Source organism: Rhinolophus sinicus, linkage group LG06 (assembly GCF_036562045.2).
Source record: "Rhinolophus sinicus isolate RSC01 linkage group LG06, ASM3656204v1, whole genome shotgun sequence".
NCBI lineage: Eukaryota > Metazoa > Chordata > Mammalia > Chiroptera > Rhinolophidae > Rhinolophus > Rhinolophus sinicus.
In genome coordinates, this window is record NC_133756.1 from 55,788,767 (window position 1) to 55,905,824 (window position 117,058).

The window sequence follows — 117,058 nt, forward strand, 5'->3', positions numbered from 1 at the left end:
TCAGGTTTTGGGGAAAATGTCTCTTCAGTTTTCAAAACCCTTTTAATCAGCTGTATGCCATGGCTGAGTTTAAGAAACAGTCTTAAGGGTGGTATCCTGCTGAGAGGGCTGTGGGGAGCTGTTTGGGTCACTGCTTGCCTTACTTTTAGCACATGATCTCCCTTTGTAAAATGGTTGGTCATGCAGGCACTTACATAACCCTTCCCCTCAAAGCAAATCCTGCCATCACTCTTTTACACCGTGGCTCTTGCAGCCCACGGTTTATTTAAATCTTTCACTTCTTTTAAGGCTCAGAGCCAGAGCCACAGCAGCCACGAAGAGCTCCTCTCCCAATCCAACCTGTAGAGATTTCCTCATCTTTAGATTTCACAGACTTTAGTTATTTGTACTTCTCACTTAAAAACATAGGGACAGCAGAGCATAATGGTTAAGACTTCAGGCTCTATACTCAGGCCTATGCATTTAAATTCACCACTTATTGGGCAAGTTCTTTAATTTATCTCAGCTTCAATGTCGTCATCTGAAAATGGAGATATAAATAAGCTCATAGGCTAATAATTCTTAATAAAGTGCTTAGAAAAACCCAATGTCTATCAACAGATGAATGGACAAAGTATCACAGTTACATTCAATGGAATATGATTCAGCCTTAAAAAATGAAACAATTCTGATACATACATGCTGCAACATAGATGAACCTGGAAACATTATGCTAAATGAAATAAGCCAGTCACAAAAGGACAAATATTGTATGATTCCATTTATATGAGGTACCTAGAAGAATAAAATACATAGAGACAGAAAGTAGAGTAGTGGTTCCCAAGGAGGTAGGGGAATAAGAGAATGGGGAGTTATTGTTTATTGGATACAGAGTTTTAGTTTGGGATGATTAAAAGGTTCTGCAGAGAGATCCAAGATCATGGAGTAGATAAACACTGTGCTTGTGTCCTTCTGTTAACACATTAAAATTACAACTAAATTATTGAACAACCAACCTGGAGAACCATCTGAAGTCTAGCCAAATGGAAGTCCTAAAACTGAAAATTTACAGAAGAGGCCATGTCAAGACTGAGAGGAGGGGCAGAGACACGAAATGATCCCCACACATATGTGTGGTGGTTGAGAAACAGAAGGGATATCTTGGTCATGTTTGTTCCCTCAGGAGGAGTGAGGGACCCCAGCCCCCTGCACCATGCTCTCCAGCACAGAGTACTGCTGCCAACAAGAGGAGCCCTCACAACATCTGGCTGTGAAAAACAGTGGGGATTCCAACCATTTGGGTGGGACTGAAACTCAGACGTTCTCTTAACCAGCCCGCGCACAGACTCACTGGCTCACAGTCACTCACTTTGAGCTCCAGTGGAGGGACAGTGACTCAGGTGGGCTTCAGAGACATATGGGAAGGCAGACTGAGGTGTGATACCTTCAGGAGGAGGACTGGAGGACAGTCAGCATTTTCCCTGTGAGAAGTCCTTCTTCCGTGCAGCTGGCAGGAGGGCACCATCTTGCCTGTGTTGAGCCTGCCCCGCCACAGGCCAAATCTGAATCTGATTAGCCTGGTGAGCTCCGCTGCTCTGCCCAGCTAACTCAGCTGGGACCCCACCCCACCCAACTCACACACCACCAGAGGCACTTTCTCCAGGAGCAGCCAGCCCTGCCTGCTTTGCACTTTTTCTTGGAAAACTATCGGAGTCCTCCAGCCCCAGGTGGGCAGTGACTGGCCTCAGTGTGCTCTGAGACTTTTGCTGAGTCACTCCAGGCTCAGCACTAGCACCAAACCAGAATATACATTAACCTGGTGACCACAACTCTTCCCACTCCAGTGCCTCACCCAACTTACATGTGACATGAGGCTTTATCAGTGTCTGAACCTTAAGGGAGTTGGCAGGCAGCAGCAGGCCTCTGAGAGTCCTGGCAGTTTGAGGAGTTACTCCAGGCCTGGTACTGGTGAAAGATGTCCTCGGTTTGCACCATGGCCTCTCCCATGTGCTTCCAGGTCTAGAACAACTGCAGATGGCTTTGTAGCTCCTACCAGGTAGTCCCCAGCCAATCACAGGCAGTGGCTAACTTGGGCCTACACTAGAGCCTGTCCCAAGTGACCCCAGAATCAACATACTTGGAGACTGGCTTCAGACCATAACAGAGCACCCCCCAATTAGCTCCACAATTAGCATACACAAAGGGTGGTCTGAACAGGCACCGGAGCCCACTGGGGTGAATCCCATTAGTGGGGTAAGCCTCCCACACAGCAGCCCATAAGTTGTGGATGTGGCCAAACCCCACAGCCAGTCAACCTATAAGGGTCAGTCCCACCCACTCACTTGCCAAGAACAATCAAAGCTCAGCTATAACAGGAGGGCACACACAACTCACACAAGGGACACTCCTGGAGCACCCTGCTCCTGTGACCAGGGAGACTCTGCCACTGGGCCCCACAGGACACCTACTATATAGGCCACCCAGCCAAGACTGGGAGACATAGTAGATCTATCTAACACATAGAAACAAACACAGAGAGGCAACCAAAATGAGGAAACAAAGAAATGCATCCCAAATGAAAGAACAGGAGAAAACTCCAGAAAAAGAACTAAACAAAATGGAGGCAAGCAACCTACCAGAGACAGAGTTCAAAACAATGGTCATAAAAATACTCAAGGAACTTAGTGAGAACTTCAACAGAGAGATAGCAAGCATAAAAAAGGACATAGAAACCATAAAAAAGAACAAGTCAGAAGTGAAGAATAGCTGAAGTGGAGAATGCACTAGAAGGAACCACCAGCAAATTAGATGAAGCTGAGGATCGAATCAGCAATTTGGAAGACAAGGTAGCAGAAAACACCCAAATGGAACAGCAAAAAGAAAAAAGGATCCCCTGAAATGAAGATAGTTTAAGAGACCTCTGTGACAACATCAAGCATAACAACATTTGCATCATAAGGGTACCAGAAGAAGAAAAGAGAAAGCAAGGAATTAAAAACCTATTTGAAGAAATAACAACTGAAAACTTTCCTAACCTGGCAAAGGAAACAGACATACAAGTCCAAGAAGCACAGAGAGTCCCAAACAGGATGAACCCAAACAGGCCCACACCTAGGCACATTATAATTAAAATGGCAAAGATTAAAGACAGAGAGAGAATCCTAAAAGCAGCAAGAGAAAGGCAACTAGTAAATTATAAGAGAGCTCCCATAAGACTGTCAGATGATTTCTTTGCAGGCCAGAAGGGATTGCCACAAAATACTCAACATAATAAAAGCAAGGATCTACAACCAAGACTATTCTACACATCCAGGCTATCATTTAAAATCGAAAGATAGATAAAGAGCTTCCCAGACAAGAAAAAGCTAAAGGAGTTCATCACCACCAAACCAGTATTATAAGGAATTGTAGAGGGACTTCTTTAAGATGAAAAAAAAAAAAAAAAATCAAATGATGAATAATAAAATGACAATGGCTACATATCTATCAACAATTGCTTTCAATGTAAATGGATTAAATAGTCCAATCAAAAAACATAGGAGGGATGAATGGATAAGAAAACAAACTTCTTACATATGCTGCCTATAAGAGACTCACTTCAGATTGAAAGACACACACAGACAGGAAGTAAAGGGATGAAAAAAGATATTTCATGAAAATGGAACAAAACAAAACAAAACAAAACAAAAAAACCCAGCTGGGGTAGCAATACTTATACCAGACAAAATAGGCGTTAAAACAAAGGTAACAAAAAAGGCAATGGAAGACCCAATAATCCCATTTCAGTGTATTTATCTGAAGAAACTCAAAATGCTACTTTGAGGGCATGTGTGCATCTATATGTTCATTGCAGCATTGTTTACAATGGCCAAGATGCAGAGGCACCTGGGTATCTGTCAATGAATAAATGGATAAAGAGTAGGTGATACGTATATACAATGGAATATTGCTTGGGCATGGAAGGGAATGGGTTCTTGCCATCTGCAGCGGCACAGATGGACCTGGAGGGTGTTGTATTTAGTGGAATGTATCAGACAGATAAAACAGATGCAATGTGATTTTATTTGTATGTAGAATCTAAGAACAAAATTAACAAATAAACAAAACAGAAACAAACTCATAGATACAGAGAAATTTTGATGGCTCCCAGATGGAACAGGAGGTGGTGTCAGATGGGTACTAGATTTGTTGGGGTGATAGATGGGAGGGCATTGGGGGCAGGGTGGAAAAGGTGAAGGGATTAAGAAGTACAAATTGGTAGTTACAAAATAGTCATGGGGATGTAAAGTACAGGAAATATAGTCAATGACATGGTAACAACTATGTATAGTGTCAGGTAGATACTAGACTAGTCAGGGAGATCATTTCTTAAATTTTATAAATGTCTAACCACTATGCTGTAAACCTGAAATTAACATAAAATAATATTGAATATCAACTATAATTGACAAATTTTGAAAGGGGGAGGAAGGGGAAGGAGAATAAGAGGTTCAAATTTCCAGGTATAAAATAAATAAGTCATGGGGATATAATGTACAGCTTGGGGAATATAGTCAATACTATTGTAATAACATAGTGCAGTGTTAGATTGTTGCTGGACCAATGGTAACCACTTCTTTAGGTATATAAATGTTGAATAACTATGGCGTACACCTGAAACTATTATAGTACTGTATGTTAGCTATATTTTAATAAAAAACCTTTATAAATAAATAAAATAAAATAAAGGAAAAGAATACACTCCGAAAATAGTGGGAGAAGGCAATCCAGGAGGAGGGCAACTGTGCCAAAGAACAAAGAGGCTTAGGGTTTTATTCGAATAATGGTGTGAAATATTCAGGTTTCAGGGGTGGCATCACATTTCCAGGTGGGTCCTGGCTGACCACTCCTTCCTGTCAGGAGGTAGGGTTCCCTTGTTTTTTTTTACATGGCCCTTGTCAGAACTGTCATGACAATACAGGGGATGGAGATTTTTCCTGCAATGCTAACAGTGTTATATGAGGTCTGACAATTAGGTTCTTGAACTCATCCTAGAAAACGTGCTACATACCTCATTGCTGAATATCACTATAGTCACCTTCGAAGTACTCCCCTTGGGAAGCTATGCACTGAGGCCAGTGCCTTCTCCATGCTTGAAAGCAATTGTGGAACTCTTTTTCTGGAATGGCCATCAGAGCCACTGTCATATTACCCATGATGTGTCATTAAAATGTCTTCCTTTCAATATTTCCTTTATCTTTGGGCAAAGAAAGAAGTCACTGGGGTCAGATCAGGTGAGTAGGGAGGGTGTTTCAATACAGTTATTTGTTTCCTGGCTAAATACTCCCTCACAGACAGTGCATGTGAGCTGGTGCATTGTCGTGATGCAAGAGTCATGAATTGTTGGCGAATAGTTCAGGTCATCTTTTTCATGCAACCTTTTCAGCACTTCCAAATAGTAAACTTGGTTAACTGTTTGTCCAGTTTGCACTAATTCGTAATAAATAACCCTCTGATAGCGAAAAAGTTTAGAGACATCATTGCAACAAGCTGACGAACTTAATTAATTGCCAGTCCTTGTAATTAGACGTAAATGCACCTTTTCTTAAGAATGATCTCATCTCCTCCTTCCTTTGTTTCTCGTGCTTCTTCCTTCCCTTCCTCCCCATTGCTCTCCCCTAGCTCTGTTCTATGTGCCTACCATAACAACTGTACCTGCCAAAGTACCTTGCGTACAGTTGGAGCCTGTAAATCATTGACTGATCAGTACAAATTCCAAATAACGTGTTGCATAATAACATGGCCCATGCTTTTCTGCTAGTGAAGTGGACCACAGTGTTTTCTGTGTGGGAGGCTGTTAGCATGGTGGCTAAGAACCAGGAATTTGGAGTCAGTCAGACCTGCATTTGAATGTCAGTTTTGCCGTTTAGTAGCCATGTCCTTTGGGAAAGTCACTCAGTCTTCTCAGCACCTGCTTACCTGTGATTAGGATAATATCTATTTTCTCATGTTTTTTGTGATGATAAAATGAAATAATGTATATTGAAAACATGGCCCATTCTGGTGACTCAGTGATAGTTAACACAAACATTTTATATCCTAAGCAGTATTGCTACCTTAACTCTATCACTCTGAGTCAGTTTCTGAAACTAATTTTTCGCTTAAAGCAGATGCCATCCCTGCACTATTGTGGATGTTTCTGCAATGAAGGACGAGGTCTGAAGACCATAAGTTCTCAGGAGGATTGTGGGATTTACTCTGCTCCCCAGGCCCAGGACTCTCAGATGTACCAAGAAGATTCTGAAAGCTAGCAGAGTGCGAGGAGAGACTTTCTCAACTCAGAAGTACTTTCCCACTCAATGCAGACAACCACTCAGAGCCCTCAGGAGAAACAATGCTGAGCAAAGTTAGAGCCAAAAGCCTGGGCCTCTCTCCAAAGTCCACAATAGATGGAGAGATGGGAGCAGAGGAACAATTAGCCTTAAGAGACAGTGAACACGTGAAGACCAGGTACATTGTTCAGAGGCAACCAGGAACAGGAAGTAGAGTGGCAGCCACAGAGATCCATTCCTGAGAGCTGAATTTTTTCTGTAGCAAGAACCCGATCTGGGCAGATTGAATCTTGCTCTCCCTGAAACATCTCAGGGGGTTTATTCCAGAGTGGAGCACTGGGACATGCTCTTAGCCCAGGAAAAGGGCAAGTGGTCATACTTCAAGGTGAGTGTTGGAAAACAAAGGAGATTCTCTTGGAATTGGCATTCCAGGAAGCCTAGAAGGAGTCTTGAGCAAATAAAATATAATCATGGACTGGAATAAGACTTCTGATTTCATAATACCTGAGGTGTATACTGGGTACAAAGCAAAGAGAGAGAGAAAGAGAGGAAGCTGAGAAGAAGGGAAGGGAGCAGACATGTCAATAGACCATACCTGAAGCGGAGCAGTTAAGAAGAAAGAGGGCTAAAGAACTGTAAACATGCTCTTACACAAAACACTTAGCACCTGATGAGCAGCTACTGTCACCCATCTCCCATCACCTGGTAACATTCCTTTGAGTGTCATGCACTTGATGATACAAAGGTACTCTGTGTGTATCAGTCACTGCCTCAAACATGGACAAATTCTATTTTCCTGACCATGGAAAATATTTGTAATCTTCCAAAGAACTTTACATTTCAGAGCCCCTACATCTAAGCTATGAATCTTCCATCAATCATTTTCTACAACTTGAGAAATGTCACCCTAATCCAACTTCAGAAAATGTTTATGTCACTAAGTACTTGTCTTAAGATTTTTATAAACACCGGGGAAATACACACACACACACACACACACACACACACACACACACAGCAACAGAATGTATAGTGTATTACTATAACTATGAAAAAAAAGTTTAAGAAAAAAAGACTGAGAAATTATTTACCAAAATGTTTACAAGTTATATTTGTTTTCAATTTCTTTTCAGGTAAGTACGGTTAGTTTTATTATCTCTCCCCCTGTCCCCCACCCTTCTCTCTTTCTCTCTCTCCATAAAGGAGCCACTTCTCCCATCTAAGCAAAACACCTGTGTCTGGGCCAAGGCGTGGGTAGAAATCTTGGTGGGATTGGCAATGGCCATCTATTATTTAAATGGTGGTCTTAAAAACCATAGTGACCAATGAGCTCCTTAGAAGAAAGGTGTGATATCAATTCGGGTGAACCTAATTATATTTAAATTTCATAATGGAAACAATAAAAGTCTAAGAGTTTCATAATCATATTCTTACCATTTTCAAAGCAAATGTTAAATTACTAAGATAAATTAGGTTTTTTTTCTATTATATGTGATAAGAAGTGGGAAGACTGTCAATTCAATTCAGCACATATTCATCACTTACTGTGTACAAGGCAATTTAATGGAATGCAAATCTGCACTTTAATCTGGGAAGAGAAAATACAAGTACATGAAGAGCAATATCACATGTTAGAATATAATCAATTCAGCGAGGGCAACCAAAATGCAGTAGGATGCCCATATAACTTTTTATACTTTCTGAATCCTTTGGGGTCCTTAGGAGGATTATAAATATAAGTATTTGGGTTTTCCAAGCAGTTAGTTGAATATTTGATCATGAAAGAAGTTCACTGGAACAATTAAGATTTTCAATGAATATTTCTTTTATTTGATTTAATTTTTAGGGTAAGCATCTCAGAGAGACTATAATGATTGCTTTGAGCTGCTATAAGAAGTTTAACTGGTTCTCTGACTTGTTAACATTTTGCAGTAGATGTGCTCAAATAAATTATTTGCCTTTGGTTCTATATTTATAAACTTTTTTCCTATGTTAAACTTACCCAACTAAGATATGCTTACAATCCCATTTCACAATTTGAGGTAAGTTTGATGCCCTCCCTAGTGTTTCTGTCAAGTCCTAGTGTAAAATATCTGGGCATCTTACTGACACCACTGCTTACCACTCTGTCATCTGGGGTGGGTCACCTCACTTTTCTGAGCCTCTATTTAATAATAGTCCTTAAGTGGTTTGAGATAGTCCATGTCATCTAGTACCTAGTGTTGGTTTGGTGGAGACTAGAAATGGTGGTAGTGGCTTCACTGGGGGAATAATAATTTTTAAAAAGACACTGAAAGTTGGCTATTTCTGTTCCTGTAAGTTCTCGGAGTTCCCGCCACTCCACCCTACATGGCACCAAGCTACGCATTATCTTGTTGTCTCTCTCTCTCTCTCTCATACCCCTCCCATTCCTCCTCCTCCTTCCCACCCCTGTCCTTCTGGATTGCCTAAAGAACTCCAGCCTCCTCTGTTTTGAAGAACAATTTCGTTTCTTGAACACTTTTCACAAACTCAATTTTTGGTTTATCTTTACAAAACCAAACCCATTAAGAAGATAATTAACTCACAAAGAAAATAAATCAAATATAGAATTAGGCATTCATAAAATATTGTTGTAGGAGAAAAACAGCAACTTTTACGTTGTGTGGATGAAGATGTCAAGTGGACATTGTCAAGGGTACGCAATATTCACTTGTTGTAGAGAACCCATGATCATATAGAGTATCTGCAAAATAATTTGTAAGCAATTTATTCTTATATATGTTTTCCATTTAAAAATAATTTTAAAGGAAGAATTTATTCCTAAAAAAGCTACCTTATCTGTGAAGTGTATGTTATTATTATTATTATTATTATTATTATTTTACAAAACCTTTTCTAGATTTTTATAAGAAAAAGAATATGTGGAAAGACTTTAACTTCCCCTCTCATATCTCACGATGTTCTTTGGAAAGTACTCTCTGTGCACAAAGCCAGAATTTGAATCCAGTGTTACTCAATCTACATTTCCTTATTTAATCATTTGGGTTTATTTTTGATTGTTTATTCTATACCCCCAGTTTCAATTGCATCTTCCAACTGAATCATGCACAAATATATACTGTGTATCTGACTTGTTCCCTAAGGATCCTGTCAGCTGGCTGTCTGCTGAATATCTTTGCACGGTGTTGCACAGGCATCTCAAAACCAAACCATCCAGAGAAGTCATCATTTACCCCCAGACTCCCCCACCTAGCATTCCTCTTCAATTCTTCCACCTACATTCATTATCTTGGGTAATCACCAATCTTCCAGGTAATTCAGCCTTGAAATCTGTGTAATCTCTAAATTCCCCTTTCTTTTCACTCCACACTCAAAAATCTTTTGTCAAGTCTTGTTGATTCCATCTTCAAAATATTTTTTAAAATTTAATATCTTCTTGCTACTCTAACAGCAACTACCTTTATTCAGGCTTCATGCCTAGATCTCGTAGGCAGCCTTTCCGTCTTCAGTCTCTTCCAGAGCCTCCTACACATGGCTACCTAGGAAAATATTTCCACACAGTCAATGACATGACTGTTCTTTTTGCAATCCTCAGCTGGCTTTCTGTCACGCATGAAATGAAGTTCACACCCAACCTGGTATTCAAAGCTCTTTAAATGTTGACCCCAGCTACACTTTTCTTCAGTCAACTTATTCAACAAATATTCCTTAAGTCCATATATGCCAGGCGCTGTGCTAGACTCTGAGGATACAATGCTGAGCAGGCCCAGTCACTGGCCTCACTGAGCTTCATCTGGGACATGATCTCTTGCCCCCCTGAATTCTGTAGCCCCCAACCACTTATCACTCTCCAGATATGTTTTTTTGCTTCCCTCTCTCTAGGCTTCTCCTCTACGGAGAATGGTTTTGCTTTCCCCATTGTCATGTGTCCAATTCTTCCAAAGGCCAGACCTAAACCTTGCTTTCTTGAAAATGTTTCCCAGTTTCCCCCAACTAGGATTAATTCCTTTATATCGCAGAAGCCCTTTGTATTTCTGTTGTAATTCATCCTGGTGCAGAAGAAAGACCATGTCCCTTGAAGCTAAAACACACTTGGTTCAAGGACTTTTTCTGCTACTGAAGCAAATCAACATAGTTCTTTAAAGCTTGTTTCTCCATCTGTAAAATAGAGACAATAATATCTATTTTAAGTAAAACAGTAATATCTAGCTTAAGTAATACAGATAGAAATAATATAATGGCACAAAAGATGATCTGGCTTTTATGTTACTTGTTCATAGGAATGGCTGACTATTCTATCTCGATAGAAGTGTTAAAGGGAAATAGTCCATAATATGTATAGTCTATCACCATGGCAATATCACTTTGCCTGTTTTTTGAGTTGAATATTAATGTCATGTATTTAATTCGTAATCTGAACTAGCCATTGTGTATAATTTCATTTGATCACCTCCAATCCTATGAAGTATGTATTATCTCCCATGTTTTATATAATTTATTAGAAATCAGCATTTATTTCCACCTCCTCCTATGCTTTTCTCTGAATGAAAGGGACTGGAAACTCAGAAACTACATTTCTGGATACAGCTTATATTCTGCCAATAAGACACACTCAAGATATTTGGAAAAGAGAAGGAAGGTCAAGGGCATTCTTCCAGAAGATGGAGGCAGACATAGCAGCTTTTGGCAGATGTGAGTTTTGGCAGGTCTGGCCAGATTCAATGTAGGCTTAGCAGTACCAGACTTGAAGCTGTTTTTCTCACTAGTTCCAAACAGATAAAATTTGGAGAAGCACTCTACTTGCCCCTTTTGTGTCCCATATCTATCCTAGATCAACTACTGCGGCCAAGGAAATGAAGTTCCCTAAGAACACAGCAGTCCCCATTTGAATCAGGTGGCCACAGAAGACAGAGGTGTCGTTCTCCCCAAATAAGTGGATAACACAGACAAGGCCACTGAGGGATCCTCTTAGCCTGAGTCTCCAAAAAAGCAGTCTTGCATGCAAGTGGTTTATTTAATAAGTATCCTAAGGAGCAGGGGTGAGGAGGGTCTGGAGGAATAAAACAGGGAAGGGAAAAAAAAACACCAAAATTCCATAATACATTCTTAATTTGGTGACCGATATGGGTCTTGGACCGCTGGTGCTCAATCCTGCCAAGACCTTCTGAGGACCCTTATGAAATGAATCTTAAAACAGTCCATCTTGGGGAAGGAAGGGGAGAGCAATCCAGCTCATTTACTGTAGGTGTGTGAGAATCTGATTCTGCTCAAATGGACTGACATTGTATTGGACATACTACACTCCTTCAGGTAAGGTCGGTGCCACGTGGGAAGTTAAGAAAAGAACATAAAATCCTAACAGAAGAACAAAGTAAATATATATAATCAAGCTTATTAAATGTTCCACAAAATAGGGGGTAGATACTGAACTGATAGGAATAAAATATACCTTGGAGCAGAGTTGATGCTGGTCACATTTTACTCAGACCAGGTGTAGCCTGGAGTCAGGATACAACATAGGAATCAAGGAAAAGGCCCTAAGTAAACAGAAGAGCTTGGATGCAGGTTTAAAATTTTAGTTTTTCAAAAAAATAGACTCTGGGACCTGGACCTTCAGTGCTTTCCATTGAAATTATATAGTTGCCTGTCTCCACCACAGCACTCCCAGAAGCAGTCTCCTGAATAAGCCCTCCAACCTATGGTAATTCTCAACCCAATGTCAATGTATGTAAACAGGTGAGCAGCTATGAATAAAGTTTAGTGAATTTAGAAGTCTGGGTCTATGATGATTTGCTTGAAGACTTCTCATTTAAAATCTAACTTAAGGAAGAAAAAGACCATTTATATTTTAATTGAGAGTATTCAGAACTGAGCAATTTTCTGAATTTGCCTCAAAACATTCTTTTCAGTAATTCAGTTACACTGCAAGCATGTTAAGAAAAGCTATTTGGATTTATTGTTTTAGGAACATTTATGCCCTCTAGAGAAAAGAGTCCAGTATTCTGATACTATGTCAGGCATTTCCCTGATAGGTGGGAATAAATTTCTTACCGTGTGACACTGGGGTAGGGCTTACCCAGGTAGTTAAATTCTTTGCGTGGAATAGGAATGGGGAAAAATAAGCTTTAAGTTATGGAATTTGGAACAAAGAGGAAAACCAAGGCAGTATTTGGGACAAAGATGGGTCTATGAACCAAAGTAAAAGACCTAACTATTAACACATACGAGGTTGGACAACTAAGATCGCCAATTCATCCTAGAGAAAGTGCTACATACCTCATTGCTGAATATCACTACAGTCACCTTTGAAGTACTCCTTTTGGGAAGCTATGCACTGACGCCAGTGCCTAGTCCACCCTTCAAAGCAATTTTGGAACTCTTTATTTGGGATAGCCATCAGAGCTGTCATTATACTACCCTTGATGTCCTGAATGTCATCAAAATGTCTTCCTTTCAATATTTCGTTTATCTTTGGTTAAAGAAAGCAGTCACTGGGGCCAGATGAGGTGAGTAGGGAGGGTGTTCCAATATAGTTATTTGTTTCCTGGCTAAAACCTCCCTCACAGGCAGTGCCATGTGAGCTGGTGCATTGTCGTGATGCAAGAGCCATGAATTGCTAGAGAAAAGTTCAGGTTGTCTAACTTTTTGCACAGCCTTTTCAGCACTTCCAAATAGTAAACTTGGTTAACTATTTGTCCAGTTGGTACAAATTCTTAATGAATCACCCCTCTGATATCAAAAAAGTTTAGCAATATCGTTGCAATAAGTTCGAGAACTTAATTGTCAGAATTCGTACTAAGGGAGAAATCTTGCCTATGGGAAAGGAGGGAGTTTCTAAGGGCACCAATCTGATTAGGACAGAAATACCAGAAATGCTTAATCTGTCTTTTTCACATGAATTAAATATTATCGTTCTTTTTTAGTGAAAGTTTAACAGGAGAGCAATCATGGTATTTAATCACTAACATTTGCACAGGGTTAAGAGTTCAGGGATAATGTTCAGCATTTGCCCTGAGATCTTGCATGTTTTTGTGATATGTTTTATACGTACTTCTCATCGTTGACATAAATACAATTTGCTTCCTAACTAATCTGTATGTCTTTCAAAGGGAAGGGCCAAAGTACTAATTTTTCAATAAACAATGCAATGCTCACGAAACTGTCATATGAGGAAGCATCTTCCACAACTTAGAATACTGTAATAATGTTCTAGTTTGGCTTTTAGATTAAAATTCATCCTATTTCTAAAAATTCTAACAGATACTCTGCATTGACATTAATTTGCTTATGTGTTGGAAAGTGTGCCTTGACTTTGGAGCAGATAAATCATGGTATTCTCTTATTTACTATGCATGTAATTTCAGCCTCTGTAAAATAATTTTAAAGGGACAAAGAGAAGAATACTATTTACCCTGGAGGATTATTATGACTATTCAATGAGGTGAGTTATGGTTAACAGTTATTAAATACCTATTATGTGCTAGGATCATTTTGCTAAAGGATACTAAAGATAAGATTGAAGGGAGCATTTTTGTAAAACAGTTCATGTCCCGTAGCACAGGAGTTTAGGACCCTTACACCTTACATGGCCTAAAGAATTTTAGAGCTCAGAGGGAATGAAGAGGTCAGCTTGATCACTATCTTCCTTTCTCAGATGAGTAAACAAGGCCAAGGGAGGGTAAATGCATAGAACAACATCACAGTCAGGTGAGCTTTAGAGTCAGAATTATAATGTAGATCTCCTTGTTCCTGGTCTTCTGTTTGTTCTGTACCCGGAAACACTATGTCCTCTCCTGAGGGAAAGTACATAGATGTGTTGCTGGAAATAAAGGCAGAACTTGCAAACAACATTTACTCCACACTTCCTGCCCCATTCCCAAATGGAAGAGCATTTTATTACTGACCACAACTTATCAATATTTATTTTACGTTTAAAAATAAAAAAAATGTTGTGGAGTTTTAAAATTCATCAATATACAGCCACACTAAGTAACATTTTATCTATTTCTTTTGTCCCTGACCATAGATGCTGTCATGCAGGGTCTCAGCTCCCGCTCCCCGCACAAGAACACAGGATATGGTGAGGCCAAAAAGAAACACCCACGGAGCCATAGATAGGGGAGTCATACCACTATAGTCTCGCTGGCGGCTGGGTTGGAGACACAGGAATCAGGGGCTGCACAACCCACAACCTGCTGTCTGCTTCTCTGCCAACCAACCCACTTGCTAACTGCAATCCACCCTTGCTAGCTCAGCCATGGCAGTTATGTCAGTGGCCAATGGCTAACTGGTTACAGCCAATGGCCAACTAGTTACAGCTGATGGCCACCCAGCCACAGTTGATGGCCATCTGATTACAGCTGATGGCCATCCACTACCCAAGCCAGCACCTTTCCACGTGAGGTCAAGAGCCTGGAAACTGCTTTCTGGGACTCTGTCCCCACAGATGCATGTATCAATATAGATCCAATTTTATGTATTGCTCTTTTCACTTAAAAAACATAAACATCTCCTCTGTGTTACTACAGTCTCTTTAAACAACTAAGTTTATTGATGTTTTCCATTATAAAAGGTGCTAATTGGTCACATCAGAAAAGTCAAAAATTAGAGGGAAATAAAGCACCTATAGTTTCACCACATGTAAAGTCAACCACTGTCTGTATTTTAGAATCTTATTATAATATTTAATGATTGAGAATTTTTCTGTCTCGACAGAAATATATATTTTTATTATAACATATTTAAGTGATTGGGATTTCTGAAGGGAATTAGGGATTGAATGAATTGATAGAATTAGTTTATAGTGGTGATTAGTGTTGCTTAGCAATATTTCTGTTTCTCCTTCAAAGCATATGGCAGAATTATACTTCTCCATCCCCTTGAAGTCAACCATGGCTTTATCTAATATGAATGGAAATGACGGGTGTTAGTTCCAGGTAGAAGCATTTAAAAGCCAGTGAATAATTTGCTATGTCTCCTTCCCTGTGCCATGGTGGCCGGCGAAGTTCCAGATGGTGGAATTTCCCTCAGCCTGAGTCCTTGTGTAAGGATGATGCAGAACAGTGCCCACAGCAGGTCAACAAAAATACATGACATGAGCAAGAAATTATAGTTACTGTTTTAAGCCAGTGAGATTTGGGAGTTGTTTATTTCTGTAGCATAACCCTTGTCTATCCCGCTCGATGTTTTGTTTTAATTTTTGAAGCATTCTAGTCATCTCAGATCGAAATGACCACTGGTTATAGGGTAACCTGACTTTGACATCTGCCACCCCATTAATCACCAGAAGCCATGTGATCGTACCTATGTTTGCATTCCGTACATACACTCTCCAGAAACGAGAGTTCAGCGGAAGAGGATCATCTTCTCACGTAGAAGAGGACCATGTTTTTAATCAAAGTGATAAAAATCTGCACTCTCTCCTAAAATCTAAAAACAAAGCAAATTTGTTTTTTATAGAGATTTGTGCCCTTTTTTGAGAAGTCTGTTTGGAAAAGCCCTATCATAGATTGTTATAATAATTCTTGTCTAAAGAACTCAAAGAATAGACTGCTTAGCACAATCTCTGGCACATAAGAGATGTTCAATATACACTTATTCAGAAAGAGAAAGAGTACAGTGGAAGAGAAAGAAAAGGAGGAAGAACAGATAGAGAGGAGGAGAAGAAGGATAGCAAGAAGGAGATTGAAGAAAGACATGTATATGTTTTTTTCTGTCAGGATAAAAAATTTCTCAAGCATTAAATATTATAAAAATGATTCTAAAATACAGATAGTGGTTGAATACATATATATTCATACATATTCATAAATACAGATGGTGGTTAAATACATATATATAATATATATATTCATACATGTAAAATACAAGTAGTGGTTGAATATACTCATATCTGAGAACATTACAGAAGGCTGAGTAGACTAGCTTCTTCCAGCATTGATTACTTACTAGGCAGGGAGCAGACCAATGGTCATGTGGCACCCTATTAGTCAACAACTATTGAGCATTATTATGTGCCAAGTATTGTCCTGAAAACTGGAGATGTGATGTTAAAAAAAAAAAAGAAAAAAAAAGAAAATCCTTGTCTTTATGGATCTTAGGTAGAAGTGAGGAAGGCAGAGTTCAGATAAATTGATTAAATGGTTAATTAAACATTACAGTAAAACATGCTGTGGAGAACTGTGGGGTATTATCACAGCACACAACAGGGGACCCTACCAAATGCAGAATCAAGAAAGACTTCTTAGGGAGACAGCTTTATCTCAGGATCACCAGCTAGCCGATGCAAGAGAGGCAAACCACATCCTTTGTGGTAGAAGAGCTCCCAGTCCCCATCCTACCTGCCTTGCCTCTGCCAAGTTTCAGTCCTGCACAGGACAGAGCCAGACAGAGGTTTGGTCCTGGAAGAGTGCAGGGAGACAGAAACTGCTACTGTATGTGTGCGTGGTTACGTGTGCTGGTCATGAGTTGGCAAAAAGTTCAGGTCGTCTTTTTCACGCAGCCTTTTCAGCACTTCCAAATAGTAGTAATCTTGGTTAACTGTTTGTCCGGTTGGGACAAATTCATAATGAATAATCCTTCTGATATCAAAAAAGGTTAACAACATCATTGCAATAAGTTTGTGAACTTCATTGTCAGACCTTGTATATTCCCTATGTTCATTGCAGCATTATTCACAGTGGCCAAGACATGGAAACAACTGAAGTGTCCTTCGATAGATGATTGGATAAAGAAGATGTGGCACATGGACTATTACTCTGCCATAAGAAAAGATGAAATATTAGTATTTGTGAAAACATGGATGGATCTTGAGAATATTATGCTAAGCAAAGTAAGTCAGACAGAAAAAGTCACAAACCATTGTAATTTCACTCATACGTGGGGTATAAAACTGAAAGCAACAAACAAACAAATAAAAACTCATAGACACAGACAATAGTATACTGGTTACCAGAGGGAAAAGGGGTGTGGGAGGAGGTAGAAAAGGGTAAATCGGGTCAAATATGTGGTGACAGAATGTGATTTGACTGGTGGTGAACACACAATGCAATATACAGATGATGTATTATAGAATGCACACTTGCAAACTATATAATTTTATTAGCGAATGTTATGAAACAATTTTTAAAATAACATGCAGTTAAGTTTGTTTTTTGTAATATACAGTTCAGTGGGTTTTAAAAATGCATAGTCATGTGTTTACCACCACAGTGCCACTTAGAGCAATTTCATCACCATAAAATTCCCTTGTGTGGCCCCGTTGTCGTGAATTCCTTCCCTCTACCCTAACACATTGTGGTAACATTTTCAATAATAAACATTTTTAAGTAATAAAGCATATTAGGAATCAACTTGTCCAAAAGTTCTATTTTATAATTGTTGGTATTTTAAAAATGTATAAAAATAACACATATACATTTTTGTTTAACAGTAAAGAAAGGTATAATATGAAAAACAATTCTTCCTCAGTTGTTTGCATGTGTCAATATATGAGGACTTGTCTCCTTCTGTGGTTCTTTTTATCTCTGTTGGTGTGTCCTTGTCTGGCCCAGTCTCAGGCCTTTAAATCTGGAAGAGTTGCCCAGTAGCTAATGGTTCCAAGCCCCATTCTCAGAGGTGCTAGTATTGACTCTTTTACTTCACATATAAGAAAGCTGAGAATCGGAGATTAGGTTCACATAGTTATTTATGATTAAAATTGAGGTGGAGCTCACATTCAAGACTCCCAGTCCATTGTTCTTTCCACTTCCTGGTGATTTTGTTCAGCAACAAGTACTCAGATCAATCGCAACCCAAATATGGGTGAGTGTAAAATGGATAACTTGTAAAACACCCACCAGGTGATAAGTAGACTGCTTTGACCTCCCCTGCTGTAGTAGCTGTAGATAAAGCAGCACTGGTGTGTTGGGGGAGGGCCTCCACCCAGAGTTTTATTTTTCTTGTTATGCCTTGGAAGGCTATATAAAACCTTTTCCCACTGGCTGCAGCAGAGTTTTGGTAGGCATTTGTAGAGAAGCTCGCAAAGAGAAGGCAGCAGAGGTTGTTTTGTGGAAGTCCCTGTTTTGTAAAGATTTGAGCAGTAGCAATTAGAAGCACAACATTCTAGAACAATAAAAGAATCATTGATAAAATCTATGCCCTTGAAACTGAACTTTGAGGAACTAAAGAGACCTCCTCCCCACCCCCACTCCAAAGGAGCCAGTGTGGCACTCAGAAGCAAAAGAGGTGGGAAAGAACTCACCGTGCCAGCCTGTGCAAAGACGCGGAGCTGCCACAGGACGGGAACAGGACATCCATGGAACAGGAAACCTGGCTGAAGGCTTCACCAGCAACCAGAAGAGAGGAGCTGCTGCAGCTCTAAAACTATACTATGATTAAGGCTGTGAGTACTTGAAATACTGCACAGATATTTAAACTTATGTTATTCCGTTGTGCCATTTAGTTTTTCTGAACTAATCCTTTTATAGCTTGAATAAAATGAACTCCATCTACTCTTAAAGATAGATGTCTAAACTGGGTAGAACTTACTAATGTGTAGTCACAGCCCTGGTTGGTGCCCAGTGTGGGCGGGCCGGGCCAACACACCCAGCACAGAATGGTGCCCAAACAGGTTTCAAGTCTATGAAGATGTGCCACTCTTTGCATTTTTGAAACAAAACCCCAAGCAGCAAAATTTAGGAATCCTTTCAAGCGTAGGAATATATGCATTTTTCTGGATTACAAACTGGTTAGTTATGTTTTGACATTAACTGTACACCCCACAGGCATTTTAAATATTCTAAACGTTATTTGAACAAAGGTTAAGATAAATTATTTCCCTTCCAATGTTTTCAGATATCCCAGGTCTTCTTAAGATTAATTATTTCCCTTTCATGTTTTTAAAACCCCAGGGCTCTTTCAGGATGGTATTAACACTGGGATAAATTCCAGGAATGCTTAGTGGATGCAACTTCTTTCAACCTGAGTTTACTTTAAGAAATCTCCCTTATTAAGAAAATAATTAGCTTGTTTGTTTATTCATTCATTTATTCATTCATTCATTGATTCATTTAATTGGAGTTATAACTTCATACCATAAAAGGCACAGATCTTCAGTGTTCAGTTTGATGAGTTTTGACTTTAGTTACTACCATGAAACCACCACCCCAAACAAAATATAGAACATTTTTATCATGCCAGAAAGTTACCTCCTGCTGTCTTCCATGTAATTTTACTCCACTTCCAAATGCAATCACTTTCTGACTTCTATCATGAATTTATTTTGCCTGTTCTTGCACTTCACATTCATTAAATCAAGTAATTAAGTTTGTGTGTGTGCTCGCACACATGCATCTTTCACTCAACGTATCTGAGATTCATCTAATTGCTGTACTTATCAGTAGTTCTTCCTTTGTATTGCTGAGTGGTATTCCATCGTATGGATACACCACAATCTCTTTAATCATTTTCTTGTTGATGGGCACTGAGGTTTCCAGTTTTAGGCTGTTAGGAATAAGGTTGCTATGGATATTCCTATATTAGTCTTTAATTTTCCCCTTCTTAAAAAACTTCTTATTTTGAAATAATTTCGAGCTTACAGAAAGTTACAAAAATTAAAATAGCACAAAACACTCATGTACCCTTTATCCAGATTTATCTATTGTAAATATTTAAGCTTTGCTTTGTGATTTGTGTGTTATCTCTTTTTGTATATATGTGTGTGTGTTTTCCTGTGAACCATTTGAAGGCTCTTTACTCCAAAATTACGGCCCTTCACTCTAAAAGTTCAGTCTATATTTCTTAGAATATGGATATTCTCTAATGTAATTACAGGATAATCATCGATTTCAGTGAATTTTTTTTTCCTAATTTTTATTGGTGAGTATTGGGGAGCAGTGTGTTTTTCCAGGACCCATCAGCTCCCAGTCAGGTCATTGTTTTCTTTTTTTTTTTTTTTCCCCCAATCTAATTGTGGAGGACGCAGCTCACTGGCCCATGTGGGAATCGAACAGGCGACTTTGGTGTTATGAGCACTGTGCTCTAACCAACTGAGCCAACCAGCAGCCCCAATTTCAGTGAATTTAACATCATTATAACTGTCTACCAATCGTATCCCAATTTTTTCAGTTATTGACCCAACTATTGACCCAATAATGTCCTTAACAAAGCCCCTACTCCCCACCCCCCCAATATAAAATCCAGTTTAGGGTTAGCTATTGCTTTTAATTGTCACCTCTCTTTAGCCTCCTTTAATCTGGAATATTTCTAAAGCCTTACTTTATCTTTACAGCACTGATATTTTTGACAAATACAGTATCCCCTTTCTTTTTAAAAAAAGTTCCTCTGTTTAGGGTAGTCTGATGTTTCCTCATGATTAGATTCACATTGTGCCTTCCAGACCAGAATGCTGCATAAGAGTTGTTGTATCTTTCTCTGAGTAGCTCATTTAGAGGCACGAGATGTCCACTGTCCCACACTAGTGATGTTAATTTAGATCATGTAGTCAAGATGTTGTCTATTTTATTCACTGGAAAATTACTATTTTTTTCTCTGTTGTAACTAATAGGTGGTCTATGGGGAGATAACGTAGGATTATGAAAATATCCTGTTTCTTATCAAAATTTCCTCCTAGATTTAGCATCTATTGGTGATTCTTGCATGATTCAATCTTTACTACGATTGTTGCAAAATGATAATTTTCCACTTGCATATTCCTCCACATTTATCAGCATTCAACTGTAATTAAGAACAGAACCCTGTCCTCTGCACTATTATTTATTTATTTATTATAGGTATGAACTCATTAATTTCTATTTCTTCAATGGCTTATAATTCATTACTGTACTCATTTTGGTGCACAAATTATTCCACTTTTTTGGTCAGAGTATCTTCTAGATGGCCCTTGTGTTCTTGTGACACATCCCCATTGTTTTAAAAATCATTTTCTTATTTTCTGGCATAACTGTATGTTCTGGGCTCATCTTATCCTTACCCTGCTCCATCTATGGAATTAGCGGTTTTTTTGTTTGTTTATTTTTCTTTTTTTTTCTTCTTTTTTTTTTTTTTTTTGAGGATTCCTGGTTTGTCTTAGTGAAGGACGGTGCTAATGGTCAAGATCAAGGGACTAGGTGTAATTGTGTGATCATTGCTACCAAAGTACCTTTGCTTCTTGGCCCTTTCAGTGGATAGAATTAAGAAACACATCAATGTAATACACATATATAAAAATCTACATGTATGTAGGGGTCCAGGACGAGTCACCCCAAGATGTGCCTCTGTGGCATGCAGGTTGAGTTACAGGCAACCAGGACTATGCGGGCTCAAGAGAAACTCCTGCCCCGCCCTCACCCCTTAACAATTTAGAAGAATTTAAATTAGGGGCCTTGCCCATAATAAGAGATAATCAGAGATAAACATTTTGACCTACCTATATGGGAAGGAAAACTACTAATTATTCACCTTCCTCCCCTCTGAAGCCCCAAGGTGACTCACCATGTCCTTAGCTCAGAAGATCATACATACCTCATTTTTCTTTCTGTCTTAGACCTTCTCATGTATGTGGGGTCTCTGACTCGCTCATGTATGTGCGGCTCCCATGCATTCATATGTAATTAAATTTGGTTGTTTTCTCTTGTTAATCTGTCTCATGTAGATTTCATTATTAGACCAGCCAAAAGAACCTGGAAGGGTAGAGGTAAGATGCCACCAATTTCAGTATCTGTTTTCTCCTTTAGTGTTTCTTTTTAAAAGATAAGCAAATATATGTATGTATCCTTATTGTCCCTTCTTTGTACACAAAAGGTAGCATTGTACGTAAGCTCTTGGGCTTTTTTTTTTTTTAACTTAATGGTTCTTCCTGAAATTACTTCATTTTTGTTCATGGAGATCTTCTCTATTATTTTTTATAGCTGCATAGAAATCATTGTGTGCCTGTACCAAAGATTTTTCAGTGTCCTATGTTTGAATTTTTGGTTAGTTTCCATTATTTTGCAATTTCAAATAAAACTGCAAGAAAAATCTTAAATTACTACTCTGAATGGGTCTGTCTGTCTTTCTGTACCTGTATTATAGAGGAAGGAAGTGGAAAAGTATAGAAACAAAACATAGAATAAGAAAGGTTATACTGATTCTGGCACTAATTGGTCACAGAGCATTTCACATCACCAAATCACTTCACCTCTTCCTAACTCAGTTTTTTCATCTGTAAGTAAGGTCAGGGGTCTAGATATAAAGGGCCATTGCAGCTTTAAAATCTTCTGCTTCTGCTTGTCTTTTTATAACTTCCCGCCTCCAAGTTATCATTGTGATTTAAGCAATCATCTTCTTGTACCTGTTTCACAAAATAGAAACAAAATAAATGTAAGAATAGATACCAAGATATAAATAAAGTAAGTAAACTAAGTCAGTTGAATAAAGTACGATACATAAATGTTGGTGGTATTTTTCTTTCTAATCATTGCTAATTTTTAGGCTTTAAAAATTGTTCCACACACTCAAAGATCATGAGCACACAATCAAGGGTTACCAGACATTTAAGGAGAAGCTCTTGTGTGGAAGATAAAGGCATGATAGAAACAACAACTTGGATGAAAAAGACTATATAGGGAGAAGATAACTTAAAAATAAAAAACTATCATTCATAGTGTCAGAGAGATTAAAAGAAACATTGCAATCATTGTATAAGGATAAAATTTTGTAAGAGGAACATTCAGAGAACAGAGAACATTCCCTCATACTAATTCCACTCATATTACTCTGCTCCTTTTTGTAACTCCTAAGGCATTTATGCGTATGGTCATTTTTACACAAAATCATAAGTCATCTTATAATTTTACCTGTTTTTCGTTTCAGTGTTTTGTCCCTAAAAATTAATCACTGATGGATCTTTGATACATTTGATAACAGAAAACTGAAGCAATATAATAGGAATTAATTTAGATCCATATTTTTATTAGAAGCCAATTTACATTTTTCTTATCTCAAAATTTATCACTACAATGTCTAGCTATGTTGGTGAACCTACACACTCACTGCAGTTTTAAAAATATATATAAATGAAAATAATAAAGACTCCATTGGCCTTTTTATATCTCTTTTATTTCAAAACTTTCTGGCATTATTACGGTTTTTCTGACACACCAAACTTTAGCAGCCTTTTAAGATTCTAATCTGGTGTATAGCACACAGTGTCAAGAATCCAAGAATCAGACAATGGCCAATTGTCATACAAGGGGACTGAGGAGCAGGATCCCAAGCTGGACAAGTTATTGGGCACAGTTCTATTTCTGAGAAGATGGCCTGCCTGACGAGGCTCAGCAAAGTGTTCAATCCCAGCTGGGGTCAGGGCAGCATTTTAGTTCTAAAGAGGGGGATGGTGATTTGGGGCTAGCTAATGAGTCAGAACAAGCTTGACTGATGCCCAGGAGCTATATCTGGTTGACTGCAGCCCATGTACAGGTGGGTGACTGAGCATTAAGCCTGCTGGTCAGGGGATCAGACTGTACCTACTGTTTCAATCAGAATTTGCTTAGAAATGATTGGAGCTGAGCATGCAGTCATGGGGCACAGTAGACAAGACAGAGAACTGAAATGAACATAAATGTAAAAGTACGTGTAGAAATATAGTCAGAAACTTGCCTCCTTGTAACTCTCTAGCCTGTAGTAGTGTATATGTTGTTAATTTTATGAGGTTGCATATTATTTTACTTTTGAATTTTTTGTAGGTAGGTTCCCAATACATGTGTAGCATGACAATTTCTTGAGATATCAGTTTATGTTTTCACCACATAGTTTTCCCTTTCCTTTCTCCCATTCAGAGAGCAAGCTCTATGTTTCATTGCCTCAGGTGGATGTGGTAGGAAGGCCTCGTGACTTTTGATAGTCAAAGCTTAAACTGAGACTGAGGTGTGAGGAGAATAAAAAGATCCTGCCAGCAACTGGAAAAGAGAGGGGATTTTTTAGTTACATAGTATACCAGTTCAGCTAGTATCAGAACATCCCAACCTCACCCAAGATCTCCTAACATGGGAGGAACTGTGTTGTCTGAGACAATAACACTTTCGTGACAGCTAATGCAGACAGATGACTGATAAATAGAAGGACCTCTACAATGCCTTATTGATCAATTAGACCCCAGAACTGTGATGCACCACAAAAGGAGGAAAACCCAAGAAGACTAAGCTTATCTATTTGTTTTATATTTAAATTTTATTTAAAATAATACAATAGGTACAAAAGTAGTTCTGGGAAAACTGGATATCCACATGCAAAAAAATGAAATGAGATTACTACTTATTCCATACACAAACATTAACTCAAAATGGATCAAAGATCTAAATGTAAGAGCTAAAACTATAAAACACTTAGAATAATATGGGGGAAATCTTTATGACCTTGGTTTTTGCAATGGATCCTTAGATAACCCATCAAAAGCACAGCAAAAAAAAAAAAAAAAAAAAAAAAAAAAAAGGTAGCTAAATTGTATTTGATCAAAATTAAAAACTTGTGTGTATTAAGGGACATGTCAAGAAAGTGAAAAGAGAATCTTCAGAATGGGAGAAACTATTTACAAATCATATATCTGATAAGGGTCCGGTATCCAGAATATATAAAGAAGTCTTAAAACTCACAACAAAAAGACAACCCAATTTTTAAAAGGGCAAAGGACTTGGACATTTCTCCAAAGAAGATACAGAAATGGCTAACAAACACATGAAAAGATACTCAACATTGTTAGTCATTAGGAAAATGCAAATCGTTACCACAATGATACACTAATTCATACTCGCTAGGATGGCTATAATAAAAACAAACAAAATCAGCTGTTGGTGAGAATGTGGAGAATTGGAACCTTCATTCATTCCTGTGGGAAAATAAAATGGTTCCACTGCTGTGAAGAACAGTTTGGTAGCTCCTCAAAATATTTAAACGTAGAATTGCCACATGTTCCAGTAATTCTATTCCTAGGTATATACCTAAAAAAATTGAAAACAGGTACTCAAGCAAATACTCATACATGCATATTCATTGCAGCACTATTCACAATAGCCAAGAAGAGGTGGAAACCTAAATGTCCATTAGCTGATGAGTGGATACATAAAATGTGTCTATCTATACAATGTAATATTTTTCAACCATATGACTAAAAAAGAATGAAGTATTGATAAATGCTACAATGTAGATGAACCTTGAAAACATGATACTGTGTGAAAGAAGCCAGACACAAAATGTCACATATTGTATGATTAGATTTATATGAAAAAATCTGGACTAGATTAATTCATAGAGACAGAAAGCAGATCAGTGGTTGTCAGGGGCTGGGGGGAGGTGGACGGTGGGGAGTAACTGCTTCATGGGTATGGGGTTTTCTTTTGAGGTGATGAAAATGTTTTAGATCTAGGGAGAGGTGGTAGGTGCACAACATTGTCAATGTACTAAATGCCACGGAATTGTTGACATTAAAATAGATATATGAATTTCCCCTCATTAAAAAAAAAGTTCTTAAATGTAATAGATGATATATTCACATAGTTCAAAATTTAAAAAGGTACACATTTTTTTGGTGCAAAGTTTTCTTCCTGCCTCTCACCCCCCACCCACTTAAATTCCCCTGCCTGCAATCAGTCAATATTATCAACTTATTAAGTACCCTTCCAAAGATATTATATTCATCTATAAGCAAATAAGTATACATTACTCCCCACTCTACTCTTTTATGAATGGTAACATACTTTACATACTAATCCATTCCTGGCTTTTTCCTACTTAACATGATATTTGGAGATCATTCCATATTAGTATGTAAAGAATTGCTTCATTCTTTTAATATAATAGATATATAATATTCCATTACATTTAGTTAACCACTGATTGGAATTAAAGAATGCCTCCAATTCTTTACTTTTACAAAGAAAGATGCATGACATCTATGACATTTCACTTATGTGTGAAGAGTACATTTACAAAATCAATCCCCTGAAGTGAATTATCGGGTCAGAGGGTATGTGCATTTGTAAGTATTTTTAAGCTATTGACCAATTGTTTTGCAGTTCGTACAAATTTACCTGCTTCTCAGAAATATTAATAAATGATTACATATTTATTATCAAAGTTTGGGATCTTTGTCAATTTGGTAAGTGAAAATTGTATTTTAGTGTCATTTTGCTATGTATCACTTATTATGTGTGATGGAAAGCATCTTTTATTATGTTTAAGAGTCATTTTAATTTTTTATTCTGTGAACTGTACTTCATATTTTTTACCCATTTTTCTATTCAGTTTGTGGCCTTTTTCTTACTGATTTGAAGGTACTCTTAGGAAAATGAACCATTTGCCTGTGAAATGAAGTACATTTTTTCCCCTGTAGTTTTCATTCTGCTCTATTTGTAGTGTTTTTTTTTGCCACGAAGAAATTGTTTTTAATTAGCCGAACGTCAATATTTTTCTTCTATGGCTTCTGGATTTTAATACTTGTAAAGGTTTTCTCTCTGCTAAGATAATTATTTCATAAAAAATTCTTTTATGTTTTCTTCTAATAGTTCTATGGTTTCTTTAAATTTCATTTTTATTTTTATTTAGTTTTTGAGCAATTTAGAAATGATTCTTTTTACTCTGTTTGGAGTATGGATACTATTCTTTTCTTTCTTTCTTTTTTTTTTTTTTCAGGTGACGCAGGATTACAGAAAAATAAGACTTGGCTTCTTTCCTTGTGATGGCTACAGCCATTTGAATAGATAAGCATTAAAGAAGCTATGACAGAAATCTGAACAGGGTGCATTGGTGATACCAAGGAGAAGGAAAAGTAGCGCAGTAAAGGCTTCACAAAGGAATATATTTCTTTTTTTTTTTTTTTTTTAAATTTATTGGGGTGACAATTGTTAGTAAAATTACATAGATTTCAGGTGTACAATTCTGTATTACATCATCTATAAATCCCATTGTGAAGGAATATATTTCTAATACTGATAACCTGAAGCATTCCTATACCTTCTGGAAACTCCTTCCATCTTGACCTCTATTATCCTCATGCCTCCTGGTTCCCATATTACCTTTGTAATCATTCTCACTGTCCTGGCTTCTTTTCCTCTTTTCCTTCCTCCATCCCTCACATGTAGGTGTTTCATAGAACTATATTCTACTTCAATTGCCTAGTCTTCTTTTAAATTCTCATTCAGTTCCCAAGATTCATCTATTTTGTATACAGAAGACCTCTACATTGCATATATTTTTGTAAATGTGCATTTGAAACTCTTATTATATTTGGAATTTTATTTATTTGGTTATTTGATTAATATTGATAACTGTTCTCCTAATAGACTGTTGTGAAGACTGTTCTGTTTTTTTCACCACTGGCCCCAGTTCGTGGCACATAGTCACTGATAAATATTTTCATATGAATAAATGTTTAGTACTAATTCTTTTTCCTAAGAACTAGATCTTAGTTCTTTCTAAGAAAGAATTTTCTGACTACCTGCTGGGCCTTTCCAGTGGCCACTTCTCTTAGAACCGCAAAATTAATTTGTTTAGTTTAACAAATATTTACTGAGTGCCTGCTATGTGCCAGCATGGTACAGGGCTTGAGACTGTACTGTCGTGCGGGGCAGCCTGCAGGGTACCTGCTCCAGCTCCCTGCACAAGAACACAGGTGTCGTGTGGGGTGGCCTGCGGGGTCTTTGCTCCCGCTCCTCACATAAGAACGCAGGATATAGTTAGGCCAAAAAGGAACACCCACGGAGCATAGGTAGGGAAGTCATACCACTATGGTTTCATTGGAGGCTGGGTTCACACGACGTGCGACCTGCTGTCCGCTTTGCTGCCAACTGACCGACTCTCCTTGACCCTCTTCCACTCTCCTCAACTCTCCTCCATAGCCGCAGCAGTTATATTAGTGGCCAGTGGCTCAATGGTTACAGCTGACGGTCAACCAGCCACAGCTGACGGCCATCCACTACCTGAGCCAGCACCCCTCCACATGAGGCCAAGAGCCTGGAAACTGCTCTCTGGGGCTCTGTCCCCACAGTACCTAATGTAAAGAAGCACAGCTGTGCGTACATATATTTTTATTAGGTTGGCACAAAAGTAATTGCGGTTTAAAAGGTCAAAAATAGTTGCAAAACCCGCAACTACTTTTGCACCAACCTAATAATTAGTATGACCAGCTCATCAGTTTGGGGTAAAAGTCACATATCATTTCATATAATTTATTTTTCTAATTAATTGTTCACTGTAGGCCTTGATTAGGAAATCCAGTATCTTATCTGGAGGCTCTCTCACTGAACTCACCAAAAACCATGGGAGCTAACTGTGGGGACAGAGCCCTAGACAGCAGTTTCCAGGCTCTCAGCCTCACATAGAAAGGTGCTGGCTCAGGTAGTAAATGGCCATCAACTGTGATTGGATGGCCATCAGCTGTGGCTAGTTGGCCGTTGTCAGCTGTAACCAGTGAGCAATTTGCCACTAATATAACGGCCGTGGCTACGCTAGCAGAAAATGGGGGCTAGCAAGAAGATGGTGGCTGAGCTAGCAAGAGCGGATTGCCGTTAGCAAGTGAAGTTTGTTGGCAGAGAAGCGGACGGCAGGTTGTGGATCGTGTGGCTCCTGCTCCCTGTGTCTCCAACCCAGCCACCAGCGAGAAATAGTGGTGTGACTCCCCTACCTATGGCTCCGTGGGTGTTCCTTTTTTGCCTCACCATGTCCTGAGTTCTTATGTGGGTAGCAGGGTCAGAGACTCCGCATGTGCCCTGCATGTCACTAACTCAGCCCAGAGAAGTTATTAGACTTAATTGCAGGTAAGAGACAGAACTGAGGCTTCCAGCCATTTGTTGACTGGATTTTTGGTTACTAAAAATCTTTGGCTGCTAGCTAGTGCTGCCATTGCAAGCTGGCTGTCCTCAACCCCAAACATCCCTGTTCCCCTGCCATGATGTCCCGCCTGAACAGGTTATAGAGTGGCTGCAGCATGGACTCCCAAGGTTTCTCTATGCTTGGACATTGCTCCCCAAAAATATGGGTGGTTCTGGGTGACTGGATTGGGATGGCCTTCATGGCTTAGCCGTGTACTATGCTGGAACCAGCTCTCTTTGTGGCCATGAGATTCCATTGTTCAACTACCGTAGTTCATCACCCCGACCCCCTATTCCTCCTGAAGTGTTTCTGTTTAGGACCCTGTGCTAGTAAAACAGGACTATTTCAGTTTATCAGAAAGTTTCTCAGACTGTTGAACCTCAAAAAGAAAGAAGTTGAGATTTCGATCTTTTTCCTCCCAGGAGGCTTTCCTGGGCAAACTTTCCCAGTACTGGTTTGGGCTAAGTAGGGTTATTTGGAGAAACAGTCTTGTCAGAATGTTCTATTACACACTTTCCTGGGTGCAATGGGTACCTAACTCTCCTTCCATTTGTATCAGTAGGAGGAGCTTCTCAAATGACTCTTTTCTAAGCAAAGACGATCTGTTCTGGTTAACTTACCTTGTCACCCAGAGGTGTTTACCTTGTCAGATAAATGATTGGCAGTTTCTCTAAGAAGTTTCTCTCCAGGCACCCTACTATACATTAAATAGAATTATGTATGAAACAAAGTAGTTCAAAGGAGGAAGTGATTAACTTGGCAGGGATGATGAAGGGGGAAGTGGTCAGAAAAGACAGTTTGGAGTAAAAAGCTATCAATATCTCCTTTTTTTTCCCAGATAACTAAAGTGTCCTTTATTCTATATCATCCTATTAGAGTTTTATTATTTCTACACCAGAACTGTGAAATGCTTAAGATACAGTTTAGTAAATAAAAAATTTTAGAAAAAGGATCTCAGTTCAGAGAATACATTTAATAAATGAAAGCAAAATCCAAAAGATCTGGGGAGAGCCAAAAGAGCAACACAAGCCTTAACCGAAAATGTTTGGAAATACCCAAGGAGCTCCTTTTTTTGGGCCATATTCTCTCAGTTTCCAATGACCATCTTTTATAAGCACATCAACCAAGAAAGGCCAGCAAAAAGTTTAATGTTTAAAAAGATAAGCAAATGTAAACTTATTTTGTATCGCACAAAATACTAATTTCAACAGATTTATTAAAAGAGAAAATATTTGAGAAAGATCATTAAAATGGTAACTTTACCCAAATTAACATTAGACGTAAGAGTTTATGCAGTTTATTGCTAGTATTTTAAATCTGCATGAACAAATTCAAATATTTGTTTCTTAAACCGAACATAGTTTCTTAAACTTTATAGAAAACCCACTACAATCTCAAATGCTCACCGTAAGTATACATGAAATACTTTATGATAGAAAGAGTTGCTCATATGTTACTATGGTCCTAAAATAGGCCACTTTCAAAAAGTCTAATAATTATGGATTATCATAGTAGCTATATAAATGTATTACAGTAAACAGAAGAGTTACATACATGAACCATAGTCAAAGCTCAGGTAGTCATGAATACGAAGTGGTCACTGGACATCTATTTCCAAAGCTTCAACAACGTGCAGAGAAGGACGTTCTTTAGGATCTTTGTCAGTGTATACAGACCAGAGTTCAATTACTTGCTGATACATTTCATCCAGTTTTTCCATATTAACAGGTGGCCTAGTTCCCAAAGCTGCATAGTATGCTTATGTTTCATCATCATCATCTGAAAGAGTAATGTGTGTAACACTCAAGTCATTTCCCACAGAGTAAGGCCAAAGACAAACATGTCTGCCTTGTCAGTAATACCACCATTCTCCTCCAAAGCTTCCTTGGGTTTCCAAGGCTCAGGCCAATATAACAGGCCTCAGGGTCCGTCACAGTCATATTTTCATCCAATGGTAGAGAGATTCCCACATTACAGATCTTAATGATTTCAAAATCACCTCTAGTTACAACATTGGAAGACTTTACATCTCCATGAAGCAGTTTCTTTTCTTGGTGTACTTTAACCCTCTTGCTATATTCAAAGCAACTTTTAAAATGATGGCTATTGGAAAAAGACCTCGGCTGTCTTTATTTTGTTCTCCCATTCAGACATTTAGGGACTTACCACCCCTGTATTCCATAGCAAGACATAGAGTTCCATCACTGGCTTCAGTGAAAGCACAATAACCTACAATGTTTGGAAGATGGAGGTTTTTCAAAATCTTAGTGTCATCCGTGAGTACCTTGTGACACATACTTCGATAATGACCATTACACTCAGAACTCATCTTTTCACAATCCAAGGAGAATGAGATGAGCTTCTTGGAGATCATTTCATAAGGTAGACATTTACCCCTGAGCCAAAGCCAAGCTTCTACACAAACGGAGAGGCAGGAATATGTACAACATGGAGTTGAATACAATGCAGATTTCTTTTTTTCAGATAATTTGGTGGGTATCTTGAAATTATTGATTTCTTCCAATGTAATAATCACTCTAAATCTTGAGCCACGTGGCACAGTGGAGTCACACTCCAAGTAGGAAAAGCCTGGACTGATGAGAGGTCTAGGCCAAGGCCATCTTGAAATCTGGTCCCAAGCGACCCCTAACTAGACCCTGTGGCTGCCTCCGTGCCCTGCGGGCTAACACCCGCACTTGGCTACAATTGTTGAGACTTGACTATATCAATGCCTCATTTTAAAGGATGAACTAAGTTTGGAGTGAGGATGTTAGGGCAGAAGGTATTGGTATGTCAGGTAGAAGGAACAGCATATTCACGGGAAGACAACAGAGCGGAATAACAGTGTGCGCTTGTCTCCTGGGCAGAGGTAGAATACATCCACTGGAGGGGAGGAGTGCCAAGATATTCAAAGAAGTAGGCAGAGCTTACATCAGGTAAATATTGTCATCCTCTCGGGCACTCAACCAGGAAACCGCAGAGTCAATTTAAAATTTTCCTTCCCATTAAATAACAATCTCCTCCATCCTCATCCAACTTGAATCCCGAGTCCTTTCCTTCCTGTTTGCTCTGTGCTGCCCTGACTCAGATGTTGACAACCTTTTACTTAGATTATTTCCAGAGTGCTCAGATTGGTCTCTGCGCGATGTTTCCTCCTTCCTCCATCCTACACACCGCCACTAACAATTGCATGTTTTTGGAATCACCCATGCTTCTTGAACAAGGGTACCTTTTAGAATATCTTGCCCAATGAATCATACTTATCTTTCCTCTGAACTATAATTTACTTCCTAAATATATCTTTCCTCTGGAATATATTTCCTAAATAGATTACAGTTTGGACTAATTTTGCATGCTGTTCCTTCATTTACAAACTCCAAGATAATTCAGTCACTTCCTCCCAAGGTTCCTAACATTTTTATATCCCTATGCAATTTATTAGTGAATTAGTAATTTTCCATCTTGTCTTCCTGAGTGACCTTTCTGGTCATCTAGGATTCAGCTACAAAATCATCTTTTGTGTCATGCCTTAATTGAAAACCCTAGATAAAACTAAGCATTTTTTTCCCAGTTAAAAATTGTATTTTAATTCATGAACTTGCGACTTGGACACTGACCAGACACCATTTTATGAACCTCTTATCACACAACTACTGTAGCATATTAACTGAGCATCATTCGCCACACCAGAAGTTAGAATGCCCCTAGACACAATGCCATGTGGATTGCAGAAACAGTAATGGCAGAAAACAGTTTAAACTCCCTATATCTCCTAGAAGAAATAGCAAGTGAGTAGCCATTCTGTAGATGATTTTTTTATTATTATTAGTTTCAGGTGTACAAAACAATGTACTAGTTAGACATTTCTCATTTATACCCCTCACAAAGTGATAAACTCCCCACCCCCAATCTACTACCCCTCTGACATCACATAGAGCCGTAAAACTAAGCATTTTTTTGTTTTGTGCTGTCATTATGCCTTGCTCATACCTCCAATATGGCATTTACCGCATTCATAATTTTTTTCCTCATGTGTTTTCACTCCACTAGTCTCTGGAGAATAGGCACTATGATCATTTCATCCTTGTAGCCTCTGTTCCAGGCATACCTAATTACCCAATTGTTAAATGAAGTCATGAAATGTCTACATGGCAAATGGAGAACTTAGAAGTTGCACTTCAGCAAAATTTAGAGTTAACCCCGCCCCCTCCCCCCTCACCCCTAACACTACAGTATCTGGTCCCTGTGATTCTCCTCACCCGTATTAGGCAACTACTAATTTATATTAGGGAAAAAACAAACAAACAAAAAAAAACACCACCACCTATGAAACCACCATTTTGTGGGCTACTTTAACACACAGGCTACTTAAATAAGTGTATATATTATACAAGGTTTTATGTTCTGATTGACACACTTGCTTTTCTCCAGTCTCCTCAACTGAAGACAGGGACTCACTAAGTTACTTTACATACACCAGTCAGAATGCCAGGGGTGATGATTTCTGCACCATTAGGGCCAGATGGAAGAATGCCGTAGTCTGTAATGACTTCAGATTCTGGGAGTAAGGCCAGTTTTAACACAATGCAAGATTGTTATTTCTGAATGTCCCTTTCCAAAGAGCACTGTTTCTCTAACTTTTTGATCAGAGCCACATAAACACATTTTAAATCACTACTTGCAGCACACAGACACAAAATACTGGAATAAAAATTTCGAAACAACTCCTTCACACGTGATACATCCTGAGATTTTTCTATCGTGTTCTATTCTTCCCGAGTTCATTAAAAAAACAAAAAATGGTGGCCTCGATCTACCAAACTGATTTCACAATCCCCTAGAAGTTGTAACCCACGGTTTGGAAAACACTGGCTTGGAAAAAGCTTTTCGATTTGTAGTCATTCTCCCCACATCTCGCACACCTTTTCGGAGTTCCCCACTGCTGTTTTCATCTAAAAGACTACAGAGCCTCAGTTTTATGTAAATACTCTCTGATGGGGCCCTTCCCCTTCTCCCTGGCCTCCTTTAAGAGGGTGGTAACGGCCCTTCGCCGGGGGTGGAGTGGCAGGTCCCACTCAATCTCCCGTGCAGGCCAGGCCCGCTTTTCCAGTTCTTGTGAAAGCCTGGGTGTGTGTCTGCGGGGGTGGCAGTAGGGGGGAGGCAGGGGCAGCCGCCAGGCCTCCGAGGAGCGTGGAGGTTCTGAGCGAGGTTCCACCGCGTCTCGGCGCTCGCGCTCCCGGGGAGCCCGCAGGGATGTGCGCATGCGCAGAGAGCGCCCGGGCCTGCGCCGGCCTCCGTTTTCGCCCTCGCGCGCTCCCGCCGAGTCAAAGTCCGAGGTGGGCTCCGGCGCGCGGACGGCGCGGCGACGCGCGCAGGGGGCGGTCCTGCGCGGACGGCACCGCCCTCCCTCTGCGCACTCCTCTCCTCCCAGTCTCCCCCGCGCTTCCTACATTGAGGCAGGCACGGCCGCGTCCCCTTTCCTGGCTCGCGCAGGCTGTGCCATGGCGGCCTTCAGCAAGTACTTGACGGCGCGAAACTCCTCGCTGGCGGGGGCCGGGTTCCTGCTGCTCTGCCTGCTCCATAGGCGGCGCCGCGCCCTCGGCCTGCAAGGGTAAGAAAGCCCGTGCCCGCGCTGCGTTCCCGGCCGAGCAGGCGCTTCCCGCGCCCTCTCCCTCCCTCCCTGGCGCCCGGCGGACGGGTCCCTTTGCCCCGCCGGGTCAAGCGAGGCTAGAGCTGGCTGCGGCTGCTGCCAAGCTCCAATGTCACGGTGTCCGGTGTGCCCGCGGCGCCGGCGTCCCCCGTGCTCCCTGCGCCCCCGCGGGCCTGACCAGCCCCTTTCTCTGCCTCTTGGACTGTGAATCTCTCTTTTGCGCCCACTAGCAAACCTGTGCGTCTGTTCCCGAGGCTGTCGCGCCCCCGTCTCCCCAAACCACCTCCTTTCCGTATCAACTTTCTGGGTGTGTTCTAGTTTTGCCATCTCATCTCCTGAAGACCTTGGATTTGCTTTGTGAACATGTTTGTGTGATTGAGAACGGGGATTGGACTCGCCAGGCTGGAGGCTTGTTGTCTAAGTCACTTGGATGAGATTTGGCACGATTCCCGCGTAGTTGCTGTTGAAAGTCGCGAGGGTGGTTCATATGAACTATCCTGAATCCACTTGGCAAAATTGCTGTCTAAAGTGGTGTCCCCTTGGAATTGGTTAGTAAACGCCCTGGCATTTCATCTGCAAAGGCGGAATCGGTTTTCTGACGTTTGGAGAGCAAGATTCCTTGCCCTGGCACTGCAGGTGGAAGGTCAAATTGTGTTTTAGGTGAGGATCAAGATCCTTTTTGATTATACTCCACTGCTTCCCCTTGAGAGAATTTTAGTGTTTAGATTTAACTTGTGAGATTATAAGATTAAAGGAAGAGAGAGAGAGAGAGCGTTGAGTTACTGTTGCAGGGTTACATATCATAGACATAACATTTTGTTTTATTTGCTGGGAGACACTTGCCTTCAGCAAATAAATGAAGTTACTTCCCAATCATTCTTGCCAGTCATTGGATAGTTCATATTAACTTGGTGTACCGCTTTTATGTATTTTATTTCATTCATCTCTGAGCAGATACTGTTGGCTTCTGATTTTGATTTACCTAAAATATCTCATTAGTAGTGGACTTTGGACTAAAACACTGAGAAGTGGCCTTCCTTTCCTAATCTATCTTCTTTATCTTACTAAAGTCTGAAATGATGGTCTTTCCTTCCTACCTAAATCCGTCTAACAAAGTTGAAAATGACTTGTATCTTTGGCCGGAGAATACAGTATCTATTCACTTTTCTTGTATTCAGTTTGCCTTTACAATGATTAATTCTAGAAAATATAAGCATATTTTATTATTCGAATGTATGCTTTCTGAGCCCCCAATTTCAAATGGAAGTTATTTGTTGTCTGAGAATATGCCAACAGAAAATATTAAATGCTATAAAACAACTTTGAATTACATTTTTGCAGAGGAGTGTTTCAATGCATAGCACAGCTCGGTATGGGGAAGGGGATTGGAGGACAGCCCTTAAAGGTCTGGCTTACTTTTATGATAAAAAAACAGACTTGGATTTATTGGAGTATTACTTACACATAGAAAAGTACACGTAGGTGCAGAGCTTGAAGAATTTTCACAAATAGCATTCATCTGTGTAATCAGCTCTCAGATGTGCACCTAGATAAGAACATTATCAGCATCCGAGAAACTCTTCATGTCACAGCTAAGGTAGCTACTGATTTACAAAACCATAGATTATTGAGTAAGGAAAGTTTTAAACATAATCAAATGGGAAATAATAGCAGTAGTCACACAACAGTATAACAGAATCTGTCTTATAATAATTTAAGTGTCTGTTGTAAAATGCTTTAAAATCTCTTTTTGAGAAACTTGTGGGAGGACAATGCAAATTAAGAGACGATAAACATAAAGTTTAAATTACTGAGCTCAGTGATTGAGTTACTTTAAAACTGTTAAGAATGGTGGAAGTCTATCTTTGTAGATGCTATACTTCCATAATCTTATCAATATTTTAGTCGCGATCTTTGGCATCACAGTTTGAAGATTAGAAAATTCTAACTTTCTATTGGCTTTTCGGGTATCTTTGGTAGCAGGGCTAATTAATTTTGCTATCTGGTGCTTAATTAAGGAACCTGTTGGCTGCTCTGCCTTTTTTGGCCCATGCTATTAACAGTAGGTTTGTCTTACAAGACGTTCCTTATACTAAGATAGGTAATAGAGCTAGTAAAAACCACTTTAAAATTTGCAATGTCACATTATTGCAAACATTAGGAGAGTGAGTAATGTTCTGTATTACTTTTTAGTTTTGTTAATGCAATTTTTTTTCATCTAGTTCAATTATCTGTATGACTTTTTATTATGGAAATTTTCACACATATACAAAGCAGAATAATATAATGAACTCTCCCTATGTACTTTACCCAAGAAGTACCATTACCATCCTGCCACTCTTGTTTTATATATAGCTCCTTGATCCCCACCGCTTATTTTTACAGATTTTTAGGTAAAATTTGTATATATTGAATTGTATAAATCTTAGTTATATTTATTTTAAATAAATGGGTACAACAGGGTAGCTCATCCCCTATTATGAATTAGAACATTTTCATCTGCTCAGAAAGTTCCCTTGTATTCATTTCTTATCATCACTGTACTAACTTTTTTTCACCTTAGTTTTGCCTAATCATACGCCTTATTTTGTTTTTTATTTATGGGGAATAATGGAATCCTTTCACTCATGGATAAAGGAGACCATGTATTCAGATCAAAGGAAGTAGCTGTTTCAGAATGTTGTATTACTATGGTAGGCGCTGTGGGATGAAGAGGGGTGTGTGTGTGTGTGTGTAATACACAAACATTAACAAAATATACGACATTTTTTCTCAGGGAGCTTACATACTTGTTAGAAGAAATTTAAATGTAAATTAGTTAAAACTGCAAGGTGATGACGGAATGCAGTGTACAGACAGATATGTATTAGAAGTTCTGAGAGAGGAAAGAATAATGTGTTTGGGAAGAGTTAGGGAAAGCTTTGTGAAGGTTGTGCGCTAAGCCTGGAAAGGGGGTGCAGGAATGGATAACTGGAGATAAACTGAATGTTATAGCAGTCTTTATTGGATTTTTGTTGCATTTTATGACAGGAAGAAAAGCTTTGTGGTGCCCTTTCAATCCCATCTTCCGCTGCCACCAGAGCACTTTTTAAGGATCACAAATATGATCATGTTATTCCTGAATTAAAATCTTTCAGCTGTTCTGAAATACAAAATTCTTAGCATGAGCAAATGGTGTCCATAATACAATCCTTTACTACTTCTCCACCCACCCAGCCATATGGAATTAACAGCCTCTGAGTATGACAGGCTCTGCCCAGTCTGATGGTAATCGCTGCCACCCTCAGCCCTTCTCCTAGCCTTTGATGCTTATTTTCCTTCAAGTCTCAGTTCATCCAACATTTTCTTCTGTTTTTTTCTCTCTTTTCCTGATCGCCAAACTGATGTCCTCAGCTCTCATGATACTGTAAGCTTTCCTCTACTCTAGTAGTTAGTTACCTCTCTGTATTGTATTAGTTCATTTTCTTGGCTTTTGCCTGCATCAGACTCTAAGTTTCTTAAGGACATGGCCTGAGTCATCTTTAAACTCCTAGTTTGCACATGGCATGGGAGAGACAGCAGTGTTTATAGGGTGGACAAACGGTGTAGGATAGTTGAAGAACTTGTAAGGGTAATTGACAGGCAGTTGGAGATGTGGGACCAGTACAAACACGAGTAGAAACATTATCTTCATAGAAGCCCTAGTGGTGTACCTGAGGGTGTATAACATGAGCTGGATATTGGGAAATCAGTGGGCCAATTTTAGAAGGTAGGGAAAAGGACCAGTGTACACTGCCAAAGTATTTTATGATCGTAAAAAAACCCAGACCAGAAACCAAACAAAGCAGTTTCTTTCCCTCCCCATGAATGCTTGTCAAAGTTCAGATTTCTCATCCTGGATTTCAGGGCCTTCCTCCATCTGGTTTCACCTTACCTGGCTAATCTTTTATGCCACTGCCTGCCAGTAAGGACTCTCTGTTCCAAATAGGCCAGTTTCTGCACTGTTCTTTGAACAGGCCACACTCATTCCTGGCTTTGGAGCTTTATTCATGACATTAGCCATACCTGGGATATTTCTCTTCAACTTTTATCCTTGAAGGGTTAGGTCAGGTTCACCCCTGCCATGAAGTTATTTAACTACTCTCGATCATCTAAATGATGATCACCCTCTTTTTAACCTTCTGCAGCATGAATTTAGGTACCTTTCTTGTTTTATTTACTTATTGCTTAACTGGATGTAATCTAGCTGTCAGCCATCAGGGTGTAGCCAAGACCACCAGCTCATGGGGTTATCTTCCATCCTTTTCAAAGCCCCGATCTATAGGTGATGGGAACAGTTTTCTCCCCCAACTATTTTAGCGGAGTTTTAGGGAGCTTGTGTTTCCTTAGACACACCTTACTTCACTTCTTTGCTTCTGCTCTATTTTAGCTCCCTCTCATATCTTGTCTCTTGAGCCTGTCTTTTTAGTATCTGCCTTGATTCCTTTAAAGCATCAGTCACAAAGCAGATATTTGTAGTAGAGTTTTATTGAAAATTTGGGAGTAGTGGCAGGGATTATATATATAGCAACATAGTCAACAGCTTAAAATGGAGACTTTCTCTTATTTATAAGTTCTTTAGATATTCCCACTGTTGGAAATTTGTTGACTGTTTTTCCCTGAGCCTCAGCCCTGCAACCCTGCAGCTGGGTCTTTTCTGTACTCCTTGGGTGTTCTCATAGCTCTAGCTTTTACTCCATGCACTCTCCCCACTAAGGTCTCTACAACTTTCCTGCATACTTTCCTTCCTGAGATCTGCTTTCAAATCAAGCTCCAGAAGGGGCTGGCTTCACTTTTCTCAATATCACAGGCCCACTGAATGTTTTGCAAAGTACAGGCTTGAGTCAGGTGAGGGCTGGAGCTGCCTGAGACCCTTAGGATGAACCATGAGTAGGTCTCTTAGGGGCTGGCCCTGGCTGCATTTGGATCCTCAGAATAAAAGGAGATACTTAAGCAACCATAGGTGAAGAAAGGCTTAAAGGATTTGCTGGGGGGGGGGGGGAGCAGCTCTGTACTGAAATCCCCTGATGCAGGTCGGGTCCGGAGCAATGTTCTCAGAACTGTGTAGCTGTGGTGGTCGGCTGGGGGGGGTGGGGGACTGGGTATAGATTGTTTAATTAGCCACACTTCTCAGTTGTTGGCATGTCAGCATCATTGGCCAGGCATTTTGTTCCGAGGCTTTTGCACTTGCTGTTCCCCTGCCTGCAATGCTCTTTCCCCAGATAGCCACACTGCTTACTCCCTCCCCCTTTTCAGTCTTTTATCAGACATCTCACAGTGAGACCTTCCATTGCCACTCAGTTTAAAATAGCATCCTCTGCAGACATACTCTGCCCACTTTCCTGGCTTTGCTTTTCTCCTTAGCACTTCTCACTATCAATCATTTATTGTATGTCTCTGCTGCTAGAATTTAAGTTTCATGAAGGCAGGATTTTTTGTCTATTTTGTTCATTGCTATAGCCCCAGCGGCTAAAACTGTGGCTAGACTAGTAGGCTGTCAAAAAATGTTTGTTGAATGACTCTTCACTGTGAGATGTTCATTTCTTAGGGCTGTGGCTAGTTTTAAATAACAATTTTTTCTTGCTACAAATGAATGTCTCCTTAAGTATATTATGAGCTCTTTAGGAGCTGGCTCCTTTTATATTCATGGGGAAAGCAAGTCTCAGAAATTTATAAAAATGGTATTATTTTTTAACCTGCTTTTGACAGTTAACAGTAGAGTAGAAGCATTAAAGGTACTTTTAAAAAGTTAAAAATCGTCCACAATGTCATCACCATAACACATTGTTTTATTTTTATTACCTTTTATTCCTATTTATATGTATATATTTTTACATAATGTGCATGTTTTGCTATTTTCATTTAAAGCATAAACATTTTCCCTATATTTATGCATGAACTTCATAAGTATGCTTTTAGAGAAATACATAAATACTCCTTTGTATGACTATTATCATAATTTATTTTACCCTTAAATGTTGAGCATCTAGATAGCTTCTGTAGCTTTTATAGATGATACTACATATTTTTGCAAGTGAACATTTCTGTCTGTGAATTATTTTCTTGGAATAAATTGCCAGAGGTAGTATTAATGAATGAAAGGTTATGAACTTCCTTTGTTTGTGGAAAGTGTGTGAACATTCTGAGCTACACAAAATACACATAATTACTTTTCAAGATATGTACCATAGAATACTATGAATGAATGCTAACTTAATTCTCTAATCATCATTAAAGGGTGTTTTAACTTTTTGGGGTTTTTTTTTTTTACTACTTTAGAGGTTAAAATAGTGTTGCAAAATTATTTCAGTTTGAAAGAATGTGTATTTTTATATGCAGCAACTTGAACTTTAGTATGGAAGCAGCTTGGCAGAGTATAAAACGTGGTCTTCGGAGTTAGATATGGGTTGAAGTTTTTATTCAGCTATTTGCTAGATCTGTGACTTTGGTCAATTAGCCTCTTTGAGCCTCAGTTTTCTCATCTGTCGAACAATGATAATAGTATATACTTATCTCAGTAGTTGTGAGGATTTAACAAGAAAATATCTTAACTCAGTAGCTTGAACAAAGCTCAGTAAGTAAAAGGCAGCTTTAGATCTCTCTATACTTGCTAAAGGAAAACTAAAAGAACAGCAAAACATCTCATTGTTAGGTTCTCAAAAAACTATTGAGGCTTCCTAAAAATTTTCTCAAATGCGCCCATGAAAATCTCCTTAAAGAAGCCTTTTTGAATTGACAGACTCCTTTACTTTCAGAGTTGGGTGTATTTAAGTTACTTTTATGTGACTTGGTTTCAGACCTCTGTATTTTTTCAGATGCTGCTTCCTGAGTGTAATACTCTTTATTTCTCCACCTGTTAAAGAGGAGGTTGGAAACTGAATTCATTATTCTAAGTGTGGTCTGATTGACACAGAGTGGAACCTGCTTTGTAGATCCTAAGCTTTTTGTTAGAATAGGTGAAGTTACATTCATTTTTATTACAATCAATATTGTTCACTCATATTTAGCTTATATAGTTGTTTTTCCTTCCTTTCCCCTCAATTTGTTGTGCTTGGTTTTTTGTTTGTTTGTTTGTTTTTTTAACTGGGTGCAGGTATTTATACTTACCTTTGTTTGGGCATATTACTTCTCTCTGAATTATTTTTGATCCTGCACATTTAGTTAGATTCCTTCTGTCTATTTTCCCAATAAATTCCGTTACTGCACAGGACTAAGTATAAAACAGTGTGTTTATACCATTATAACCTTTCTATTAATTGACACCCTTCAGGTGTTGGATTGGTTCTCATCTTTAAATTAGCACCTTTTCACACCTTTCCTTTTGTTAATGATGTGGGGCTCTGACAATAGAGTGAGGCATCCATCCATCCTGGGCCAGTCAGAGGCCTCCTTTGGGTGTTTCTGCTGGAGCCAGTAGGGAAGGGTCTTTTTTTGTTTTTTTTTCTGGTCATGGCGCTGTGAAGGTGAGACCCTAGAGCTGTCTGTGGCATTGGTCCCTTTACATGGAAAAGGTGGAGAATCCCTGGTTGGTCCATCATCAAATGCTTTGTAACATAACAAAGTAAGTTTACAGAATTTTCATGGTTCCTTCAGAGAAGAGAATGAGTTCAGTCTGACATGCCTTGTGGTGACTTCATGCTTGGTCCTAGGATTGACCACTTTCTCCTAAGTACCTAGGCCATACTATCAGTTTAAATAAATAAGTTGTAGTTTTTTTCTAGTGTTAACATCAAACTCATTCATGACCTGATGAGTAAAATATAAGCTGTTGCAATAAAATATAAGCTGGAATTATGAAGAAAAAAGGTAGGCTCTTTGTCATTTTCTTTAGGATTATATATGCAAATTAAGTTTTATGCAAACTGGGTACTGTATTTCTCTATTGTTATTTCTTTTAGAATAATGTTTATGGAACATTAGAATTGTTTAAAAATGGCATTTCTAGAAAACATTTGACATCAAGCTTTAAGCAAACTTTAAGAGGATGGCTTTCCTCATAAAATTCTTTATTTTAGGCATCTCTGTTCAGAATATAGGCTTCCATAGCATAAGGGTAAAATAATGGTTGTGCTCTTCAGTGGGAGCTATTATACATATGAAGATGGTTTGAAGCCGTGTTAGGTAAAACTGTAGTGAGTATTGTAAAGGTTTTTTTATTAAAACATACATTTATTATCCTCTTGTTTGATTAGCAGTCTTGAATGAATGCAATTAACTTAATAAATTATAAAATTGAATATAAAGCTCATCATAGCATAATCAACTAATTTGATATTTGTGAATAGATGTAGCAGTCTCACCACTATAATGGTACCATAATACTAAACATAAACATAGATTATGTGATTTACTCTATGCTTAAGAAGCTACCTGTTGCCATTAAAAATAAATACACTATGTGGAACGAGGCAACTTCTCTAGGTAAATAATAATTTAGTCATTTAATCAGCATGTGGTGTCTATATGTCACTATTTAAAACATTTATACACTTTTCACAAACCTATAAAATAAGCAACATGAGACGTGGTGTCTCCTCAGAAGGAAAAAGTATCGTCCTATACGGTTATCATACTTTAGTGAGTAAGACTAGATCTAAAAATTTGTTTTAAAATTAAATACTTTCATGCTTCATCGTTTTAAAACTTATTTTTGCATTATCAAAATAGCTACACACTGAACAATCTGAGTACTAGAAAAAGGGATAAAACATCTACATCATGATTATTGTCATATTTCATTGATCCTAAGATGTACTTTTTCATATTTAAATATCCTTTTTACACTTTAACTACTCTGAAATTAGGATGCAATTTATAGCTGATGCATCTTAGTTTTGATTAATATGGCATTAGCATATTGTTGCATTTCCATTTTATTATGCATGTCTTTAACTTGCTTGTAAAAATGCTGCGTATCAACTTGCATCAAAATCAATCTTCTGACTTCAAATTCAGTATTATTATCACTCTTCAGTACAGCTTGGAGGTTAACTTAAGTTACTGGAAAGGAAGAAATTGAGGTAGAATCAGATCTTTTCCTCTTTCTAGAACAAGGACTGGAGGAAGTAGGTTGGCCTGGGAATCAATGACGCACTCAAAGAAAGGAAACCAAAGGTGATGCTCTAACTCAGAAAATGTTGAGTTCCTGTGGTATGTCAGAAGCTGGGTTTTCGAATGTTCAGTGTAGAAATGAGTAAGAGATCCTATTTTCAAGAATTGGGGGGTATGATACAAGTTTGTACCGTAATTCAACATTTAGTGCTAGGTGCTGAGGACATAATGAATAAGATAGATCTCTTTCCAACGTGGATCTTACAGTGGAAGAAGACAGACCCTACCTCATGCTAGTTTTGTATTGGGCACTTGGGAAGATTGAAAATTAAATTAGACAGGAACTCATAGACTATTTAAGAAACTCATAGACTATTGAAAGAGAATCCTGTGTCAACATTTCATACTGAACTTCTGGTTTAAAAAATGTGGTAATATTTTATTTACAATATTGTTCTCCATTGACCTTTGAACACAATTTTGTTACATCAGGAAATTAGGTTTAAGGTGTTTCCAACTACAGTAGTCATTTGATTTTTCCTCCCAATAATGCCCAAGATGTGTTGCTCAGTAAAGGAGTGGGTTGGGGGAAGCAAGTGCAGGACAGAATATATGGTATGATTCCATTTTTTAAATATAAATATCAGCTAATTTCCAATTTAAAAATTGATGGGTGAATACATTTCTGTGTGTATTTTATCACTGGTTCAACAAAATAGCTACTTCCTCTCCCTCTGTTGGAGAAAATAATCACTGTTGGAAGAAACTTAATATTTATCCAGTACATTCTATTGAATGTTTGTTGTATGTCAGTAGACTCATCATTGAGATACCAAATTGAATGAACATTGTTTCTAACTCAAGTCTTGTGGAAATACAAGTACATAGAAAATTCATACAACTCAGTATGACTGGACCTATGGTAGGAAGAAAAATCTGTGGGAGGGAACACTGAATTGGGAATGTTTAATTTTTCAGGTTGTTAACCTGGTGACGTTTCATATTTGCACCTGACCTTGAGAGATATATATACTAGGGTTACAAAAAATGTATACAAGTGGACACTTTGGTCAACGTTGCTCAAGCACTAGTTGGCGGTAATTAGAAGTGTCTGGACGCTGATGGTAACCATTTTGAGCACCTCTTGTAACTGCAGAAGTCAAACGTGCCTTGTATTCATTCATCTGTTGTTATTGGGATATATTGAGTATTACAATTTTAATAGGTTTGTCCTTTCTTAAAATATGTATACATTTTTTGGCACCCTCTGTAGTGTTTTGCTAAGGGGTAAAAGGCATAGGTAGGGAAAACAGCATGAGCGAAGGCATGGAGTTGACGGAGTTATGATTTGAGGAGGCACTGCAAGGACAGGAAGCTGGACAGAATGCTGTTAACTATTAGGCATTGCTCTAAATAGTTTACATTTATTCCTCCCAACAGTGTTTTTGAGATAATTGTTTTTTATTATCTTCGTTTTAACAGTGAGTAATTAGAGAGCTAAAAATGGTATCTGATTCTAAGAGTGCTTACGTTTGAATTAGCCATGTGGAAGGAGAAAGACAGAATAAAGCATTTTTATCAGATGCTTCAGACAGACTTAGATTCAAAAGAATACTCAAGAATTATTGAGGCGTTTAAAAAAAGTCTTCCATTAAATTCAAAGTGAAGTTAATTGTTCAAATTATATTGTAGTATATTAATATTAAAATATAGTTGTGGTGCAATACTCTTAAGATTTTTTTTAAACCCTTTTATTTGTGTATTATACCACAAATACAGAAACCTGCATAAAACACATATAACTTAATGACTGTTTTTTGAACAAAATACCATTGTAACTATCACCCAAATTAAAAAATAAATCTTCACCCCCTCCCCCAGAAGCCTCACACATGCTCCTTCCCAATCACAGCCCCTTTTCTCTCCCCTACTAGAAACTGCTATCCTGACTATAGTAATTGCATCTTTGTAGTTCTTTATAATTTTTTCACCCAAATGTGCATTCCTAAGCACTGTAACTTAGTTGTCTGTGTTTTTGTTATTTGTTTGTTTAAATCTCAATCTACATGTTCCAATGCCACCTCTCCTTCCCCCCTTTTTTGACACTTTATTTATTGAAGCAAGCAGGTATTTTCACTATACGGATTCCACAATCTGGATTATGCTATTTGTATAATTTTTCTTCATTCTTTGTATTTCCTGTAAATTAATAGTTGGATCTAAAAATGTTTTTTATAAACATTTATTAAAAAATTTTATTTTATTTTTATTGGGGAACAGTGTGTTTCTCCAGGGCCCATCAGCTCCAAGTCGTTGTCCTTCAAGTTAGTTGTGGAGGGCGCAGCTCAGTCCAAGTCCAGTCGCTGTTTTCAATCTTAGTTGCAGGGGGCGCAGCCCAGCATCTCCTGGGGGAATTGAACCAGCAACCTTGTTGAGAGCTCACGCTCTAACCTACTGAGCCATCCGGCCGCCCCTGAAAATCTTGATCGAGTTCATATTTTGTTTTTGGTTTTTGGACAAAAGTACTTCCTAGTGAGACAGGAGGACAAGTTTCTACCCTTGACTTAGAGCCTGATGCATTTCACACGAGTATCCGCCTACTGTGGATTGGCCTCAAGGAACGTTGGGAGGTAAACCACAAAGATCCTCATACCAGCAGCAGGGACTTTCTCTATCACTGCACGTGTGCAGTAAGGCCCAGGGTGTCTCTAAGGTGATCTTTCCCTAATTTAATACCAAAAATCATGCCCAGGGTTGGAGATTTACCAAGCTAATGAGACGTGATGCATGAGGAAGAATGTAGTCGCACTTCACAGGCGCCAAGAAACCTCCTTTACATGCCTAGACATAGCTTTTACCCCTCCTAGTTCCCTTTAAAACCCTGCCCCAACTTCTCTGGAGGAGCCACCCAAACCTTTCCCTTCTCAGTATTAAGCTTGTGCACAAGCTTAATAAACCTTTGCCTCTGGCCTGAACTTTCTTTTGGTCTTTCTTGATTTCCATTCTGGGAGATCGCAAAGAAAAAACCCAAGGCACTGCTGGTAACACTAGGAGTTGACGTGGTCTTACCTCCTTCGAGAGGTATATAGTATATAGTGTCTGGTTTTTCTCTTTTTGTGATTTTAGCAGCCACTGATGTTTGAGGCCTAGATCAATGAATTTATTATCGTTTGCAGAATGGTAATATTTGAATTCTGTTATTCATTTATAAGGTGGAATGCTTCCATTAAAAGAAACTTTCCTTCATCTACTATTTGGTTACCCAGTGGTACAGTTCAATTAGGAAAGGCAGGGTAGACATTTGCTTCCTTACCAGTTTTTTTAATAATACATTTCCCTGGTGTTGTCCGACTGTAACCAGTGAATTCTTCTTAAGTGTCATTCTGAGCCTATTGATTTAAGTACAAGTAAATATTTAATGCTCACTATTTTATAGATGCTTTGGAGGAACCATATTTTATGAATGCTGTGAATCTTATAAACAAATTATGAAATGTGCCTCAGTTATCAACTCTTGCATTGGTATTACTTCTATATAAATTTTAGAATCAGCATGTTGGGATTTTGATGAGGACTGCTTCTAATCTATAGTTCAATTTCTCATACTGGTTATATTGGCCTCTATATTTTGATCAATCTTGCTGTAAGTTTGTAAAATGTGTTAAATTTTTCAAAAATCCAACTTTTAGTTTTGCTTTACCTTTGTTGAATGTCTGTTTTAATTCATTATTTGTTTTTATCTGTATTCTTTGTACTTACTTCAGTTAAATTTATTTTCCTAATGTTCTGTGATAGATTAGAAATTTTCAGGCTTTCTAATTTTCTGGTGTATGCGTTATAAAGTTCTCTCTGAGCACTGCTTTAGTTGCACCCCACAGATTTTTTTTTTTGATATGTGAACCTTATCATTTTGCAGACATATCATTTGATATGTATATCATTCATTTCAAAATATTTTTGATATCTTTGACCCATGACTTTTTACCAGCATATCTCTTTGTTTATGTCAGTTGCCTATCTCTAGTTGCATAATAAATCACCCCAAGACTTAGTGGCTTAAAACAGCTATTTTCCCCTTCAGTTTTGTGGGTGGCTGGGCAGTTCCTCTGCTGGTTTTGACTGGGATTGTTTGCGATGCTGCATTTCTCTAGAGGGTTAGCTGCACTGGAGGTTCCTGTCTGGCAGTTGGTGCTGGCTGGTGGCTAGGGTCCCTTTGTTCTCTTCTAAGTGACTTTTTATCATCCAGTAGGTTAGACCAGTTCCGCATATGGTAGTCTCAGGTCAGCATTCCAAACGGAGAAGGTGACAATGTTTTTGTGTTTTCACCATATTCTGTTGATGAGAACAAGTTGCAACCTAGCCCAGATTCAAGTATTGGAAAATCGATTACTCCTCTTTAGGAGGAACACAAAGAATTTGTCTCTGTTTTTAATCTACCACAATATCCAAACATTTGGAAATTTTTCTTGTATTTTTCTTTTTGTTGTGGTTATGGAGTCTTGTTTCCTGTGCGTTTGGTTATTTTTTATTATGATGTGCACACTTTATTTAAAACTACTTGGAATGGGGGCATCTGGATGGCTCAGTTGGTTAGAGCGCGAGCTCTCAACAACAAGGTTGCTGGTTCAATTCCCGCATGGGATGGTGGGCTGTGCCCCCCTCAACTAGATTGAAAACAGCGACTCGACTTGGAGCTGAGCTGCGCTCTCCACAACTAGATCGAAGGACAATGACTGGACTTGGAGCTAGTGAGTCCTGGAAAAACCACTGTTCCCCAATATTCTCCAATAAAAAAATTAAAAAACAAAACAAAACTACTTGGAATAATTTTGAAGCTTATAATAAACATACTTCCCTTTTAAGAGGAAAGTTTGTCTCTTAAAGTGCCTGGAAACAATCAGCCAGGAAACAACTTAAACCAAGTTCCTTAAGAGCACATTATAAAATTTTTAGTGTAGCATCTTAATAAACAGATACAAGACTCACAGTTCAGATTTTGTATTTTTCCCCCCAAAGGAGTTACATCATTGTATGTTTACATCATTGTCATGTTAATGTATTTCAGATCGTCATCTGTATTCTTGAACTTTTTCAAAATTGTCTTCTGGACAGTTCCATATAATTATCTTACGGACTTGAAATGTAGCACTTTTATAATGAGTCCAATTATTATTTCTCTGAATGCTTCTACTATTCTTTGTTATGGTTAATGGAATCACTATTCTCTGGTCACTCAGGGTTCTTCTCTAATTTCCATATTTAATTAGTTTCCAGCTCTTAAATGTTTCCTTACCCTGTCATTTCCAGCAGTTTTCCTGTGTCTTTCTTTTCATTCCCATACCCAGCGCCTTTGCGCAGGACTTCGTCATCTCTGGGCCCTCACTGGCCTTGGTTGTGTGCATTCTAGGCCAACTGAGTCAGAACCAGGATACCAGCGGTCACCCATTCTCTAATGACTCCCCACATCTCTAGCTCCCTCATCTCTCCTGAACTCCTAACTTAAATATCTGGTTTTCTAAATAAGTTATTGTACCTGGATCTACTGAACCCATTTTAAACTGGGCATGTCTTTGTGTGAGTTTACCTTTTCACACTAAATCTATTTTTCCAACTTCTCATCCTGAACAATGGTCCTACCTCAGTGAATGAATGTACCTTTAGGGCCTAGAGATAATGACTCTAAAGATGTGTTCTTTAGGGTCCTAAAGTTTCATGAGAATTTTGTAATTTTGTGTTTTTATTTCCATGATAAACTAAATAAATGATTATAAAAACATTCTAGGTCATCTGAATCACCATACTATTGATGATTTTTGTGCTTGTATTTGTGTTTGAATTGTTGCTAAGTGATCATCTAAAGAGCGTATGTATGGTAAACAAGTCTGCTGCATTACAACCTGCTTTAGATTGAAGTGTAGTAATGAAAAACTAAGAAAATTGTCTTCAGCTTTTGTACTCATGCTGGATTATTTTGCCATTAAATTTAATTTTTCTTTTGTAGTGATAATTACAGGTGAAAGGTGTGTTTATAGAAGTCCTAAGAAACTAAAGTCTTAGTATGAGAAAGCTTTGGTTTGAAATCACGAAAATGACATAGAGCAACAGAAATGTACCATTTTATTTGTCACAGACTGATGAAAGAATATAGGGCTTACATGTAGATTATGAACTCAGGCCAAGTGAAGACCTTATAAGATGTCATGGTACACTCTCAACCAAGTATTACGTGGAAGCTTGAAGATAGAAAACTGATGGGAGAGCTGACTGATCATGTGGCCCATTGGTGTGTGTGTGTGTGTGTGTGTGTGTGTGTGTGTGTGGTATGTATGTATATATGTAATGTACATGTATATATGTGTCAAATAAAAGTAAATACTTATTTTTGTAAGCAATTACATTACATGGATCACCATTTGTCTCTAAATATCAATTTGTAATGTTTATTAGCAGTCAGTGCTATGAATTTTCATTAAATAGTTTAACTTTTAGAATTTTGTTTTGAGATATATTAATTATCCCATCAATATTCATAAAGCAGTGATTTTAAAACCAGTTAATTGTTTACAAAAGAAAAATAATGAAGATTTATAAAAAAATCTTGGATATCAGCTGGAACTCATAACACATAAATAATTCTTTCTATTCTTTTCCCATAGCACTAGTGATTAGTTGTAACTGTGTTATCTCGCCGTCACTTTAAATGAATGTTCAATGAATTCCATTTTTATTGGTTTTAAAATTTTTGCCGGTTTTTAAATGATAAATTTTATTTTGTCGTGTAGAAGAGCTATAAATAAAAGTAATGTATACTTAATTTTGTGCTTATGCATATTTAAGGAAGCACCAATTTAAATTAAGGCAGTACTGGGATCTGGAAGAATTTTTTTGCTAGGGTCTGTAAGAATTTCATTTCCTTCAAAAGAGATTCATTTATTACCTGAGTGTAGGAAACACTGGCCTAGAAAAATGAACTACTAAGTGAGAAAAGCTTGAGGGTCAGAATTACCATTCTGGTTAACTAAATTCTGATGAAAGTTTTCAGAATTGTGTTCTTTTTTACTTAGTCTAAAAGCTTTGAACATGTCTACATTTTCATCCTTGACAATTTCTTTTTCCTAGTCTTATGGTTTATCTCCTCCCATCTTTAGGGGAAGTTCCTGCTTATTAATTTACATATTTTGTTGCATTATTAAGGAACAATAAACTCCCTCTCCTTCACCCCTCCTACATTAAAAAAAACAAACAAAATGTACTATTCTATTATATTCATAGAAAAAAGTCTCTCCTAAGTTTACAACTCAAGTATACAACTTGAGTTTTGACATGTAAGCACCTCTGAAACCATCACTTTAATTAAAATAACAAACATTTGTATCACTCTGTGTTATCTCGCCTATCTCGTGTCCCCTTGTAGTAAGCCTGTAGTTAAGCCTGTAGTTAAGCCTGTAGTTAAGCCTATAGTTAAGCCTATAGTTAAGCCTGTAGTAAGCCTGTAGTAAGCCTGTAGTTAAGCCTGTAGTAAGCCTGTAGTAAGCCTGCCAGTGGCCTGAAGCAACCAGTGATCTGCTTTGTGTAACTATAGATGACTTTGGGCTGCTCTAGAATTTCATAGAAGTGGAATCACACACTATTTACTTTTTTTTGCCTAGCTACTTTCAGTCAGCATAATGCTTTTGAGATTCATTCACGTTACATGTATCAATAGTTTGGTTTTTAAAAACTGTTGAGTACATTTATGGATACAACACAATTTTTTAACCTATTCACTTATTGATGGACATTTGGATTGTTTCCAGGTTTTAGCTATTAAAAGTAAAGCTTCTCTGAACATTTGTGTAAAGTCTATGTATGGACATATGCTTTCATTTCCCTTGAACAAATACTTAGTGGAATGGCTGGGTTGTATGGCAGGTATATGTTTAACTTTCTAAGAAACTGCCAAACTGTTTTCTAAGTAATCGTACCATTTTATATTTCCATCAGCAGTTTAAGAAAATTCCAGTTGCTTCACATCCTTGATAACAGTTTGGTATGATTTTAGCTATTGTAGTGCATGAGAATAGTGGTTTCTCATTGTTTTAATTTGTATTTCCTAAGAACTAATGATTTTGAGCATTTTTCATTTGTTTATTTTCCATCCATACATTTTCCTTGGCAAAGTGTTTAAATCTTTATATGAATTGTCTTACTCAATTGTAAGAGTTCGTTATTTATTCTGAATATAAGTTTTTTCTTGGATATATGTTTTGCAAATATTTTCTCCTAGTTGATGGCTTGTTTTTTAATTTTGTTAAGAAAATTAAAGTATCTTTTTAGAAGCAAACATTTAAAATTTTGCTGAAGTACAATTTATTTACTTTTTTTTTCTAGTTTGTGTGTCCTATTTAACTCAGGATTACTAAGATTTTCTCTTGTTCTAGAAATTTCATAGTTTTTGCTGTTACATTTAGGTGTATGTTCTACTTTAAATTAATTTTTGTATATGGTGTGCAATAAGGATTAAGGTTCATTTTTTTTTTTTTGCTTATGGCTATCCAGTTGATCTAATATTGTTTATTAAAAAGGTTATCCTTTCCTCATTGAATTGCCTTGGAACCTTTGTCTTAAATCAGTTGACCATATATGTGTATGTGTGGGTCTGCTTCTGGACTTTTGTGTTTCTTTGATCTGTATTTATAGCCCAATATCAAACTCTTCATTACTATAGCTTTATAATAAGCCTTGAACTCAGGTGCAGTTCCTCCAAATTTGTTCTTTTTGAAAATTTATTGGTTATTCTAGGTCCTTTGCATTTACATGTGTATTTTAAAATCAGCTTGACGCTCTCTACAGAAAAGCCTGATTGAGGACGTGTGGAAAACATTTAAAGAATTCTTTAAACAGAGGACTTCACAGTTTAAGTTCCTCCCAAACTTTTCTCACCTTCCTTTCACTGGTGTTGATCCCTACTAAACACATATTGTGCTCTAAACACCACCTGACCTGTACTTTAGAGAAGCCGACCTGCAGTAGCTCCTGATCTCATGGCACTAATTTACTGGGAGGAAATATACATTAAATGAGATTTAAAATACGTTCATAGCATGGGGTACTATGGTAGTGTGTTATAAAAAGAACCGAAGCCTGGTCATTGTATTGCTTAGGGTGGTAGCCTAGATCAGCGCTCAGACCTGGGTTCAAGTGCCAGGTTAACTGCTTTGAGTAGCATGAACCTTGGACAGGCTACTTCCTCCTTTCCACGTCCGTTTTTTCATTTGTAATGTGGGAATCACAAATGGTCTCTCATTCTTTAGGCAGCTAACATAGGATGGCTTGCATGGCTGGGAAAAGATTCCCAGCATCAAGAGAATCCAGTGCACATTTTCAAGCACTTGCTTGTGTCAATTTGCTAATGTCCCATGGCCAACGCAGTTCACGTGGCCAAGCCTTGATTCAAGGATGGAGAAATAGGCTCCACCTTTCCATGGGAGAATTTGAAAAATAAGTGTGTGTGTGTATGTGTGTGTATAAAACTTGCCAACATAATGCCTGATGCATGATAGTAGTTAACATTTATTGAGCACTTCCTATAAATTATACTTAGTAAGAGGCAGCTGGACTACATTGTATTCCATCTCTGTATGATATGAAAAAGAAGAAACATTTGGAGAATTTGGTATATTCTTTTGATACCTTAAAACAATTTTAATAATGGGAACAGTTTGCAAATAAAGTGCATTCTCTTTTTTCTTTTTTTCTGCAGTAAGAAAAATGGAAAACCACCATTACGGAACAATGAGGTAAAATTTTAAATCATCTACTCTGGAATCTCATGCATTTATTTAATTTATTTCATTACATAACTTTGCATTAGGATAAAATCATAGAATTTTAGAATTGGAAGGGAAGTGAAATATCATCTTCAATCTGCTACATATTATAGGAATTCTTCCTGAAATAGGAATCCTTGATAAGTAACTCCTAACATTTACTTGAATCTATTCATGTGATGGAGAGTACTACGTAGGAGGCAGCCATAGCTATTAGTTCTAGCCCAGGATGAGATCAATCTTCCCCCTCTAGCCACTTAATGATTGACTCTATTTTGTCTTTTGTAGCAACACAGGACAAGTTTACTCAGTTTTCTCTAATAGACTCTCATATTGTTTGAAGATAGTTGTATCTTCTGAGTTTTTTTTCCCCATGCTAATCAAGCCTCATTTTTTTTTTTTTTTTAAGTATTTCTCACATGGCATAGTTTCTGATCCTTTTTCAATTCTGTATACATTCCTCTGGACCTATCCTTATTTGTTTCTGTAGACATTATGCTTAGAATAGAATAGTTGTCCAGATGTGGTCTGACTAGCATGGAGTATATCAGCATTATTGCTAAAATTCAGCCTCAAATTACTTTTACTTCTTTAACCATAATTGCTATTGACATTAAATGGAGTTTGTGGTGAATTATAACCTTCATTTCTGATGAATCGATTGGTTGACAGATTCCCCTACATCTGTATTCACTGTTGATTTCTTCATTTCTTTTCTTAAATAACAGCTTTATTGAGGTATAATTTATATGAAATCCATCCCTTTAAGTGTACAACTCAGTGGTTTTAGTATATGCACAGAGGTGTGCAGACATCATCACTATCTAATTGTAGAAAACTTTTGTCTCCCCAAAAAGAAATCCCGCACTCATTAGGAGTCACTCCTCATTACCCTCTTCTCCTGCGTCCTGGCAGCCACGGATTTGCAGTCTCTACTGATCTGCCTATTTTGGACATTTCATATAAATGAAATCATGTAATATGTGGCATTTTGTGACTGGCTTCTTTCACTTAGCATGTTTTCAAGGTTCATCTGTGTTATTGTATGTATTAGTATTTCATTCATTTTTATTGCTGGGTGGTGGTCCATTGTGTAGATGTACCACATTTTCTTCATTTATCAGTTGAGGGAAACTGGTTGTTTCCATTTTTTGGCTATTATCAGTAATGCTATTATGAATGTTCATGTGCAAGTTTTTGTGTGGATGTGCTTTCATTTCTCTTGGGTATACCTAGCAGTAGCATTGCTGGGCCATATGATAACTCATTTGATTTATTTTAAATAAACATTACTTTGTCCCTGTAAATGTCAGTTTATTGGGTCTATCTATTAGTATATTCTTGAGTATGTCTATACTATTAGTGTAATTTTGAATGTAATTCTAACATCTAGTCTGTTAGAAGTATTGTCTACAAATTTAATTTGCCTTCTTTTTCTTCCTCAAAATTGCTGATAGCATTGATTAGTTAAGGACCAATGAAATTACTCTGTGGTTTCTCTTAATCTTTTTTTTTTTTTTGGTTATGTTTTATGTAGCTGTGACCACATCCAACTGTAGCAAAATCTGGTCCTTACGTATTTCTCCATTGAGGCCACAATAATTTTATAAGAAATATAAAATTCCTTAATTAATTTATTAATTCATTTATTAGTCAATCTTTCAACACATATTAACTGAGCCCTTCATATATGCCGAGCATTGTTCTTGACTGGGTATATAGCAGTTATAACAATAAGTTCCTACATTGGAGCTTACATTGTACATGTCAGCTAATATATTAGTATAACATCCTTAACAAAGAAGCAAATCAGAAGAATTTGACATGACTTATTCTTAGTAAACTCATGCTGGCTTCTAGTTTATATATATTCTAGAATATTAGTGTCTCTTAAATATTCCCAAATCCTCTATATTAATGTCTATTCAGAGAATACACATTAAAATTGACATCAAAATTGCTGTTCTTTAGTTTCCATAACTTTTTTCCAAGCCTTTGAAAAATGGGACAAGATGTGTTTATCTCCAGTCATCTGGCATATCTCCATCTTCATCGTCTCTCTGGAATCTAAATTAGACCCAAGTGATCAAACCGTAGTTATTTATATCTACTGTCTGCATATTGTCCTCTGCAAGTTCTAGGATGTCATTGAAACTAGTTAGTACAGCTCAATTCATTCACTCATTTTTTTTAATTCTTTTTTATTTTACAATTACTTTAGCATGTACTTATTTGCTGGTTGTATAGTGTGAGCAAGATAAATTTAGGTTAGATTAAATGGTTGGCAAAGAAAAACAATACAAGACAGTATGCACACTGATACCATATTTGTAAAATTTATTGGAAGTACACACATACACGTATATGCTAAAATGAAATCTGAAGGGTATGTTCCAAATATTAACAGTTGGTATCTCTAAATGGTAGGTATAGGCTCCTTATTTTTGCTAATCAGAATTTTCTAATTTTTTAGTGAATGTGTTCTTTATGATGGAAAACAGTTAAAAAGGAATTTCTTTCATTGAAATATTTGCTAGGGTGGGGTGGGGTGAGACAGTTTTCGTAAGACATGAGATTTAAGGAGAAAAAGATTTAATAGAGTTAGAAAGTATATAAAGAGATAATTGACTTCATTTAAAAATATTTATTCATTTAATTTTGATTTAATATACATGGTATAAAATTAAAAATGCGTAAAGGTAAACACTGCTAGATTTGGTATTTAGCATTCCCATGCATATTTTTATATGTTTGAGGTATATATGTATGTATCTCTCCATAAACAATGTAGGTAGAATTATTTTGTGTGTTGAACATTTTTATAAATAGAATCATTGTATCATTCTACTTTTTTCAGCATTTTAAAATATCTGTCTATGTTGCTAGCTGTAGATTGTTCATTTAAGTGCTCTGTAATATTCTTTTATATGAATATGAGCTCTTCCTTTTTTACAGTTGTGTAGACCTTATTGCATAAATTTACCATAATTTATGTAATACCTCATGTACATAGAGGTTTTTAATTTTATGGTATTATAAACAGTGTGTGAGAGTTTTTAAATTTGTGTGTTTAAGCATATGTGCAGGAACATCTGGAGGATAAATTCCTAAAAGTAAGTTTGATAGGTTATTTTACATTTTATAGTCAGTGTACATTGTACATTTCGATAGATGCTAGTACCAGTTTACACTTTATCCCGTCAGCATAGTACAGTAATGCTTACACTCTCGTCAGCACCATATGGCTTTTTATTTTATTTGCTATTTCAAATGCATGTCTTTCAGTCAGTTCTAATTCATCTCACCTTTCTAAGTGATTGACACATCAGTAGGAACTTTTCAATGCCCTTTGACCCTGTTGCTTCCTGAATATTAGGTACATTTTTTTTCTGGTTGCATTATTACTTTAACTTCTTAAATGGTCTTTTTCTAATGGTTTGTTTGTTTTTTCTATAATTTACACGTTAAATTTATGTCATCAAAGTGTTTTTTTGTGTTTTTAAAAAATTACTGGGAAGTTTAGAGGTGAGGAAAGTCAACTGTGAATTTAAAATGAATTCTTAGGAAGGCTAGTAGAGTTTACGAAATGTACAATCTGTGTAGGTATTCTCATTTAGATTGGTTCTCAGGTATGAATTTTATTATGGGTTGAGAATGGGAGAGCATCTCAATATTTCTTCAGCGTTTCTGAGCCAGCTCTCCAGGCAGGTGTTTCTTTGCAGAAAACCCTGTGATGACTTTAGGAAGTATAGAGTTCCCTTCATGGATTGAAATGTAATGAAAATCAAGTCAGGCTTTCAGACAGTTTAAGAAATAGGAGCAGTGGCAATAGGAACAGGGAAAGAAAAAAAAACAGGAGGAGGAATTACATACCTGGTAGCCACTAATATTTTAAAATGCTTCATTGTTACTATCTTACAACTTTTTTAAAAAAACCTACCTCATTGTTTGCCCTAGATCATTTCTTGAGCCTAGGTAGAAATCGGTAGTCCTCTGTTTAAGTCAGAAGGTGGCCATTTCACCTTGGAATTATTCTAAGGTTCAAACTGGGAATGGAGAACTGGGTATTGACTACAGGTGGGATGAAGTGAAGGAAGGAGGCAATGACAGGAAAAACTTTAACTTTTTTTTAAAGGTAGTTGGTGTATATTGCCTTCTCTTTATTCTTTTCTTACTATATTTTCTCAGTTCGGGGAAGAAAGGGCAGATTTAGGTTGTAGGTGTAAGGTTCGGCTTGAAGAGAATAGGCTAGCTAAGTAAATACACTGTGAGTAAAGCTTTTTGTCTGTTTCGTTGGTTGGTGTGTCCTCATCATTTAGAACAGTGCCTTGGGCCAAGTGAATATTGAATGAATGAATGTATGTCTGTGTAAATGAAATAGACTGGGCCTGTAACCCAGTAGGTTGAGGTGTGCAGCCTTTGTAAGGTTTGAAAGACCTGAACTCTGTTCCAACAGTTGGAGGGTATGCTGATTCTTAGCCAGTGCTTTCTATCTGAGTCTTCCTGATGGAACTCCGCAGACTTAAGACTTCCTTTCACGGTCTGTAATTCTGTACTCTACTCAGCACTTAGCACAGTGTCTGACATGTAGATGGTGGCTTATTGTGAATCTAATTCAGTACAAAACTTACTCACTTAAGGGCATGAAGTTAGATGCTAATTTAATTAAAGCATATTTGTATTACAGTTTGTCTAACTGGTAGAATTTGCTATATGCCATGGGTATTTGTTTATCAAGAGCATCGTGGTTAGCAAATTATGGAGCTGTGATATGGGAGTTGGGGGAAGGGTCTAGGTATAGAATGGGTTCCTTCGGGAGTGTCTTGCTTTTTCCAAGAAGTTTCTCCTGCCTGTTCTTCCAAACTGTCCAAGAGTAATAAAGTAAATTGCCTCCACCATACCCATTTCCTACCACTTTTTCCTCATCCTTGCAAACTAGTCAAAATGAAGAAATGTCTGAGGGCGATGAGATTAATTACTACTCTTATTTATGTGGTTAAGTGGTTGTCAGTGGTTTCCCTCTACACTGACAGTAAACTGTAAATCCTCACTATGGCTTTAAAGCTCTGTCCTTTATAGGTCCTTTCATCCCTCCTCAGCCTCTCTCATTTTTGTTCCCTTTGCTCTAGCAATACTGTCATCTTGCTCCAGTTTTATTCCTGCCACTGGGTTTTTCTGCTTGGTGTTCCCTGTGCTTCTGCTACCCTCTTTCCTCCAAGATTAGCACATAGCTTCACTTTGTTTATGTCTCAGCTTTTATGTCACTGCCCCAAAGAGACCTTTCTTAGCATCCTGTCTGATTCATTCTTCTTTTTCTCATGACCCTGCCTAATCTATCTGTAACAGTGTACTTATTAGTTTATTTTTATCTATGTTTTCCCTGCTAGAGTGTAAGCTGTATGAGTGAAGATACCTTGTCTTTGAATTTATGAGGAAGAAAGAGTGAATTGGCAAATTGCACATTTGGAAATGCTAAATGATAAATTTAGGAATCCAAAAGTTTCCTGTAATTGATAGCAGGGAAATTCGTGTTCAAGATTTAAAAACAAAACAAAACACAAAAACTCCGTTTTTGGTAATATTTCTTTGAAAGCATGTTTGAATATGAAGAGCAGTATAAATGTGTTCTTTAAATGCAGCATCATCTTGTTGGTTGTTTATATTGACTTAGAAGATACATGGTTCTTTAATTTGTTATAACTACATTAAATGCTTTTTATTTTTTTTTAATGTAGAAAGAGGGGAAAAAAGAACGAGTTATGGTGGACAAGTTGTTTTTTTCAAGGCTCACGCGGATTCTGAAAATCATGGTCCCCAGAACATTTTGTAAAGAGGTAAGTCTTACGAAATTATGTTAAATGTTTAACTTTAAAGGTTACATGAAATGAGAATAAGAAAATTGTAAAGCTTTTGTTATACTACAAATGTTTTCTGTATAGGTAATGAAGACTACTAAATTTTTGCTTTAAATCATTGCCTGTCATGCAAGTACTCTTGTCGTTTAGTGCCAGTTTTCCGTTTTCCCTTGTTTATGAAATTATTTTATTATATTTTATATGATATACTATTATAGAGTACATCAGTGCAGCAATCCTGTTGCCTTATTATAATACCTATAATGAAAACAAAATTAAATTTAGATAGATCTTTTTATTTCATTAAGATGTTAATAAGTCACATTGATATAGAATATATTTGAGGGTTGCTACTTCATAGTTGACTAAATATGTTTTTAAGATGTCAAAATGAGATCTGAATTCTTTAAGTACGCGTGTATTCAGGAAGTGAGCTGGTTGTAGGAATAAAGTTTTTTTATCCCTTCCTTTGCCTTTTTATCAAGATTATCTTTATTAAGTATTTTTAATGATTAAAAATAAAATAATACTGTGTTTTCCATCTTTAATCACCTTAGTATTCTCCTTCTATACAACTAGAAATATCATTACCTTTGACTCTTCTCCCCATGCCTCATTCTTTCAGCCACTGGGGTCTGATAATTTTTCCTTCTAAATATTCTTTCTTGGATATTATAGTGTTCTTTAATTAGTCTCACTTCAAAGAATCTCCAATTCTTAATCTTTTCTGTCAAATTTGTCTTTTTAAAACATGTTTCCATTGTTCAATTTTACAAAGCATTAGCCTTATAATCTATTAAGAGCAAGAAAAGGATAAGATGTTCCAAGAGCACTGTAATTCCCAAGGAGAACGAGCATTCCTCCGTTACACTGCACTTGCTCTCCTTTCCCTTCACTTCAGCATCATATCATGGTGATTCTGCCCTTAAGAAACTCTGAAAAACAATAACATTTGTTTATTCCTAATTAGATAGAGATAAGATGTGTCCCTTAGAACTTGGAAAGTGCAGATAGATATTGTTCTTCTTGGTGCCTGTTTGCCTCCCCCTCAGAGAGGACTTGTGTCGTCCTCCCGGGCATGAGCACATGTTTTAATACAAATGAGATCACATTGCACCTTTTAAAATCTGGTCCTCACCTTACTATTTAAATGTTTTTTCCAAGTATCCTTGAGTTTCTCTTAAATTAGTCTCCCCCTTTCCATTTCTGCTGTTCTCACTATAGCTTACCAGGATTGTTATTGTCTCTTAATTGGTCTTTTTGCTTCTTCTCCTTTTCTAACTAGTATTCTTTCGAAAACCCTAATAAAAACATTTGGCTTCTTTTTTCTTATATGCTAAATCACAGCCTGGTTTTGCCCTGCCTTTTCAGTATCATCTGCTTCGAAGATTCTTTGCTGTGTTATAGTCAGGCTGTGTCCTCTCGTGCTCTCATGACATCATGTCTGTGACAAAAACAAATATGTTTAAAAAATGGCTTAATGCTCTTTTTCCTCTTTGTGAAGGTCTCCCGTGACTCTTCAGCAATAATTAAAATTAATTGTTTTCTCACTCTACAACCTACCTGACTTTGGAGAATCCTTATTTAAAATATAAGCTTCTCTGGAAAGATTCGTATATTATCCCTCTTTTCAGTTAACAGCATAATGCTCATTTAAGTGCTTAGCAGGAGTTTGCAGAGTATACAATGAATGTGAAACATTGGATAGCTCTCTGGGAGTTAGTACAGAGGTAGAAGGGCCTAATTTGGCCATCCTCCCGGTTTTGTGTAGGTGTAGCCATGCCACAGAGTCATTGTATGTACCATCTTTGAGGAATCTAATAATCCAAGTTTGACCCCCGTTTAAGAAAGTGACGTAAACTGGCATAGAAATCCCACATGATGGGAGATAGAGATAGATGAATTAATTTAGGAAGTAGAGAAATGAAAATGCTACATGTGAATAAATGGAAGTTCATATGTATCATATGGTGAGGGAGTGCCTAAATCAATTCAGATCTTTAGTTTCTGGGATAGTCTACGGACCTATTAATGGCAGACTGGTGATTCTTTGTATAAAGAATCTTTTGTATAAAGGCATTTCAGGACTGTCAGTAAGTAAAGTTTGCCAGATTTTGCTCAAGTGATAGAAGTAAACTTGATACTTATTTTAAGGAAAAATTAAGCTAAGAACATAAGATGAAGGAAAAAATAAACTATCTTTGTCTAATGTTGCTACCTTTATACCTCAAAAGATTAATTTAGGATTAAGACTAAGGTCTGGATTAGAAGTTAACATTATAGTTAAAGTGACAGCTACAGATAGCATTTATTTACAATCATAGGTTCTTCTGTTGTCAATTGAATACCTGAGATGTTGGGATAGGGTACAAAAATGGTATTTTCCTTGCTAGCAAACATTGGGGTAGCAGCTCTCCCCGCACAATTGCACACTTTCTTTGGCACTGTCTTCTGTCTTATAGCTTCATTTATTCTGTGTTTATGACTCCCTGCCTTGTCTTTGACTTAGAGGGCTATATTTTCAGTACCTTCACCTCTTTAAAAACCAATATTTGTTTTGCAAAAATTATAAAAGTATTAGATGCAGTTGCCCCTCAATTCCATAACTTTGAAATTAAGCACATTGTCCAACAAATGTCCCCCCCGCCACACACTCTTCCCTGACTTTAGCTTCTTAATGTTAATGCCATGTTCTTCCAATTTAGGAAGTTTAAGGTCAACTTTGAATGTGTGTTAGAGATTGGAGGGTAGATTCTCATCTCATGCAGAGGTAATTGATTCCTAGCCTCTCATCTCTTCCCCCTTGATTATCCATCTTGCCCCACATTGCGTAAGTAATGTTTTCTAAACAACACATTAAACATTTTGTTCTACCTAGAAGCTTGCAATAGTTTTATATTGTCTAAACTCTGCTGGATATGCTGTACCATAATTCTTATGGTTTTAATCCATTTCTTATTTTCCATTAAATCATTCATTTTTTTAAAACTCATAATCCTCATTCTCTCCTTTCTTTCACTTGGTCTAGTTAATCTATTTCTAATGTCATAATCCTCCTTAGCTATCCCACACCTTCCGATCCTGCCACTTAGCACATGAAGTAATGTAAACATACTTATCTACCTCAGTCTGTTTTCTTATGTTTTATGTGTAAATCTTGCCTTAATAACTAAATAGAAAGCCCTGTGTGGACAGGGACACTATTTTTCTAACAAACTTGAACCAAATTTATTTTAATTAGGCAAAATTTTAGGCTTCAATATTTGTTGTTTAATTGTATATTGACAGTTATTGTCATTTTTATTTATTGCAGTCATATATTAAAATTATAAGACAATCACAATACATGGTGATTCAGGTAACCTAAGTTACACTGCTAGCTTCTGTCATTGATTATTGTATGAAGGCAAGTCATTTGACCTTCCTGGGATTCACTTTTAATTTTCTGGATGAGAAAGTTAGATTAAATGATCTATAAGCCCTTTTCAATTTGTATTTTAAAATTCTTATTTAAAAATTGCCTATAGGTAAAATGTCAGCCAACTGTCTTAAAGCTAGAATAAAGCTTTGAATTTAGAAACCAAAACTCTTTAACACGGTAATGTTTCTTTTAACTTTCTAAAATGTATTTATTTAATTTTCTATACCTGATTTATTTTAGACAGGTTATTTGATACTTATTGCTGTTATGCTGGTGTCTCGAACATATTGTGATGTTTGGATGATTCAAAATGGGACACTCATTGAAAGGTACTTTCTATTCACCTTCCTCCCATTTGTATGAAATACTAATTTGGCTGATATTTAAGCAGTATCTTAATAAGAATGAAATTGATCCTAAATTAGGTATAAATACTTAAGTCAAATTATGTCTTTGTTCATTGACTTGACAGACATTTACTGAGTGTCTCTCATGTGCCAGGCCCCGTGCTGCCCTATGATCGGGGTGTCCTGGTGAAGGGGAGACGCCCTGTACACAGCCCTGCCCAGCTGGCAGCTCCTAGAGGGTTAGACAAGTAGGCAGAAAATGAAAAGTTAGTATAATAAATGCTGGGGTGGGGGGGAAGGGGTAAAACAAGTCACCAAGTGGGACGTCTGAAATTCATGAGACAATTTGGAGGAAAATCACAAAGCATTTCAAAGAATCATATTGAGAATATTTATTAAAAGGGAAAACAAATCTTAGACATTTCCTTTAGTTCCTTAAGTTAGTATTTGTTTTCATTATGGTCTTACTACATATGATATTATTACTTCAATTGATAATTTTGAATTTAACAAAAATAACAGTTAGGATATTAACATTTATCAACATGTTAATAAAGATTTTATTCCTCGTGATATTAATTTGAATGTCAGTAAAAAAATTTTCCTGGAATTTTGTTTCCCGGTATGCAGTATTTTATCAGAAAATTTCTTAAATACTTAATCTAACTTTTTGAATAACAGTACTTAAAATATTTAAATGCTTCCAGACTTTGAAATATAGGTTTTTTCCCCCTCACATTCTTGGTTTACTTCTTAGAGAATATGTAGGAAGAGGAACAGTGCTTTATGCACATGTTTTCTGACTCATCTGTGTAGGAGAATAAAGAAGGTGATTGGCATAGGATTAAAGCCCAAACCACATTCTTCTGATTGTATGTAAATTGTGTAGTCTCCTATATTCAGCACAGGTCTCTGAAACCTGTGGTCAACCTTTTTTATTTTGATCAAAGTAATATATGAACAGCTGAAAAAGTAATATGTGAATATTGCTTTTTGTCAAATCGTCTTGCAGGACTTAGTCACAAACATACCAATTCTGTGCATCATTTCTCCCACTTGTAACTGTCATTCCTGGAGCCAATCGGTTTCTATTCTCTTTACTATTTCATCTTTTATTTCTGCATTCCAGTGTAACATTATGTTACTGTTCCTAGATTTTTCAGTTTTTGTATTTATTTCCTACTTTGGAAGATGAGAATTAGCTCTTTTACACTCATACCCACACCCGTGCTCATCCTCTCAGTGAGTGTTGTTATATTGCAATGTTTTGTTCACACAGATTTGTTCACATGATTTTGACTATTGTTTACAGCTGAGCCACATGTATATACTTTGATAGTTTCTTTTATATACCACTTTTTGTTTTTCCTGGCATTTATAAAGTGCAAGTTTTTTGTGCTTTAGGTTTTTGCCTACTTCTTATTAAATCAACTCAAGCTTATTGATAACACTGTAAAATCTTCTCAGTATTGTAATATGGTCAGACACACCAAATAATCTGTACTTGTTTCTCTCTCCATTACCACGCCACCCCATGCCTCTTGTTAGTTTCCTGTCTTCCTGCTCTAGTCAGGATTGATTGCACTTAGGCCCACTAAATGGCAGTGATGTTTGAATTTGTTTTTTTTTCACGATCTTGACAATTTCCTTCATGTTTCTCTCCTGCATTAAATAACCTATTTTCCAGATCTTTTGTTTTCCTCTTCCTCACTTTACTTTCTCATTTTGACAGATGCAGTCTTTTTCTGAGAAAGGGTACAAAGGAAGTAAATTTTTGAGACCTTGTAGAACTGATGAAGTCTTCTCACACTTGAATGATAATATAGCTGTATTTTTATTTTATACATTCTAAGTTGGAAATCACTTTTTTGTCAGAATTTGGAAAGCATCAAATTCTGTGCTTTCCTGGGGTCTTCTGTATTGCTCACTGGTTCTCAGCCTTAGCTACAGGATCATTAGACTCATCTGGGGAATTTTGAGAAGTACTAATGCCTGGGCTCATCCCTAGATATTCTGATTCAATTAGTTACTACTTTTTGAAACAGCCCAGGTGATTCTGAGTAACAGCCAAGGCTAAAAACTGTAGTGATCTCGCTTTCACGTAAGTGTTGAGGCCCATTTCCTTACTGGTTGCCTTTCCTCAGCAATGGATCTCTTTTTTCCCCTTTGGAAGCTTTTATGATCATTTGTTATTGATGCTGTATTGCTGGTGTTTGGGAATTTTACTGAATGTTGGTGTGATTTTTTCTTTTTTTTTAATTTATTGGGCTGGGCACTAAGTAGACTCCCTTAAATCTATAAACTCATTCTTCATTCTGAGAAATTTTCTTGTGTTTTAAAAAAAAATTTCCCTCTCCATTTTTTTTTATATACTTTTTCTGGAATCCTTGTTAGTTGAGTGTTGGACCTGCTGGATGATCATTTGATTATCTTATAACTCCTATACAGTTTTCTGATATTTTATTCCACATTCTAGGAAATTTAATTTTATTATCTAGTGAATTTTTATTATAATTTTATTTTTAAGAGTTATATTTTTATATGGATTTTCACTTTCCATTTTTGTAGCAGTCATTCTTTAAAGTCTGTGACTTTTTTTTTTAGCTCTTCACCTTGTTTGTTTCCTTCATGGTCCTTTGTGTGTTGTTCTGATCTTTGTTATTCATGTTACAGGCTTTCCTTTCATATTTAAAAGTGAAGGCCTAAAAATCTTGTTAGAAGCCAAGTTGAGGGCTTGTTGACTCTCTGGTCTCCTAGGTTTGTAGATGTTTGTAGGGTGTTTGGTGGGGAGTTTTGTCAATTTTGTGTCTGTGCTCTAGTGAATGCTCTAGCAAATGCTACGAAGTTCAGTATAAATATAATTAAAATGTTTGTTCATTGCTACTAGCATATCAGCTGTAGGAGGATCGATTTTATCACTGAGTTCTATTTTTATTAGCTATATGGCAAGTAATTTGAATCCTTTGTATAATTTATGTGGAGAAGACCTTTATACTTTTTTTACACGATTGTAGGGTTTTATGCTTTTTGCTTTGATGACTTCATTATTTAAATGCCATATCTATTAATAAAAATACAGACTCCCCAATTATAGCATTGTTAATTACCTGTGGCAAAAATATACAGATTACGTCTGCTATGAGCAATGTTATATTAAGTATCTATATAGAATCAGTCACATATCACATACAAGAAACCCTGGCACAATTATGGTATAGTATAGATTAGTTTATTTTAAAATTTTTCCCTTTTATTCAGGTTTTGTGATTTCATGTTTTTGTAATCCAAAAGAAAAATACTCTTCTAAACTAGGGATTTTCCTCTTTAATTGAACAGATGCCAATAAATATTTTCAAGACTTAATGCCCTGGAGAAAATACCTTGCTAAGAGTAGGTAGTGTATTAATTTAATTGGTGATGATGGAAAGAGGAAAGTTAATCATGTAGCATGAGCCAGCTTGTAATTGTACTAAAGTAATCAACTCATTGGGTACTTAGTTTTAAATTTTGGTTATGAAATGTAGAAAAATGAAAAACAAAAAATTTAAGAGTTTCTAAAAAAATTATTTTGATACAATTTAAACTTACAGAAAAGTGTAAGAATAGTACAAGGAACCTCCTTATATTCTTAACTCAAACTCATGAATTGTGAAGCGATCATTTTAAAGTTAATTGTTAACTTTCTGCTTAATACATGTTTTTGAACTACATATGAAATATTTGATATTTGATCCAATTACAAGTTTTAAAATGTTATGAAGTCATCATATGGAACAGTTTTATTTGAAAAATTTACACATTTCTTTAATTTGCTACTAAAACTACATTGTAAATGGATTTATCTGTCACTTTCTTTTTGCCTCTTTCAAAGTAGGTTTAGGTTCATGTATTTCTGCTGAAAAAAAGAAAAAGAGTCTAAAAGACTTGTTATGGTCCTTAGTGTTGTGGCTGCTTGTTTGTAGGTTATGAAATAATTCACAAGGCAGGTAGAAATACGGAGGAAAGGTTTATTAAACTAAGAGAAGGCTCGGCTGGGCAGAGTCTGCTGGAAACTACTGCAAACAACTGCATCGAGTCTTTGTTTTCACATTTTATATTTTCTAATCAGGATGTAACTTTCTTTGGCCTGTAGTGGAATTTTCTGTTGAGTTTGGCTTGGTCTGTTGGGGTGGGAGAAGTGATTAAACTGCTTATCCACAACTTTTGCATATATTGTGTAGATTTAAGTTGGAACCCAGAGTGGATCCCATACAAATGCAATACCTAGTCCTAGTCACAGGGCCTGCGTGGCCAAAGTAAACAGAACCATTGAAAATGCAAATAAGGTTTGGCGGGAGGGGAGGAAGGCAAAGAAAAGAAAGCTTTCAACAATTCCCAAGCTAAATTATACTCATTAAATCAAATTATACCAGAGATCCAAATCTCAAAATAGAAGATTTAGTGCCACCATTACAATCCCCGGTGTCTCATCACTTAGTGTACTTCATTTTAATATGCTTTATATCTTTTAGGCTTATTTGTTAGCAGGGACTAATGATTTTGGAGTGTGGGCAAATGTTAATTAGGACAGATCCCTTCTTTAAGGTAGAAACTGGTAATTCCATTATATGGAGGACAGTCTTTCTGCCTTGTTGCTGCTATATGTAATCATCAAGATATATTTTATTTTCACCCATTTGGCTACAAGCAGCATTTTAAAGTTACCAAACTATTTTTTATAAAGATTCTTGTGTATGTTGGAAGTAATAAAGATGGGCTACTGTAAAATTATTCTTTATTATTTTTCTTTTTTTGCAGTGGAATAATAAGCAGAAATACGGCTTTATTCAAGAAACCATTTTTTAAGTTTATAGCTGCTATTCCAATGGTAAACCATTGCTGAATGATGACATGTGTTTTACCAAAGTTTTATAATTTTGTGTGTATCGCAGCTTGGGCAGCACTAAAGCACTTTGGTGTCATGTCAAGTTTGGTTCAAACAATTTTAATTTAAACCTTTGAACTTTTTGTACTGCCTTATTGCTTCTTGTCTCTAATTCTTATTCTATGGTTCTATTTTAACTTTTTTCTAGTTCAACTTTTTTCCCCACTTTTTAGCAGTTATATCAAAATTGGACTATTAATTTTTCTGTCAGTGTAAAGTTACTTTCTCGAAGTATGTTTTGTGGAATCCTAGTTATGACAGAGGAAATGCTACATGCTGCAAAGCTCTATCAGAGTTATAATGCACATATACAATAGAACTTTGAGGAGGTATTTGGTAAAGACATTTGTTAAGCTTTATTTAACCCAGGTTTTCCCAAATTTGATTGACCGCGAAACTTTTTTCTCTAAAAGACCTGCTAACATTACTTGGCTTGTTCACCTCCTCCCTCATAAAAGACAAATTATTTCTCTATCATATATACCTGTCATTTTTTTGGGTGTGGAGTTAGGTTGAAATCATTTAGTGCAGTGTTTTTCAAAATTTATTTACACTTAGGAGTATTAATAAATGTTATTTGAAAAAAGTGTGATCAAATAAATCATCTCTTTTTACTAGATCATAGATATATGGTAGTCAGAGATTCTTATATGATATAATGGTTTTCAAACTTTTAATAAAAAGTAGTGGAACTTTTACTTTAAAAGTAAGATGTTTTAAAAACATAAATATGTAAAATAGATTAAAAACAGATTTTAAAAAAAGAGGAGCTTGTTTAGTTGAAGTGTGTTAATAGATTGAGGCTTTGAGGAACCCCAGTGATCTACTCTCTGAGTTATCATTTAGTCCCAGGGTCAGCAAAGTAGACCCCGTAGGTCAAATCCCAATATCATCTGTTTTGGTAAAATTTTATTAGGACACAACCGATCTCATTCTTGGCTGTTTTTGCTGTACAGTAGCAGAATTGAGTAATTGCAACAGAGACCTTTATGGCCCACAAAGCTTAAAGTATTTGTTTTGGCCCCATATAATAAGTAAGAATTTGGTGATCTCTCATTAGTCTGTCTGTCTAGAGATTAATTCTATAAATGTATTCATACAAATGAAAGTCAGAATGTTAAAACATTTAAGGAAAAAAACAACAAAAAAAACTAGTTTATTTTATCCATAATAACCCATTCTTGAGTCTATAGAGTCTAGTGCTTTGCCATCTAAACTCCTTTTGTGACAGCCTAAGCCTTTTTTAAAATTACTATTTTTACTAAGGAAAGAACTAGTTATTCCTATTCAATTTTGCCATTTAGGGAGTAATTCTCAAGCAAGCTGTTTAAAATGATAAAATTTCAAAAGTTGGAAACATGTTTTTATAAGGAAGTGTTTTTTAGCATCTTTTTTCCTTATTGATTCTTTTGATTAAATAAAAATGTCCACGGGTAATTTCAGAGCTTTACAGAAGTTTTCTTAGTGTTAAAAATTGCTTCTTTTGCAACTAATGCATTGCATGTGGTGGTTTGCAGTGGTATCATTGGTCGTAGCAGAAAAGATTTCAAGAGATACTTATTCAACTTCATCGCTGCCATGCCTCTCGTAAGTGTAATTCTTTAAAAAACTTTACACAGGGAATAAAATTGCATCTTGCTAAAGTCTTTAAGGATATTTAGTTATTAAGTTCTTTAAAGATTTAAGATACAGAATTCCTATTTCAAAATTAGTTATGTAACTTGTAGCAGAATATTTCAGTGTAAACCTTCAATACTAGACAGAGAAATTAAAAGGAATTATCTTCAGTTCAATTATGCATATGTAGATGTATACATATGTGGATGAATTTTTTTTTTTTTTTAACCTTTCGGCCTGGGTTTCTCGAACGTTTAGTAGATTCCACTAAACATTAAAATTAAGTTCCAAGTAAATGGCAGTAGTGTCCCTCTCCCAGTGTGACAACCAAATGTCTCCAGACATTGCCAAATGTCCCATGGGGGCTGAGGTAGGGAGCAGGGAGATGTGGTTGCAAAATCACCCTGATAGAGATTTATTACTTTAGGCTGTATATTACAGTAACTTGAACCTCTAATGAAGTTTAAGTTAAATTGGAATTTATTATATGAATTTATTAAAAATTAAGGTGTTAATTTTTAATAAATGTTTAAAATTTTTAAACGTTAAATTTTTAATTTTAAACATAAATGTTTAAAATTTTTAAACATTAAATTTTTAATAAATGCTTAAAAATTTTAAATAAAAACTTTTATTGGACATGGTTTTCAAGGTTTTGTTAGCTTGGTTCTTTATTTTATTGGCAGTATAAGAATTTTAGTGTTTTAAATATGAGAGTAAAAAGGAGGAGCTTAATTGCAAAAATCCAATTAATTAGATTATATATCAGGTTTAATAAAGCTTGAGGATGGACATACAAGGCTTTTAGACCTTTTAAAATAACAAAAAGTGAGATAAGTAGCTTAGATATCAGTCAAAAATTGAGATTCAGCAGAAGACCAGTGTTTAGAGAAAAATTTTATGTAAAGGTGACTTCAGAACTGTGGAAGAATTAATATGATGGCAAAGAGTAGTAAATATGACTCTAGAAATAATCTGGAAAATTGCAGTAGTTGGTGTAAGACTTACACTACTTTTTTTAACAAATACAAATGCAGCATATATAGAATTCATTGTCTACGGTGGTATGTAGTAGGACACAGAAGATATAAACATAAATGCCAGTGTTCCTAAAAGCAAGTCCTTTACATTAGAAAGGTGACAGATGTGACTTTTTTTGTTTACCAAAAATAATAGCAAGATGCTTCTCATAATTAATGAAATTAACATATTCTAAAATTAAGTTCCAAGTAAAGTTTAACATGTCAGGATAATATAGTCAGTTGCATTTGGTTTAGCATGTTCTCTTTGTATTTTTGTAAGTTTTGAGTAAAACAGAATTGAACTATAGAAATTTGGACTATCAGTTACAAAAATCATAGGATTTCAGGAGAAATAAATTATGATTTAGTAAGTAGAAATGAAGCAAAACCAGTAATGTGTGTATGTTTGTTTGTTTTAGATCTCTTTGGTTAATAACTTCTTGAAGTTTGGGTTAAATGAGCTCAAACTGTGCTTCCGAGTAAGACTAACCAAACACCTCTATGAGGAGTATCTCCAGTAAGTAATAATCTATTTTTGTGTTAAAAATACTTAAACTGAACAGTAATACTTATATTGAGATGAAGAAGTTTTTCTTTTTTATTGGACACGGTTTTCAAGGAAATTGCTCGCAGACCCAGAAACACATAGGGAAAGACTTCAACTATTTGGAATCTAATTCCGTTAAATTGACAAGTCATCTGTCTCTGGACTTCCTTCCTCGTCTTAAAATAAATTAGGACAATTTTTGGGGGCCCCTTCCAGCTGCAAACTTTTCTGTTTCTAGTAATTTGGACTATGTAGTATAATGTGAATTTAAAAAACAACATTTCGTTAAAAGTTATTTTCTTATTGTTATTTTAGAGCTTTCACATACTATAAAATGGGAAATCTGGACAACAGAATAGCTAATCCAGACCAGCTGCTTACACAAGATGTAGAAAAGTTTTGTAACAGTGTAGTCGATCTGTATTCAAATCTTAGTAAGGTAAGTTTGTCTATTTTTTTATTATTTGTTAATTTGTTGAATTTTGAATGTAAGCAAATTTATATAGAATTGATTTGATGGATATAACAGCAGCGTATAAATATTTAATGCTTTTATAAGAAAATTAGAGTTATACTAGTTTTAACTATAATTATGTAATTTTTTATATTTTTATGAGGTGCTTTGTCCAAGAATTGAGAATTAAGTGTCTTATAAAGATTTCATAAGAATTTTACAGGCTAATTTCAGTAAAGCAACAGAAATTTAAATTTTAATCTGTTGACCTGTGTACTTTTGGCAATTGTTACAGATTGATGGTCAATTTAATATTCCTAATTCCACATCTGTAATAGTAGGTTAGGACTTCTTCCTGCCCATTTCTCTGCTTCAGTATCTCTAATTCTAATAGATTGTTTAAGTAATAGTCAAAAAATTTTCATAAGATGTTAGTTTATTTCAGTTTTCTTCTAATTACTGTATTTCCCCCTTTCCCAGATAGTGGACAAACCTCTTGACTCAAATGGTAGGCCTTAACCAGTTTTCTTCTTGCTGATTTCCTCAGTTCTTTATCTTACTCATCTCATAGCTTTTGCTATAGTCTTCTCATTAATCTATCTTCTTTGCTGTTACCTCTTGCGTTGACTATGGCATGTAATGGGCACCTATAGGATTGTCTACCCAGGATTCTCTCCCCTCTTCATGGTAGATTTCCCACTTTAATCCACATGACCGCTCTTGGTCTGGGGTGGTAGCTTTTTCTCATACTGGACCATTGACAGTTTCTTTGTCTCTGGCCACAATTGATGCAGATATATCGACTCTTGAGGCAAAGAAAACCATATACAAAGGAAGGGCCTGGGTCGCGTTGTAAGAAAAGGAATGCTCCCACTTCAACCATGTGGATGGAGGGAGGATAGGCAATTCTTAAAGTGATACATATCTACAGAGCTTCTTCCCCCCCTCGTGATAGGCCCACTACTACGATACCTTTTCACTTCATACCAAACTTTGTTGTTTAGTCAGCTTTCTAGAAGCCTTTGCTAACTGATCCCAAACTCTAGAACTCTAACACAACTACAAATTATTCAGCAATTCAGCTTTCTTTTCAACCCCCATTACCACATTTTAAAGTTTATTCTGTGTGTGTGTGTGTGTGTGTGTGTGTGTGTGTCTGTGTCTGTGTCTGTGTTGGGTGGTGGGGTATATATATAAAAATTTTCATGTATTCTGCAGACATATAGTTTTTACACCTTGGCACTTGAGCAAGTTTATGGCTCAGGTCTTGTCACATCTGTAATAGGGTAAAATATTGAATTAATTAATTGAAGTGGTGGTGTGCACTACAGTGTGTGTGTGTGTGTATATATATATATATATATATTTATATACACATTTTTAAATTATCTAATTGGACTCTAACTTGAATTATGTTATTATATTTATTAATGACTTTTGGATGTACTTAAAATTTACAAGTATTTCTAGCTTCTTGACAACTTGTAAGACAAAAAAGAAAAGGTTCATCTTAGTACAAGCCAATTAATAAACCAAGTCACCTATCCTGGTAATGCTGATATTAGTCAGGAAGGCATGGCTATATACTTAAGTGAATCAACACAATTTGGGTTTTTGGGAAAACACTTCAAAATATGTAGAACTTGGTATGTCAGTTGAGCTGTCTCTGTGTGAGGAGCAGTACATTTATGTATTCTTTTAGGTCTAGAAGTTTGAATTTTATATCAGAAACTTAGATACTTAGGCTCACTTGATTATTTCAACATATGGATGTTGTGATAAAATAATAGAATCAAACAATATTAAGAGCAGGAAGAGCCTCTCATTTTTACAGGGGAAGATATGTATGTAGAAGCCACAAAAGCTGGTAGCAGATTTGGGGTTATAGCTCAAGTCATTTTATTCAGTGTCTTTGCACTATCTTGAGAAATTACTTAGTTACTAATGGTTAGAGCTACCTCAGTTGACAGAAAGCTATAAATGTTTTTCCCATTTGATTGTCAGTAGACATTGGTGAAGTTGTCTGTCTCCATTTTAAGTTTCTTGAGAATAAGAACTGTCTTTTATGTATTGATTGGTCTACATGATATTACAGTACATTATGCATAATGGGAACTCTACATGTTGACAATTATCTGTTAAGTGTTGAATAGCATTTTGTATTTAACATGTATTAGCTGTCAATCTAGGTTATCTAGTTGCTTTTTAATTTTGTACCTTCTAATATTTATTTTACAGCCATTTTTAGACATAGTTTTGTATATCTTCAAGTTAACAAGTGCAATAGGAGCTCAGGTGAGTTTACTTTTATTTTGTCTTTTAAATTGCTATAATGCTGTATTATGAATAGCTGATGGTTTTAAGAATTTTTATGTATCTCAAGAACATATTTTTGTAAGATGTACCTAATAAAGTATGGATATAAAATAATACTGTACGAGAGATTTAAAAATTATTCTAATTTAGCTTTTTAAATTTTCCTTAAGTCACATACTTGGAAAATTTTTGTGGTGTCAATAACCAGAAGTGCAGTGTTTAACATTGAACATACATGTACTTATTGTTGCAAAGAAATGTCTAAAAAGAGGTTTGGAGACAGTCATTTTAACAAGAAATTTGAATGTTAAAATATCAAGAATACCTTTAGAATGGCTATACCAGTTTCAAGAATATTTTATATAAATGGTTGGGTATCCGTGAGCCTTATTACCCTGTCTCTCTGATATTTGTGTTGGTAAGAATTACCTTTAAATTTTTCTGAGTGTTCTCATTGAAGTCTAACTTGAGTCATTTACTATATAATGTTATTGTTATATAACACAACCACATAATACTATGGTTGCTTTATGCATAAATATATATACATGCATATGTATATCCATTTTGTAGTTGATAAATTATAGAGTGCTTTTTATTCCTTTCCAAAGCACTGGGGAAAGCAGATTTTTATTTGAATTTTATTGTCTACTTTCCTAACTTTTTCTATCTCTTAATCCTGATTTAATCATTCTTGTAGCATGTTTTTACTATAAGTAAATTCCTTATTCTAAGGAATTTACTAATTTCTCTTGTCTCTTTTTTTTTGGGGGGTCTCTATATTTTTATGGTACTTATTACATTTTTATATTACTTAAATATACCTCCAGGTATTTCTGTTATCTGATTCTGAATTTCTTGAAGGTAGAAACTATGTTTCGTTGAAATGCATGAATCAATTATATTTAATTTAAAAAATCTTGGATACACACTATATTCTACACATATTATACTGAGTAGAAGGAATTAAAAAAATGCATAAGATACATTTCCCCTGCTCAGGAAGGATTATGATTTGGTGAAAGAGATAGATGTACAAGGAAATCTAATGCAGAGTGTTAAGTCCAATAATAGAAGTTTGATTAAAGTATTTAGTGTCCGGGAGAATTGGAGGTGATATTTGAACTTCTTTGAGGAGGATGCGTATGCATTCATTAGCTATGTCAGGCTTGCCAAACGTAAGAACAACTTAATTGAATGGCATGTTCAGGAAACAATTATTTCAGTATGGCAGAACATAGGATATATATGGGAACGAGGGAAGTTTCCGTGATGAGTTTGGAAAGGTAAGCTCGAAGCTTCTCTCTCAGGATGGTCAGTGGATGATGAGGTCACTTACCAAGACAGAAAGTATGGAGCTGGAAGCAAGATGTATGAGAATGGAAAGGCAGGTGGAGTGTGTTTGGGAGAACTAAGCTTGAGGCTCGACAGAGTAGTGAGGTAAAGATGAATAGTACTTACCTTGAAAATAATGTCTTGGATTCTTAGGAGTAATGGGACTAGAGATAGAAATTTGGGAAGAAAAGAGAGGTAAGGAAGAAACCTCAGGGAATGTTAACATTCAAAGAGAAGGTGAAAAAGAGGTCTGAGTTATTGTGGAATCTTCAGAAAAATTCAAGAGGAGTTCCATCAGTAGAGTTTCAGATGGCATAGAAAGAATGATGACTGCCATTAGGAGTTTTTAGGTGAGCATATTCGGGAGAGCTGGGGGATGAGCTGCACTGGTGGGAGAAGTCAATGAGCAGTAAAGTGTAGAGGCCCAGTGTGTGTGTTGGAGAAGAAACTATTAAGGGGAAAAAATTAGCCAAAAGATCAGTGTCTCTCAAAGTCACTGGAGTTAATTGTAACAATTGTGCATTTTAGATCCAGTACATTTATTAAATATCCTTGAAATTTGTATCTTTCTCTTACAATAATAATAGGGCCCTGCAAGCATGATGGCCTACTTGCTTGTTTCTGGGCTATTCCTAACTCGCCTTAGAAGACCCATTGGTAAGATGACAATAACTGAGCAAAAGTATGAAGGAGAGTATAGATACGTTAATTCCCGGCTCATCACAAACAGGTGAGGAAAAATGTATTAAATATATTTAGCTGTACTAAAAATTAATTTTTGTGGATATTGAAAGTCAGGTAACACTGTTACTGAAATTGTGTCTGTGTGTATTTACCTCTTGAAAATACACATTATGGAGAATATCAGTTTTATAACCCTTTTTCTAGTAGTATCCCTGATTCTCCTCTTCATGTTGTTTATTGACTAATTTTCTCTTAATTTCACTTTAAACATAGCCAAAATACAATTCAGATTTACTTACAGTACTTCATAGAAAATTTTGTCTCACTTTATCCCAAAATAGTTTTATTTGAGACTATGTTTGGAATACTCAGTAATTCAGTCTCACTAAATGTCTCTCTACCTAATTTCCAGATAGTTTAAAATCCAAAATAGGAGGAAAAAGTATTGAGCTTTGGAGCTAGCCTGACTAGATGCAAAATCTACCTCCTTCACTTATCAATTATATATCCTATGACTTTTGGCAAGTTATTCATAGCATTACTTTTCTTGTTTAATAGGTAGAGAATATTAAATATGAAATATACGTGTGTGTGTGTGTGTGTGTGTGTGTGTGTGTGTAATGAGAGAGAGAGAAAGAGAGAGAGCACGTGCGCACTTCCAGCACAGTTTTTGGTATGTAACAGATACTCAGTAAATTTTCTCATATATTGATCTGTCAACCTTAAGTCATATTGAGGGTGCCAAAATTTATTTACTACCCTGTAGACGTTTACAAAATTACTTAGGAAGTTACTCTTTTAACAGTTCCCTCTTCCTTTGTTTCCTTGGATTGCTAAAATGGTACCAGTTTTAAATAGGGTTTTGTGCTCTAGGCAGAGGAATAGGTTGTTGAGTACAGAGGTGATTTGTCAAGGGAATGAAAGATGGTATCAGCTAGGATTCTTTCTGTTGCAAGAATCAGAAAACCCTGACTCAGAAGGTTCCAGCAATAAGGATATTTACTACTTTACAGAACAACTCTTAAGATAAAGCACTTCCAGCCACAGCATGATCAGGGCTCTGGCTCTTCTTTGATGTTTTCTTGGCCCTGCCCTCCTTTGTATGTTGCCCCTTTCCTCAGGTTAATTCTTACTGTGACCACAAAATGTCAAAAGCAGTTCCAGATCCCACTAGCCCCCCCCCCCCCCCTGCAAAAGGTCCAGAAAGCAGAATGGGCCATCTCTTCTGCTATCTTTAAGAGAACAAGGAAACTTGCCAGAAGCCCTACAGCAGACTTTCCTTTCACACCTTGTTAGCCAGAATTATCACTTGGTCGTGCCTAAAGCAATTACAGCAAAGTAATTGGCTTAGACCATTTGAAACTCAGTCCCTGTGGATGAGGTTGAGGCCATTACTAAACCATTTGGATACCCAGAAAAGGATAGATAACTTTTAAGAAAATTGGGGTTCTCTTAGGAAAAAGGACAAGGAAGAGAATAAATGTTGGATAGGCAGCCATCAGTACTCTAGGATGTTTTGTCTTTTCAGGTTTTAGACTGGGTCTCAAATGACTCAGTTCAGGAGAAGTAGAATTCTCACCTCATCTTCTTCCATTGGCTTAAAGGTGTGGAGGAGGTAGAAGGAAGTAAGAAAAATAATTAATTATAGGTGTAGAATTGTGTTTCTTATACTGGGATTCTGATACCTTGGGGCTCTGTATCATTGTGTCAAGGGGACCATAAAACACAGGTCAAACATGGTGCATCTTTATGGAAAGTTAATTTTACTTGAAGGGGTTAAAATAGGAGCTACCTTGTTTTTACGATGGGAAAAAAATACAGGTACATTTTAGAGTAGAATATAAAATTCACATAAGGTTTTAAGAGAGAAAAGAGACTTTAAAGAAATATTAGGTGTTTATTGAAGGCTGTTTTAACTGTGCCTTCTGGACTTCTGTGTAAATCTTTACTTTGCTGTAAGAGGTACTTTGCAGGGAAAGTTTACATTACACTGAATAGAGTGGAAAGACTAGACTTTAGGGTCAGATATGAGTTATAACAGCTGCTTGACTGGCTAGCTGAATGACTTTCACAGATTTATGTAACTACATTGAACCTTTCTTCACCTATAAAAAGGCCCTTTTATTTCTAGTCAAGATCCTGTAGCCCTTGTGAATCCAGTCAAACCAGCCTAAGAAAACAGAAGTTGTGAGGATATGGTGGGCGTTTCAAGAATAAGCATGACTATGCAGCTGTGCCTCCTGAGAGTTGGCACTGTGAAGCCATCAGCACTTAGTTTGCTTTTCTGTCTTTCGAAGACTGTATGTCATGGCATCACTATGTATCTTTTTCTAGCTGTTGCTTTCACGCCTTCCTATCTGGATGTGTGCTCAATTTGTACTCTATGATGCCTGATCCAGCCCTGCCTTCCTATATATCATGGCAACTTCCTTCTTATTTCTTGACTCAAATTTTTGATAATTAGCCCAGAGCATTTTCCAGCCAGGTTACATATGGCTATGCGACGTATAGTTGACCCAGTCAGGTATGTATTCCTGTGCTCTGATCAGCTGAGCTAGGAGCAGGGTGTCAAGTACAGACCATGGCTTTAGCTCTTAGTCACAAAATGTCCATTTAAATACAGATGTTCAGGCATCAAATACTGTATTTCAGTTATTTTTCAGGCTTAGGTAACATTAAAATTAATTGCTAAATTATTTTTTTAATAGTGAAGAAATTGCCTTTTACAATGGGAATAAAAGAGAAAAGCAGACAATCCACACAGTCTTCCGAAAACTGGTAAGATTACATGCTTGAGGCTCACGTATTTATGGAAAGATTTTTTTTGGCCTATGCTAATTTTTAAGATATTTGCTTTTAAATAGCTATAAAGGATTTTTATAACATGTTTTCATAAAGATGAGAATAAATACTGTCATATCTATATTAAATTGCCTAACTATAAAAATGGGTAGATTAATTCAAATAATTGTCAGTGTATTTCTACAGAAGTTGCATAGCATATGCAACCTTATATAATGATAAACTTAGTGCTTCCTACAGCAGATTTGTTCCTGTAGCATTCGCAAAAATACTGTAAAGATTATTATTTAGAGCAGGGGTAAGCAAACTTTTTCTGTACCAGGACAAGATAGTACAACTATAGTTTAGGCTTTACAGGCCATATGATCTCTATTGCAACTCTTCAATTCTGCCACGCAAATGTAGCCATTTACTATATGTAAATGAATGGGTGTGCCTATGTTCTAATAAAACTTTATTTATAAAAATTAGTAGCAGGTTGGATTTGGACTGTGGGCCACAGTTTGCTGGCCCTTGATTTGGAATATAAACATTGTTTCTTGTAAAAACTATACTTCAGTTTTATTTACTTGCCACTTGGAAAATTTGAATTGAAGTAATTTTATTATTTATTCAAAAGATATTGAATGTCATCTAGATGCCTGTTCTTGTTCCAGAAGCTAGTGTGTGATAACAGTGGTGAATGTGATGGTAAAATCCTGCCTTTATAGAGCTTACATTTTAGTGGAAATTGGTGAAATTAAACATATATTTGATTTGAAAAGATTAAAGTGGTTGTCATTTAAAATTATTTCATAAATCGGAGTTTTGCCTTATTTTTTTTCTAATATTTTGTATTTAACATGACTGAAATTTAATGGTGCTCCTTAAAATGCATTTAAGGTAATTTTCCAGGGAACTGCTGTTCACCAGCTTACTTTTCACATTGGCTTGCTTATACTTATCCTTTGGATTGCAGCCCAAAAGTGAACACTTACTGAGGCCTTGCTTTTTCAGATTAGCCTATCTGAAATCGCCTCCACTAGTTAACTTTCCGTTTTAATGACCTGTTTTCTTAAAAGCATATGTTGTTTTTATAATTACCTTGTTTGTTTACTAATTTGTCTCCAATTAGAATGTAAATTCCATGAGCTCAGGGACCTTGTCTGTTCTATTCATTGTTGTATTCAGGCATAGAGCACCCCATGTAACACCCCATTTATTCATTGAATAAATGTTCCAACCATTGTTCTTTTGCAGATGATAGTAAGAGCAAGCTACCCTGTACTTAGGAAACCCACATTTTAGTGGAAGACAAACATGTAAACAACTGAATGTTTTATATGATTTCAGATAGTAATGAGTCCTGTGACCAAAAATAAAATGGGATAAAGTGATAGAGTCTGATGGGGGCTGTTGCCTTACTATTTTAGCTAGAATGGCAAGGTCTTTCTCGAGGAGGTGGCATTTAGTGGGGGTGCTAGTCATAAAATACAAACATTTAGAAAGACAGTATTTCTGGCAGAGGACACAAAAAGAGGGAAGCCTGAAGGCAGGCGCCTGTTTGAGGAACCACCATTTCTGGAAGTCAGTGAGAAGGAGCAAAGTAGAAGCAGATGACTTTTAAGATAGAGCCTAGTGCCAGGTCATGCAGGACCTTGAATAACCTGATAGATGGAAAATTTGAGAACAGTAAAAATGCAGGGGAAAAAAACATTTTTAGACTTGGAATTGTGAGATAACACATGCTCAGATTAAAGCCACAGACTCGGCCTATGTGGCGTTAATTTACATTAACACCTGGTTTGAATTGAATATAATTCTTAGAGAAAGCACAGACTGGGTGTCTCTAATTAAAGCAAAGCATTGAGTACCAATCTGGACTGCTAGTGTTTCACCTAAATTAGCTTATTTTTCTGTCATTTTTGTTTTGATTATTGATCAATTTTGCCATGTATATATCTGATAGTATTGTGAATACAGTGTTATTGTACTAGTACATTACATGCAAGGACACCACATTAATGCTCTTCATGTAATTTCCATTCTGTTTGTATAAAAATGGTTTCATGAAGTATTTGTTTGGCACCTGCTCTGTGATCAGCATATACTTGATGAAATGTGATGTACAATATAACTAGAAATCATACACACTCAGTAAATATTTGTTGAATAAATAAATTATACAGTGTCTTTCATCCTCATGGTAGATTCATTTTTTATATATAGAAAATAATATATTTTTTTTGTTTCTGCTTTCTGTCAGGTGGAACACCTACATAATTTCATTTTGTTTCGGTTTTCTATGGGCTTCATTGATAGCATAATTGCCAAATGTAAGTATGGTTTAAAAGAGACGATGGAATTTGTTGAAAAAGTAAAGTATTGCTAATGTTTTAAATCTTAACTATTTTGTTTCAGATCTTGCCACTGTAGTTGGTTATCTAGTTGTCAGTCGTCCTTTCCTAGATTTGTCTCATTCTCGACATCTCAAGAGTACACATTCAGAACTTCTGGAGGTAAAGTAGTAATAATAATAAATTGAAAATTCAAGTCTAAAAATAAAACCTTGTTCTTAATCTTAAAGATGTAAGTGAAAACTAGTATATTTTTTCTGTTTAAGGATTACTACCAAAGTGGAAGGATGCTTTTGCGAATGTCTCAAGCTCTGGGTCGAATAGTTTTGGCTGGCCGTGAAATGACTAGATTGGCTGGGTAAGTAAGATTAGTAATCAGGAGCAATTGCAGAGAATTACGTTTTAAAAAATATGTTATCCTAAATGATTGTGCTCAGTTGAGGTTAAGATCAGTAACAACAGACGCTACTACTACTGGAAACTGGTTTTGATAAAGAATTAAGAAGATTTTTTTTTCTTTTCTTATAGTCAACTTTTCATGTTTCCTTAAGATAGTTGTTTTGAGCCTTAAAGTAGGTTAGCAGTTCTCAGTCCATCTGCTCCATGGACACTGGTATTCAATAAGTTGGGATCTATTGAATCATGACAGTCTTTTTTTAATTCACAGAAAATTAATGAATAGAATCTTTTAATTTGAATGTTTTGTTGCCTACCATACATTTTTTTCCCCTTAGATCTTTGGTACTGGCAATCTAGCAAAAGATGAAATTGATTTTAATGGAAAAAAATGAAATGTTACCTTGTGGTATCTCTAGGTACAACTGTAAATGTGATCATATTGTCTAGTAAAATTGTTCTTAGACCATAAAGTGGAATTAAATATTTCAATATTTAAATATTTCAATATTTAATAATTCTATAACGGAAAAAAGCACCATAAATGTTAGGTCATCTGGAGAAATTGGATGACTCAGGATCTTTCCCAGGTCTCTGATTCATCACTGCATATTTCCTCTTCTTTATTCCTTCTTCTCTCCTCCTGTGGCAGTTAAGGTCTTCATGCAAGATAGAAGTTGTAGAAATTATAGAAATAAACTACTGTGCAGAGTCTCTTTCTTGATAATACTGACATTCTTCCTATTTGTTAATAACTTGTGCTTTTACAGTTCATGGCATGTGGGGTGCTTCTGTTCCTTTATGAGATTATTGCTTCTTGTTTACAGAAAAATCCTGTTTTACTTCTCCGATATAGAGTGCTTTCTTTTTGACTATCATGTCATTTTTACATGCCTCAAGTTCTTGTCATTAGTTTCGATTTCTCTCTATTGCTGTAGTGATTTCCATCTAATATTAAGAGCAATGAAGTGCTCTTAATTTGAAAGTGCTCTTTCTTAATTTGAAAGAGAGAAATCTTCCAAATTCTTCCATGTTTGCAGAGAGGTAGCATGCATTGGTGTATATATAATAAATGCCTTTCTCAGGTAGAAGGCCATCTTTATACAAAGTGTTATAGCTCACTCCAGTGGGAACTCAGGGTTCATACTTACTGGGTCTGGGGAATGCACTAGTACTAGTCCTTTTGTAGTATCTACTAGAAACATCCTTAAAATCCTAGCGGCAGACAACCTTTGTGACTTACTTAGGTAAGTCAAGTATCTGTAGAGGTGGGAATCCTATTAAACCTCTTCTTTTACACCCATGTTTCTGTTCTCCTACTGCAACACAGTAAAACATTCATACTGTTTCTAATACTTTATGTTGATGAGACTTCTTTTAGGTTGTTTCATTTAAACTAAGTTATAAGTTTAGAAATTTTAATTAGGTTTGTTTAAAATAAAAGATATAAACTTACACAATGTTATATGTCAATTTTATCTCAAATAAGTAAATAAAAAATAAATATAAAAGACATTATAGCCTTTGGAGATTTGGTTATAGCTTTGTTTTTTAAATTGCAGTTTTACTGCTCGGATTTCAGAATTAATGCAAGTACTAAAGGATTTAAATCATGGAAAATATGAACGCACAATGGTCTCGCAACAGGAAAGGGGTAAATATGAATTCAGTAGGTCACATAGTTTAAATTTTTGCTGACATAATATAATGCTTTAATACTTCTTTTCCATTTAAGGTATTGAAGCAGCACCCTTGATACCTGGTGCAGGAGAAATCATCAATGTTGATAACATCATAAAGTACGTACAGAAAAAGGTTCTTAAGCACCATAAACATTTGCTAAACTACACTGTACCCTTTCAGCTACATCTGCTTAGTGTTTAATGTAAAATTATCTTCTTTTTATTAATTTCCTCTATAGATTTGATCATGTTCCTTTAGCAACGCCAAATGGAGATATCTTGATCCGAGACCTTAATTTTGAAGTAAGTTTTTAAATGGTTGTATAAAAGCTTAAATCGTCTTCAAAATGTGAAATGAAAAAATGGTTGTCTGAACATGAAGATAATTTTAAGGCTTGACTTAGTCTCTGAATCCACAAAATTGCTTTAAAAAGTAAGTCTTGGAAATACTTAGTAATCTTATTTTTCTTAATTGACAGGACTTGAAAGTTTCAAATATTACTATCAAACTTTTTTTGGAAATAAAGTCCATGCCTAATGCAACTGAAGAACTGAATGTTAAATTTTATTTAATTTTAATAAATTTGCTCCTAAATGCAATAGCACATGTGACTAGTGAACAGCAAAGCTCTAGAATTTATTTCTACATGCCTATGTATGTGGCCTTCTGTAATTTGTGTTGTCTATTGCAATTCTTTTCAACTGCTTCAGTTGAAGGAGTGTTGTCTGATAGTTTATAAAATAAAGAGTATAATTAGTGGATTTGTTTTTAAATTGATATATTCGGTAAGTCTTCAGTTTTCCTACTCTTAGTAATGTGAGTTTATTGAATCTCCACTTTTTAAGGGACTAAGAAATGAAAAAATATTAGTTCTGCAAAGTGCTTTGAACTTATTGAGCTATGAGGAAGTACAGAAAATGTAAACATAGTTGGTAAATATTGAATGAATCCAAGTATTACAGAAGTGTTTTCTCATTTAGGTCTAGGTACTTTAGTCAGTTTGGTGTGTACCCTTGACACAGTAGGTAGCCATCCATCAGGCTTGATTTCAGGGATAAAATAGAGATCAGAACCCCATCTTTGTTAGATTTCTAGTAGCCCTTTTATTGCCAGAACCCAAGGGTGAAAAGAGCCATGAGATTTCCCCATTGAAGAATCCTTTTGGGCCTTTTTGCCACTTCCTCTCACTCTGTTTTTATGAACAAATAGACTAACAATACAGATGCACATGTGGCTCAAGCATAGTGAAAAGGGATTTGGGATCTGTATGTACAGATATGTGATGTAGACAAGATTATTATTATTATTATTATTTTAAATTTTATTGAGGAATGTTGTGGAACAGTGACAGATATGTGGCGTAGACAAGATTATTATTATTATTATTTTTTTAAATTTTATTGAGGAATGTTGTGGAACAGTGTGTTTCTCCAGGCCCATCAGCTCCAAGTCGTTGTCCTTCAATCTAGTCGTGGAGGGCGCAGCTCACCTCCAAGTCCAGTTGCTGTTTTCAGTCTTTAGTTGCAGGGGCGCAGCCCACCATCTCTTGCGGGAATTGAACCAGCAACCTTATTGTTGAGAGCTCATGCTCTAACCAACTGAGCCATCAGGCTGCCCCCTCCAGAAACTCAGCTGCAGCTTGTTGTCTTTAATCTAGTTGTGGAGGGCGCAGCTCACTGGGCCATGTGGGAATTGAACCCGCAACCCTGTTGTTCAGAGCTCATGCTCTATCCAGCTGAGCCATCTGGCCGCCCCATAAGATAAGGATTATATTTATGGTCTGTGGTTATGTTTATCGTCTGTGATACCATAAACTGTGATACCACTTCGTCATAAGGTTACCACACTAAAGCTCTCGCTTTCCTTTCAGTTCAAAAGCCCGTCCCTTTAAAACCCTTATGTTTAGATTTAATATACTTCTAGCCAGTTCCTGTAACTCCACTATTATAGTCTCAGAAAGGTCCTTACTTTTTTGCTCTTATTTTAGTTTAATTTGGAGAGTCTTAAGTGCCCAGTTACACCCCTACTTGTTCAAGATTTTTACTTTGTGACCATATTCTGTACCACCTGTTGTCTGTCCTGTGATTCTTGTTTTGTTTTCTCCTCCAATGGGAGCGGTTTCTTTGACTTACGTCCTTTGGTTTACTGTAATGAATTCCTCTCTGTCTCTTTCTGATTTAAGGTATTTTAAGTTAGACTTGATTTTTTCTCATTTATTTTGTCTTTCCTTTGTTTTACTTAACATAGCCTTCCTTTAGTCAACAAACATCCTTCAGTTATTGTACTATAAGACTGGGTCTTATATAATGTAATATAATACAAGACCAGGTCTTATATTAATTTTTGCCCCAAAAGACGCATTAGAGCTGACGGTCTGGCTAGATCTTATTTTCGGGGAAACATGGTAGGTGGTAGGCCAGTAATTCTCAACATTTTTTTTAGAAGCTCATTCTTTCTCTTTTTTTATTGTGGTAAATGAACATAAAAATTTTTATCAATTTTAACCCTTTTTTTAGTGTACAATTCATTGGCATTAAGCCATTTATAATGGGCTACTGTTAACCACTAATCATCTCCAGAACTTTTTCATCACAACAAACAAACTCTGTACCCATGAAACAGTAACTCCTTATTTCCTTCTTCCCCTGCACCTGGTAACCTCTGTTTTACTTTCTGTCTCTGTGACTATAATTGTTCTAGTTACCTCATATAAGTGGAATCATACAATGTTAATAGTTTTTGGCTTACTGTGTTTGGCTTATTTCACTTAACACATTGTTTGTGGGAAACGAGTAAACTCGTCATATCGCCTCTAGTTGGAACCAGCAAAAATTTTGCAAAGTAAATAAATAGAGACCTCTTTTTAAACTAAAACACTGAAAGTTTCATAGAAAAATATCAAATAGATCGAAAGATATGAATATTTTACGGAAAGTCTAATTTTGGCGAGAAAATGTCAAAAAAGCCCCGCGTTACGACGCGATTTGGCGGGAAAATGCCCGCTTACAAAATGTTAACATAATGTGTTTAAGGTTCATCCATTTTGTTGCATGTGTCTGAATTTCATTACTTTTTAAGGATGAATAGTTAATATCCATTGTATGTAAATGCCACATTTTGAGTATCCATTTACTCTCTTGGGTTGTTTTCATTTTTTTGCCCCTTGTGAATAATGCAACTGGGTTCTTCATTTCATCAGAGTAAAAACCAGCCCCTTTTAATGGCTTACAGTGCCCTGTAGGATTTGCATGCCACTACCCTACCCCCACCTCCCACCTCTCTGAGTTCATGTCCTACTTTTCCCTCCTGCTCATTTTACTCCTGCCAAATCAGCCTCCTTTTTGTTTTTTGAAAAGAATGGGTATATTCCTGCTTTGGTGTCTTTGAATTAGGTTTTTTGGGGTAGAGTTGGGGCTGGAACAGTTTTGCCCAGTTGCCTGGCCTGGCCACCTTAAAAATGCAACTGCCCCCACCCACTCCCAAGTTTCCTTACCCTGATCTATTTTTTTCTCCATAAACCTTATTTTCAAACATATTATTTAATTAGCTCATTTATTATGCATATCCTTTATGTCTCTCCCACTAGAATGTGAACTAGTAAGGGGAGGGTTTCAGGCTTTTTTCGTTTGTTTTGGAGGGGTTTCTTTTGGTCTTTTCCTATTCACTAATGTAGCTCCATTGCCGAGAACAGAGCCTACCACTGAGAATTCAATAAATACTCATTGAATTAAATAATAACCTCAGGCTCAACAGTTAAAAAATTGTCAGAGGTAGGTTCCACAGCTAGGGTACCTCATATTTCTTTGTTGTCTTCTTTCCTGGTGGACATTGCTGTGTAATGTTGTAAGTTAGGTTATAACCCTGGTTTTGGAGTCTTCACAGGGCCGATAAACATATAAGACCCTAAGCTTAGAACTTAACCACTCTGTTTTTTTTTCTCATTTAATTATGTTGTTGTGGAACAATTTGGTGGCACTGATAAATATTTGTAATGCTTATATACTTTGACCCAACACTTATAATTTGAAAGAATTTGATGTGTAGAAATATTTTTCACCAGTGCATAAATTTGCTCACTGATTCGGAGGTTCATTGCAGTATATGTAAAAGAGCAAAACAAAATGCAGATGACCTAAATATTTAACAAAAGGGGAGTATTTAAATAAATTATGGTGCACCCTTACTTTATGCAAGCATAAAATAAAAAGAATGGGAGGAATTTGAATATACTGACCTGGAAGAACGTATGTAGTATATTGTTAAATAATAACAAATGTAGAACATATGTAGTATGATTCCATTTTTTTTAAAAAAAAGACTGTGTACGCACACATATTTATTGTTTTCAAGAATTCTCAAATTTTTAAAGCTTTAGCTTTTTGTATTCTGATTAAGATTAAGTTGATAATATCAAGTGATTTTTAAATTAAAAAAAGTGAGTAAAATTTGAAAGTAAACAAAAATGAAGGATTTCTTCAACCATACCCTCTATTACTTCTACCTAGTACCACATTTATGGACAAAACAGAAAGGTTATCATTAACAAAGAACTATTGGACTGCAAGGAAATGTTTATTGTGTATATATTTGCTCTATTTAATTAACTCAGACTAATTTTCTTTCAGGTTCGATCTGGGGCCAACGTTCTAATTTGTGGCCCAAATGGCTGTGGGAAGAGTTCACTTTTCCGTGTTCTTGGTGAAGTAAGTACAAATTGGCCTCAAAATTTTGCAGTTTTGTTTTGCTTTGTGATCTGCCATATTGTGAAATTTACAATTGCTCCTCCCCACCTACTTTCCATTTATAGTTATGGCCTCTTTTTGGAGGACGTCTAACTAAACCTGAGAGAGGAAAGTTATTTTATGTTCCTCAGGTAAGACCTTGCTTGAGTTATTTTATAATCTTTGATTTAAAGATAGTTTTATTAATTGTTTAAAAATACACTTCCAATGATGTTTTTCTACTGCTATAGAGACCTTATATGACCCTTGGAACACTTCGAGACCAAGTGATATATCCAGATGGAAGAGAAGATCAGAAAAAGAAGGGGATATCTGACTTTGTAAGTAATATATATCCTAGACCTACTGAAAATTCTCTGTTTCAGATTTTTTTCTTAATCAGTTAAGTATTTTTAATGCCAGATAGTTTATTCTAACCTGTAAAGCTGTATAAATCTTAGTTGTTAATTATAATTTCCAAGTTGAGGTAAGATGTTAACTACTTTGCTTAAATATGACTCGTTGAGTATTTAACCTTGTCTTTACACTATTGCTTGTTTTCTCATTACCCCTCGTCCTTTAATTATGTACAATAGTGTTATTCTCCTTAAACTACTGGATCTATTTTGTCAAATTTAGTATAGATAGGAAATAAAGGGTTCAGGCTGCTTTTGTGTCACATTCTTTTGTGACACAAATAAATAATGTTGGCAATAGAATTATAGCAAATTCAGTTTATAAAATAAAGCAAGATAGACACTGTTGGTTTATATTAAGCTTGATGTCACCTTTAATCATTTTGCTGAAAGGTACTGAAGGAATACTTAGATAATGTCCAGTTGGGTCATATCCTTGAACGTGAAGGAGGCTGGGACAGTGTTCAGGATTGGATGGATGTACTCAGTGGTGGAGAGAAACAAAGAATGGCAGTAAGTATACTCTGAAGGCATTGTGCAACAATGCAACTGGTTGATTAATCAAGGCACACAATTTTCTTTTAATCTTTTTAATTAGCAATTGTTATCGATTAGCTTAAATGATAATAAAGATGCTTGAAAGTGTTTAACTTGCATGTAAATTTGGAATTGTGAAAAATCTATAAATTTCCCTGTGAAAGGAAGAGCTACAGATCCAATTATATACCATTAATCCATTTTTGTAAAAGTTGGGGAAACTTTGTAACACATTGGTCCCGGGATATATGGTAGTCCTGGCTGGATTATGAAATCTCTTTCAGTATTTTTTCCCTATAGACATCGCTTTGTCTTACTCAGGCTATTCTCTCTGAAGTAGCTGAAGGAATTAGAGATGATCAGCTCTGGCTTTATTATCATTGGTTTTATTCTGTTTTTACCCTTCCCCTCTTCTATTATAGGTATCCTTTTTCAGGACTCAGTATCTACTACCTAACGTTATTTAGAACTTAAAAATTTTCACACTATAAAAAAGCATTTGAAAGGAACTATTTTAATTTTATGATTGACTAAACTTATTCCTAATTAAACATGACTGTAAAACACTACATATTAAGAGTGATAACTTTGAGTACTCTGTTAGGAGGGATAATTTTTAAAGAGTGGTTTTCTAACGTACCATAGTTTGAACAGATTGAGAGGAATTATTTTTTTTCCAGAATGTTAACCTTGTGGAAATTAGAGAAAACTGTAGCCAAGGAAAGACAGGAAACAAATGGCTTATTGTACAATTGCTTACTCATTATCCTCAGATTACATTCTACCTTTTTCTTGCCTCTTACTTCCTGATTTTGTATGTTTTTCCAACTCATACCCATTGTATATGAACTTAATATCAACCCAATATTGTGATCTGTCTGGTCAGTGCTGTAATATGAGCTTAATCTCGAGTGAAGAATTAATCACAAAAGAAAAGAGATGTCATCCATACTCAAAAATGGAAATTCAGCTGAGGGAGTGAAAATTTGAAGTGATGGGGCATTTCTTGAATCAGTTTAGAGGATACCTATAGAAATAACTGCAAGTCAAGAGAACAAATGTAAATTCCTCTACTGTGACTTCAAAGAAAATGGAAGGATAAGTTAAGATTCAGAAATGGACACAACGGTAATTCAGAGAAAGAAAAATAAACGTGCATAATTAAGGAATCCTGTGTGCATAGTATAAAGGTACAGAAGGGAACATTTTTATTTGAAAATAAGAAGTTCAAGGCCTAGAGGAGTGAGAGGATATCTTGGAAGAGTAAGAGAGTGGGGAGGAGGAATTCCATAAAACCAGATCAATCATGATAGAGTTGTTTGGGAAGTGGAGAAAGCTTACTCGTGATGCGGCGGTTTGACCAAGCCTTTGACAGGGTTAATGTTCTGTATAGGCCAATGTTGGGAGAATCGAATGTGAAGTTTAAAAGAGAGCATATTGTTTTGCTACTTTCAAGGGATTTTTGGAGAGAGAGAAAAGGCTAATGCAACAAATATCAATGAAGTTGGGTGAAGGGTATGTGTGTTCATTTTACTGTCCTTTCATTTTTGATAGGATTAAGCAATTTTCAGAGTAAAAAGTTGAGGGACGTGAAGACAGTTTTTATAAATTATAAAAATTATAATTTTTAAGAAGAACAGAATTGAAAGGTCAAACCACCCAAAATAGTGAATTTGTAAGAGTAAAGGTTTGTGTAAAACAAATGAACCAAAGGAACTTTTGGGTAAGGAGAGTCAGGATTTGAATTTGAGGGAATGGAATAACACTATTGAACAAAGGATGGTCTAGTGAGATTTCTAAAAGTGCCTTCAGTATAAATGTAGGAAAATAAGATTATTTTAACAGTGAAAACCTAATTTAATTACAATGTAGTTTCCACAGAGTTCAGTATTAGCCAGGTGCCTGCCCTTAATAATCTAGTTAGGAGATCCAGATGTTCTGAACTAATTGTACTACAAGGCAGTCTTACAGCTACAAAGAAAATGCACTGGGATAATGTTGAGGAAAGTTGATTTCGAATGGAAGGTCCTGTTTAATTCTCCCAGCGGCCCTGTGAAGTAAGGTACAGACAAGGGAAAGACTTGGAGGGCTTAAGTAGCTTATTAATGCCATATAGCTAATGAGTGGCAGAACTCAGATTCAAGTGCAGGTGAGTCTGACACCAGAACTCTTGCTCTTAACCAATACATTATAGCCTTCAATGTGCAGGTGGACCATCTCTGCAGTTCTCTTCTCTCATTGTCCTTTGAGGTCTCAAGTGACATTTGCCTTCATTGCACCCATTTGGGCCCAGCCATCATCAGCCAGGTTACTCCACTCACTATCATAAGTTGGTATATCTTATTTCTCTGACTGCTAGTTATCCTTCCCACGCCACTGTTTTTGCTCTTCCTATCTAGTAGTGGGTTTTCTTATTGTGAATTATGAAAAAATATATAAATGATAGAAAAGTTGGAACATTTATAAAAATGTAAAGAAGGGCCAAACCCCCCTTAACCAGAGATACCCCTGTCATAAAATGTTTAGTGATTTTTAAATCCATCTTTGTAATTATTTTTATTTTACCCAATTGGCAACTGTCCCCCTTCTTCAAACTCACAGAGATTCCTTGAATATTGACCACTCCCTTTTCTTACAATTGATCAGTTTTCTTCTGACGCCGCCTCCTTTCCTGTCTAGTACAGACTTACTAATCCAGAGCCTGGCATGGGGCCTGGCACATAGGAGATATTCAGGAGCTATTTCTTCTTTTTTTTTTTTTTTAAATGTTTATTTATTAAAGTGTGTTTTTCCAGGACCCATCAGCTCCAAGTCGTTGTCCTTCAATCTAGTTGTGGAGGGCGCAGCTCAGCTCCCAGTCCAGTCGCCATTTTCAATCTTTAGTTGCCAGGGGCGCAGCCACCCTCCCATGCGGGAATTGAACTGGCAATCTTGTTCTTGAGAGCCCATGCTATAACCAACTGAGCCATCTGGCCCCCCAGGAGATATTTCTTAAAGGAATGAACAAATATCCCTTCCTTTTAACTCCTTTCCCACTTTTTGTTTCTTCATAGTACCTAAACCCCAACCCCAGAGCTGTTGTTTTCATTGGCATTTGTGTGCATAGGCTTCTGAGCGCTGCTGAACAGCATTAGAACGATAAGGATTGGTACCACCACACTTCATGGTTTCCAGTCTTACAGGGGCTCACAGCATGGCTTGGCAATCATTTTACTTATTTTTTCCCCTCTTTCATTTTTCATGGTAATCATTTAAAAACTACCAGTCTCAGGCTTTCTACCCCATTACCTTCTCCACCACTCTCAGCAGAGTAACTCATATCTTCTTAAAGAAAAAAGAGACGCTGTTATCTCAGTTAAGTGATAGCTGATTTTTATTGAGTGCTTTAGATGACAGGCAGTATGCTAAGCACTGTACACAGGTTATCTCATTTAATTCTCACAACAGTGCTGCGAGGTAAGAACTGTGAATGCCCCATTTAATAGGGGAAATTGAACGGTTAAGTAGCTTGCCAAGCAAGGGTAGCTAGTGAAAATAAAGCTGGTGGGGGTTGGGATGGTGGGTGGCAGCAGCATGGCTGCAGTGTTTGTATACTGCGTCACTTCATAATCTTGTATTGTGCTATCAAGTAGCTGACAGCGTAGTGGAGAGAGAGAGGCACACGATGAGAAAACTTCCACATAATGTGGTAAGTGTGGTGCTGAAGGTAGGCTGTGGAGTTCCGTGGGAGCAGAGGACAGGCATTGGTGGGATGCCGTCACACACCACTCCTCTTCCTTCACTTTGCACTGGGCTGGCCTGACCTCCCTACAGGTCTACTGCCTTTGGATAGTGTGTCATCCTTCCTCGAAAAAGGCTAAATGTCTTTATTAGTGTTTTTCCACCTTCTCTCCAACTTAATTATTTGTTAATTTTTACTTATAAAATTAGCAGAAGCTTTAAAAAATGAGCACACCAAGTATTGACCACAGAGATATAAAACAGATACAATCAAAAATGATTGGTGGGAATATTAATTGGCAACTTAATATTAATAGGCATTTCTTAAGCAACCGAATATTTAAAAATAGACACATATTTGCACCTGAGCCATCTATAAGTCTGAATTCTAAGATTTGGTTAAAATATGTACCCTTTAGTCTTGTTTAGAGAACTTTCTTTAATAATAGTTTAAAACTCAACTTCATCTCACATCAGTCCTAAAAGTTTTGTTTTCCTCTTAACAACATTTTATTCATTTCTCCCCTTTTTGGGGAAAATAATGAAAGCAATTAAGTTTACATATATTTTTTTTTATTTCTGGGAAATAGATCTTTTGAGTTAGAATAATTTTCATACTTGCTTTACAAGATTGTAAATGCGTACTTAAAGTAAATCTGTTTCAGTTTATGAATTTCTGCATGTGATTATACAAAATGCTTTTTATATTTCAGATGGCAAGATTATTTTATCATAAACCTCAGTTTGCCATTTTGGATGAGTGCACAAGTGCAGTCAGTGTGGACGTGGAGGGTTACATTTACAGCCATTGTCGGAAGGTACGTACGCCACGGTCCGGGTTCACTGTGTCTCCCAAAGAAAGATTCTAAGTTCTTAAGGAACAAAACAACTATTAAAGGATGGTACCTCGCTTTAGTAAAGATCTTAAACTGGTAATTATTAGAGATGAGTAAAAGAAAAAGGTGAATGAATTCTGTATATAATTCTCTTTAGCCATGTCTTAGATATAAAACACACAATACATTTGAATTTATTTGCCTTTTACCTCATTCCCTATACTCAGAGTTAATTGCACTGGTATTTTCTTAATTTGGTCCATTAACTTCATCTGAATATCATTTGTGTTTTTAATCAAGAAAACTTGACAATAATCTTGGCAATTTTAATTTATCTACTTTTTCCCTCTGGCCTGGGCAATATTTTACTAAAGCTTCTTTTAGTAGCGTTCTCTGAGGCTATCTACATCATTCTCTGAGGCTATCTACATCATTTTCATTCTTTAAGTAAGTAGAGTTTTTTTCTGTGAGGAATTGTTACTATCTATATACTCTTGTTGGATTTTGAGAAAAGGAGCAGGTATCCAGTTTTAAGTAAGTAGATGAAATACAGGAGTGTTTTAACACTTTGTAACTGTTCTTTGGGAGTTTACAATAGTGTGAAAGGCCGTGCTGCACACATACAGTATGAATTTCTGCTACTCAGAGCGGTCCTGGCTCAGCAGTGTCAGCATCACCCGCAAGCTGGTGGGAAACGCAGACTCTTGGGCCCTTCCTAGTCAGAGTCTGCACGTTAACAAAATCCCCAGATGATTCAGATGCACATTCAAGTTTGAGATGCACTGACATATGATGAAAGAAGAAACAGAATTCTAGAAAGCACAGATTCCATTTAAAAGAAGAAAATTCTTATGGGGCCCCCAGGTGGTCATTTATATTGTATGACTATAGCAGCACTTCAGTATATATGAACCTGCAATGAGGTATGCGCTCCTTAAACTTAGAGCTGATGCAACTACACAAGCAATAGCAATTTACAAACTCAGTACAGATCAAACACAGTTTCAAAGTTTTAGCATTTGAGAGACCCATGATACTGTTTTGTTGAAACTGAACCACTGGCTTGGGATATAATTATGGAAAGATGTAATCTGAGGTCTAGATCTTACATTTTGAATTTTGCTTATATATTTTGACTTAAAGTAATTCTGTTATAAAGAATGCCTCATGAAGTCAAGATCTAGTTCAGTTACTGTAGAATCATGAAAAGAGAAATAATGTCTGAAGTGAGTTTTCAAAAATCAGATAAGTGTTGTACAGTTGCAATGTATGTTTTATTAACTAATAATATACTTATTTTGTCGTGCAGTTCCTAGCCAATTTGAGAACCTTTCCACATGGCAGCCAAACTTAATGACACATTTAAAGTTTTAAGTTTCTAAGTTTTAAGTCATCACTTGGTACCAGCAGAAGTGTAAACACAAACTTGGGCATTCAAATCTCATGATAGAAATGACCCAGAATATATTTATGCTGATTAAAAAATATATATGTGTGTGTGTGTGTATATGTGTATATATATAAAATGACAATAAAATATAGAACTCATGATGGGAATTTCCTGGATATCCCAGCGTGCATCTCTGTCGGCCTCAAGAAATCCATTTTGAGAAACAGTGATCTAGAGCAGGTTTTCTCAATCTTAGCACTAACAACCAAAAATGTCCCTAGATGTTGCCAGATGTTCACTAAGGGACAAACTCTCCTCTCTCTCTCTCTCTCACATAAACACAAATGCAAACACACAGGCACACACACACACAGACACACACAGACACACACACAGAGACACAGACACACACACAGACACACACACACACACACACACACACACACACACACACACACACACACACACCAGCCCCCTACTTGAGAACCACTGATTCAGAGCAACTACAGTTACATAGACAAGTGTTTTTTTAAAATCTGAAGTCTAGATCTGTAAATGCTTATTCAGTCTAAAATCCAGTAAGTTTTTAAAACCAAAAGACTTTTCATTATTTTCTGGCAAGCTCACTGGATAGCCAAACCTGGTCTAAACTAACAAAAGATATTTAAATTCTCTTATTTATCTTAATGTTAGTGCCCACATGTGTTGTTACAGAAACATATGTTTAATTATAGAATTCTGTCCCAGAACCCTCTGGCGTTGGTAATACTGTTTTTCCAAAATCTGAATTGTAAGACAAGGGTTTTCAAATAAAGGATTATGACCCTGTATTTGTAAAACAAATTGACTGTAGACAGTACTATATGGATTTAATTTTCTAGATTTTGACCTTTGTCTATTTTTATTCTTATAGTTTTTTCATATATTTTTTACAATAAAATAGGAAATATGCTAGGATATATGTTTTCTGCCCAAAACAAAATAATACATAATGCTAGTACCTGTTAGTTTAGTTTTATTTTTCTTAAAGGACTTTACTGACACTTGTTACATGGTTTTTATTATGTGGTTGATGACCTGTACTTCATAGTACCTTGAACATTTGGCATCAGTTGTTAATTTTTCTCTTTGACATTGATTTTAACTATAGCTATCAAAGACAGTCATCTTAATAGCTTAAAATATATAGAGTGGTTTAATTTGTACTCTGTGTTATTGATAGAAACCTAAGTAAGTCATTTTCTTTGTATTAGGTCGGCATCACCCTCTTCACTGTATCACATAGGAAGTCTCTTTGGAAACACCATGAGGTTTGTATTTCTCACACTGAATGATACAATGAAGTTTATTTTATTAAAATGTGTGAATTCTGATGATTATGGTTTTAGATTCTTGTTGTACATTCCCTTATATACATATGTCTTAAAGTGATTCTAGTTTAATAAAATGAAATAGGATTTTCTTAGATGATATTATAGCTGTCAGTTTTGAAAATTATAATATCTATAAATATTCCCTAGTTATATGAGAGAGGTTAGAGAACCAGTTAGTAGTTCTCCAATTTTATAAATGACTATTGTATAATAACTGACTAAAATTTGCAGAATCTTCTTACAACTATTGCTAAGTAAACTTTTTCTTACCATCCAGTATTGACAAAAGGGGAAAGAGTCTTCAGAAGGATAAGATTGCAAAAAGTTTAGGGACATTTTTAGTGATGACGTCTATGGGGGGAAACTGAGTAATGTCAGCTATGTTTATGATCGCACAGTAGTAAAGTGGAATTTGTTAGGTCATCACGATAATTTACAAAGATATTATAGTGAGGTTTATGCTGGTATAAATAGTTTATGTATTCTGGAATTCCAGCAGTGCCATTCTCAGTAAGGCAGTTCTTTTCAGCTCTTAGTGTAAAATGATCAAACCCTAAAAATAAACCCAGTTTACTTCCTGTTCTTTCCTTCTTTTTCCCCTTCCCTCTTTCCTTTCTTCTTCTCTTTGTTTTTCCTTCCTAAATATGATACAGACATTTTAGGTAAGAGAAAGGGTTTGAGAAAAGTTGGAACAACTCTATTAGGTTGGTACAAAAGTAACTGCGGTTTAAAAGGTGGAAAATAATTGCAAAGACCACAGTTACTTTTGCACCAACCTAATATCTTGTCCCATAAAATACACAGCTGACTGAGCACCTTTTTTGCCAAGACTGGGCTAAGTGTCTGAGGGGTACAGAGTACTGTGGCTACTCTCAGGCACCCATGGATTAGATGATAGTGTACAGATGATAAAATGAAATGGCACTTGAAGTCAGAAAAATCTGGACTCAGGCACCACTGTTTCTTGCATCATTTGTTTCCTTCATATAATAAACTTATTGATCCTCGCCTGCCTGTCTCATAGATACCGTGAGTATCAAAGAGGTGGCCTGTATGAAAGTATTGAATACAATGTAAAGAAATTCTACATAGCCATGTGACTTTTAAAGATAGGTTTTATTATTTCATGGCATATAATTTGCCCACTTTTCATGAAAGAGAAATTAAATAACTAGAAATCAAAGCTGTTTAAAATATATGCAAACCTTTGTATTTTCTCAGAAGTTTAAACATTACAGCTATTGGTCAGTGAGAGCACTCTGCCTCTCCTCCTTTTCTGGAAGTGGAGACAAGTAGCAGAATAACCGTCAGGCTAGTGATCACATGGAGGAGGGCGGACAGGAAAACTGCAATGTTAGAGACCAGAGTAGCTGAGAAGTAACAACATAGAAAATGGAAAACGGAAGTCTTTTTCTGTAAATAAAAAGCCGCTAAAGACAGAAGGCTTTGTAACTGCTGTCTGAAGTGTCTTCATACAATGGGATAGGTAGGCACATTTCTATAGCTCTTTTCCTCCTCTGCTAAATCCAAAAATGAACAAAAAGCTTTAAGTTAGAGATTCCAAGCTCTTCTACTAGGAAGCCAGGTAAGGAGGTAGTAAAGACTGCCCTTTACTAGGGAACAGGCTAGCACTTGGCACAGTGCTACCTATGGTCTATTAATTAGATCCTTGGTTGTGGAGGTACAGAAACATTCTAATTTGTAAAGTGCTTATAGATTTGGTATCTTTAAAATAATGAAGAAGTCTGGTATTTTAATGCTCAGAGGGGCAAGTACTATATCCATTCCAAGCAGAGTTATATTGCTGCTATTTAAAAAAAAATAACAGACTTCTTCATTTAATTTTACCTTAGAGAGCTGTATGCATTTCTGAGTATAAACTTTTGAACTTTTAGTGGCTTAAAGTAATCATTTGCAATCATTTTCTTGTGTAATAACTTTTACATAAATTCCTTACAAAAGGGAAAGTCTCTTAGTCATTGATTTCCTCCCCTTCTTTCCCATAGTACTACCTGCATATGGATGGCAGAGGCAATTACGAATTTAAACAGATAACAGAAGATACAGTTGAGTTTGGCTCTTAGAATCGGAGGACTGTACCTGCTTCAATGAAATTACAGAACACAGGAATACAAAGTACATTGTAAAATAAAGTTCAGCTTTTTTTTAAAGAAAAGCAACAAATTAACTAAATATAAACTAATCGAGAACAAGGTGTTAAAACATTTAATATTATATAGGGTATGCTAATTGTGTATATGTTGCAACGTTTAATTATTAATATGTACTAAGAATGACCTTATTCTTGTGGTTAAAAAACTGCCTGAATTAAATTGGGCTTAAATCAGTGTAACGTGATTCATCCTGGGATGTAAACCATTTGAAGTCAGCTAATTTGACTTTTATGGCTCTATCTTTTCCTTCAATGAAGAACCCTATTTAAAACTGGGGTCATCGCTTGTCCTGTTCTAAGAAGATAGTCTTGAGTTTCATTTTCTTGTGCCCCATGATGGTGGGAAACAAACGAATCATAATGTATTATCAAAATGTACAGCATCATTGCATAATAGCATTTATTATACAGTGGCAGATTGCTTTAGCTGCCACAGTTATACTCATTACTTGTATATGTCTTGGAGTTGACTCCAGGAAAGCCATTTGAATTTTCTTTAGCCAAATAATAAATGTGCCCCTCTCAATCTGCAACATTGAGTTGTTTTGAGGGTTCTTTGTGGAGATACAACAGAAGTATAAGGAGTCTTGCCTACAAAGGGTGGCTGCTGTGTTTCATGCCTATTCTTCCCAATGTTTGGGATGTTAAAACACAAAGTCCTCACATGTCAAGCTCAAGGTTTTAAAGATTTTTAGATATTTTTTAAAAATTGGACAGATTTGTATACATTAGAAACCCATTCATTAGAAGTGTGGTGGCTCCATGATGGTAAACTCCAGACGAGCCCGAGAAATGCACTGAGTATGCAGTGTCGTCATTGTCTTTGTGATTTTATGTTTAAAAATGTGTTATCAAACTATTATGCACATGGGTGAATTCTGTTCCCTAGGAACTGATTTATCTCTGAATCTTTAATAACTTTTTTATATTTGGGTTATTATGTTGAGCTGTCCTAAGAGAAATGGATTTCACCTCACCAAACCACCATTATTGACCACATGTATTATTTGCACAGGGAAAACTGAAACTGAATATTATCAATAAGCTCGATATGAAATCAGTTTCATCAAACTGGGGTTCAGAAAGGGGTTTTTATATTCTTGTTTCTGCATAACTGGTTTTGTTATTTTGCAGAATTAACTGTAATAACCACCGGTTACCGAAATAAAATTGATGTACTGATTCCATAATACATAACATTCAATTTTTACCACTCTCTTTAGCAAACTTATATATGTCCTCATTTTCTGTTCAGATTAAAAAAACAAAAACGATATCCTATACATCTTTTGCTTGTTCTTTTTATTCTTGTATCTAAATACTGAGTAGTTCATACATAGTTCATACAGTCTTGACTTGAAAAACACAAAAATAAATTAATATTCAGAAAGCTTTTTTAGCACCCAATGTCTTTTTTAAAAAGTTGTGTCAAATGTGGTTTTAGTGGAATGAATTTCTCTTTTAGACAACCCAGTTAAAACCTATAGAGTACCTCACAAATGCTACCAAATAGAAGAACTTAAAAGATACTATCAGTCCCGAGAAAGATTTTAAGACACGGAGGAAGTTTGAGATTTTCAGATTTCTAGATTACCCTAAACTACTAATAGCTGTTTAATTTCTTCTCTAATATATTCAAAACAATTTTTTTTTCTTTTTAAATTTAACAAATGTTAAAGTGCCTCATCATTTGAGGCATAGAGGAAGATCCTTCTCCTGGAGAATCACAGTGTACATTATTAACAGAATGATGGTTCTAAAAGGCCCACAATAAAGAAACCCAGTGTTTCCAAGACATGATTGACCATGGAACATCTTTTTCTACATAATTCCTATTAGCATCTTCTACAGACTGCACTGGGAAATGGCTGTTTAATCTGAAGAATAAACTAAAGCATAATAAGTTTCTTCCGTGAGAAACATACTGCATACCAAGTGTATCACTCTGTGTTCTATTACCAAGCTGCTACTTTCTATATAATGCGAAACAAGGGATGTAAACAACTAAGGTTCTTTACTGTGTGTTAACAGAACAAAATGTGCCTAGGGTTTGCCTCTGCAGGGGAGGCACATTTTTACTTCCACCCTCTTAGGGTTTTTGGGTGGGCCAGATAATTAAGACAGATTAATAGGAAATCATACAAGTTGATTTAATTAAGTTTTATGTGACATGGGAGCCCTCCTAAGGAAATGAAGACCCAAAGAAGTGGCAGAACCTAAAGACTAGGATGCACAAAGGGAGGCAATAGTGTGGGCTGCCAGTTAGCTCAGTTGCTTAGAGCATTTTTAGCAAGAAAAAGGGGAGAGTTGGTGCTCATCTTGCATCTGCTTTGTAAAGTGCCTTTAGCTCAAAATAGTCCTTATGCCAAAGTGACATATTTTGAAGTGGCATATCCTGCCACCCTTCACCTCTTTCTTAATTATTAGCGTTTAGCTTAAAATTGGGGATACTATAGCATCTATCATTTCCTTACACAATTTTTTATCTTTTAAACCTGATGTTTATAATTTGTCTAAAAGTGAATTTTCTTCTATTAGATTTTAGCATTGTTAGTTGTAGGAAACTGTTTACATTTTACCGACATCAGTAATTACTCCTTTGTGAAGATTTGAAATGTTCTGACCTAGAAACATGCATGTCACTTAAAAAATATCGAGTACCAAAAATTACTGAAAAGAAGTTCCCTTCCACCCCTTAAGGGCAACCATTTTTAACTTTTAACTGTTTTGTGGTAAGTAGTTTTTATTTTTTAAACAATATGCTATATAGCTATTTATTGATTTATCAGTTTTAGGCATTCCCACGGCCCATATTTCTGCCACACCCTCCATGTGTAGTTAAATCATTTAAAAAAATTAAACCCTTTATTGCAGTATTGTAATATGCAGAAGAGTCCATAAATCTTAAGCTCAATAAGTTTCTGCAAAGTGTGCATGTGCATTGCCACCTGTCAAATCAAGAAATCGAACACAGTTCACACCTCAAAGGCCTCCTTTAGGTCATCTTCCAATTATTGGCGCCTAAAGCCACTATTCTGACTGCTATCACATTAATGAGTTTGCCTGTTTTTGAACTTTATTTATTGCATACCCTTTCATGTGTGGCTTCTTTCCCTCAGCCTTGTGAGACAGAGCCATTGTAGACTTGGCAATAATTCCTTCACTTTTATTGCTGTGTAATATTTCTTTTTTAAAAAGATTTGTATTAAATATATAGTTAACATGCAATATTATATTAGTTTCAGGTATACACCATAGTTATTCAACATTTATACCTAAAGAAGTGATCACCATGATAAGTCCAGCAACCATCTGACACTGTACCACGTTATCACAATATGATTGACTGTATTCTCTTTCCTGTACATTATATCCTCATAACTTGTTTTATACCTGGAAATTTAGATCACTTGTTCCCCTTCACCTTGCCCCCCTTCTAATTTTTCAGTTTTGGTTGACATTCAATATTATAGTTCAGGTGTACAGCATATGGTTAGACATTTATATAATTTAAGAAGTAACCCCCCTGACTAGTACCCACCTGAAATTATACATAGTTATTGCCATATTATTGACCATATTCCCTGTGCTTTACATCCCCATGACTATTTTGTAACTAACAATTTGTACTTCTTAATCCCCTCACCTTTTTCACCCTGCCTCCAAACCCCCTCCCTTGTATCACCCCAATAAATCTAGTACCCACCTGACACATAGTTACTACAATATTATTGACTATAATCCTTATGCTACACCCTACATTACCATGATTACTGTGTAACAACCAATTTGTACTTGTTAATCCCTTCCCCTTTTTTCACCGCCCCTCCCAACTTCGCTCCCATCTGGCAAACATCAAAATGTTCTCTATGAGTCAGTGTGGTTTTTTTTTTCAGTTTGTTTTTTAGATCCCACGTATGAGTGAAATCACATTGCATCTGTCTTTGATGTACTCCACTCGGCACAATACCCTCCAGGTCCATCCATGCCTCTGCAGATGGCAAGAACCCATTCCCTTCCATAGCTGAGCAATATTCCATTGTATACATAGTATCACCTCTTCTTTATCCATTCATCTATTGATGGACACCCAGGCTGCCTCCACATCTTGGCCATTGTAAACAATGCTTCAATGAAGATATAGATGCATATGTCCCTTCAGGTAGTGTTTTGGGTTTCTTTGGAAAAATGTCCAGAAGTGGGATTACCGAGTCCTTCTTTGTCTCTTGTTATAGGCTTTGTTTTAAAGTCTATTTTGTCTGTTATAAGAATTGCTACCCCAGTTTTTTTGTTACTGTTTTCGTTTCCAGTAAATAACTTTCCATCCCTTTACTTTCAGTCTGTGTGTGTCTTTCAATCTGAAGTGAGTCTTTTGTAGGCAGCATATGTAAAGGTTTTGTTTTCTTATCTATTCAGCCACTCTGTGTTTTTTATTGGAGCATTTAATCCACTTACAATGAAAGCAATTGTTGATAGATATGTAGTTATTGCCATTTTATTCATATTTTTGAGCCTTTTTTTTTTTTTTTTTTTCATCTTATGTCCCTTTAATATTCCTTGTAATACTGGTTTGATGGTGATGAACTCCTTCAGCTTTTTCTTGTCTGGGAAGCTCTTTATCTGTCCTTTGATTTTAAATGATAGCCTTGCTGGGTAGAGTAATCTTGGTTGTAGGTCCTTGCTTTTCATCACTTTGAATATTTTGTGCCAATCCCTTCTGGCCTGCAAAATTTCTATTAAAAAATCAGCTGACAGTCTTATGGGAGCTCCCTTGTAGGTAACAGCCTTTCTTTTGCTGCTTTTAGTATTCTCTCTTTGTCTTTAACCTTTGCCATTTTAATTATGATGTGTCTTGGTGTGGGCCTGTTTGGGTTCATCTTTTCTGGGACTCTCTAAACTTTCTGGGCTTATATGTTTATTTCCTTCGCCAGGATAGCAAAATTTTTGGTCATTATTTCTTCAAATACATTCTCAATCCCTTGCTTTCTCTCTTCTTCTGGTATCCTTATGATGCAAATGGTACATTCGATGTCCCAGAGGTCTCTTAAACTGTGCTAACTTTTTTTGGATTCTTTTTTCTTTTTGCTGTTCCAACTGGATGTTTTCTGCAACCTTGTCTTCCAAATTCTTGATTTGACCCTCTGCTTCATCTCGTCTGCTGATAATCCCTCTTAGTGCGTTCTTCATTTCAATAATTGCATTCTTCATTTATGACTGGGTCTTTTTTTATGGTTTCTATGTCTTTTTTTATGCTTGTTATTTCTTTGTTGAAGTTCTCACTAAGTTCCTTGAGCATCCTTATAACCGTTGTTTTGAACTCTGTATCTGGTAGGTTGCTTGCCTCCATTTTGTTTAGTTCTTTTTCTGGAGTTTTCTCCTGCTCTTTCATTTGGGACGTTTTTTCCCTCATTTGGCTGCCTCTCTCTGTTTATTTCTATGTATTAGGTAGATCTAATATGTCTCCCAGTCTTGCTGGATGGCCTTAGGTAATAGGTGTCCTATGGGGCCCAGTAGCGCTATCTCCCTGGTTACCTGAGCCAGGTGCTCCAGGATTGTTCTTTGTGTGGGTTGTGTGTACCCTCCTCTTATAGTTGAGTTTTTTAAGTGCTGTTGTCATGTCAGTGGGTGGTATGGACCCTCAGGCTGAATGGCTGTGGGGTTTGGCCACATCCACAACTATGGGCTGCTGTGTGTGGGACTTACCCCATGGAGCAGGATTTGCCCCAGTGGGCTCTGGTACCCGTTGAGTTGAGACCGTCCTTTATGTATGCTGCTTTTGGTTCTAATTGGGTGGTTCTCTGCTGTGGTCTGAAGCCAACCTCCAAGTATGTTGGTTCTGGGGTCTTTTGGGAGAGTCTCCAGTGCTGGCCCAGATTAGTCACTGCCTGTGACTGGCCGAGGAGTACCTGGTAGGAGCCACAAAGCAATCCATGGTTGGTCACTCCCTGTGCTGTACCTGGTGGTGCATGGGAGAAGCCATACTTCGAACCAAGGATGGTTGCCACCAGTACCAGGTCTGGAGTAGCTCTGCATAAATCCAGGACACTCTGAGGCCTGCTGCAACTTCCCAACTAATAAGTTTCAACCTCTGATAAAGTCTGCAGTAAGGCAAGTCGGGTGAGGCAGTGAGTCAGCAGGGTGGAGCAGCGGAGCTCACCAGGCCAATCAGATTCAGATTTGACCGTGTGGGGGCGGGCTCAACAGAAAAGATGGCGCCTTCCTGCTGGCTGCACGGGAGCACAGTCACACGGGGAAAATGGGGACTGTACCTCCATTCCTTGCCCTGAAGTTACACAACTCAGGCTGTCACATATTTCTCTGAAGCTCCCAGAGTCACCATTCCTTCGCCAGAGCCCAAGGTGAGTGCTTGCCGGGACCCTTTAAAGAGGATGTCTGAGTCTCCTGCAGCCTTTCTTCCCACCTGATGGTCAGAATCCCCTGTTGTTCTCAGCCAGAAGTTGTGGGGGCTTCTCTTCCTGGCACAAATACTCTGGGTTGGGGAGCCTGTTGTGGGGTAGCTGGGGTCCCTCGCCCCTTTGTGGGGAACCTCTGTGGCCAAGATAGCTCTCCCAATTTTCAATTGCCACACGTCCCTCCTACCAGTCTCAGCATGGCCTTCTTTATGTCCTTAGTTATAAAAGTTCTGTTAGACTTCAGATGGTTCTCCAGGCTAATTGTTCTATAATTTAGTTGTAATTTTGATGTGTTCATGGGATGAGAAAAACACAGCATTTATCTACTCCACGTCTTGGATCTCAATATTTCATTATTTCAATAGACCATACTTGATTCATCTATCAGAGATGGACATTGGGTTTTCTGTTTGGAGCTATTCCGAATAGCCCTTATAAATATTCTTATGTGTATCTTTTGGTGCATATGTGTATGTTTTTTTGGAATGGATTATGTTCAACTTTGTTATGTACTACCTAACTGTTCTACAGAGTAGTTGTACCATTTTTTACATGCCCACCATAAATGTATGAGATTCCAGTTTTCTCAGTCCTTGCCAATACTTGTTTTAAATTAAATTAAATTATTATTTTTAGCCCTCAATAGTAAATCATTTGGCTTCCTTTTGCATTTCCCTGATCATTAATGAGGTTGAACCCATTTCATGCTTATTGGCCATTTGTATGTCTTTTTTGAAATGGCCATTTAAATCTTTGTACCCCCCCCCTTTTTAAATTGTCATATTGATATTACAAAGATTTTTATATATTCTGGTATGAGTCTTTTATTAGATAAATGTTCTTATGTTAGACAAGGTAGACTTTAAGACAATGAGCATCTCTAAAAGTTTAGAGGCACATTTCATAATGATAAAAGCTTGATCCAACAATAACAAAAAAACAAACAAAAACCCACATAAACACAGTAACAACTTGACCTAATCAGCATGCACCCAGCAATTGCAGAATTCTTCCAATCCCTGGACATGATAGGTTCCTTCATTTATTTAAGACGTCTTTAACTTCTGTCAGTAATGGTTTGTAGTTTTCTCTGTAGAGGTTTTACATCTTTCATTAGCTTTATTACTAGGCATTTGATTGTTGATACTCATGTAAATTGTATCTATTTAACATTTCATTTTCTAATTGTTGCTACTAAATAGACATGCAGTTAATTGTATACTGACCTTTGTGACAGAACATACTTGCCAAGGACAGTGCCATGAGGATGTAGCCCATCCTATATGCTCTTTACAGTGTGCGATCAACATCCTGCATTGAGAAGGGCGGCCTACATTCCCTCCCCTGGTACCTGCAAACCTTTGTAGTTTCTTGTGGTAAATTCAGGGATTTGGGGGTGGACGAAGAAGGAGACAGGATCAAGAGGCAGTGACACACAACTCTATTTGGGTGGCATTTGGACAGGGCCAGATGAGAAGGGAAGTTTTGAGCAACATCGGCTCAAAACACATCCAAACGGACAGAACTAAGGAAAACTCAGTTGCAGAGGTGGAGGTGTGGGATGGGACGAGGACAAGGGGACTCGGGGGAAGGGAATGTCGATCAGCAGCAACGGCTCCGAAGGGCAGCAGCAGTCGCAGGTCTGTTACAGCCACAGGGTTGTCTTATTTACGGCTAGCAGATGGTTGATTCAGTTTTGTGAAGTAGGTAGGGTTTGGAAAGCAGGTAGGCTCTAATTGGCTAAAAATATGGGGGTTTTTTTTGGACTATATTTAAAGTAGTTGTATGTGTGAGGATTCGCGTTGGCCCTGGCGGGCTTTGGGCTGCTGGCCCTGACCTACTGTGAAGGAGTAACCCACAGGGAGGCCGTTGTAGACTAATGCAGTGGGGCCATCTGTGGCCCATGTATAGAACATGTCTGCAGCCAACAAAATGCAGCAGAAGTTCTAGTTCACTCATCTTAAATTCACAATCAGTGTTTGCGTTTTGATGAATGTATAGTAGTCCCCACCCCCCTTGTCCCATTTCGCTTTCTTCCACGTCAGTTACCACTGTCAACTGCAGTCTGAAAAATATTATTGGAACATTCCAGAAGTAAACAATCCATAAGTTTTAAGTTGTGTGTCATTCTGAGTATTGCAATGAAATCTTGCACCGTGCTGCTCCATCTCACCCTGGACACGAATCGTCCCTTTTTCCAGTGTATCCAGGCTGGGCAGTAGACGATAACTGCCCATTAGTCAGTTAGTAGCCATCTCAATTTTCAGATCGACTGTCATGGTATCACAATGCATGTGTCCAAGTAACCCTTATTTTACTTAAAAATGGCCCCAAAGCACAAGAAGTGTGATGATGGCAATTCGAATATGCCAAAGAGAATCTGTAAAGTGCTTTCTTCAAGTGAAAAGGTATGAATGTATAGGAAAAAACATAGCATATACTGTACAGGATTTGGTACTATCCGTGGTTTCAGGCATCCACTGGGGATGTTGCATAAGGGGAGACTACTTACTGTATAATGTTGTTCACTGCAGAGCCGAGTAGAGAACTGTGTTCCTTTCTTACTGTCTTTTCCCTCTAGTCTCTGATTGCCTTCCTTTTCTTTTTCTTAAACTTTGCTCTATCTGCTGTAATTATCATAACAGATAATAATTCTTAATTGTTTTCCAGTTGTGCCATCATATCAATGTTCTGTTTCTTTCCAGAGATGGTCTTCCTGGGCTCTTCTGTCTTCCTCCTTCACTCTGGTTCTGTAGGCCGGCTGATCTGTCAACCTGCCACCAAACTCTCCTGCGTTGGGTCCCACATCTTTCTCTCTTTCAGATTTACTCCCTTTTTAGTGGAACGTGTGCTAGAGTAGCTTTCTGGGAAAGAGTGCATGGGAGGAAAATTCTTTAAAGTCTTATATGTCTGAAAATATCCTTACTCTGTTATACATGGGGGGAAGTTCAGCTGGAATGCTGGATTTAAGCTGAAGAACATTTTCCCTTAAAATTTTTTAATAGTCATTCTCCTCTTATATTGCTTTTCTTATATCCAGTTTGCTATTGAGAACTTCAGTATTCTGATTCTTGTTCCTTTGCACATGACGACAACATTCTCCTGTCTGAAGAGTCTCTTCTGACTTATCTGGCAAATCCTCACGTCGGAGCCTCTTGAGATCTCTCAGAAGGCAAATTAATTTTTCCTCCACTTTCGTCCTCTGCACTCAGAGCACTCAGAGTGTGGCTCCCTTTTCCATGTACAAACATTTTCCATTTCTTTGTCCATTATTTACTAACATCTCTTGTCCATTCATTTCCTCTCCCCTTTTCTCTTTGGCCCTATGGATTTAAACCTTTTAAGTTTACTTAGTATATTAGTGGGGTCTCAGAAAGGAGAGGAGAAAAACATGTGTTTCATCTTTAACTGGGAGTCCATAGAAGTTTTGAAGTCTCTGTGTTTATTTTTTTCACAAAAGATTGCATATTTTAACAATAAAGAGGATAATATATTTAAGAGAACTCAAAATGAATAACTGGGCCATGATTCTGGAATGTCCCTAAGAGCATTACCTTTCACAGTGATTATGGAGGGCAGACTCATGATGGTTAATTTCTTAGAACTTTCTGTTGACTCAAGTAAAGCTCCTTTTGCTCATTAGAATGAAAGAGGAGAATCCTGGTTCTCTGAAAATGCTTTTAAAAAACTAACAGTCATCCTAAATAAAAAATAGTTATAGCTAAAAACCATCTTTTTAAAAAAAGTTAAACTTTTTTAACTGGCCAACTGGGCCAACTCTCTATTTAGCCAAACACATTTTTCCAAATGGCTTTTATTTTGGTATCCTTGAGGCAACACAAAACGCCAAACTTTATCAAACACACATTTATTTTCAACATTATCTGATTCCCAAGAATGTTTTTAATGATGCAAGCATTCCCTTTTCCTGGAATACTTCTCAGACTTTCTCCTCTTTCTTTCCCCCTTTGCCTAATTAATTCTGTGTCCTTCAGCTGAGATTTTTTAGATAGCCCTTCAAAGTCCAAGCTAGATGGCCCCACATGAGTTCCCCCAAACACCCTGTTCTTTCCCCATTATAATATTTATGTTCTATTATCGTTACTTGTTTGACATTTTACCCTACAAATATGTGAACTCTGTAAGAGATAGGATTATGTCTAATCAAATCCATAATGCCTGACATGTAATAGATGCTTAGTATTGGAATAAAAAATGAATATTGAGTGAATTCAAATACACAAGCATGGTTCTCGTCAAGGAAATTATGATCTAATAAATGGGCCCTGACAGGTAAAGAACTAGTCTGTACAATATTAAGGGACATAAGAAAGAGTTGGGAGAGTGTAGTAAGGAGGTAGGAAGCATGAGCTGGGCATCCGGGACAGGAAGATTCCTGGGTGAGACCCAGGAAACAGCATGAACAGTCTTCAAGGATAAGTAGGTAGAAGCAGGACACACAAATCAGTGGAATTGAGATAGCAAAGCTTTTGGTCTTTAGAAAGATGTGGATTAAGGGAGAGGTTCTCAAAGTATTGTCTTTGGGAAATATGTAATGTACACAAGATGATCATGGTTCTCTTTTTACTTTTGGTGTGCATTAATAACTTACTGATATTTAAGTTTAATAACGGGCATTTTCTCATCAAGGCTGTGCGTGCAGTTCTATCCCGTGGTGAGATGTCTGTCTGTCTTCCTTCTCCAACCCACTTCCCCTGCCCTGCTTTTGTGAAATCAGGAACAGTGGGCTAAATGACTGGGGACAGCACAGAGAGAAGAGCTTCTTACACTCAGTGAGCAGACACACGTCACCTGGAAAATGCAGATTCTGCTTCAGTAGGTCTGGCGTGGGGCCCGAGAATTTCCATCTCTAACTAGCTCTCAAACAATGAGGCTGTTGTCCTCAGCCCACACTTTTAAAGTAACAAGATCTGGGGTGGGAGTTGTAGCTGAGACCATCACAGGTAGAGTTGCAGCCACTTGGAGAAGGTTCTCTGGTTAAACGATTCAGACCACTCTTCCCCCCATATGCCTTCATTCTTAATCATTTACAGGTTGTTTTGTCTTTTACGAGTCCTTTTATAATCCAGTCTAAGCATTCTGGTCAAGTTGTCAATCCTCTTTAGGAACTGAAGATGGCGCCACAATCTTAGCCATAAAGGACACTTCCAGTCCCAAATGCTGTTATGTAAGGGGAAAGTATTTTCCTGCCTCTCTGAATGTTCTTACAGTTCTTATTCTCTGGCCTGATACATGCTCAGAGAAGACAAGTTACTTTGCAAATGGAGCATAGTTTTTCAGTGGTTTTGAACACAGGCTCGAAAAGATTGTTAAGAATCTTAGAGTTTTTTTTACAACTCTATTTTTAAAGTTTATTAAATTTTGTATATTTTTATATACAAAATTACAACTTGTCAGTTTCAAAATTCCCGGATTTTTAAAAAGTATTTTCATTTTCCCCAGAGAAAGAGGGTTATTTTTAATTGTTAATTTCTGATGCTCTAATAACGCATAATCATGGAATTTAGGCTAACAGGGGTTGAACAGCTTTAGACCAATTAGTGTACTTGACAAGAGAAAACAGTCTTTCCAATTTTGCTTAAGTTCTCTTGAAAGAGTTTCTGTTCCTTGTAATAAGAAAAATCCTAACAGAACCTTATGTAATCCACTTTCCCCTGAGAAGTGTGCAGTCTGTAGATGAACAATCTTGTCTGTGCTTTATGTATTCTTAATTCGATTTTGGCTTCACAGAAGTCTGCATTTTGAGCTCTCCAAGGGCTAGGAAAGCCCCATTTGGGGCTATAGCTACTCCCACCTCTCATTGCAGTACGTTATAGGTTAGGTCAGTGGTTCTCTACATTTATCGTGCATTAGAATCACTTGAAGGGCTTCTTGCCAAAACACAGACCCCTACCTTACGCCACTCACAAAAATTAACTTGAAATGAATTAAAGACTTAAATGTAAGACCTGAAACCATGAAACTCTTAGAAGAAAACATAGGAAAAAGTTCTTTGATATGGGTTTTGGTAATGAATTTTTGGAAGGCATACCTAAAGCACAAGCAATAAAATTAAAAATAAATGGGATGACATCAAAATAAAAGGCTTCTGCACAGCAGAATAAACCATCAACAAAGTGAAAGGACTACCTAAGGAACAGGAAAAATATTTGCAAACTATTTATCTGATAAGAGGTTAATATCCAAAATATATAAAGAACTCATACAACTCAATAGCAAAACAAACAAAGAAAGAAACAAAACAATACAGTTTTAAAATGTGCATGTGTAAAGGACATGAATAAGCATTTTTCTAAAGAAGATACATAAATGGCTAACAGGTATATGAAAAGATAATCAACATCACCAATGATTAGGGAAATGCAAATTAAAATCATCAAGAGATATCACTTGATGACTGATAGAATGGCCATCATCAAAAAGGCAAAAGATAAATGCTGGCGTGGATGTAGAAAAAAGGAAACCCTTGTAGACTGTTCGTGGGAATGTAAAATGTGCAGCCACTTTGGAAAAGAGTATGGATTTTCCTCGAAAAATTAAAAATGGATCTACCATATTGTTCAGAAATTCCACTTCTGGGAATACATCCAAAGGAAACGAAAACACTAACTCAGAAAGATAGCTACGCCCCCATAGTCATAGCAGCATTATTTATAATAGCTAAGACATGGAAGCCACCTAAGTGTCCATGGATAGATGAATGGGTAAGAAATTGTGGTATGTGCAATGGAATATTATTCAGCCATGAAAAAATGAGGAAATCTACCATTTGCAAGAACATGGATGGACCTTGAAGGCATTATGCTAAGTGAAATAAGTCAGATAGAGAAAGACAAATACTTCATGATCTCACTTATATGTGGAACCTTAAAACAAACACAAAAACCCACACCAAGCTCACAGAAAAAAAGACTAGATTTGTGGTCACCAGAGGCAGGAGGTAAGGGAAGAAGAATTGGAGGAAAGTGATCTAAAGGTATAAACTTCCAGTTGTAAGATAAATAAGTACTTGGGACATAATGTACAACTTCATGACTATAGTTAACACTGCTGTATAATATACAGGAGAGATGTCAAGAGAGTAGATCGTAAGTTTTCATCAAAGGAGAAATTGTTTTTCTTTTTATTGTATCTATATGAAATGACGGATGTTAACTAAACCTATCGTGGTAATCATTTCACAATACATATAAATCAAACCACCAGGCTGCACAGCTTAAACTTATACAGTGATGCATGTCAATTGTGTCTAAAAAAATACTGGAAAAAGCCCATACGGATTGCTAATTCATTCGGTAAGTGTGAAGTCAGTGTTATGAATTTGCTTTTCTAAGAAGTTCTAAGGAGATGCTAATGCCGCCGGTCTGGGGACCACACTTTGAGAACTAATGGACAAAGTTAACATCGGAACAAAGCAATGGCTTGGAAGTATCCAGGAAAATGAACAAAATTTCTTCATGGAATCAGATATGCACACAAGATTTCATCTTTGCCACCGTGCACACAGTTTCCCTTTAAAAGGAAATAACGTGGCTTAGTTGTTCATAGGGGGAAAGTAAGAGGATATTAAACGTGGACAAATGGAAACGCAGGGATAGAGCAAAGTGTAAGTAGGATAAGGGGGGCTGTCAGGGAGGCTGGGGCCTGTCCTACAGAGTGGCAGACCAGCATGTGGAGGATTTCGGAAAGAGAAGCTCCTCTTCTGTTTTCCCGCCAAACCCCTTCACAATTCCTGATGAGTGAAATTCCACCGTATTCTCTCATTCTTTTTGTTTTAAGAGTGTGACTCTTGGTAAAATATTATTGTGACCTATTGACCCTTTAATGTGAGTGATTTTTAAATCTTTTATTTAGTTGGAATGGTGGGTTGATGCCCTTTGAAATATTAATCTATGCTGTTTACCTTGGTATGTTCTTTTGCCCGTGACCCCTCTCCCCATTCAGTTAGTCCGCAGTTCTGTGATCCTTGTCTCGGGAAGTGATATGGCGGCTGAAAGCAGCGACACATGGAGTTTCCTCTGGTTCAGGTCAGTCTGAACAGGACGACTGCACAGACAACAGACTTAAATGAGAAAATGGCAGCAAGGAAGCGCCAAGCTTCCCCACCCCAGCCTACTGCCCTCTGGCTAGGAAAGGATTTCCCCATCTGGTGGCAGAGGCCAGTCAGTGGGGAGTGAAGGGAATGAGGGGGCAGGAACTGTGGTAGTGGGGATGGTGGACTTGGGCACAACTCCAGGGAAAACGTGGATGCTCTGGGGAATCACCAAATTGCTCGGGATGGTTTCTATCATCTGGTGGAAAGGGAGCCCACGTTAAAAATTAAATCAAGTGTTAGGGAAATGAAGAGAGTTACAGCTATTGTGCACGTGGGCCCCGGGCCACGACTTATACCACTATAGGAGCATGAAGACTCCTGACTCGGGAGTATGGAGTGAGGGCCACATGGTGCAGGGCTGGGCAGGTGACTCCAAGGCATGCGCTGGCCTCCGCTCAGCAGCCTTTTGGTCCTCATGCTGTCGGCGCAGCCACCAAAGAACTGAGCGCTCTGCCCTGAAGGCTGGGGAGACTCTGGGTGGGAGGATGGATGTCAGTTTACACAACCCCTCTTCCTCGAAGCCTTCATGGATCCCCACAGAAGAATGTGGTCATTCCCTCCTTGGAGTCCCAGAGAGAGAGACCTGGGGGGAAGCCTATGAGAAATTGTTCCCTCTGCCTCTGGTGTAAGGGTCACTGGTCAGTGGGGTTAGCAGTCAGGAAGAAAAGCCAGTTACAGAGTAGGGGAGAATGGGGACACTCTGGAATCTGCTGACTCTACACACCTCTGTCTCTTGCCACCTTTCATGCCAACCTTCTAAGAGCTGCTGCTTCACCTCTCCTGTTCAAATCCTGTGCACAGTTCTCTTCTGGTTAACTCTAATCTAGAACCATACAGAAAAAAGGACTCTGGGCAACATGGTTTCAGATTAGCCAAATTGACACACTCCAAACCGCCCCCCCTCCCCCGCAGAGCCCTCTTGAAGGGTTGAGAAAAGTACCACAAAAAACATAATTTATATTTTTAAAAGGATTACTCTGATTGCTGTGAGGAAAATACACTGTAGGGCAGGGGTATCCAAACCGTGGCCCGCGGGCCAACTGCGGCCCGCAATCCATTGTTAATTGGCCTGCAGCCTATCCCAAAAATATAGTTTACTTAAATAAGCCAGGTGAGGCAATACGTACTTCACCTCGAGTGAGTGGCCCGGCTGTTTATGTATTTTACCACATATGGCCCTTGGTGAAAAACGTTGAAAAAAGTTTGGACACTCCTGCTGTAGGGGATCAAATGTGGAAACAGGGAGGCCAGCAAGGAGGCTACTGCAATAATCCAGTAGGAGATGAGAGTGACGTGAATTAGAAGGATGGCAGAGAACGAGGTGACCTTTGGAACTGGGATCTATTTTAAAGGTAGAACTGGCAGGTTTGCTGATGAATTGAATGTAGCATGAGAGACGAAAAGGTCAATGAGGACACCAAGGGTTCCTTTCTGAGTCAACGATGGTGCCATTTCTTGAAATGGGAAAGACTGGGGGACAAATATGTTTTGAGGTTGGGAGAAATAGATTCTCTTTGGCCATATTAAAATTGAGATGCCTGTTAGACATCTTCACAGAGATGTTATGTAAGTAGTTGGATCTACAGTGCAACTGTGGAGTGTAAGAAAGAGGCTGGGGGCTAAGATACACATTTGGGAGTCATCGGCATGCAGATGATGTGGGGATATAGCATCATGGAGCCGGGTGATAGAGCCATGGGCTTGGATATATTATGAAGAGAGTGATTGCTGAGAGCTTCACTTGGAGCACTGAGGTAACCCAACACTGAGAAGTCAGAAAGGAGAGGATGGTGTCCAAGGAGTAGGGAGTGAGGAGGAAATCCAGATAAGGGCTTTTATAAGACCACAGGAAGATTACTATTTTAAGAGAGAAAATAATACAGTATGTTTGTGTTTGGACGGGAAGGATCAAATAGAAAAGGAGCACCTGGTAGGGCTGGACAGGGGATAATCACAGGAAAGACTTCTAGCAGTTGAGAATGGAATGTTGTTTTACATTATAAGCTCTTTATATTATAAGCTTTCGTTATAGGCACCTTCTTCCTCTATGTTTATGTTCCGTGGTCAGTGCTGACACAGCATCAGCTAGGGTGCTGTTTGACTGCAAGTCAGAAAAAGTCAAGGAAACCTGAATCAAGCTTGCTTAAACAATTATCTGGCTTATATCCTGTGAAAAGTCCATGGACAGGGATAACTTCAGGCAAGGCCTGATCCAGTAATTTGGTGACTTAGTTTCTTTCCATCGCTCTGCATTGCTCTCCAAGATGTCAGCTCTCTTCATGGTCTCAAGATAACTGCCAGCAGCTCTTGGGTCTACCTGTTTCTTCATTTTGTTCATCAAGAAAGAGAGTATCCCAGTACTCGAAGAAAAAGCCCTGAGAATCACGCTTCCTAGACTAGGTTAGGTCATGTGCCGACCCCTAAACCAATTTCTGCAGCCATGAGGAATGTGCTGAATGGCAAAGCCAGAATTGCCTAACTCCCAGCTGAAAAGCAGGGTGTATGGGAAAGAACTCATCTTCACTGTGTTCCTCTGAGTGAAGAGTCACGTTGTAGTAGTAACAAGCCTCAGGCAACCACTGGAGAATAACACATGCTAAATGCACATGTCCTAGAACAGGTGAAAACTACATTTAGGAAGGAGTTTATTTACTATTTGATAGAGATCATTGTTCCTTTGTTTACTCCAGAGATAGGTGCCTAGATTATAGGCCATCAGCTGTAACTAAAGTAAAATGTCTTTGGATTCCACAAGTATTAGTTTCTTATATGTAAGTCAAACTTGGTCAATAATTTAAGATGGTAAAAATCTCTCTTCAAAGCATGAAAGTTTAGTTTACTAACAATTAGACTTATGGGATCCTTTAGGGACTGCTATAAGTAAGGCAGTATAACTTGGCCCAGTGGAGAGTGACAGTTTCTAGATACCAGCCAACAACTGACAGTATGGCTTTCTGTTCCAGTGCTAATGACAGTGTTGATTTTTTTAATTAGTTTCAAGTATACACAGCAATGTCATAGTTAGACATTTACACATTTCACAAAGTGATAACCCCTCTCCCCCAAACTACTACCCCTCGGACATCATATATAGCTGTTACAATTCCATTGACTTTATTCTCTATGCTGTACTCCACCTCCCGTGACTATATATGTGTGTGTGTGTGTGTGTGTGTGTGTGTGTGTGTGTGTGTATTTAATTATAGTTGACATTCAGTATTATTCAGCTTCAGGTGTACAGCGCAGTGGTCAGGCATCTACACCATCCATGAAGTGGTTTCCCTAATAAGACAAGTGCCCATGATCTCACTTATATGTGGAACCTAAAGAAGAGAATAAATGAGCAAACTAATCAGAAAGAGTCTCAGAGACATAGATTTAAGACTGATGGTCTCTAGATGGGAAGGGGGTGGTGATGATGGAGAAGGTGAGGGGAGTAGAAAGCATACATTGGTAGCCACAATGCTGGCATGGGGATGTGAAAGACAGTTTGGGGAATACAATCAATAAGGTAAAGATTTTGTAGGGTGTCAGATGGGCACTTGTCTTATTAGGAAGACGACGGTGTTGATTTTAGCAGCAGCTGTTTTGTCTCAGCGATAAGATGTGTGGCAACCTGAGGCGAGGTTAAAATGTGCAGTGTTGAAGCTTCCCAACCATCACAGTGTGGCCTCATTCAGATCTGCAATGGATTCCATCCCTGTGAACAGCCAGACACCTCAGTTCTACTGGGAACTGCTTTCACTCTGCCAGGACTTATTTCAGTGGGACCAGTCGAATTCCTTAGATTATGAAGCCACAGAATTACATAATGCTGTGATGATTCCTGGCAGGGAAGGTGCAGCCTGATGGAAATGTCTCATCAGATGCCCTCTCCTGGAGCTTGTTGTACTCTCACACGGTGCACTAAGCTGTTTGCCGGGGTCGCCCCACCTAACCAGGAATTCACAATAATGGCCAAAGCACACTTCTTTCAGGACATGCCCCATGCCAACCTCTCTTT

The 117,058-nt window shown here is 37.0% G+C and overlaps 1 protein-coding gene, 1 long non-coding RNA gene and 1 pseudogene across 5 annotated transcripts; 1 reads left to right on the plus strand and 2 right to left on the minus strand.

The window, feature by feature from the left end:
• Positions 1–8,097: 8,097 nt before the first annotated feature.
• LOC141572133 (uncharacterized) lies at positions 8,098–18,653 on the minus strand. Of its 3 annotated transcripts, none has more exons than XR_012497308.1 (4): positions 18,514–18,652; positions 18,110–18,329; positions 16,613–17,029; positions 8,098–10,430 (listed from the first exon to the last, which is right to left on the minus strand). It is a non-coding gene; the product is annotated as an uncharacterized LOC141572133 (long non-coding RNA). The 3 variants fall into 3 exon arrangements; XR_012497306.1 differs by having other exon boundaries at positions 12,549–17,029; XR_012497307.1 differs by lacking the exon at positions 18,110–18,329 and having other exon boundaries at positions 12,549–17,029; positions 18,514–18,653.
• An 11,927-nt stretch (positions 18,654–30,580) lies between these two features.
• On the minus strand, positions 30,581–34,596 carry LOC109458591 (lymphokine-activated killer T-cell-originated protein kinase; annotated as a pseudogene).
• ABCD3 (ATP binding cassette subfamily D member 3) lies at positions 34,373–99,809 on the plus strand. 2 transcript variants are annotated; one of them, XM_019752533.2, is made up of 23 exons: positions 34,373–34,704; positions 53,555–53,591; positions 59,357–59,455; positions 63,138–63,226; positions 69,686–69,755; positions 71,227–71,324; positions 71,670–71,793; positions 74,047–74,103; positions 76,047–76,189; positions 78,852–78,921; positions 81,191–81,260; positions 81,346–81,443; positions 81,548–81,639; positions 83,240–83,331; positions 83,413–83,476; positions 83,599–83,662; positions 87,986–88,063; positions 88,168–88,233; positions 88,333–88,422; positions 88,891–89,010; positions 93,468–93,572; positions 96,234–96,290; positions 98,360–99,809. In XM_019752533.2, exons 1-23 carry the CDS (start codon positions 34,595–34,597, stop codon positions 98,435–98,437), a joined length of 1,971 nt encoding a protein of 656 aa, XP_019608092.1. In that variant the 5' UTR covers positions 34,373–34,594; the 3' UTR covers positions 98,438–99,809. The 2 variants fall into 2 exon arrangements, with proteins under 2 accessions (XP_019608092.1, XP_074191266.1); XM_074335165.1 differs by lacking the exon at positions 53,555–53,591 and having other exon boundaries at positions 34,523–34,704.
• The last annotated feature ends 17,249 nt before the right edge of the window (positions 99,810–117,058 follow it).

Excerpts from the sequence above, each read along its gene's own strand:
- ABCD3 (XM_019752533.2), top strand. The coding sequence starts at position 34,595 with ATGGCGGCCTTCAGCAAGTACTTGACGGCGCGAAACTCCTCGCTGGCG. Across the intron at positions 83,477-83,598 it reads AATGTTGATAACATCATAAA|ATTTGATCATGTTCCTTTAG; the intron begins GTACGTACAGAA and ends TTTCCTCTATAG. Across the intron at positions 88,234-88,332 it reads AGTTATTTTATGTTCCTCAG|AGACCTTATATGACCCTTGG; the intron begins GTAAGACCTTGC and ends CTACTGCTATAG.